The sequence below is a fragment of the Athene cunicularia genome (assembly GCF_003259725.1).
Source record: "Athene cunicularia isolate RWA chromosome 1 unlocalized genomic scaffold, athCun1 chr1_part1, whole genome shotgun sequence".
In the NCBI taxonomy this organism is placed as follows: Eukaryota; Metazoa; Chordata; class Aves; order Strigiformes; family Strigidae; genus Athene; species Athene cunicularia.
Genome location: NW_020799091.1, coordinates 14,376,852 through 14,480,035, shown reverse-complemented (window position 1 = coordinate 14,480,035; position 103,184 = coordinate 14,376,852). Strand labels below are relative to the sequence as shown.

The 103,184-nt window shown below is 39.3% G+C and overlaps 1 protein-coding gene across 1 annotated transcript; it reads left to right on the top strand.

Moving 5' to 3' along the window:
• The first annotated feature begins 17,154 nt into the window (after positions 1–17,154).
• PDGFD (platelet derived growth factor D) lies at positions 17,155–79,536 on the top strand. Its single transcript, XM_026856544.1, has 8 exons — positions 17,155–17,181; positions 17,902–17,959; positions 20,680–20,884; positions 24,903–25,083; positions 49,590–49,649; positions 54,140–54,341; positions 66,002–66,216; positions 78,510–79,536. The coding sequence occupies exons 1-8, from the start codon at positions 17,155–17,157 to the stop codon at positions 78,642–78,644; spliced, it is 1,083 nt and encodes a 360-aa protein (XP_026712345.1). The 3' UTR covers positions 78,645–79,536.
• The last annotated feature ends 23,648 nt before the right edge of the window (positions 79,537–103,184 follow it).

Below are 103,184 nucleotides of genomic sequence, written 5' to 3'. Positions count from 1 at the left end.
CTCTTTAGCCTAGTAGTAAGCGATAGGACAAGAGGGAACGGCCTCAAGTTGCACCAGGGAAGGTTTAGACTAGATATTAGGAATCATTTCTTTCCAGAAGGGGTTGTTAGGTGTTGGAATGGGCTGCCCAGGGAGGTGGTGGAGTCCCCATCCCTGGAGGTGTTTAAGAGTCAGGTCGACATAGTGCTGAGGGATCTGGTGTAGTTGAGAACCGTCAGTGTGAGGTTAATGGTTGGACTGGATGATCTTCAAGGTGTTTTCCAACCTAGACGATTCTGTGACTCTGTGAAGTTGTAATATAATGTATGTTCACGATGCTCCTTTCTGATTTTATCATCTGTGAACTGTTTGTCAATAATGTATTAGTTGATTCTTGTATATATATCAGATCTATCCTTTGTCCCCATTTTTGGTTTTATTTCCTCTATTTTTTTAAAATTAAATGATGTTGTGAGTATGAGCTGTTGATCATAGATTCAGACATGTTTAGGTTATTGATTAATTTATTTATTAGGTAGCTAACTTCTGCCTCTTATCTCAAAACTGGTCTGAAAACACCTGTTCAGTGAGGTTTGAGAAGAGGGGATCCCAAACTTTACTTCTTCTCTCCAATCTGTTTTATTCTGTCTTCAGCCATGGACTTCTGAATAAAGATAGTACTGTGTCCCCCCAAGACCTGTCTAGGTGTTACTGTAGTGTGTGTTAGCACCTTTAAGACAAACTGAGACATGAACAGTAAATTTCATTTGCTATCCATTCCTTATCCAGTTTCCTTTTCACAGTAGCATTCACTAGCTTTTGCATCAGTGATGTGTATAAAACACAGGCAAACGATACTTGTCTAAGTTTTGTTTGCGACTAGATTGTTCTCTACAGAAATCCTTTCTCTTTGGGAAATCATTTATCTTATTACTTATGATTATTAGGTTGATTGTAAAAAAAAAAAAAAAATAATTAATCACAATTGTTATCTTTTATTTCTGGAAATTTAGTATTATGCAGAAGCTTTGCTGAAGCAAACCATCCGGGAGACAGTGCATTGAGGTTTGGATTTTGAGGTCTGGGTCCCTTTAATATAATTGCAATACCCAGACATGGAAAAGGCCATCGGAAATGTTGCAGAAGAGCAGGATTGTTATTAGAAAAATACTCTCTATCATTTGAATCCTGTCTCAGAATGCTAATACACATAACACAATGCTATGCGTACGATTTTCACATTTTGGTCATGGAGTTAAGAAGACAAAAATAACATTGCACATGGTTTCTCCCCAGCAGGAATGAATGGGTATTGCATAAAACATTGCATCCTGAAGAACAGCAAGTCCTTGCTCTTATATTGTGTGTAATGCTTATACTTAATCGGAATTTTTGATGAGTTCTGTCCACTACTCTTCTCTTTTATTTCTTTGTCTGCATTTTATGTATTTTTATAAAAAAGGAAAACTTTTCAAGTTTTTTTAAAGTAAAGCATTTCCAGAGATTAACGTACATTTTCAGCAACCACTTTCTAGTGGTAATCCCTCCACAAAACTGGAAAAAATGGTGACATACAAGTGATTGATGATTAATGGTGGAGTTGTTTCTTTATGGGTTTGATAAAAAGTTCTATTTAAAACACAACTTTATGAATAATAATTTAATTTTTATATTCAATTTCAGATGTCACTTTATAAGAAAAGCATTTTTTCTCCCTCCCTTTATCCAACTACTTTTGTACTGATTTTGCCATAAACACAGCACCATTTTTCAGCCTTTTTCTTTCAAAGGAATAAGACAAAAGTCAGTTGCATACATACTGTTGCCACTACTGGAATATGGGTTTTTTTTCAGCATCTTAAGCATGTGCTGCTACCTCTGAATGGACACAGATTATTGAACAATAGTAAGATAATACAGAGAAATCTTCAGTCTCTCAGTTTATTGAACATGCTAGCATTCTTTTGCCTTTAAAGACTAATAGTTTTGCTGGGATACGTTCAACTCTTTGATGTTTAAATATTAGATGCTACAGCTCTTTCAGACAACATTCAACAGAAGTGTTAATTCCATTCAATTCTTGATGGTTGGCAAAATTGTCTTGCTAATATATATGCCATCTGAAGGGACTTTGTGCCCATTTTCACACTAAAAAACTGGGTCCAGAGAATATGAGGTGTATATTGCTTACATTTTAAATGTACTTGACAGTCAAGGTTTTGGTTTTGTATTTGCTTTCTTTTTTGGAATCGTTTTTTGATTCTATCAAAACATCAAGGGAGTTTCTGCATTGACTTCCATAGCATCTGAACTGGGCACATAGGAGTATGAAAAACAGTTACTTTGCCAAGGAGTTGTTTTCCTTGATCTGTTTGGCCAAACATTTGATTTTGCTCCCCCATGTGCTCTGAATGCAATTTGGAATTAATGCCTGCTTTTATGAGCAGCTTTTAAGGCAGGGAGCACTGTCATGTCTTTCCCAAGCATCTTTACAGAACAGCAGCATCACAGCTGCTAGAAGAGCTTTGCAATCTATGTGTGTTAATTACTGCTAAAAAGGGCTTGGAACAAAGTAGGTATGATTCTATTTATGGGTTTACTTAAAAAATGAGGTCCAGCCCCAGTGTCCCATTTGCATGCAGGAAGGCAGGCCACTGTTTTAAGTCAGGAGTGGTTTGGCCCTTATCCATTTTCCTCAAGGTGTTCACCTCCAGGAGAGCAGCTCCGGTCCCAGTAGTCTGGGGAGTGTATTTTATCTGCCCTTCCTGCATTCCCAAGTCCCTCATAAGAAAGAGTGAGGCCTTGAAAAATCCACTGCTAAACCTCACCAATAGGACTCAGCCACAAAGAAAGAGAGGCTCGATGAAAATACTTTGTGTCCAAAGGCATTTTGATTTTTTAAGCCAGTTCAGCTAGTCTAATTAAAATTTTTTACCTTATCTTGCAAACTTTCTTTTCTACCCTCAGACCACATAGTGTTTTTCTACTGCCAACACGAGACATAATTAGTAATGAATCTGAATGTGAAGTAACTGTTGGTTTTTATGTATTTTCCTATCACTTACCATTGTTGCAGTGATCTGGTTATTGTGCTCCTTTTCCACTTCTTTTCCTATCCTGTATGTTGTCATCACCACAGCTTTTGCAGAAGGGTTTTGCATAACCATATGGTGCATACCTCAGGAAATGCCTTGAATCCTGAGGACTACAAGTCACTGCCATAATACATTTCAAGAGCAACAGCCATGTTATAAAGAGACATCTCGTCCCTGAAGGTGTCCCCAGTCAGTTGTGGCTTGCTTCTTTGCCAAGCCAGAGGGAGACTTCCAAGGAGTTGGTGGGCACTCATGTACTTATCTTAAAATGCACAGTAGAAGCTGGCACCAGGGTTGTTTTTCTGAGCATTGTGTATCTGTGGTTAAGTTAGGTGCAAAAACATTGTGTAGACCTTTATGTGTTTGAAGGAGGGAGCAAATTGAGAAATGTGTTACCTATCATCGTGACCAATGATATGCAAACAGTCTGGTGGTTTTCTTTATGTATTTGTGGAAGCAGGGGAGGGAAGGGAAGGATGGTTTACGCAGCATATGATGTGATTGATCGACATGTTGACTAGTGTAGCAAAATCCCATCTATTTATATGGTTTACATCTTTCCCAACCATGAAAAAGGGATGGGGAGAAAAGAAACACAGAAACAAAATCCAGAATGAATTAAAAATTGGAGCCCAACCCTGTTGCTGATGAAACTAATGCAGCTTCAAGGAGAATAAGATCATGTCCTAAGAGACAGGTTATATGAACATCCACAAATACCATTGCTCCCTAATTCTGCTTGGCAAGAACAGTGGGGGCTTTTCTCTTCAGATTTCTGCTTTTCGTTCGGAATGTGCTTAAGCCCCTGGGTGTCTTCTGTAATAATCAATTACCTTTTTAATGACAAGCAGGATCTAGAATAAAAGAAACTATAACAAGGGAGCCTTTCATAATAACCAATTACAACTTGATTGTGGTTTGAGGTTTTTCAGTTTCTGTCTACTTGGTTTCTTTTTTTCATGCTGGCAATGGCAATGAGAGGGATAATAAAACATACTGAGATCAGGCCTATTCTGGTAATCGTACTACTTCCTGCAAAAGTATGAAGACACTTAAAAAATACTTGTGCCGTGAGCAGATTCTGTTCACTAACAGCACCCTGTTTGTGTCGCTTCTTTCTGTAGTTTCTAGAAGTAGCTCAAGTAGCTTTCATTCCGAACGAAGCAATGTTTATGGTTTCTTTAATCACTATTTACTTTCAGTAAGAGAGCTTTTTCAAGTAATGGGAGTAAAACATATTCTATCAATCAGTCTAAACATTAAGAAAGCTATGTAGAAAACTATTATAATTTAATCATCGATGTACTCATTTAGGGGAAAAAAAAATCACCAGAGGCATGCATGCAGAAGTGTCATAGCTGTGTGTGCAGATTCTCAAAAAAATAGCTGTGAATGTATAATTCTGCATGCACAGAAATTGAGACTATCAACATTTTGACTTTTATCACAGTATGCAGTGCTCCATGGCATGCCTGATGAAAAGCTGATGTAATCTGCCAGAAAATACCTATTAACTCTTACAAACACAGGATCAGGAGTAATATGTGTCCAGTCAGTCTGTGTTTGGGACCTACTGGGTGTGGGCTGTGGCAGAACGTGGAGGATCAGGCCCTGCAGAAGGTGCAGTGCTCCCAGGCACCGAAGAATAAAGGCAGAAGTTTTACAGAGTGTGCCAGTGGAGTTCAGAAGTACAACTCTGCCAGAACTGTAGTATAAATATGATTCCCAAGTGGTATTTTTGGATCTAGCCACACTCTGGGGTATAAGGAATATGAGTAATGACAAATGTATTGATTCTCCTGATAAAACAATCCATTGTCCAATGCATCTAAATTGTAAATTTTGTCTGACTCCCAAGATAATTTAGATTCCCTTGGTGATATCTATTTAATATGTAACCTCCTAGGACTACAGTCTGTTTCCCATTATATTTGTCAACACCTACCATAACAGAGCCTTGGCCTTAGTCTGCAGGAATTAATGGATGTTAATAATATTGCTGCTACTATGATGATGTTAATAATTTGTAGCTCCAACATGTCTCTTGTCTTTTCCAGCAGCCAAGAAAACTCCCTTATCTGCCACTGTTGAATTTGGAGAGTATTACTACCTTTAATGTCCTTCCACTAACCTTAGATATTTATGGTAACATCAAATGCCTTGACAGTCTTTGCCTCTTGCTCCTTTAGTTTCTGAGAGAAAATACAGCCTTCAGGCTTCCTCATAATCAGCCATGCATTACGTTCTGGTAGAAAGTTGTCCTCTGCAAACTTTTTCCTTCTCTAAGTTGGTCCAGCTTGTGAGTGCTTGTCTTTTTGGGGGAGAAAAAAAATAATCCCAACATCTATGCTGTACATTCTCAAAATCTCCAATTTTGAAAAAAAATCTCCAATTCTTTAATTTCTCTTTTCATTGTTTTATCTTGTTTCAAGCCTGCAGTTCACTTGACTTTTTGTCCTTTAATATTCCCTTTAACAAAGTGCTGTTGCCAATGTACTTTCTTGGCACCAGCTTGTCCAAGCTTTTTCCTGAGATGACTCCTTATGCCCTTGGATTTCTTGACTAATTGTTATAGTACACAAAGATTGATAATCCTGCATCTTGACTTGAACAGCAACCTGTATTTGGAGAATGTGAAGAACTCAGCACATATCTAATTTATTCTTAGGCTTTTAATGACTAGTTGGCATTTCTTTCAGGACTTGCTCCTTAAAAGCAATCTTTTTATGGACATATGGAGATATTGAGATGATTCAAGGAAGGGAGGAAAAAAAAGCATCCAAGTCAAATACTGTGCTCAGGAATCTGCTATTGAAAAGACTTAGGTGAATTTTAAATTAAGAGCCTGAAACAATGTACATGTTTATGTCAGTAACACAGTGTTAAAGAGATTACATTAGTTTTATAAAATTCACAAATTATATAGGATTTGATAATTTTATAAACTGTAACCTTTACATTTTAATGTCAGACTCTTCAACATCTGCATTCTAGCTCTGTATGAAGTAATGGAAATCTTATTCAAAAGGTGTGATCGGGAAAGGAAAATACATAACAGGAATTATGTTGCCTGGGTGAAGGCATTGATCATCACATTCTGGTAAAGGGCTGAGTGTTTTCCTTTGCTCTCTGGTAATGGCAGGGAGCTCAGAGGTCTTGCTCCTACCAGCTGAAGAACAGCTGGCGTGCTTCTCAGCCCCTGCTCCAGGACCGTAAGGCAGACCAGCTCCATTTTAGTCATCTGAACAATACTGATTTGCAGCTGTTGATGAGCTGATGTTCTCTTGAGTCATGTGAGAGTACACATGGGTGAGACTTTTAAGGGTACCTTACAGATCCCAGAAAATTATAACCCCACTAAAAGTGTGAAAATTAGTGAATGAAATTAATGAATTTGGCTGAATGCAGCTATTTTTGTGACCAGAAGATAAATCATAAATAACAACAACAACAACAACAAAAAATGATCTATTGTCCTTTAGTATTTGTTTAGAAATACATGAAAAGTCAATGTTTTCCTTTGGATCAAACAATTCATCCCATGTTGATATAAATATATCCCCTCCCCAGTTCAACCTATAAATGAAAACCATCCATTATTTCTTCAACTGTAATTAATAGGTCAGAGAGGCACATCTTGAATTTTCCCTGATACCACTAAGAGCTGATTTAGTTCAATTTCTCATGAGTTCAGTGTATCACTGCACCGGGCATTTCCTGCTCCTCCTTCTTCTCAGATTCTGCATCCTGCTCTTAAGAGTTTTCTCTTCCCCTTTTCATGTGCTGCTCTGGTCAGATCCTCAGCTGGTGTAAATAGCTGTGATCACTAAAAGGAAGCTGCTGATTTACACAGGCAAATGATCTGGTTCCTGGTTGTCTTACTGCTTTATGAAAATGGTTTTGGCTAGCGATCTTTGTCAGTAAATGTCTGATCTGAGTTTATTAGCATCCTAATATGCCTCAGACAAGTGTTTTTTAAGGGTGTTTTCATTTTATTTCTTAGGAGAATTTTATGTTTATTCTTTCTTTATTACTTAAATGCTGCATTGAATAAATGAATTGTCCATTGAGATGGGTTTAGTGGAGCATTAGTTTCTTTCTTGACAGAATGGTTCTCTGCATCCATTAAAAAGTAGGAACAAAAAAGAAAGGCATTTTATTTAAAGTTTTATGTATGAAATAACCAATAAATGTGTATATGGGTAGACTTGAATTGGCAGGTGGGGGATTACTAGTCCCTTAATTAAAGTGAATGAATCAGGAAAACTCATGTCAAACTTTACTTTGCAACTGTGTACGAGGCAGGCTGTGACCTGCAGGTCTGCTGGGATTTCAGGTTTTCCTGTTGCTTTTTGGGAATGCCAACACCTTCTGCCAGTGCATGCCAGCACTGAACCTGCTGCACCTGGGCAGGCAAGGAGGGAGGGAGGGAGGAAGGGAGGACCACCTTCTCCTTGCCAAATATTTGCTCCACAAATCTTGGTAGTGTTTGCTCATGTCAGTGCGGATTTAAAAAGTATGTATGGACCTGTAATTTGGAGGGAGCATAAATGTGGGCAGCCTGTGCCATAGCTCTCCATCCTATCCATAGCCCATGATGCTCTCGGGGAGTGCAGTGAGGGCAACAGCTCTGAAACACTGCCCCACATCTTCACCACATCTGCACTGAAAGGGCAAGGACTGGGTTGGCAAATCCGGTGTGTGGGAAGGAGGTGGGGTGAAACGTCTGGGTGCATTTCCCCCAGTGCTCTTGCAACTTCCCTGAACTGGCATCTGCTCCCCTCCCACCATAGCCGAGACTAGCATGTCACTGGTCCTTGCAGCTGCCCAGCTTCAGCTGTGAGCCAAGAGAACAAATGGCTGAGCATGGAGCGAACCAGTGTTCATAACAGCTCATGAGGTTTACGATGTAGGAGGTTTGTTTTAGTAACAAATCAGAAGTGAAGGTGTGAGAAAAATGGAGCTGTTGTGAGATGAGGAGCACCCTGAGAATGCAAAAGAAACCCAAACCCCACCCTTACTTTAAATCGAGTATATAAATATAGAGGCCAGCAACTGATAAGGCAGTAGTGCAGAGCTGCCTACATAAAACACTACTTGCGCTACTCACAACTGATTTTAGTAACACACAGTGCAGCTGTTATTTACCAAAAATGTCAGTTATTTAATTATAGTTTATACTAGAAGGTATTCAAGGTCATAGGTCATAGTTGTGGTATTTTCTTAATTATTGTCTAAGCTATAAAAGAAATACAGAACATTTCACCCTAGGGAACCAAAAATGGTTGTTTCCATTCCATCTTGTTGAGTACTTTTGAGTGTCTGCTGTAAAGTAGGACTTCTGAAGTCTCTAAATCAAGAAAGGTTTAAGATTTTATCCTTTGATGGACTATTCTTCCTTCGTTTCCATAGAAAAGACTGAGATAAACTCAGCAAGAATGACTGAAGCAGGTTGGAAGTGTAAACAAACAATGAAAAAAAGATGACTCTGGATTTCTTTCTGACAAATAGAAACCAGAAAAATACAGTTTTGACACCAAATTTGTCATGAATCCTGTTTTCGTATCTGTTTTGCCAAGCTGAATTTTTTGCTTTTCTTTCTTGTGTCAAACACATGAACTTTAATATTTTTCCTCTTTTGGGCAAGGGTTCAACCTGGCAAGAGTGAAGTGGCTTGTAACTGTTACTTTCTGATCTTTAAATGCAGTAAAGGGACATTTATTCTTCATATTTTCTGGAAACTGACCAAAGCACAGTTTTAGGCAGTGCTATGGTGAATTTATTTTTCTTTTCTTGGTTACATACCTTAGAATATCTGGCTCAAGGTTGCTGAAGCTAATAAAAAAACCCCTGGCATCATATTTTCTGTTCTTGCTATAAGTGGAGGTGGACTGATGCTAAGTTTTTTGTCTTACTGGACTATAATTCTAGATGCCATAAAAATATGCAGAGCTAACTGAGTAGAAAGTCACTTATTTGGGTAGTCCAAAGAGTGTCAAGGTAGCCTTCTGCATTTCAAGCATTAGTGTGGAAAAACGTTTTCCTAGGAAACAGTGCAGTATGTCTCTGTCTCCAATCAATAGCTCTGATGCAGGGTGTTCACAATATGAAATGATGTGAGAATGCTGTGTTTATTGGACTTTCTCACCCTTTTTATCTCAGTCACATAAGCCTCTTATCAGGCTCCTCTCCAGCCAAACAGCTGCTCAGAGCTTCCTTAAGTTGTCCACACACAGCTGTGCCTTTCTAGTGAACAGGACCTCAGCGTGTGACTTCCATCTAGATATGCAACATCAATACCATCACAGAGCAGGGGTGAGACAGCAGTGAAATAGCCCCCTTTGACTTTTGGGTTGACAGCGCTTAGGGGTATGGTGTAGTTGAGAACGGTCAGTGTTAGGGTAATGGTTGGACTGGAAGATCTTCAGGGTCTTCTCTGACCTAGATGATTCTGTGATTCTGTGACTTCCGCAGACAACACAGATGGAGGGTGGACCTTCTCAGCATAGGGCTGTCTGCAGGCTTCAAGCCTTGGTCTCCATATACTGGATCCCACATACTCACAGGCACCTACTCCTGTCATGCCTGAGCCAAGCGTCAAAGTCCAGCCACATGCATACCACCACTGTGTGCTTCTCTGGTTTTTGGTATGCAGTCTAGGTCAGGTAAGTCACAGCCTGAGATTTCTCCCTTAAATCTCCTGCCCTGACACCTACAGACATTTCTCCACAGCATTAGGGCTTTCAGCAAAGTCGGATCAAACTGAATTTGATTGGTTCACCATGTTTCTGTGGAAGCTTTAAGGTGAGGGGGTGCTGATGCTGTCTGCTAGTTAATGGTATGTTGTCTCACGTGTCTTCTGAAAGCTGGAGGAGTGAAATGTGCTTCGTGTTCCTGCTGGCAAGATCTAGAGCCAAAGCTGGATGAATTTATCACTGTAACTGCTCAATTCTTCTTCTGTCAAATATTTCACTGAATCCACAGTCAAAGGACAACTTTGAAGTTTGGCTTTGCCTCCAGTGTGATTACGCAGGGGACTCCAGCTTTCCGTTTAAAAGTGAGAGTTCATTGAAGGCCCATGAAAGTGAAGGATTATTTAATTCTTGATTTGCCAATGGTATACTCAGTCCTATTCAGAACATGAAGATATATAATGTCAGCTCCCCATGGGGTAGTAGCAGCGTCCTGAATATCATTTCCTCCATGCAAATTTCAGTGTGTTTTCACCTGCTCATGCAGTATCTGTTGTGGCTCTAACTTAACAAACATATGAGTAGGGAAACATATTACAATGCTTTGGGAACATGTGCAGCAGAAGGTCCCAGTCCTGCTCTGATAACACATTTTTCAGCTGGAAGAGTGTGAGGTGGAATTTATTTAATGGGTGAAATGAAAACCTTTCATTTTCTTTCACCTTTCACCTTCAGGAAGGAAACCTATGTGCATATTTTAATTTTATTGCAATCCAATTTGCTAGAAAATGAGAAAACAAACCTACTGAATTAAAAAAAAAAATTATTCTTTGTAGTTTTCCCTTCCCATTTAGGGAGCATCTGGGTTAAGAACAAAACCTAGTTTTCTAAGGGCATTTCCCAGTAAGGGCTTTGGAAATCTGGAGAGATATTTCTTTGTCCCATCACTGATTTGCTGAATGATATAAATAATGTTTCTCCAGACTTTCTAGTTCTTCTATCCTTAATCTCGAGAATTGTAAACTTTTCCGAGGAGAAGTCGTCTCTCACTTTGTGTCCATAGTGCATAACACAACACTGATCAGAATCTCCAACCACCACAAAATTTACAATAAACATGTTGGGTTCACATAAACAGGAGCAAAACCAATGAGATATCCAATGTTAAACAGAGAACTGTAATGCAATAGTCTTCTGACATGGATTTACCTTTATCTATGTGTGTCTTTACACTGCTTTTTTTACTTTATTAAAAAAAAAAAAACAAACCAAAACATTACCTTACACTTTATGTTGCCCCTCCAGCGTTGGGCACTACAGTGATGAAACGATAAGAGAACGAAGTTTTGCACTAGATGGCTCAACTCATGTAATAAGTATCACTAAGTACCACTGGTAAATTCCACAGTTGAACTAAAAATGACATGATTCTCATTACCTGACATCCTTACCCTCCCTGCAGAGCTGTGACCAGCCAGTCACACACGAAGCCCTGTGCCGCTGGGGCTGAGGGTGGGTGGGATGGCTGCAGCAGGGACTGCATGGGGCAGCAGGATGAGTTGAGCCTGAATGGTGTCTTAGCTCCACAACTTCTTAGGCTCTTCTTTTTTTGTCAAACACCCACACACAGCTTAGAAGGAATGTTTCCCATCACTTCCTCTTGGTAACCAGCCAAACAGCTGCTTTTCCAGAAAGGACTTGGGAAGCTGTGATGTGTAAATCAAGCCTTTGGAGCCAACTCCACTTCCAATTCTGGTTTCAGCTTACAGTGATCACGATGTGGCTGTGTTGGCGTGAGAGATTGTTGCTGCATGTGGCACAGCATCTCTTGAGCCTGTGGGTTCTGCTGATGTACACCAGCGTCATCTTCCCAGCCACTGGTACCTATATATTGGCAGTGAATGAACTCTTCTGCCCTTTCGCCACATATAGTTTCATTCTTTGGTGCAGGACTAAGGAAATCTCTAGATGATCCTTTGGTGCAAGATCATAACAATAAAAGAAGGCCACAGCCAGGAATTTTATGAATGTGCCTGGAAACTTTGTTAAATTGCAGTATCTATCCACATGACAGCTCTGCAGCGTTCTAATGCCAAACCTTCAGAGAAAATTCTAAGCACTTACAGGAAAGATCCTCTGCACTTAAAGTACTCAGTATTTTCAGTATGTACAACTTGAAATGTTTTCCAGAACTGGGGAAATATTTCTCAGCACAGGGGTTTTATCTAAATGATGGAAATCCATCCCTGTGGCCCTACTTATGTTCTGCCTCCATGCTGGAAAAGATCTCAATGTCTACTGCCCTCTTTACCCCAGTACGGTGGTTTCCAAAAGAAAACTAGGGCATGGGGACTAAAAGGGAGATGTGGTGTGCTCTGAATTAAACTGTCAAAGACCCAGGATGGTATGCCCTGGAGTAGATAGTAGAAAAGCTGCTAGATCTTTACTTTGTGGCTAAGTCTTGGGTTCTGGTCCATGCTCCAAGAACTGCTTCTGCGTTTTGCCTCTAACCATTGCTTGGAAGTTGGAGAACCCATCTTTGAAGCAGCATCCAGGATCCATTCATCCCTTGAGTGGAGACAGAAGTTGTCTGAATTCTCTCAAGCAAATAGATGAATAACAACACAGGCTCCTATTTCCTTGGAAGAGATTTAGCTCTTAGGCTACTACATAAAAAGGAAAGGACTACCATCTAATCCTATTTCAATATAGTAAGATCTGCCTATGTTGGGTTTTTTTTTTTAAAAAAAAAAAGATCTAGGTAACTTTAAGGTACTTAGAACTTTAACACACCTGCCTTAAAGGGACTGAAATATCCCCACAAGTTTTTATCTTTGTACAATCAGTTGATATACGGACCCTAAGAGACCAAAAGCATGCCCATGGCAGACTCAGTCCAAGGAAACGTTGTCTGCTAGAATACTGTTGCCAGACTTTCCATTATAAAAAAGTGACCTTTCACTCCCTTACAGAGATTTCAGATTTTCACTACTGACATAGAGGGTAAGGAAACTTACATTAAAAAAGAAAATTGCCTTGATTTGTCTTTTGAAACCGCTTCTCCTTTTATTGCCTAATGTTCTAACGTACAACCTTCCACTCAGTAATTGCTTGTCTATCTGCTATGATACGTTTAACAGGAGAAGCCTTTCCCCATTTGACTGGATTTTCTCTTTCCTTTTATCGACATTTTTCTTTCTTTAAGGAAATGCCACATCTTAGTGAGTCTTAGGAGTGCTTGACAGAAACAGTTTCTAAAACATCTTAAAACAAATTATCTTTTAAGTCTTGAGCCATGCCAAATTTCTGAGGCAAAAAGTCCTTTCTTGAACATAAAAATTTGAAAAATAATGAAAGCAAAATGAAAAAAAGAGTATATTGTCATTACACCACAAAGCTTCCCACAAAGATCTGCTTACTTGAAGCTACTGCCTAAACAGAAAAATTGTGAGTGCCTAAGTACACAATGCTCTAGTTCTTTGCAAAAGTGTGCGAGACGAAGTCTGGTATTCATATTCATGCTTAATAGCAATTGTGTCTATAACTGGCATCATCTTGTCTGAGGCACTACACAAGTCTGTTTTATACCATCCTTCTCATGGAGGTGTCAGCCCTCACTGCTGCTTCAGTTATCAGGTTTCCCTTAAGCTCTTTGCAGCATCAGGAGAGTCATTTCCCTCTTTATTTTTTCTCACAATTTCTCAAGGTTTTATGTATTTTTATTCTCATGATCATGGGGTTGTTTTCATTAGTCTTACTCAACATCATTAAAGCTACACATTCTTGATATACACATTTTCCTTTTTCATACTTAATTATGGAATCCCAAGAGAATAATATATTCAGTTTGCTGTTGGTTTAAGAGTCCAACAGAGATATGCATTGCAACACTACTGCCAATGAAAGAACAGCAGTTAACAAAGTTTTTTATATGAGTCTAACATATGTTACTTTTCTATAGACACATTTGCTGTCATATAAGACATTCAGCATGTTCTTTTAGTAGAACAATATCTCTATCAAGAAGTCAAATAAAAGTAAGTAATACAAGTCACTGCAAAAAGGAAATATTGCAGAGTTTGATATCCCCATAAAAATAAGGATATTTTTTCTCAGTATTCATCTGTGGAAGTTTGAGGAAGGCACCTACCAAAGACCACAAAGAAGAGTCACAACCTTCATCCCACCAAAATGCAGTCCAGACCATTCTTTATTTTGGGACTGTTTCTTTAGTGCCACATTAAAAATGCATTTATGATGATGACCATTCCACAATACAAATAATATTATTAAATGCAAATAAAATAATTCTTATTATAATATAACAGGCTGTCTCTATAAATTATATGCCTGGACTTCCTTATCAATTGCCCGCTTAACATTCTCATGAGTGGTCTTTGCTGAGGTCTTGTTCAACCATAGATTGGCTAGGTAATGCCAAGACTCATGAGGTTGCTTTGCATAGAAGCACAGGCGGACTATTCACCATTCTGTTCTAAAATGGTCGATGGCTCTGAATTGAATTTTAGACAGCTGGGATTTTTTTTATTTTTTGATACCTTCTGTACTGGTATTCTACACTGGCTAATTTTTCTTCTTTCAACTACAGCTCAGTTTTTCATTTCTTTGATATATCCTATGCAGACATAAAACATCTTCTAGCTAAGATCTCCACATGGCTCAGGGACTCAGAGAGAGCTGAGTGAGTGCACGTGAGGTCTGAATGTGGATAAACATGCACACAGCATCTTTTGATATTGCTTCAATGACAGAAAGGGTCATGTTTTGGATGTGAACTCTGATGATGCCCAAAGTATCTTTCATGCTCCTGATAAAAAGAAAGGGCCTGTTGATAAGAGAAGGAGCAGGTACCTGGAGCTGCTTCTTTGAAGTTAGTGGCAAGCCAACCAAACTAAGAGTCTTTCATCAACTCCAGTGGGGTTTAAGTCCACTTCTTAATAGCTTGGTTGATGGGTGGCTTGGAACACATAGGGTGGTGTTAGAATGCTGCTCTTTTATTTGGGTCTTGATCCAGCAAATTCCTTAAGTATAAGCTTAACTATAAGGTGGCCTGTGGTCTCCTTGAAATAAACAGGACTATTGAAGTTCTGTAAAGCAGAAAGCAGCCTGAAATAATGCTTTGGACTGGATCCACTGGCCGAGTATAAAACTTTTTCATATTCATCTTTATACCAGAATGACTGTTTTCTCAGCTTAGTGATTCCATAAGAGATAATTTAGAATTTTTAGCCTGGCCAGGGTTGTGCTATTCCTGTTTCATTACTGGAGATCCCAACACTTTCTCTTCCTTAGTCTGCCTTCTTGGAGAACTGCTGGTGAATCATGGTGGGGAGAGGGTATGTTAGGCTTCTGTCTTTAAAAGGACAGATGTCTAAGACAATTACTAACATAGTATTATTTTCTTCATTAGACAGCAGAAATGTGGTGTTGTGTTCACTGACTAGGATTCATGTTATTGTTTATGTTCACTGAAAAAAAAAACCAACAAAGTAAATAATTTTATAGGTTTATATCTTCCTTACAAGCTGTGATCAGCTATGGAACACACCATTTTGACCATGAACTCTGTCATCATTTCCTCTGATTTATGAAGAACCTTATGTATAACAAGTAAAGTTTCTCCATATAGGAGAAGGGTAGAAGAATTAAAACAAAAAACAAAAAAACAAAACAAAAAAAACCAAAAAAACAACAAAAAAAAAAAAAAAAAAAAAAAAAAAGTATCTGAACAGTCTGCCATAAATACAGCTTGCTTGGCATGCCTGTCCTCGAGATGAACTAATTTGTGGCCTGGATTCAAATATGTTTTACTGTTCTTTGCTTCTCCCTCTCTGGATTCAGCTATTTAGATCAGGCTAATTTTCAACTGAAGGAACTGAAGAGCTATTATTCTTCCCGAAGTTTATCTCATTTGTTTAAAAACTGGTGGCAAACCATTGACCACTGTATTTGTTTCAAAGAGAGTAGCTGTGGGGGAGGAGGGTTATATCTGGAAAACTCCCACATGCAAACTCCCAAGGTCCTTTCCTGAAATAAATAGTTTCACAAGTGGTAAAACAAACTTCATATGGTTTCCAGCAGCTCTCTCCTCAGCTGTGGCAAAGGATGAACTCATCAAGTTACATTCCATGGGATCTAAGAGGGTATATTTCTTGTTCTAAAACATGTCATAATATGGTGTCTTTTCAGCCTCTACCACTATATCAAAGTTGTTGAGGTTGGCCAACCACTTCTACAAGGGGAAGAAAAACAGAAGCAAACATATAGACAGGACACCACCTTAGGAAATGTGGCTAAAATTTCAGAAACCTTAAAAAAGTGGAACCAAATATTCCGTAATATTGGTTAGATCCTTAGACAAGGTCATTCTCTGATTTATTCTTCTTTCTGAAGGGCTTGCCACTCACAGACTCTCCTTGCTCAATGGATATCCAAGAACAAATGTCAGATTATCTATTAGATAATTGCCTTTTTCTTTTTCTTATTTTTTTTAAATTTTTATTTTAGTGGAAGAATTGATTGTTAAATTATGATAATAAAAGCAAACTTATTTCTGTACTAGGTATGCCACGACTGGGAGTAGCTTTCACAAGAATGTGTCAATACATTGCTAAATCTTGAAAGGAAATCCAGGCATCCAGAGCAAATGCAGGATGAAATTTGTGTTTCTGAATTTTGCTGCTCATGCAGCACGGCATTAGGAGAACATGCTCTAGCTGGGAAGGAAAAACATTGGAAGTGCTAGGCACCCATGGTCGGGAAAGTCTTGAGACCAGCAGTTTCCTAAATATTGAGCTGAACTTCCCAGTTCCCCATTTGACACCCAGCTGCCCTCCATGCAGGGGGAGGAAGGCAAACACTTCTGAAAATGATGCTGCTTAGAGCACTTAAATGGGAGCTCCTCTAACTTGGACAGCTGGACTATCATGTGTATCATTATGTTTAAAATTAGTGGTTGGGAAAAAATGAAGATGAGAGATTAGTTCAGATAAATAAAATAGAGCAAGCTGCTTCCCAGTCAGTTCAGACTCTGCAGCAAATTGCCTCACTGTGAAGGATGTCTCCCAGCTTCCTTCCCACTCATCTTCCTTATAAAATAGTTTCCCTCCCCCAGTGAAAGGATGTCTTTGTATCTCCTGCCATCTAGAATATCCTCCTCCTGCGTATTGCTTAAATGGCCTTTTTGCCTTATGACTTAACACCCACTTTTATTCATTGTGAAGTGATTTTATATGCTTTTTAGTAAATGTGACAGGCAGTGTATTACCCACTGTCATCTTTTATTTACTTCTATAAAGCATTATGGAATACAGTTAGTATGTGACATTCAGGACACTGTATAATATTGCATTGTATTGCATTGCAGCATGGGACAGTTCAGTGCCTTGGAAGAGGTACTGCCTTTTCCTTTGCCTACATCTTTTCTCAAGGATTTTTTTCCTGACTTTCCCCATGGCCAGTGTCAGGTTTCCACAAGTTGCCCCAGTGTATCTGATGAGGACAATGCTTGTCTGCGTGGAAATGGTCTTGTCATTTTAGTCTCACACCTTAGTTGCTACAAGAAGTACAGGAGTTGCTCATATCTCCTCGAGCTGTTTCCCAGATACTTGATGATTTTTTTAGGGGCCTACCTCCAGAGACCAACTTTGGGTCGACTTTGTTCACAGGTTTATCTAATCCAGTTAACTCTGCAAAATCACAGTGAAAATTCCCATAGGAAACTAGTGCTTTTGGTTCCAGTCCTGACTACACCACTTCAGGTTGTAATTTAGTGTGTGGGAAGACAGGTGTAAAGGAATCAGGATGTTTGAGAGCTCCTGAAGAGTCTATTTCAGTGCTAGGTGAAGGCTCTGAGTAGCTTTGCATTTCATCCCATGTGAATTATAGGAACAGCAGCCATTCTCATCAGACATACTTTCTTTGTGGAAAATGCATATCTTCATACTGTAATATTTTTATACCCCCTATTTTACTATACTGAATATTGTCTCCCCATGCTTCTCTCCAGCCTTTCCTCTATAATGGCTTTATAGAATTGCCATGATAGAAATAACAAGTCATTGTGCTTTGATTTTTACTCTTTTTAATATGTGCAGCTTTATTTCTCCATTTAGCTGTTCAACTTGGATTCTGCAGAGCTGCACCAGCCGCTACATTTCAGCGCTGATGTTGGTCAGCTATGACTGACTTGCTGGCAGAGCACCTTGGTGTGTGGGATTCAGAGTTTTAAGTTAAATGAAAAGCCATGGCAGAGCCTATGTTCTTGGGGTACAAGAACACTGGTAACATACTTTCTCAGCTCGTGTGCTCAGTAGATTGCACAGGGGTTTTTTGTTTGGGTGTATATACATAAGCACATTTAAAAGATACTGTTCCAAGCACTCGAATCTCAGCAGTTAACAACTCCAGATTAAAGCCTGTACTAGGATTGGCTTGGCACAGGGAACCTTCCCTCAAAAACATCAACCACGTTGAACCACACAGTGAAATGAGTGCTGACAGTGGGAAAATGGCAAGGGTTTGCTGTCTAAGAAAGAAGAGCAAAGTACTCTCAGGTATAGGATGAGTTATGCCATGTTTTACTGCAGTAACTTTTGTTCTGACTTAAGGAATGGTTGGTTCATTCGAAAGTGCAGAATTTACTTTCATCAAAACTGGTTTATTTTTATCCCTTTTCTTGGACATTTTGGACATAGTCATGTGAAATATGTTGTCCTCTTGGGTGTACTGTTTTTTTTCAGAGTCCAAAGATCCTCAGCATTTCAGTAGGAGCTCAGTAGTGTTGGCTGGACATTTTGTTTCATTCCAGATTAAGGGAAAAAAACAGAGGTGTCTTTATTTTTCTTTTTTTCCAGAGAAAAAAATAGAATAAAATAAAATAAAATAGAAAACAACTTGAGTGCAGATGTTTCTGACAAATATTACAACAGAACTGATAGGTGGGTGGTCTTTATTTTCACTGAACTGTCACTTCTCCAATGCAAATTGGTCAAAATGGAATAGAACAAAACAAAACTAGCTCATTCTGCACTTTGTGAGCTATGGAGCCAGGGCTGTATTTGCTTAGAAAGGGTGGCTCAGGGTGTGAGAACATTTCATCTTGAATGAAAGCATCTTAGAAAGATGTAACAATAGATCTTTGGAGATAGTTTTTACAGGAAACCTAGAATTTTATCTTCTAAGTTTCAGGTTCTTTGGAAGCTAGAATTATTGACCTGTCAGAGGGGTACAATGAACTGTTGACACAGAACCATGCTTTGCTTACAGCTATGTGCAGGGAGGTATTTACAACCAGGAACCAGTGAAAAGCAACCTGAAATATAGATGTGCTTACCATGGAGTTTGTACCATTTCTCTGGTTTCCTGTCTTCCACAAGCATTTATGAAACAAATATATTTCTTTTATATAAAGAGCTTAGAAAGCTTCAAACATTAGATTTAATTTTAAGAGAGAAAACTTTGATCACTCTGTGTGATAGATGGCTGTGGCTCGTTGCTTATTTTGGCTTTGTATTTCCAGTGTTCATGGCGTGGCTTAGTGGGAGAAATATTCCCCCCATTTGCTTTTCCTCAGTAGGCAAATTCGGGAGAAGGCATCAGTTTTATATTTCTGTTGCTTATAGTGGAACTGGAGGTTGACTTGGCATTCAGCAGAGTACTGGAGTTGATGTCCAGTATCAGATTAGGACACGAGAGTCCAGGTGTTTACATGAAAGCAAGTGTCCAAGTTCCTATAAGTAGAGATTTGGTCAGTGCAGTTGGGTGACTGACTCAGTACCTGTCCGGGTGTAGCTCCCACGAGCTATGTTGGGAAAGCTTGCCCACACCCAAGTGGCTCCATCCACAAGACAGCACAGCTTCCACGGGACTTCTGGGGGCTGCTGGATGTGCTGCTGGACCTCCCTGTCCTTGTGGAGTCTAGGCAGGAAACCTGCCGTGATCTGTGTCTTGCCTTGGAGCCTTCTGGTCCTTGAAATTTACCACATTAAAGTTGTCAGTGCATGAAAAAATAGTTGCTTGCAGTTCTTTGACGCTGGGAGACAAATTCCAATATCAGTAACAGCTGGACAATGCAAATGCATGGTGAAACTTAGAACACATTTTGACTTTTAGAGAGCTGAGTCTTGCCACAGTTCCTGTTATCCTTGGAGCCAGGGATTCACAGCAGCTGAGGCTTTACCTTGGTATAAATAAACTTTAGGAACAATTGAGTATTTGCTCAGGCAGAAGTTGTGGAATTTTAAATAAGTAAAGACTTGGTTATTTGTCTTGAAGTTGCTGTTGGTGGGACAGTTTCAGACTTCAGTTACATTGGTGTAAGCATGGAGTAGCTATTTGTGTTAATGATCCACAGACAGCAAGCGATTCACACCATTAAAATAAAATCAAAATGTGACTTAACATATGCTTCGGGGAGGAAATATTTAAGCACAACAAATAGACTCAATTGCATGCACTTTTCTACAGTCTTTTATTGCTGTTTTTGTTCAAGCATCTCTCCCCAGAGCAACAAACTTGGGAACAGGGCTGTCTTACCTTTTCACATCACTCTGTCTCACTTCATTGTTCTCAGGCTTGCAGCTTTTATTAAAGTTTAAATTAAAACCAAAACAATAAGAATGAAATTATATAATCAATATCAATGTAAAAGTAATTATATATATTGTAAATAAAGAGTCTATATAACTGAGTACTGTTGTTCTTATTGTTTATAGGTGGTTGAATTAAGAGAAAATACCCTGTACTTCTTATTTCATAATAACTGCTTCTAGACCCAACTTTTTATAGACTTTAAATGCAAATAATTTGTGCTGTGTTATAAATTGTTGTGTTTTTTGCCTTCCTGTAACTGGAACAACATACTAATTTCTACAAGTTGTGACTACTAACAGAGAGCAATCACCTCACAGACTTGTACCGAAAAGAAGAGACCATCAGTGTGGCAGGGAATGGCTGCGTCCACAGTCCTCGCTTCCCCAGCAGTTACCCCAGGAACCTCCTGCTGACATGGCGACTCCACTCCCCAGAGAGCACCAGGATCCAGCTGGCTTTTGATAATCAGTTTGGACTGGAGGAGCCTGAAAATGATATCTGCAGGTGAGTGGCAAGTGAAAGTTTGTAAAGCACTCCTTAATACTACCTTCGAGCATAAAGATGTGACCACTGGCATGAGACTGTAAACCAAAACCTGGTATCTCTGGCTGGGTCTAGGATGTCCCTGCTTGGAGCACAGACCTCCAAGGTCCCTTGCAACCCAAATTGGTCTTTGAGTTTATAAATAAATTGAGCTGTCCTGGACTTCAAGCCGTTTTGTCAGGTTTTACTACTATCATATTTTAAACACAAGGCAGTTCTACACTCAAATCCGGCTACCTAATGACTCAGGTACTACTTCAATAGGATTTTGTTCTCTATCACCTCTATCATGTTTCATCACCTCAATCATGTTTCAGCCAGGCAAAAATCATCTTTTTTAGTAGGTGGAAGGTTCTGGAAGGTGTGAGTGAGTAGGTACATGTTTTATTGGGTGTGGGGAACAGATAAAAATGCATTGAAAAATGTAACTGTTCTTCAGTTATTTGTTTATCTTCATTGTTACCCTTCACTGTAAAAGTTTATTTTAAAACTTTTAAATAGAGGTCCACAAACATCAGTGTACTCTGCATACTGATATATCTAATAAAGTATACTCTACTATATCCCAGTTGCTTGGGTTTCCCTTTTTAAGCAAAAGTGACCATAAGCTCAGTTGATCTGGCTGATTAACCCAGGTGGATAAACTGCTTTGCATTAGGAGAACACAGAGGGGAATCTTGCCACCATTCACTAAAACAATATAAATCCGCAACGGTTTTTGTTCATATTTCTTTTATTCAGCTATCTGTTCTGCGGGAGAGATCAGGCTCAGGATTTCTGTGTGCTCAGAAAGGCAGAGTGCTGTGATGTCAAGTCCCAGCTTCCAGCTCTCTGCCTGATCATGTTGTTACTTACCCCTTATCTATGCAGAGAACTGAGTTGTTAGGATTTCTGCACACCCAGTCTCTGCTTATCTTATCTTCTTTGTCAATTAATTTGCATTTATAGAGTTTGGCAGCTCTGCAGGGTTTTACAGGGTGGATTTTTTTTTTTTTCTTGTTTTGCTTTGTTAATTTTCTGTGTTACCAATAGAGAGAACCATTTGTGGAAGTTTGCTTTCCATTTAGTAATAAAAGAATGCAGCCTGAAACTGGTTCTCCTTCCCTGTGCTTTGATGGTCTTGGCAGCTGCTGCTCTTTTCTGGTACTGTTGGTCCAAGATCAGCAGCAGAGTCAGTAACGACAGTTACCTCCTAGCACCACAAACGCTTTCCCAGATTGAGAGCCTAATGCATACAGAAGCAGCCTGTTAATATTTACATAGTGGATAAACTGTGGCTGACCTTAAAGCATGGCAACTTTGAAATGGAGGGCTAATTTACTGTGGAAAAAAAGGATGAAGTATTCTCTGTCAAAAGCCATTAAAGGTGGTGGCATGATGAGGGAAGTCAAGCTGTTACTGCCATTATGAGTTTGGGGACCATCTTGGAATACAATTCGCCTGCTTTTACCAGAGCAGCTAATTTAAGATGAAGAGAGAAGCAAAGACCTTCCATCATCCATAATGTCTATAGAAGCTGGAGAAATATCACATTCTTTTCTGCAATAAGGCTTTCCCTGGAGTTCCTGGAAGACGTGTATTTGTGTATTACTTCTAGAGTGAGTAAATTCTCGGGCAGACAGCTCGTGATGGCTTTAAGCCTGTTAAGTACTGTGTGCATAGTCAGACTTTTTGCTAATGCTCAATATGTTTTTCAAAACTAGGTCCTTTCTGCAACTTCAGTCCCTGACAATCACTGCAGTGGTGCTTTAGAAAGACACCAGGCATGTTTTAATTGAAATGAATGCTGAGAGCTGAGCATGTGCTTGAATGCTGTGCATATTGGAAAAGTAATTCAGGACCTCTGCACCTTACCTGCCTTTTGTACTTGCTTGTGACTTTACGCTTTTTTTTCCAGAAACTTCCTAGTGTTTTCATTCAATTTTTCATTAATGCTAATTATTGTAATTTGCATTCTATTAAGACTAAACTGATTGAAATTCATTCAGGCTGAGGAATGAGAAGTGTACTTTAGCTGAGCTGTTTCAGAAGGAGGGGAAATATTCAAGGTTGTACAGAATTTTCTAGAAGGGCCATTAGCATTTCCACAGGCACTTGATAAGAGATGATTCTGAAAAGCAATTAAATTACCCAGCCTCTGAGGCTCCTTGGATGCACAGAAACAACGGAGATTGCACCTAGTTTCGTGATTGTTGAAGCAAAGCCTCTGCTGTTGAAAGCAGAAGTGATCTCTGAAAGCCCATGGATTTGCCCCATTTTTGCTAACAGCTAGTCTGGCTCCTGGCCTCAAAAAGTGGGGAGAACGGTCAGGACAGCTTCCCTAAATTGTAAAGCCTACAAGGTTATCTTATGCTGAAAACTCTACAACCCCTTGTGTTACTGTAAGTGTTCACTAGCTGTTACACTGCCTGGAGGCAGTGGTGGGTGCTCATGCAGCAGCACAGAGCTCTGCCGAGTTCCATGTCCATCACCATGGGGGAGCAAAGGACAGTGAAGAGAGACGGAGACAAATTTACCTCTGTCTGGAACTAAACTTTGTTGTGTTACAAAAAATTTATGTTTCAGCAGAGTTTGGGCAGATTTAAGTGATTTGGTTGTGGCAAATCTGTTATTTTCTGTCCTGTGCAATTGGGGGTTGGTGTATATAAAAGCAGCAGTGCTGATATTCTCAAGCCACATAGTACTCGCATTTTTTTCATATGGTCTCTCAGCAGAAAAAGAAAAGCAGGTCTGTTATTTACAGAGCTATTCTGCTCCCACAAGTGGGCAGGGAGGTGGGTGCTTGGCCCACAGACCTGGGGGTGGGGAGGAACACATTACTAGTAAGAATCAGTTAACAGTCTTAAACTCCCTCTTTGGAGGGAGGACATGCTTTGATAATAAAACCTTTCCTGGTAAACACCTCCAAAGGTCTTTAAGGCTTAACTATACTGTGAGGATGGCAGTGCTTTCCATCTCACTGCCTGCACTCAACTTGTCCCTCTTGTCACCACCTCTTCCTTGCCGGCCACAATGTGCAGGGCCTAATTCTGTCTCTGCAGGTATCAAGTGCAGTTTTTCTCATAGATGTAGTGAGTTCAGGACTTTTTTCTCTGCCTTTTTTATTCTCCAGCTCAATAAATGATCAGTAAATGACCCAAGCAAGTGAACAGTCAGGCTGTGGCAGTGAGTGCTGTCATTGTGTCCTCTCATCCCTGGGGTTTAGTGTCTGCTGCTCCTGGCAGAGCACTCTTTGGGCTCAGGGCACCAGGACTGTGGCACAGGTGCCTGGCCAAGGTGTGATCTTGCACAGGGTAATATATGCTGTTGCTTTTCCCCTGGTGATAGCACCCACATAAACAGCAGAGTGGCATGCAGAGTGCCAGCCTGCCCTTTTCTGTGTGAAGGCTTGAATGAGTCTTTCCAAACCATCTACCAGGAGCACCATGCCACCTACAAAGAAAGTCCTAAAAAGCACCTTTCAGCAGCATCCACTGGCCTGTGTCCCTTTGCTACTGGCACAGCGGCAGCCTGGCTCCAGCCCTCCCACAGGCGCAGCAGGCAGGAGCTGGTGGCTGCTGCTGCAGGGACTTGGGGAACACCAGAAAGCGCACATCTGCTTGCATCTGCTCAGCTTGGGCAGCCTGCCTTAAATAATAAATAAAAATAAAACAATATTTTATGAGGTCTCTATTTATCCACCACATGAAATGCAATGTGTATGCTTACTGTGTACTAAGCACATGCAAGTGCCTCTCATTACTATTTTAATATGTCAGAAAATACTGTCATGTTCCAGAAGCCCAAAAATCAGCCATTTGATCACTCAGGCAGTAGCTTGCAGCTTAGTGTGTGCTACATGACCATGTCCACCATTTGTAATATTTAGTCTGATGTTTTGCAGTAGATAATGGGACAGTTGTCTTTGTGCTCCTGTCTATGTGCAACCATCTTCTGTAACCACAGTTAGCAAAAACTAATCCTTCACACTGGTTCGCAGGTATGACTTTGTGGAAGTGGAAGATGTATCAGAGACCAGCACAGTTATACGAGGACGGTGGTGTGGACACAAGGAGGTACCTCCAAGAATAACATCAAGAACAAATCAGATAAAGATAACCTTCAAATCCGATGACTACTTTGTGGCTAAACCTGGATTCAAGATCTGTTACTCCCTTGTGGTAAGTCACTTAGCTGTGTCATGGGTGAGAAACAGATGACAGTGTAAAAGAGCATTAGTACTTGAAGACTGGATGGCATAGCTAACTGCATTGGATCTAAACATAATTGATGGAAAGCATTTTCATTCCAGAAACTACATTAATACAGATCAAAGTATTTTTGACATCCTGTCATTAAGTATAAAGTCAAGGCCAGGCCACGATTTACACTAATAACATGTTTCCAAAGCACTAACACTTTCTATACTGAGGCTACACTGCTGGTGCCTTGATAGATGCTGCAGAAATAGCAAAGAAGTGTCTGCTCTATGAACTTATTTTTTATGTTATATGAGGTCAACTAAAGATACCTTTAGGGGTCACAGCTGTGATTCTGAGTTAGATGCAGAGTAGTTTATTCTACATGAGACAATGTGCTAAGGCTCAGTCTGTATTTTTAACCACGTGTAAACATGCTTTTTTGCATATACAGTGGCACTACTGTTTCACTGAGATGAAATCCTCCTCTTTTTTTTGTTTTGGTTTTGTCTTTAGAGAGCAGGAATGCTCATTGCTCTAAGTAGATTTTGATAGAAATATGTATTGCTTTGTATTGTCCTGATTAGTATTATAATGGTACAGTGTAGCTTGAAAGGGGCAGATTTTGCAAACACTCAGGAAATGGTAAGCATTAATTTATTATAATGTCATAATTTTATTTTCATATCCATCACACTTCTTATTCCCTTTTTATTCAGTCCACTGTTCTTTAACACAAAGCCTGGAATAGCAGTAATGTTAATGCTGCAGGAGAGATCCACTCTTTGAGTCATTTCACTTCAACCTTTCAGCTTTGCATGCATGTGTGCCTATGTATGCTAAAAAGAGTCCATAAACAGCACATTGACAAGACAACTCTAAGGCTATAAAGATTGTGCTCCCTTGCATTTAAATTGTTAGGCTTCTAGTGGAGTAAGGCATTGCACTGTGGGTAAATCCTGAGCTCTAATTTACTCTAATTTGAAGGTAATCTACTAAATCTAAAATTTAGGCAGAACAGTGTACAAAAGACCGCTGGGCATAAAAATGAGACAGTGAAGCAGCCTCTCTTTACACTACTCATATTTCAGTGCAACCACAAAAACTCTGCTGCATTTAGCAAGCTTTATTCCAGACCACGTACAGCTGTTAGTCTGATAGTATTAGGCTTTCTAAAAATGAATGTTATCACTCAAAACACAGGAATTTTTATACTAGAAATCTCAATAAAGGGTACTATATTTATCTACTTTAAAAACTATGAGTAAACACAAAATTTTACAGTCTAGCAAATCTTTTCAGAATACTCTCCAAGGTACCCTCTGAATGAAATACTATTTTATTTCTGAGAACTGTACAGGTGATTAGTGGCATTTACAAGATGATATGAGGGATGATATGTATTTAGCCAGTCTTCAGATTCCAAACCATCCAACCTAAAACTGCAGGATTAATATTCAGCAGTCAGCCCTTACTCAGTAGTCCCCACAGTCTCGTAGAGCTCCCTTCATAGATATGCTGAGCACTGCTGACCCCTGAAGGTTGAACTCATTGTGCGTTTCTAGGTGGCAAACCAGGGAGCATTAATGAAGTATGCAAAAACATATGGTATTTTGTATCAGATTAAATGAAAGACCTCTACATCTTTTTTTTTTTTCCTTTGTAACCTTCCTCAAGACAAGGCTACTTCTGGGGGCTTTCTTGGAAAATGGAGCACAAGATACATGCAAATATTTAACTCCCTTTTTCATCATACTTGGAGTTTGGATCTACATGGCAGTTGTTTATTTGTATACCAGATTCTGGTTGATAATTTTCCAGAGAAAACTGAAGCAAGCAATTTGGAGAGTTCACTGGAGTTTATTGATTAGCTGCATCTCCTGAGCGTGGTGCCAGAATGGCTGGGTGAATTTCTCCCTGTTACACATGCAGCCAGACAGCCTCACAGCTTTGCTCTCTGGCCTTCTCATTTATGAATCTTCAAGGAAGTCAGTTAAGTTCACTTCATTTGATGCAGATCAAGTTTTTACTTAGTTCAGCACTCTGCATGAGGCACAAATGAGGCACTGCAGAGCTTGGCAGAAACATACTTCATTATCTCCATGTACTTGTGTTTTTGCATTAACTTCACATTTCAGTACCATTTAGAGAAGCAAAAAGGGATTCTTTTTCTAAAGAAGACATAAATTAGACTTGTATCCATGAAAATCATGTTTGTCCTTGTAAAACAAGGCATGCAAAGTAATCACCCCATTTAAGAAGAAGGGGCTCAGTCAGTCAAGACACTGAAATTAGAATTCAGAGTCACTCTGGAAAATTAAGACTGAAAAAACCACAAGGATGATCTTTAACAGGACAAGGTTATAGTCATACAGATGTGTGGGAGTAATTAAATGTCCCAGTATAAGGTAAGGGACAATGGGCAAGGGAGCACTTCTGTGAAATAAAATCTGGCCATCTAAGCACAGCATTTAGCAACTTTTGCTTGCCAAGTCTGGTTCCCTCCATCTTGCTCCTCCTCTCCTTGCATCCTCTGCCTCTTGGCACCTTTGCCTCTGCTCTCACCTCTGTGGGTCTGAGGGACAAGGAAAGCTTGAGAGGGGCAGTGAGGGCGGCTTTGGAGGGCAGGGACAGATCCAGCGTGCTGCTGCCTGTTGCCTGTCCCCGATCTGCTCTTTCCCCATGGAGCTGTAGGACTTGCCAGGGTGGGAGCTCCAAGGTGGACAGGACTCCAGGAGCTTGTTAGTGATCTGAGTGTGCCCCACTGCTTATCCCAAGCTGAATAAGTCAGAAGTGTCCTAATATAGCTGGAAAAAGTCATCCCTACTCTGTGCTGTTGTGATGGTGCAGAAGTAGATAAGTATGCACAGCTGGTGGCTGGTGTCTACAGACACTTCACATTCAAAGCCCCCAGTTATAGCTGTGCAGTTTGTTGTCTTAGCCTGGGTTGGATACATAGAGAAATGTCTCCCTTGAAACTCTTTAAAAATTGTCTTTTCCTTCAAGCTTCACAGACCTAGATCAAAAATGGTCTGGAGCAAGCCCTGGACAGCTATTAGGCATAAGCCTCACTTAGCTGCAAATTTGTTTGAAATTCCTCCCTGCCATTACCCCTTAAAGTACTTATTTCTCTTTTTTTTTTTTTTCTTTGCTTTTCTTGATTGAGTTGCCTTAGAAACATTAATTTGCAGTATAGAAGGCACTGAGATATTCCAGTCTTTTTTTCCTCACATATTATATAATTTCCTACTCTAAGGACATAGTGCTTCACAACAAACACTGTAGAATATGTGATACAGAAGAAGATAAGTAATCTTAAATTACTTACACAGTTGCTAGAGGGCACTGTCATGAGAAAGCCCACTGAATCGCACACTTTAAAGTAGGTGATGCAAATATTTCACATTGCCACAAATGTACAATTCCATTCTGCCACTGCTTGCAGTGCAGTTACCTCAACTGAGGAATCCTGTGTGTAGCAAGTAAGTATTCAGTAATTACTGAAAATGCTGTGTCAGTTATTTTGAGATGCAGGAATGTAAATTAAGTTACACTGTTACACATGGAAATAATCTTTGCTTGATTGAAGTAATTTTGTACAATCCCCTTTTTTCTTCTGAAGTGAAATTCTTCCGATGTCCTAATTCTGGAAGGGAATGTTAACAGGATTGGACCCCATGTTTTACAAGTATATTAGCGTGGACATTTACTAAAGTAATCTAGGAACCCATTCAGGAATGTGTTCCAACAATAGAGGTGAATGTTTTGAATTAAAATTCTCAATCCTGCATCTAATTTCATTTTAATGAGACAACTAGAAAATGTTGGATTCCATTTGATAATTAAAACCATTATTTTAAGTTTATTCTAAAAGGCACATACTTGTTATATAACAGTAAATTGTTATTGCCTTACTAATTTTTTTTTGTTGTTGTTAATCCTAAATGAAATACATATTTTGGAACTTTAACTAAAATTAATATTGGAAACAAGGGCTACAAAAAGGCTAGGAACATATGTATATGTATACGTACAAACATGCATATATATACAAATATGTAAGTTTAAAATATATATATTTACATATACATATTTTTACATATATACACATATGTTTGTGCTTTTATCATTCTTTTATTTATAATATAATTCATGACTAGGAAACATGGCATTAAGAGCAATCTTTACTTATTTGGGAATTGTAAACCAACAGTGGTGGAAATGTGGTGCCAAACAGGAGAACATAAGTGTATTTGTCCCACGATAAACTTCTGTGTCAAAATATGTATCAATGTGTTAGATCATGAGTAATTTAACTCAGTTAGAACATGAGTAATGTTTGAAAGGACATTTTTAAAATTAAGAAACCATAAAGAAATTAATGGAATGGAGTTGGGGGAGAACTTTGGGTTTTGATCCATCATGTGGAATTTTTCAGAGAAGTAGCTTTCTGCTAAACACCCAGTATATAGGTCACCATTTATATGATTAAAAAAAAAACCAAACAAACATGGGTCACAAAGTGGTGTAAGACACCGCAGTCTGTCTAATAAAATTTCAGTACTGACCAAAGTTAGTTCAGATATTAAAACTCTTTGATACTTGCCTGATAAGTTCACAAGAAATCACCAAAAATTCAAAGCACAATCAGAAAATGGTCAGAATAAGAACTTGATCCTGATACTTGTACTCACGGACAGTAACTCTGAATTAAGCAACTGGCTCTCTGTATTTTACCAAATTTGTTTGCACAAGTAGTGCAGCACCAGGCTGAAGGATCTTTAAAATAAGCCAATAAATCAACTCCCTTGTAAGAGTTAACATGATGACAAAAAGATTGAGCCACCAGTGTGAATACAGATTCATAAAGACCATAAAGGATGATTAATTCTTTATCACTGGCCACACAGCTGAATCTAGCCTGGAAGCTGCATGAGTCTTTGCTACCATGCTTCTGTTTTAGCTTGTCACTTCTTTCACAGAACAGACATTTCTTCTATGTCTCCAAGATAAAATATTCTGCTTGAAATCTCATGTGACAACAGGCATGGTAATGGTGCATGAATACCTTCCCTGCTTTTAGGTAATCCACAGAAAGAATCCCAGTAAATTGCTAGGGGTAGGAAAGGAGAGGAATGGGGTGGAGGGGAATGTCTTGGTTAATAAAGTGTTTGAACATGAAATAGATCTCATGATGAAGAAGCACGAACTTACACGTGGAAGCTTTATCAGTTGTTCTTCTGCTACTCTCTCTGATTTAAGTTTTGATTGCCTGTCTATGCTAGACAGCAAAGATTTTTTATGAATACAACTCGTGCAAAACTCTGTATCTATATGATGAAAGTTCTATTTTCTTAAGTTCTGGCAGAAAAGTTTTCTCTGTGTTTTGCTCAAGGCATACCATCGTCATAAAATTATCAGCCAGAGGTTCATCTTTCAGGAGAGAAGTAATTAAGTCCTTTCTAATTATATGAAACTTGTTCAAAATCTTTTAACATTCCTTCTCCAACTTTACATAAGTAGAGGATTTAAGAGATTATTTATGCACATTTCCTTTTTTTTTTTTTTTAAAACCTTGGAAGGTTTTATAATGTTTTAAAAAGCAACATAAAATTATTAAAAAGAGAGATTGTGCCTCAGTGCATCTGGAGATGTGGAGCATCTCAGAGTAGTCTTGTATGGGGTGGAGGAATCCTTTCCGTTTAATGAAGGTTCCTGTGAATCTAGCAAGTCTTAATCTGATGCTTAATTTACCTTACAGGACCTAACCTGTCCTTCGTCAGGGTTTGATGAAGAAAGGAAGGTAGTGTGGTAAACAAGTCAAGCAGTGTGGTAGGCAATGATGTTCCAATTTTCCCATGTACTCAGAGCAGAACAAAAGATAGTGAAGAATACAAAAGAAGCAAAACTGGGGGTCAGGTAGGAAACACCATACTGGGGTTGAGAAGGCATGGCTGGACAAGTGGTTTCACAGACATCGTTGGCCACTCCAGGGGCAGCCAAAATTCCTAATTAAAAGATTCATTCCAATATTTGCATCTAACCAACAGCTATTTCTCCCTCCAACATCCTATCACACCTTCCAAAACCCTAAACCTTTACTGCCTAAATCTCGCCCACCCCATCTCCTCTGGTGGAAAACTTTGCAGGTTTTTCAAGCCTGAGACCCACCAGCTGAAGGCACCATCTGAGTCAGAGGGAGGCTGGAGACTTCAGCCAAAGCTATGACCTGACCTATCCCCACACTTCAGTTTTCCCAGACTTCATCTACTCCCAGTTTTCCCTGGATTATGGTATAATATATTCCTTCTCTTGGCAGATCACTTCTAAAGGTTTGATGTTCCTTCCATGTTTACTCTTGTTGTCTCAGACACAAAGATTGGTCCCAATACTTCTACTATGCAACTCTGAACTTTAAATTTCAGTAGGAGTCTCCCTGTCTTGTGTCCTAATTTCTAAAGCCAGTTGTAAGTTGGAGATGAGACTGGTAAAAGAGTGGTGAACAAAATTAGGTTTCAGGGAGAAGAGGAATCACCTACAAGCTTGGCATCAGAGGTTGCTACAAGTACTAGAGGGAAGGACTGATAGAGGATCATCCAGAAATGGCAAAGAACAGCAGCAGCAGCAGAGACAAGGGAGAAGAGTTATGTATGGTCCAAGTTCAGGAATAAAGGTAATTGTGAGTAAGGCAAGCATGCATGGTGGAAGAGTCAAGTCCACAGAGAGAAAGAAGGCAGCAGAAACACCAAAACAGAGGCAGAAGTCCCAAATAAGCAAATATTATTGAAAGCTGAATGGAAAAAATAAAAAAAAAAAACAAAGGACAGAGAGTATGTGACTGACAATATCGAGCTTAGCAAACACATTATGAAAGCTGAGGAAGAAAAACCCTTCCCTCTTTACCAGGAAGATGTCAGTGTGTCACTTGTTCATTACAGGAACATGAAAGCAGTTGGACTGAGAGGGGTGAGTGACAATTAAGGAAACATTTTTAACAAGGGAATGAAGGGAAGGAGGGATTTGTGTAAAGCAGAGGAGTTGTGGCAGCATGGTTAGGAAGGAAAAGAGTCAAATGAACTGGAGATTTTAAACAGGCAGTGGACATGAAATAGGAAAGACTGGGTCTAGGAGAGGAGGGAGGGCAGGTGTGGATGGGGTACAAAGCAAGGCAAAAGCAGGGCCCTTTCACTACACCACCCTCTGTCAACAAAACCTCTGACTGTGAACTTGAGGAGCAGTAGGGCTGGGTTTGGGGATGTTTCAAAAGTGAAAAGAGTCAGCTGAGAACATGAGTGAGGAGTTGAGTTATGGCCACGCAAATGCCGACTTCTGGCAAGGAAGATACCAAAAACAGAAGTAGCAGGACCCAGTAAGCACACAGAAGCTTCTGGAAGCTGTCAGACTTCAACTGATAAAACAATTGTTTTAATCAGAAGGGAAAATAGACCTTTGTGTCTGTGTTTTCCCAGCTGCAAGTATGTGTGCCTGGCAGTTTTTTTGTTTGAACAGCATGGTGGAGAACTGGCCATTTGCTCTCCTCCATCCCTGATTTGTTGACAGCTCAGTTAAAGTGTGGCTCCTTTGCAGGACATTGTCATCAATCTGTCTTAACATAACAGCAACCCTGTTGATATCCAATTCCTGTTGAAAATGCTATGTCTTTAATCCAGTAGTTTGTTACTCACAGTTTAAGAATTCACCGAACTCGTGGCAGTGGCCAAGGACAAGAAAATGTAACACAACGTCTTCAAAGAGTTATACAAACACAAGCATGTTATTTTAAAATCCAGTATCCTGTCCCAAATAGTTGACTCCAACAAGCCTTGGAGGCATTGTTCATTTAGTACGGCTTTAGATTTTGAACTTTTAGACTTTCCTGCTGGCAGTACTTACCTGTTTTAAGAATTCCTGAGGAAATCAGTGACCCAGAGGAATTTCCTGCTTTTCCAAGGTAAGTTAGAGATACAAAGACAAAAGCAGAAAAAGACCACCGTGCGTAGTACAAGAGGGTTACCCCCGTTAGACCAAAAAAAAAAATAAAAAAAAAATCATAATTCTATTTATTCTTTGTAGAAGCTCAAAAGCCTTATTCAGCATCAAGACGATTTCTTGCAAAACACAGCAAAAGCAAATTGGAAGATGCAAATTCCAAGAAGCATTCAACCATATTACTAATAATGTCAAACAGGTACATAACATGTAGGAATAGCAGATAAGGGCCACAGGAATGTTGCTGTTGTGGGGAAATGTGCAATACTGGCAGAATAGTGACTTTGAATTTTTAGTTAAATGAATTAAGGGAATCCCAATCTCATAGCAACTGGTCACTGTACTTAACTTAGTGAGGGGATGTGTGAAGATTCATGGTGAGTTGTTTGTTCCTTCAGCTTGCATGTCCATGCTGCTTCCAGGTGCATAATAAGTTTCTAGTCCTAGAATAGCTGGATACATAAAAACCCCTATATGAAAGCTGATCTTTTCATTGTTCTTCAAATATCAGTTAGAGTCAAGAAATCTCTGGTAAAAAAACCCACAGAGTATGCTACAAGTAGACTTCAAGTGAGCTAGAGTTCATGGATGACTGGTCAGTAGCAAAATTGTACTATTGGACAAGTAGGAAATGAAACACAACCTGAAATTTGTTGGAAAAATCTTAAGTAACCATTGATAATTAGAGAAATAAATCGATGACTCCTAACAGTTTGGAAGACTTGTGAATCAGTGGTGGTTAAAGAATGGATGGAGGATATTCAGGATATTTTTGTATTAAAACTACTCTGAGCAAATCAATTAATTTTAAAAAGGATTTATTATTTCAGGCTTTTTTTAGAGTTTGCCAGTCTTAAAAACATTAATGTTACTTACCAGGTATGTTGGACAGCTTTTTCAGGGTATTCAAAAAGAAATATTCTTAATTAACATTAAATATGTATAGGTAGCAGAAAGTTAGGATGGATCCAGCACGGCAAATTTCAGTGGGTGAAATGAAAGGGTGTATTTTCTGTGCCATAATGAGCATAATCTGGGAGAGGGCAAAGGCCATCCTGTTCCCTGACTTTGTTTCCCATTTCTGTGTAACCAAACAGAAAATATCAATAGCTTGGACATGATATTTTAACACTGCAATAGGGACAAACCAATAGCAGGTCCTGTTAGAAGACATAGAAAGACCTTGTAGCTAATTTGTCTGCTTAGGGTTGACCATTAGGAGGGCACCAGGAAAGATGGGAAATACAGTGGCAAACAGGACATGCCCACCCCATCAGTGCTGCTGGTAGATGTGTGGACCTCTCTGTGTCTACACTAAAGAGGAAGGTTAAAACCAACCATTCTCATGTAAGTTTACCTTAAACCACACATCATTGTCTATGAACATGAAGTGAGTTTACACAGTCAGACCTTTTTAACAACACTCGTTAACCTGTCTATCTCATTATTTGTTTGAAAAGTGGGACTATTTTAGAACGATGTCTTGAGAATGTAATGCTATCTCTGTAAATCCATATTCTGTCCTTTAGTTCTGCTTTAGCAACAGCTGAACAATGTTAGCATGTGAAATTACAATAATATATGAAGAACTTACCTTTTATTTTGGTTTGTGACTCTGGAGGGTGATTTATAGAGATATAATTATAGATGACCGATTTGTAGGGAGAACAGTTGCCATGTTTGATTCTGTAGAAAGGTTAATTAGACGCTAAAGTTGTATTACAATGCTGCAAAGAGGTGTTAGTTAACTCCTGGTGCTGCAGGGTGGCAAGACTGGTCCCTCCTGCCACCGTGGCCACAAGGGAGGAGGAAATGGTCTGTTCTTCCCAGGCCCTGTCCCTGTTGAGCAGTCTCTGCTCTAGATTTTCCACAAAAGCCGAAGGTGCAGCTTAACTTTAATGTGTGCCAACTGTGTTGGAGAAGAGTAGGAAGTAAGTCTCCTTTCAGAATTTTCTTCTGACAGACTTCCAGAGGAAGCGACTGGTGAATTGAAACATGCTAGACTTCCAACCTGCACTGAGGAACTTGTGAAAACCCATCACAGCAGGTGTTGGTTGCAAGTTGTCTTTTAAATCAAAACAAGAATTGCATGTCTTCACAGTCTTGTGGAGAGGTGGACTCCTAGGCTCAACTTCATATTTCATATTCCACAAATACTATTTATTTGACTATGTGCTGTTATCTTACAAAGCCTGGCAGCACAATCCTGCTCTTGTACTGTTCTAGCCCAAGTTTGGGTTGCAGGGTCTGTTTCAACCTTAGCACTGTTCAATGTGATTTTGTCATTCTTGGCAAGCTGGGGGAAAAAATGCATTGTGCATAAGGCATGTTTAATTGCTTACAGAATAGATCTTTGCTTGCTTGTTGCAACAACTGTAACTCCTGGAAAATGCTTACACACCTGGATCGAATGATACTGATTATTTTAAGATTTCTGAGTCTAAATTTAGGGGGGGTGTGTGTAGAATTTTGTTGTTGTTGTTGTTGTTGTTGTTGAGTAATGTGTAATGCAGCCAAACCTGTAATCTGATAATTTAAAGATATGAGGTCATTCCGCCCATTTTTCTCTAAGGACAAGGATTTTCTGTATTGTAAATTCGTTGGTTGTTCATCTAGTATAATTTTTAAATATAACAAGCATAGGAGCATACCTCATGGGAGACTAAACCATGGACTAATAAATCACCGTTGGAAAGACATTTTTTATTTGATAATCAGTTTTAATTTTCCTTTTTTTAATGCTGTACCATTGCCTGCAATTATAGTCCTTCCTAATTTATGATAAAGAAGTCTGATCTCTTTGTCGTGGGTGTCTATCTCCTTCAGATATTTGCAGAGTGCTCTCACACTTCTTTGCTTATTGCTTAGTCAAGCATCGATGTCCATATTTAGCTTTTAAATTTTACCAAAAATTCAGCCTATTCGGTCCCCTCAGTTTTTGATGTCCTTTTCAAAATTCCCTCAGATTTTCCCAACTTTTTTACAATGTCTCAATGGTAGTGAAGAGAAGTGAATCTGGTGGTTCAAGCATCACCAGGGCTGGTTTATGAGTGGAGTGTCACCTGCCACGGTACCCTGCTTAGGCAGGTCTATATGGTGGTGGCCAGCGTGACTTCCCTAACACTGTGAATGTGTCTTTTAATGTTCTTGTTAGCTTAGTCCGTCTTTGAGCTCCCTATTTTCCCAGGTTCCTGCTTCTGCTCAGCATGTAATTTAGGAACACATTAGTTTGCAGTTTTCTAGGGTGAATTTTCCCCTTTCTGGGTTGTGATAGTATCTGTGATTTTTCCGTGTCCTCAGTGAAGATGGCTGTGCCTGCTGTTGCATTGCCTGTGGGTCTGGACACAGCATCATGGCCATGGAGGGTGCTGGCTGGAAGCAATGACTCCTGGCCAGGCTCCACCACTGCTTGCCCTGACACCTTCTCACAGCCTCGGGCCTTCCCACCTCAAAGACAGGCACAACGAGCCTTTGTAAAATGCCACAAGATTAACTTCTAAAATATGCTGCAGAGGCACGCTGGTGTTCCTGCTTGCACTCTGGGACACTGTGCCAGTGGGGTGGGATGCACGGCCAAACCGAGAATGATGAAAAAAAAAATGTTTGTCTGCTGTGCTTTTATATTTGGATGCTTGCTTTCTCTGTGCCTGCCAGACTTACCTGAGGTCTTGTGTAGTTTAAGAAATTGTATGATTATAAAATGGAGAACAGCAATCCCAGATTCCAAACCAGGAAGATGAAACAGTAAAAATTGGCTTCAGATCACACTGAGCCACTTGCAACTGGTTTGGTGGGTGGGAGAAGGCTGGTAGCTATTCTCATCCCTCCCCTCCTCCTTGGGGAACATCATAACTGGAACTCTTGGGATCTCTACACTTCCTTGTAACAATTCTTAGTCTTGTTCTGACCTGCAGTTCTAGTCACAGGTCTCCTGGTAAGGTCCTTCCTTCCTGCTGGAGAAGCTGGTGTCCTTGCAGGCTGGCACATTGTGCTCAGCACATTGCTTCTGGCTTCAATGACCTTCATGCTATATACCACATTTCCAGAGTCTGTCATGGCACTGTATAAATCTGATTTTCTATGCATACATCTTTATTAAATTTATGACCTTCTGTTTTGCTTTGAGTACTTGATAAAGCCCATGCATATCTTCATAATAACACAGATGACAGATATGTCACAGAGTGTTTCTGTTTTTCCCTTACACATGCATATTCACACACACATCTTTTATTAGTTGCAGGGTTCCTGTCACTTTAGACTTGGTAAAATAAATCTTACTAGAAAATTTTTGATTAAATGACACTGTTCCATAAAATAAGCCCTTGCCTGTTACTGAACTTTGTGTTCCTGAACTGAACACCTCCTCAAACCCAGTGCCTGTGTTGTTACCATACTCCTCTGCTAACCACCCCTTCTCTCTTTTTCAACCCACACATCTCTCTCCATGTTGAACTGATTTTGAACATACGTGCCATGCCAAAAAAAATCTATCACATTTCCTGTCTCTTGTAATACCAAGAAAAATGCAGTTCTGTTTTCCTCCGTTGTCAGTTTGATGACCAGTCAGTGCTTAATTAGAGAAGGTCTGAGACTGCAACTACACAGGGTCAGATTTTGCAACTCATCTGCAACACTGAAAGCTAAAAATAATTTTTAGATCTGTGGAATTTTTATATCTTGTCAGATCATTTTCAGCAGAATCATGTAACATCCATTTTTTCTGTGACCCTTGACAACAGGTTTTTTTTCATTTTAATATGTTTGTTTGGGGAAATATTTTAATTGCACAAATTGTTGCAAGTTCCCTTCTTTTCTTAAGCTGCAGAAGCCTTTTCTTTTAATGATACTTCTGATCTTGACATCCATAAAAATGCTTCCTTTTAATCAATATTTGTGTCCTGATGTATTCCTAGGTGATGTGTGGTGAAAAATATTCTGTAATGAAAGTTTCCCTTCGACTGTAGGAATTGGGCACCGTGTTGTCTCATTGCATGTTCTTGATTGTAGGCACCATTGTTGTCCAACCATCAATCGTATAATGAATCATAAATATAAGCTCTTGCAGGATCAGACCTTCTAATAAAGAAGTCTGTGTATCCCACATTGTCAGTAAAGACTTAAGCAGGCTGGATGTGAGCCAAAACATAGACACGGGGTTGTTTGAGCTCTCACATTTTTAGCACAGCTCGTTTGGGGCCAGCATGGGCCTCAGGCTGTTTCCAATATGCAGTTGTGGCCACTGTGTTTTGCAGGGTAATAGTTATGTCCTAGGACATGAGTCATACCATATCGGATCAATCTCTACCTCATTTTATTTACTAATACAGATGTAGCCCAAAATGTCTTCCACGAAAGTCGGTCTTTTCTTTCACTTTGTCGTCACTGCTTGGCAGCACTGTGCATGACAGTTAATGGCATCTGTGAGCCCTGAGGTTCAATGTTTGCAGAATTACAAGTAATTTTGAAAGAGAATCTTATCGTTGAGAAAAAAAAAAATAAAAAGAACAAACAAACCGTTAAACTTGGCAAAACAGCCTAGAAAGAATGAATCTAATTTTTCAACTGCTTTAAGGCAGGGTAAAACAACCACCTTTGGGCCACAAAAATTTATCTCACACCAAGGTCTGGTCAATAAACTTGAAACAAAAAAATGTCTGGAAGAACGTGGATGCTATGAGGACAGGTAGTTTGACTGCTCCATATGGTTTGTGTTGCATACTGAAGAGACTGCTAGTGATGGAAATATAGGCTGCTGAAAACGTTGCTTTCTCTAGAAGTGAACAGAAATTGGGAATACTGTGTAAGTATGGGTACCTAAACCAAACAGAAAGCAATTGCTGTTTTTACAGATAAAGTGAAACTTTTGCACCTGACTGGAAATGAGATATTTATTTCAACATGTGCATTGCACTACATGTCCATATTGTATCTGAACTGCCTGTCTTCTAGGCAGGCATGATGAACGTAAGGTCCTATGTGCTTTCTTATGCTCATGGTTAGTGAAAGGCCTGGATATATCAGTCATATTCTTATTCAGGCTTTCCACCCCTTTTCTCCATATGCATGAGTTTATACAGTATTACTAAACTCTTAAGGGAAAAAAAAAAAAAAAAAAAAAAAAAAAAAAGAGCAGTCGGGGCAGATATAAGGCAGCAGAAAATAGGATACACTGCTCCCTATATATGTAATTTATCTCCATAAGAAATATGTGAAAGTAAACACTCTGCTTTCCCACCTTAGCAGCAACTTTGTGTGCTGGCATTGCTAGCTCAGTTCTGGTTCAGGTACATTTTCTAGGTGCGTTAAGAAATGGATTAAAAGCAGAGAAAATACTTAGAATGCCAGCAGCTGAAATCTGGAGGATTGCACAGCTTCTCGTCTTCTGGTGATACAGCAACTGTCCAGCAGGGTTTGTCATCCTGAACAGAGATGGACAGGTTGGTCAGGAGGGCTGTATTAATACCAGCAGTGAAAAGTCATGAGTTTGTAGGTCTGGTACATTAAAAATTCTGTCTGGTGTTCAGGAACAACTTGCAGTTTTTGAACCACAGAACAAAGTCTTTCTGCCAGAGCATGCAAGAGCATTCTCCCTGTGTTTTCTCCTTGTAAGTCTGCATTGCTGATGAAGTGTAAAAACCTGGCGTAAACAGACCAGCACTGTGAGGCCAGGATGGCATGGGTTTGGTGCTACCTTGTCATCTTCATAGATGGGGTATGAAGCTACCTCTTGCAATTGTTATTGATACTGACATTACACCCAAGTAGTTTAAAAATAACTGGCTGTGCCTGTTGTCTGGAGAATACCCATCTTCAGTATCCAGAGAAGCCACTTGCACCCACAGACCTTGTTCTCTTCTGAGCACAACCCTGTTGTGCACTTGCGGGAAGGTGATGAAGACATGCCGATGCTCACACATCCTTACAAGGGAAGAGAGGCCTCAACTCTGCCCGTGGTCCCCTGGGAGGTGGTGATTTGTGGTGGTGTGGTATCCCCTTGGTATGGGGAAAGCATCTCCCCATGCCCTGCAGGAGACTATGTGTTTGCAGTTATAAATCATCCTGCATGCCATGCTACCATGTCACGTTCCAGATTAGTTTCATGTTTTTCTTCTTCGCTCAGCCCAGTCTCTTGGCACAAGTTCCTTTTTGAGTCCATGTGTGCCATGAAATAGTTTGTGGCTTGTATCTTTTTCTCCATTTACATTCTTCTAAATGAAAGCTTATTTTTCTTTCCTTACCCTGCATCTGACCTCTGGTAGTCCCAACATATTTCTTTTTATTAAAGGGTGTTTACAATTTTTTTTTTCCCAACTTTTTTTTTTTTTTTTTCCCAGGGTTAACTTCTGTGACATTTTCCAGGTCATTAATATAAAACTGAAATAACCTGTTCCTCTTGATTTCCATGGCTTGAAAATTGTTTAGCCTATTTTAATTCTACAGCCATCCTTAGTCTATTTGGTTATGAACATATTTAGTCAGAATTTAAATAAAACGTGTCACACACTAATTGTGACCCAATACACACCTTCCTGGTCCTGAGATAGTGGTCTCAGTTTGGCGTTTCGAAGGGGTTCCCAGGCTGGCTTTTGGTAAGCTTATCCCAAAACTGATGACATGGTTTAGTCAGATTGTTTACAAAAATGTGGCAAATGTAAGATGTTTTCTTTTTACCTAGTCTTCATTCACAGGGTTACTTATAATTGATGCTTGTAAGAATAATGCATAAGAGAAATGAGAAGCGTGACTGTTCTAAGGCACTAGTAGTTAGCTTTAACAGCAGTGGCATTTTTTAGGAATAGAACTGGGGCTGGAAGTCCAACCTGAATAGTTTTCTTTTCCTTACTCTAGCAGTTTGATGAAACTCAAGTTAAAAGAAATTCCCAATAAGCAGTATCCCATGCTGTTTGCAATAAATCAGCTGCTTTTGATCCCATCAAAAACCTGGAAAAGCTAAGAGAAAATGATTCTTGTGCTCTTCAGAGATTGTGCATTCTTGCTATTTTTGTGATTATTGTTATCATCATAGAAGGTTTGTAAGGCAGTCCTTTTTTGTTGTCCTAGAAAACGCAGTGCCTTACAGTCAAAGGAGGAGGGTGAACAAATTGTTTTGCTCTGCATTATATGTGAAACATAACACATGCTCCTTCTGCATGCTTACTGCAGAATTAAACGGCATCCTCTGGGAGAGAGCTCAAAAACAAATGGATCTTTCACAAAAAATCAATAGGCTGGGATTGCTGCTAGGACAGCTAATGTCCCTTACCGGTACCTTTTTACACTGTGTCCTCAGCTTTGGAATTAAATTTGCTTAGGTCCATTAGAGTTTTTCATTATTATTATTATTCCTCCTGTGTTTCTCCCAAATCACATCTGAAAACGTGAGTGTGCATGTCAGAGCACTTAACAGATCCTCTTACTAGAACAAAAGAAAACTTGGAATATTAGAGAAAATTAGGCTGTATTTGTTAATTATCATTTTCCACTGATTATGGAGCATGCTTAAATCTTTAATAGAGAGAAACCTAAGTGGAAAGAAGACAGAAAATTAATAACTAGCTCCTAGGAGGCTGTCTTTCATTAATAGTTTTTCCTTCTACCTCTAGTAATGGGGGGGGGGCCCTCAGTACATTCCCGTTAGTCACACCAAGAAGGAGGACCTGAAATAACCAGCTGTCACTGCCTTCTGTTAACTCCAAAAGACTTTTTTGCTCACCTGGCCACTTCCTAGCAAGTGAAGTGTCAGCTTTTTCAGTTTTACTCAGGACAGATTGGCCTGTTACCAGGGAGGCTGCTTCCAAAAGCCTGTCAGTCAGTGTGGCAGAGGTTCACCAGAGTGCTCTCAAGGACACTGGACTCTGACCTGGGAGCAAGTTTATGGCTCCTGGCATCACTCCTCCCAAGTGCTTTTCCAACTGACAACTCCCCAGCACCATTTGTATGTGCAGCATCACGCTGACTGGGACTCCTCTTGATGTCCATTCCCCAGCATCCTGGCAGATGTGGCATGGGGCATCACAGGGGACCAGCAAGCTCTGCAAAATGGGCTGACACTGTGGCCCAGGTATGTTTAGTTACTGAACCAAGGTGAGCAAGGAGCCTGGTTACTTTCAGCACCCTCCACTGTCAGTGCCAAGAGATGGGCACTGTAAACCCGAAGAAACAAAGAGTGACTGCTGAAAGCAAGTTTCCCTTTCTATACAATAGTAATATAAAGGGAGCAGCCTTAGTCTTAGCTTAATGCACCTGCTTGCATCCCTGGGTAGCAATAGGGTGAGCTAGGGCTCATGTGGAAATGGCAAATGCAGTGGCAGTCTATAACATCAATGGCAGGAGAGTGGCCAGGGCAACTGCATGCTCAGTAGTCTGACCTAGAAAGCTTACTGGGCACTTGTCAGCAGAGAAGGTGGATACAGGAAAACAGAAAAAAAAACCCACATCTTTTTTATCAAAGGAGCTCATGACAAACTGGAGGGTAGTCTGGAAAGGAAGTAAATGCTGTATAGCAAACCTAATTGGACATCAGAGGAGCATCTCACCCAGTGCCACACAGGCAACAAATCACTTACACTGGAGGAGATGGCGATTAATAAAAGAGCCACGAGGCAGTCAGAGGGGAGACAGTGTGCTGTAATGCTAAAGGGAGTGCTCTTATGGCCTTATGATTGGGTTTATTTTCAGGGGTTTTTTTAGGGACCAGAGCATAGTCTGTCAGAGTAGCATTTTAATGACTTTTGCTGCACACATAGAGCTGAAGTGCATTGCTCATGAATGGGAAATTCAGAGTATCAGAGAGAACTGGGTAACCTTGAGCACTGGAGAATTGATTTGCAGTGAAATACAACAGCCCAAAAAGAGCAAAGAGGTCACTCATGTAGAGATTAATAACAAAAACATTTGCTGTTAAATGGTTAGCAAAGAGAGGAGAAGAAAATTTCTGGTGTATTAGGCATAAAACATGTGAGGCAGTAGTTGCATCTTTTCTGGAATACTTTGTACAGTTCTGGTCCCAACAGTACAGAGCAAACACATCTTTCTTGGACTGCATTCAGGGAACAGCTACAGGACAGTCAGGGGAAAAGAGGACATTTCTTACTGAGGGCCAAGACAACTTGGCTTGTTCAGTGTAATAAAACGGATGCTGAGAGCAGATACAGCATCTTTTCAGAAGTACTGCAGGAAGCAAACTTGGGAGAAGAAGAAAAGGACAAAGCTGGCACTTACATAAGTGCAATAAAGATAAATTTAGCTTGGAAATAGCCAACCAATCTGAGGGTTTTGGAAGTGACAACCTGGAAGGGCCTTTCAGGTTTTGTCTCCCAGTGTTTAATTGCAGAAGTAAAATTTGCTATTCAGGTAAAAATGGCAAAGGAGGGATTGCAGAGGATTTAAAATGAATGTTAGTTGATTTATATTTTGTTTACAATTGCTTGACTGCAGTATGCACCAGAGTAGCTAGTAGCAAATGGAATCCCTTGTACATGGAAATATAAGGACAGGCCTCTCCGATAAATAGAAAAATTAAAAGCAATTCACAATTTTCACAGCATTGCAGTGAAGTCCTGTGCATTCTTTTATGGTGGAGTGCTCATAAACAGGGTAGTGTTAGATGACATCTGATTTTTCAAAGGCAAAGCTATTGTCTCATTTGAGCAAGCATTATCTGACCTTTTAGAGAGATCATTTAAATGTCAGTGTCTTGGGCACTCACAATATGCATGCAGCAATGCCTAATACCAAAACTAGGTGAAAGATGAAGAGAAGTATTGACCATACATAACTGTTATGAAATATATTTTTATGCTTCTGTTTTACTTCAACTTTTCATAAATGAATGATCAAACTGCGATTAACCTAAATCAGTATTACAGCCTTAAACTTTGAAATTTTAAGTATCTTGTGCTTCCCACTCATTTATAGCTAGTAAATGTGTAAGAACAAATCAAGAGCAATCTTATATGTCATTTTGCACTACTATTAACTTAGTCATAACTGATAAAGTAGTAACTACTGATATATAGTTGCAACTGGGCTTCAGAAACTCAATTTATGTCTTTTTTTAAAGGGCAAGAATCATACTATCATATTTGGTATCAGACACTTTGATGACTGTCTGAACTTTTGTTACTGACTTTAAAATAGTGATGTCATGGATGGCCTGCCTTGATGGGACTGCACCAAAAAATAGAAAAGAAAATTCAACATGGTTAAAGTTATTTGTTCATTTCTTACCTGTTCCAGTAGTAGTTGCCATCCATGGTAAAATCTGCTCATACTTCCAGTTTGAATATTACTGCCTTCAGATTACAGCCACCTTATTTCGTTAAATGCTTGCACTGCTAGATAAAAGAGCTTGTTGATATTGGTAACATCCTCTTGTAGCTAACTACAGGTTATTATCTGGAGACACAAGGCTAAGTTACCTCTGACCTTGAAAGACGGTGGTCTTCATTTAGTGTTTCATTGCAAGGCATGATTTTCAGATGACGAATAATCATTTTTGCATGCTTTCCAACTCTGGCATCTTTTCTTTTAAAGCCTGGTCACCAGAACTGAACAGGGCAGTGGTTTGACCATTACTGTAGGTAAGAAAAATGCAACCTCTGACTTCCTAGTAAATAACCTGCTGTAGGAAAATAGGTATCTTTCAGCATCCTTAGGAAAATAGGTATCTTTCAGCATCCTAGGGAGAAGTGGTGATAAATATCATTCTGATATAAACATGAAACCTAGCAATGTGATGGATTGAGAATATGGTGAAAGGAAAAAAATATTTCAAAGTGTACATCTCTATGCTTTTATTTATCTTTAAGATAAGATAAATTTTGAATGGAATTATGACCTTTCTTTTGCCTCTTACTTACCTTCCACTGTTGCTGAAACAACAATTGTTGTAATTGCTGTTACACCGTTTGATCTGAGTTTGGGGTTTATTTGCTTGAAATACCTGTCACTTTGTATATAAAATGTAATGTGTATAAATACAATGACAGAGAAAATATTGGTACTATTGCTTTTATAGAGGGGAAAAAAAAAAAAAAAAAAAAGACCTTGTTTCCAGATTATTATTTCTTATGACTAACTAGAAGTTTATCTGCTTATCAGCTACCTCTCTGAAAACATCTCTGGATGCAATAGATACATGGTGACTATTGTTCAAAAATAGCTATCACTGAGTTTCTTTTTATTAATTTAAATGTTAGGATAATTTAATGTCTTTTTCTTTGAGTTGTCATTTACCCTGGGTTTTCCTTAGAGACCTTCCCACTGTCCTAGTCCTAATTCTTATGTTTCAGTGAGATCCTGACTTCTTTTTGTTTCTGTACTGGACTTCTTTGAACATGCCCCATTTAACCTCTGATTTGGTTTTGCAGAATCTCCTTTGTGCTTCAGTAAATCCCTTAGCCCTGTTCTTCTGCAAATTTCTAGAAACTGCTTCTCCTTTATATAGTTTATAGCTACGGAGTGTAAATACCACAAATGAGGTGAGCACAGACAAAGCCCAACACTTTCAGCTTCTCTGTGTTAATTTTTCCTTAGTTTGTTTCTTTCTCCCTCTTTCTCCTGTATACTTGCCCCAAGAACATGCCTGCATTTTTACCTTTCCACCCTCACTTCTCTCCCACTCCCATGACAAGGTCACAACAGAGAAGGTTGCACCTTCAGGAGAGGATGTCATTAAACCAGTAGGCCCTAAACATCAGTGTAGGATGCTGCCTGGGCTTTTCTTAACCACAACTATTTTGTAAACATGTCCCACTCCTTGAAGCAAAGAGCATCATCTCAGCTTTTACTAGCCACAGTTGATAGTTGTTCTGGGAGATAAACAGTATTTTACCAAGCATAATTCAATCACCTCACAGACCTGCAGGTTAGGAGAAAGAGTTTAGAGAGGAGTTTATAGAGATGTGGGGCTGCTTCTTTTCACTGGACAGAGCTGCTCGTGTCTTCTGCCTGTCCTGTGGTGATTATTGCCTATCCCAGGGATCAGGCCTCATAGATGTCAAGCACCTAAATGACAAAAGGCTGGCCTACAGTGCTGAAGTATGTAAAAAATGAAGAATCACAGAAATGTTAGAAAGTGTTTCTTGCTTTTAATTTTAGGCAGTAATTCAGCATGGCAGGGAGGACTCACCTGCTTTGCCATATCTGTGCTACAGCAACATAAGTCACAGAAAACATGCTTCTCAAACTGGCAAGTTTCCCAGCCTCATCCCTGGTGTCTTTCTGATGTCTCCCTGATTCTGCTGCCTTACCAAACCCCATGGCTTAAGCCCAGCAGAGCCTGTGCTGCTGCAGGTCATGGACCCCAGGATGCAAATCATCCTCCTCAGCAACCAGTGCTATCTGGCTCGGCAGTCTCATACGTCCTTGATAGCAGTGATTTTGCCTCATGATCTCCATGTGTGAAAGCCCGAGGTGAAACAAAGACTGTTCCCCATTACTTTTGTCACTTATTGGAGATCAGTGGTGGGAGACAGGCTATAGATGAAGTCAGTCTGCAAAGCAGAGAGAGAAGCTTGTCTTTGTCTGAAACACAGCCAAGAACAATTTATCAATGTCCATACATGTTTAACTCTAAGGACTGACTCAGGATTTGTCTTGCTGAGGTGTAATTTTGGAAGTTGAGGTATGGAAGTCGGTTTTTCTTCAATAAAAGTTGTTGATATCAGAAGGCGATTGGTAGCCCTGTTTTTGCTATATTTTTGCTGCTTGTAGAACAGTTAATGCAGTGCTTTGCTGAAGTCTCATGTGATGTTGTTACGTTACCATGACACACAAAAATAAAAACACTGTTGTCAGGGTGATGTAGTCAAATTATTGACACCTTGTTTTTCCAATATTCAGTTGAAAAAGATGTGTGTGTGTGTGTGTGTGTGTGTGTGTGTGTGTGTGTGTGTTTATGTTTTAACCACAAGTTTTAATGTAATTTTAAGTAATTAAGAAAACAATAGCCAAGCGACCCTATGCAAATTAATGTAAAGAAGAGAGTATGAGTAAAATAGATATCACTGAAAATAGATTTGTCCTTCAGGTTCTGCAAGGGACAATGGTGAGAAAGTAAGAGAGTGTTTTGTAATGATGAGAACCACTTTGATATTATTACTTGAAATAGCTGCAAGCAGAAGCTGTAGATAATAATCTTCAAACTGTAGAGGTTGAAAGCTCTGAGAAGCCAAGAATGACTGCAGCTGCCTTGAGTGATGGTGGAACAAAGCCATATAATTGTGAATAGTTTATGCAGATGAAATATAATCAGAGTCAAAATGTGCAGTCATCAGGTTTGAGATCCAAGAAGCAGGTGGTACACATGTCTATCTCAGGGTTTTGGAGGGGTTTCCTGGCATCAACCATCTCAAAGAATCATAGACTAAAGAAACAGTTTTGATATCTACAATTAGATAACACAAGGGGACCGTCACTTCGAACACAAAATTATTCCTTGTCTGCGGTCTTCTCCAAACATTCAATGAGGCAGATTGTTCCTGTTTTAAAATAATGCCTTAGAACTCAATGCCACTTTTTTTTCTGGAAGTGCTAAATGGAAGCTAATGACAGAGGGGAAATGATTTCCAAGTTTTGCAACTGGCAACCATTACCAGAGGATCCATGAGCTTTTAAAATCCATTTTTATGTAATTTAAATCATGGCTTTTCAATAACTGGGCAACCAAATGTCTAGAGAATGTGGCCAAGGTAGCCCACTGATCCTGAATTATTTATGACCTGATCATAGCATTTGAAGATCTCTTTACTGTTAATTTAAAAAAATCTGCATAAAAAATTTCATCAATAATGTTTTTACTTTTATATTCCTATAATTATTAATATTTTAAGATCCTGAAGTTTCAGTGGTCACTTATCAACACTATAGTGTGATGGGGATTCTTAACTTCCACTAATTTTATGTACTGAAGAAATCACTACAGTTTTGCTGCCTCAAATTTGGGAGAAAGGATCATTTTAAGGAAGAAGAAGCAGTAACAATATTGAATAAACTATCGTTACTTTTTTCTATAGCAAATGAGAAGGATTAAAATACCGTGTATATTGAGTGTGGATCTGAAAGCAGCTCTGTTCCTTCCTGAATGAAGGAGAATTTTATTAATGTATTAGCAGATTATATGATCAATTTTCTGTTTTCCATTCCTAAGAATATGTCTGCTCCAATGCAGCATTGAGTCTAGAGAGCGTCAGCTGAGCATCTGCCCTTCCATTTTTCCTTTCAGTTGCCAACTTAAAAAATGCATAGCAGATACTGAGTCAGTGTCAAACGGTGATCCTAGGCATTGATCCATCTTCTTTAAATCTTTTCATTGTAAATTCTGTAATTAGAAATTAAAATCTTGGTATGCTGTCACTTCAGTTCACTTTCTTTACCTGCCCATTCATGCTGATCATTAGCTATTCGCTGCATGTGTGTGTTTAGTAACCATTCTGCAATGCTGCCTTTTTTTCCCATTTTTGATGGTTTAATTGTTCCAATTAGAAATGAGTAAGACTGCCAAAAGATTACAGAAATTATTTCTTTATTATTTAAGTAATGATTGCCCATCACTGGTCAGACAAGTGGATTGGGATTCAGGTAACCACGTGTCAGTATCTACAATTTTGACATCTATATCTAATCTAGTCCTCACAGGCTCCCTTTATAGACAATGGAGAGAAAAAATCATTTTTTGGATGCAATGTCATCTTAAATTAAGCTTCTAAAATAGATCAGATGATTTGCACCCTAAAAATGCTAGTTTTAGTTGACTGTAAATAGAAAGAAGAGTGACTAGATTAGAGGCTTGGTTTGTAGATATCCACAGGTAGATGAGATATATCCCATGCCTGTTCCCAGATTAATCATAGATAACCCAGAGGATCTGTGCAATGAAACTTCCAATGTGAATGTACAGTGGCTGTGTTCTTTGTTGTAAAGGTCATAGTGCCATTCAGTGCTTTGCACAGATGAGTGAATCCTGTTCAGCACAAGCACCAAAGCCAGTACAGCCATGTTAGGACTACATGGCAAATGGATTAGATTATCCTGATTCTCACCTTGGCTAAGTAGTACCAGGGTATTAGCATGTCCACATTCTTTCTGGAATGGATCAGTTTGGGGAACAGCATTTGATTGTAGACATACAGAGGTGGAGTTTATGTTGGAAGATAAATGTAATGGCCTTAACCAGATTAGGTTTTGCTATGCAAAGTAGCATATATCATATTACTACTAATAATAATGTTTATTCTTGCTCCAGCAAGGTCAAAAGGAGCTAGTTTATAAATAGTAAGTATAATATATATGTGTAAAATATAAATAAATATAATGTAAAGGGAAAAACCTGAATGGAAGTAACATTATTTAGAAATGACACATGGTAGGGCCTCTTGCACTAAAGAGGGTTGAAAAAAGATGGCAAATGTTGAATGCTGAGACATTTTTAGGTTCTGCAGTTAATTTAGGACATTGCCTTAATGGTGATTTTTCCTGTGGGTTTTTCCCCTTAGGATGATTTCCAGCATGCAGCCTCAGAAACCAACTGGGAGTCAGTCACAAGCTCTGTCTCAGTAAGTAATTTGTTACTATTTTGCCCATGGATGGATAGATAGGATGACTTGAATCCAACTCCCTAAAATGGCACCTGCACAGACAAACCATGTATTCACCTTTGGCAGAGGATGAAATAACTATTTCTCCAACTCATACTGGAATCAACCAGTGTGTTTTTAAGAAGAAAAGATTCAGGATATGCCATCAGCTATTGCTGCCACATGAGATAGCCATTGGGAAACCCTTGCTTTCAAACTCATCCTACCAAGATGAAAATACAAGATATAATCTCCTTAAAATTTTCATTTGCAGAATGTCTTGACCTAAATCAAAGACTGTACTTAAAACAGGCTAGCAGGAAAATGGATCTAACTTTTCACTGTCAATACTGAGGCTTTATGAAAGTGTGTGTAATACAATTGTCTCCATATTCAGCAGTGAAATTCAACTTGGTGGGAAAAAAAAAAAAAAAAAGAAAAAAAAAAAGAAAAAGTAATCCGGTGTAAAATTTTATTTTTCTTTTCCTTATATTTTATTTGTGTCAGTGGCCAAAAATCTGTCCCCTCTTTCATTTCCCAAATTAAATACTGAGGAATGACAATGTAGCATCAGAATTCGTAATAGGGACAGTTCTCTTTGTGCTGGTCAGCACCATGTCACAGCTTTTGTAAACTCCTCTTAAAACACATTCTACTCATTAGTGTCCAAGCCAGGAAGCAAGTAGAGAGAAAATTCTGTATTGCTAAAATTAGAAGAGGAAGCCAATTAGAAGCTAATCTCATCCATGTTTACTCTTGAGTTTGCAAATGACACTTGTCCTTCATGATATGATGCATTGAGAGCCTTGAACTAATGGTGCTGAAAGTCCTGAGTAGTAATGTTAGCAAGGCTGAGATCTACTCAATGTGACAAGGAGATGCTAAAACACTGTTTTACTGAAAGACATAAACCCCATTTTTCATTCTAATATAGGGTTGGGAAAAAAAATCTATGTGATAGAATATTTTGTTTAAAAATATGGTAAACTGATGTTTGAAAATGTAAGCTTAGGGCTCCCTCATCAGGTAACTATGAAAATAATATCAAGTAAATGGTAAATGCCATGTTAGTTATCCTTAACGTTGTAAGATGCAGAATACACCAAACAATAATCCAATATTCTTTTCATATTGAAAAAAACCCTTTATTTATCTTTCACATCTATTTGTTTCTGAAAAGTTGTTGTTAGCGTTACAGGTAGGGAAGTTCAGTACAAATATTAAAGGTAGCAAGCTGATGGCCAAGGTCACATGGAAACCTACAGCTAAACGAGAAGCAAAACCCCAGTTTCGCTGTTTTGCCCATGCCATCCCTTCTCTAGTAGAATATACCTTCTTCCACCGGGAGTGTATTGCACCCACTAGCCCTTTCTTATCATCAGGGAAAATAAGGTAGAGACATTGAGAAATTTTTTCCCAAAGGTGCCATGGAAAAAGTCTGACATTTGAATTTTTCAGGGATTCTGTTGTGGGCCTGAAGGGCAGAAGGACAAACAGACTTTCTAGTTGCTTGCAAGGTGGCATACTGTCCTACTGATACTCCCTGATGATATTCTGTTAGCATGGCAGATCCAAGTTTTGCCCCTTAAACCCACAGGCAACCCAAAGACTCATTTTAGGGTCTGGGTGTATTACAATTCTCAGAATGAAAATTTGAGAGTGAGCAAATTCTTTCTTCCTTGTCTGATGTCATATCACAGAGTCATATTTTGGTGGGGTTTTTTTTGTCTCAGAAAGCAAAAACCAGTATTTCTGCCCTTAACCCAGCATGGCAAATCCAGAAAAAAAAAAAAATCACTCCTTATTAAGTTAGTTTCCATTATTTGTGAAGTAATGTTATAACCATCAAACAACTGGTGCACGCTGAACTGCCTGTCAGCTTCACATACAGGTAGAAAACAGGAAAGAATGGAGGAACAGAAATTAAGAGCACTGACAAAGATGCCTTTGTGTCCCATGAAATTAAAAATAATTCAGTGCTTTTTAGAAATGTAGAAGAGGTACATAATGTGTAAAATCTTTGCTCTTCATTGCTTCTTGCATTTCACTCCTCCTCTTGACCTCTCTTTGGATGTGATCTCAGAAACCAGATTATGACTAGCACAAGCTCTTCTAAAACTAGCGCCTCGTTCTTGGCATGACAAAAGAGAGGCAGTTGGGTTGGCAGCTTTGAAGTTGCTTTTGGGCCTGTCACATGATGTCACTGCCAATAGGTTATCTGAGCTGTTGAAATAATTCCTTTTGACTTAGCTGTCACTGAGAAAAAGTTAAGCTTTCTCCTCTGTGTTGCTCAAATCTTTTGAGTAGGAGCTTTTATATGAAAAGAAAATGGGGAATCCCTGCTGCCTGTATGAGTTTGAAATGCCCTGCAAATTCACAGCCTGACCTGCAGTTCTGTAATGAAATACACAGTTGAACACGTGAAAAAAACTCTTGCATCGTCTGAGCCACACACTTGTGGCCTGGTTTTTATGTTGCTGTTTCTTCAGCATCCTTGCATCATCTCCCTCACTTTTGAAAGGTAGTCGGGGACTGACATTTTTCTGTTGGGCTTCAGTCACACATGAGCCATGAGCTCCACAGAGCTCTCTTCAGTGAGCAAGTAGCATTTGTGTGCTTTTTCCTTTTGTAACCTCAAAGACAGTGTTAGCACACTGCATGATGCCTGCCCACAGCACAGTCTCTCCTGCAGCATTGTTTTAGATAACAATGCTGTGTTCACTTTGCTGTCGTGAGCTTTTCAATTCCTGGGGCTCCTGTCTCTGACAGTCTCTATTCCAAGCCACATAGAAGTCAGGAGGGGTGCTCTGAGGTATGCCTTCTCTTTTAGTGAGTCATGATTTTTTACAGCCATCTGCACTGTGTCTTATTTAGCACTGCATTGTAGGGGCATTGCAGTCACAAGTGGGCCCTCTGAAACTTCTTGTGCTGTTGGTGATAAGCAGTAAAGCATAGCTATGCTTTCTTGACCACCCTATTGTAATGTTCTCTATTTCTTCTCTTTCTCCTTTTTAATAATTTGGACTGTCTGTACTTTTAGCAAACATGTACAGTAAAATATCAAATATTGTTACTTTTATGATATCACTCACCATTAAAGACAAATGTTTTCTTTAGAAGACACATATACTTTGAAACTATTTTAATAAGCATTGAAGCACACAGTCCTGCAAAAAAGTGAGTAACTTTACTCAAATGAATTGACCTTTCAATTACTACCCAACTGAGTGAAGTTAATCATAAGGATTAATACTTTAACATATTCATTTACTTGGAAGATGAAGCAAAAAAATTATTTTGGGGAGACATTAATTTTAAATGTTATATTTCTGCTACATTACTTCAGAGCTAGGTTTTTGTGAGAGAAGAGGGTTTCTAGGGTTTTTCCCCCGATGTTTTAACTTATAAAACCAAACTCCCAACAAGTCGTGATATATTGCACTTGTTGGACAAAAGCAGGCGTTTCGATTGTGGTCCTTCAGAAAGTAACATTTATAGTTTTTCTTGCACATATTTTACACATACTATCAGGCTGTGTGCTTGGACAAAGGAAAAAGTGATACCAGGGTAGTGAGTATTGTGATTCTAAAAAACAATTATTAAAAATTTTTAAAGTCCTCTCCAGTAAAAATGAAATTGCTACAATCTTTCTGTCAAAGTCACATTGTGACACAAGTTCAGTGGAAACCAAATATGCTTAGAGAATGGTACTTTGCCCTTCCTGGTGGGAAGTAATATTTCATGTGGTATTATGATACAATTGTGAGGATATGACTGTGTTGGTAATCCCAATATTCACTGTTACATTGCTGAGATCCAAATATCATGTTTTTTCTTATTTGCTCAGTAACTTGTATTTTTGGTAAAAGGGTGGGAGAATTGGCATTTATTGGTGTTTCATAATACATTTAGTTCTTGGGAATAAAGGGCCATCTTTTCAAGTCTTAAACCAAGACAAATTTGTTGTCCAAACTGGCCAGGGAAAGAAAGACAGTCTAGTGGATTTGTTGTCTTTGTCTTTTTGTGCTGTGGTTTCTGATATGCTTATTATGGATGTACCGATAGAGCTGGTGGAGCTCTGAAGGCACCACCCCAGCACTACAAGGCACCTCTGATCTGCGGTCATGGCCATCACAGTGGTTTCAAAAGACATTTCTGTTACATCTTTGTATATGTGCAAACCATTATCCCCTTTGAGGAGTGAGTGTGCATGTTGACAGTCCAGCAGTGGCACTGTTTCCATGCATTGCATCTCCTCTGGGATTTACTTGGGAGTTTTGTGGTGTCTCTTCTCCCTGCAAAAGGAAAATATAAGCATAACAAAGCCTGGCCCAGCTAAGAACTTCAGAAGATGGCCCAAAGTAGCTGTTTCAGTCAATAATGAGACAAGTTCCTCAGTAACTGTTTTCTATTGTTTTAAGTGGTGCTGTAATTTATTCCAAGTACACTGAGATGTATGTCACTCTTAGGGGGTATCCTATCCCTCTCCATCAGTGACTGACCCTACGCTCACAGCAGAAGCACTGGATCAGACCATTGCTGCATTTGACACGGTGGAGGATCTGCTCAAACACTTTAACCCAGACTCCTGGCAAGAAGATCTTGAGAATTTGTACACAGACAGTGGCCACCATTATCGAGGCAGGAGCTACCATGACAGGAAGTCCAAAGGTAGGAATGACACTATATACATACTTTGGGGCAAGACCAGGATATTCCTTCATTCCTCATAGAAATGTCCATTGGTCAGGTATTAGATTCCTGTGCCTGTGTCAAGAAGTCACAGGGAAGGTAACACCTATTAAAACCAGAGGTAAGTCACTTAATCCTTAATATTTTTCTGAGTAGAGTCTTGCCTGAGAAATCAGACTGACAACTGCCCATTGTTGTGATGAATTCAAAAAGAAAAACCTAGGCCCATGTGTAAAGGACAGATGGTTCTTAGCTTCACCTTCTTAAACATTGTTTGTGTGTAAGGCATGGGGCTCCTAATTACCTGCACTATCATCCTTCTTTAAATACCCTGCTTAGGGATTGTTCTCTGTTGAGTGAGGAATAATCACTTCTATCACATTGTGCTTAGGGAAGCATCTGGTGCAGACACCTGTATGTGCAGCTGGTTTTTTAGGATGTGAACATCTCACTGTTTTTCATTATGTTGGCGGGGAACATTATTATGGTTTAACATCTTTGTCTGTAAATGAACAAAGCACACATTTCTGGGCTATGTTTTGTGTTTCCTCCTGTTAGTTCAAATCATCCACCAAATGGTAAAGCAAGGGGATGTTAAGCTAGCAGTACAAACCCATAATGATAAAGAAACACTGTTTAGAAGAGACAGTGGTGCTCTCAGGTAACCATGCACTTGCAGAGCCTGATGAAATTGCCCTTTATGTGCAGGTACAGGTCTAGGAGGTCTGTTAGGATTCTCAAAGATGACAGTTGCTGTAGTTTTCACAGAGGATCTGAAGTCAAATATTTTATCTGAGGTCTCTTGTTAATATTGTCTTTCATTTACAAGTTATGTATTTGTTTGCATTCGTGTTTAGAACTTTAAAACCGTAATGCAAAAATGACAGTTCTAATTCTGTGCAATCTACCATTTATTTACATCCCAAATCACCTCCCCCCCACATTAAGCTTTTGCTGAGAAGGGAGAAAGGATTTTAATTCTGTATTTGTAACTTACTTGCCATCAAATGATGAGGCTTTGACCTTAAAAGGGGTGGATATGCTGCATCTGTATTAAGGAAAATAGTGTTGAGGATGGTTCCCAGGCCATGACGTCCAGTCACCATGTTGCTAAATTGTCAGCCTGGTCTCTGCTTAGTTTTGGCCTAGAACAAGTGGTGTTCTCCCTGGTTATTTCTGAGCATGAACCAGGAGTTGGCAGAGTCCAGCTGCCATTCCTAGTGGGTAGTTTGCATGTGGTCATCTTGTCTTGGAGAGTAAGAGATAAATGGTAGGAATGTGGGCTGTCCCATGGTTGTTGACCTTTGTAGAGGAGAATGACCTCAGGCGCATACAGTGTGTTAGTAGATGCACAGTCAACTTGGTGTAGTTTCCCAGACATACTGGCCGTCTCTGTTTTTCAGCTCAGCACTTCAAAGGAATCTGCCATAAAGGCCTGAGCACCCATACAGTGAAAACTGAACCCTTTTACTTTGTTCTATATTAGCACGTCAGAAATTTCAGGCAACCACAACAACCCACGTTTTGTGAAAACCGTCACCTAACTGCACTTCTGAGATCAGTTGGATCTCATTTAGGGTTCTGTGAAACGTGAACTGTGTGTCCCTTATTCCCAGAATGGATTTGGCACTGATAGACATGTATACTAAAGAAACAAAGGGTCTGTTTTGATTTTAATAGAAGCTGATTAGAAACCTGGATCCTGTACTGGTTCTACTCTCCAGATTTTGTTTGATTCTCATATTTGGTCTAGTTCCACGTATATTTAAATGACCATATAGACATATAAAATAACATTTTCTGCTTTAATGATGTTGATCATGTAGGCTAGAGGTATCAATTGGATCTGGTAGTGTTAGGAAAATTCATATATATATATATATATATATATATATATAAAGGTTTATCCATTTAATATAAATGTCATTCAGCTTCTTGCATTACAAAGCACTATAAAAAAACATAAAAGAGTTATTATTTTAACACTTGATTTATTTTAATAGGAATTTTTGTTGTTTTAGTTAGAGCAATAAGAAAAAGGTTTTATAACAGTTTTTCTTTTGTCTTCAAACTAAAGGCCAAATTCCCTGATTGTTAGCAGCCCTCTGGACAAAAGTACCTCACTATAATCAAATCCTTAAAAATTTCTCTTAAGAATTTTCATTTAGTCATAAACTTCTGACAAGATTAAAGGCTTGTTCTTGAATGATGTCAGAAGTATGGAATAGGTTTAACAAGTCCTTAAATTAGAAATGCTTGGTGGCTTTTAAACACAGACACTGTGGATCTCTGAGGAATGTTTATAGGCACTGGGATAACCTTGCAGCAAAGAGAGCAATAGATTATATCATCATTTATTTCAGATATCTATCTCTTTCTGCTTCCAGCTTGGATTTTATTTTTTATCCTTAGCTAGAACAGCCCTGAGGCAGACAAGAACAATTTGATGTAATCTCTGCCTATCTTTCACAGCATTTTCAGAACAAGTCATAGAAATGGTGTAAATGAATGACTAATGATTTTACTCCTATCCAACTCTCTGCCCATACCAAATTGTGCCATAAAATTGAGCTTAAGATGTGGTGTTGCTGAATACCAGTTCTGATAACAAGGTTATGTGATAAATATTGGGGGATTTTGACATTTAAATAAGTTTTCCTATGTTATGATTTGAGTCTAGTACCTCTTGTCCTTTCAAAGATTGTCTCCATCTTTACTCCCTCCCATCATGTATTTATATACATCCATATACACAGGTCAGTCCCTCACTGGATACCTCCTGCACGAACCCTAACGTTGAAGAGTGTGTGATTAAATCTATATGTATGATAGCTCATTACATCTACAAAATCTGATCTCACACCTCTACAGCACTGATGCAACTCTATTAAGTTAAATGCATTTCTTTTCATTTATGCTGTTGAAGTGAGATACTGGTATCAGGTGTGTCTCACTAATAACCACATGAAGTTTGAAATCTAATTCTACATATGTTCCATGGGATTTGCTGTTAACCGCTCCAGTAAAAGTTAACTATAGAATCACAGTGAAACACAGACTGGCAGAGAAGGGCAAAAAAAGAAAGGGAGACACACATTCACATTTTCAAATCCTTAAATGAGGCCTTGTATAAGCTATAAACTACAGTGAACACCTCCTATATGAAAATATGGCAAGGTGTTTCAAATAACCTTTGCAGCAGTTGTAAATACACTCAAAAATATTTGTTAGCCATTGCGGCATTTTAGGAACTCTGAAAGTATGAATATTCAGCTTTAAGCTTAGCCTAGACTCTTAGGAAAAAAGCAGGTCATACCAAATAAAGTATATCCTGTAAAAGAATTCTTTCTGTATTGCTGAAATATGTTGTAGCTGACCTTAATGTCATAGTAATTTCTCTATTACAAATATAAAGCATCTCTAAAAGGGTATCACTGGCTATTGGGTTATTTAATACTGCTCTTAGCAAGAACACAAATAGATATAAAAAAGAAAACAGCCATACTCTACAATTATGTTGAACTTCTAGACAAATAGGTTTCTGTTCTTTTAGAGAGTCATAAAGAGCATCTAGACGTGTTTGAAAGAAGCCTCTTCATCCTACAGTTTAAATTTTTGAAAGCATCAATGTATCTTCTTGATCATATTAAAAGAGCTCCTCAGAGATACTGTTGTAAACAGTTCCAACAGTTCCAACCATTAACTTTTTCCACATGCTTGTTTGCATTCATCTTTTGTTGTTCACTTTGAAGTTTTACATCCCATTGAAAAAGATTTTTAAAAAGACCTCTGCCTGTGAAATGTCTTGTGTAAAAAATGAAGAAAGAAAGGAGAAAGAGAAAGTTCACTGTTTCTCATCATAGAAGTAGATCCAAATGTCTAGGGGATGGTACCTAGAGAAAGGGGTCATCTTTAAAAAGTAATGATGTTGGGTTTTTTTCACAAATAAACCTAGGAAGCAGGAACACATCTAGATACATTTGGGTAATTAACAAGACTACATACACCTCTGAGCTCATATTCTTTTTTGGAAATAGTATGCAAGAAACCTTTGGCTATCAGAAGAAATTAATCAGGTGGGACTTTTTTGCAATAACAGCTGTCTGCAATGACAGCTTTACAAGTTAAATAAATAAACACTTGCTGACATAGCCACACTGCTCTCTAGAAGGGGAGTAGCGAGATGAGACCACAAGTCTTCATGGAATGTTTCTGCTGTCCATTGCCAGACAGGTTCCCATGATCAGGCAAGTTTCTCCATAGTTTTTAGTTGCCACCACTTACAGTGGTCTCGCAAGAAGGTAAAATTTTAACTCAGGAATGTAATTTATCAGGAGTTTGCAAACAGTGGCAATAAAATACTGAGAACATCCATGTACTCTTCCTTGAAAAGTTCTGGGATGGCTGCCAGCAAGTTTCAGTGTACCTGACAGGGAGTGCAGGCATCACAACTGCTGAATGCCCTCTCCTTCACAGCAAATGTGAATATTCCAAGTAGATGGAACACCTTGTCAAATAGCTTCTACTTTAAAGTTTTCCCTGTGCTTAAAAAAAAATATATTTCTTCTACCCTTCTTCAGTTGGAAACCAAGTTGTCTGTTGCATGCAAACTACACACATTCATTCATTTCACAATCCAATTCAGATCAACATCCATACTCTTCTCACCCTGTGGCAAACTAGGTTTTTCTTTGTGCTTTACGTGAGATTTTTGTTGGTCAATGAAGTGAAATCTTTTTTTATTAAACCCTTTTTTAAAATTCTAGAAAAACTTGCAGCATATTATTTATCACTGAAATAAGCTGTTCGGTTCCATTGATTTCAATGAAGTTATGTGCATTTACCCCACTGATAGTTTGGCCTGCTTTTGCTACTTGACCCATACCCCAACTGGTTTGCCAGTCTATATCAGCCCTATATATTGTGAACCTTGTTTCATGTGGACAGTTATAATCCCACTGAAATTCTGATCTCTCATTCCTCTAAAATAATAGTTGCTGTATTGAGGATGTATTTCTTAGCATTGTGATTCTGTAGTAAATCCATATTGCAACATCTTCTCCTCAGCTTGAGAAAGACTTGGACAGGTCCCAGAGTTTTCACGTATATTTAACAAAGGGCTTATTGTGGTATCATTTAGCATGTGCAGTGGAACAGTGAAAACCATCAACCATATGTGTTGAGGACTAAAAGCCACAGGGTTTGGTCAATATTTGGTATGGAGAAGAGTAACTTCATCAGTATCAGTGCATTTAGGTGATTTAATCAGTGGAAGATATGGCTGTTTAGCATATGTATGAGACTGCATTTTCCAACTCACGTTCAACCACGCCATAGCTTCCGTCAGCTATAGCACTGCTCTGAATGTCTTTGACTGCTTCTACAGTACTTCTACTCTTCCTGACACAGCCCTGGCATACACCTTTATGCTAGCAGAGCATGAATGCTGAGGGGAAAGGGTTCAATACATTCATAGGTCTGAGAAATTCCATGCTCTACAGGAGGATTTTTTTTTTAAGCTTAGTGAAAATTAAAACAGCAGCACAACAATCTTTGTTATAAACTGTATGCCACACATGAAAAGGGATGAGAGTCAAACTAGAACTGAGCTCTGGATCCCCATTGACACAAAGTACTGCAACCACACTGCAGTTCCATCCCTTGCTGATGCACAAAACATGAACAAGGGCAAGCTAACAAGTTCATGAGTATATGTCTTTAGCCACCAAAAAGGCCACAAGATTTAGAAATTTTAGCAGAATTGGCACTGGTTTGCATGCCTTTGGCAGAAGACCCAAGGAGATGTAGATTTCTGCTTGACAACCAAGGGTGGATGTTCCGTAGCTGGGAAGTCTCTACACCCATTCCCTGAATAATGTGAGCAAGTCCCTTCAGTAAGAGTTAGGTATTTTAATATCCTTGAGGATCTAGGCCTTATAGTTTATCTACATACAGATTCTTCTTAATGTGGCCTGTCATCAACATAGTTTGGTGCTGAGTGTCATGCTGAAATCTGGTTCCACATATCCATATTGCCTTCATAACAGATTGCCTACATAACAGACCAAAATCAGACTTCTAAGCCTTATCTGTCCATATGGATAGTGATGTCAATACCCTTTCAGGAAGTACAGCAGACATACAGGCATCGTGGCAGTTTAGTATCAATCATAGATCAGTAGAATATATTGGTTACAAATACACTCTGGATCATCTCTTCCAAGCCTCTGCTCAGTGCAGAACCAACCTCAAAGTTAAATCAGGTTACTTAGGGCCTTCTCTAGTTATGTTTTCAATATTTCCAACTAGAGCAATTCCACAAGCTTTTACATAAGTTGTCCCAGTGTTTGACCACCCTCATGGTGATTAGTTTCTCTTTAGAGCTCACTGAAATGTCCCTTGCTGTGATTTTTGCATCTTGTGTTTTTGCTGTGCACATCCAAGAAGAGAATGGCTCCGTCCTTCCTGTAGCCCCATTTTGATAGCTGGAGATGGTTATTAGAACCCCTCTAGTCTTCTTTTCAAACTAGAAACTCCCTCAGTCTCACTGTGACTATTTTGAACAAGCACCTTAACCATGGTGGTCACCCTTCACTGAACTCCTAGTTTGTTCATCCTTTTGTTGAAGGGAGCTAAAAACTGGACACAGTACTCCAGATGGAGGTTCACAAGAGCTGAATGAAGTGGACTATTCATCTCCCTCAACCTGCTGCCACATTCTTCCTAATACAGCTTAGTGTGCAGCCTCTGTCACTGCAAGGCAAACAGTTGACTCATGTTCAACCTGCATCTACCAGAATGCCAAGGCTTTTTCTGGAAAGCTTCTGCTTAGCCAGTATGTCTCCAGTCTGGACTGATGCATGGGGTTATTTGATGTCAGGTGCAGTAATTTCCATTTGTCATCACTGAACCTCGTGAGGCTCTTGCCAGCATATTTCTCCAGCCTGCTGAGGTCCTTCTGAAAGACAGTCCTGCAGCATGTGGACAAATTTCCCCAATGTGATGTCACTGGCAAACGTGATGAGGGTTCACATCGTTCCATTGTTCAGATCATTAGTGAAGATCTTTAGCACTATTGACCCCAGCATTACGCCCTGGGGAACACTGCTAGTAACCAGCCACCAGTTGTACTTGGAATTGCTGATCATTCTGCTCAAGCCTCTTGGACTTTCCAGTTATCTACTGAATTTGTAGTCCACCTATCCCATTATATCTCAACAGTTTGCTGCAAGGATGCTATCGATCACTGTCAAAAATCAGCAGATGCCTCTGCTGCTTTAACCTCATCCAGCAAGATGGTTGTCTCATCATAGCAGAGTCTCAGGTTGGTTCATCAAAATTTGCCCTTGGTGAATCTTTTCTGTCTGTTCCCAGTCACCCTCTTGTCTTTCATGTGCCTGGACTTTGCTTCCAGGAGGATTTACCCCTTAATTTTACCATGGGCTGAGGTTAAGCTGACTGCTCTGAAGCTGCCTCCATCCCTCTTCCCTTGCCTGTAGATGGCCTTGATTTCTGTTACAGGAATACCTTGGCAACGTGGCTACCATCTCTTACATCTCAGGTCTGGTCTGTGACTAATGTATGAAAAACAGGTAAATGTTCAGATGTGATAATTTTAGGGACATGTATGAATTTGAAACAGATAAAGTGTTAAAAGAAACCCTAATGGACCTCCTGTCTTGTTACAATTAATCAGTGACCAGCAGCACATGTTTTTCTCTCCAATCTTTAAGGCTGTCCCTTTTGAATAAGACATGGTATTAGCTGCAGTCCCTGATTTCAGTGCTTGCCTCTGATTTAAGATCAATGTTTCAAGGTAAGCACATGCCATAGTGCTATGTGAAATGAGGATGGATTTAAGCATAGGATTTAGGGGGAAGGAGGGGACACTGTACCCCAAGTATGCAGATTACTGCTCCACTACATCTTTTTTTGTATGCCTTGCCTTTAAATTGAATCTCTGTTGCAGACATTCTGTAATAATGCTTTGAAGTTATTTGCATCCAGTCTACAGAACCTTTTAGTTCTAGTTTTAAATTAAGGACTCCAGTGGTTTCAGTCCTTGATAAGTAAAGCAGCAGGATTTCACACCAGTCACGCCAAGCAAGGCTTGGTTACATTTTAGTCACAGCAGTGAAGTGATGCATGAAACTGACTGTACTGTAAAATCTCATTGTTATATGGATGAGGAAATGGACTGGCTCCAGACAGTAAAACAATCCCAAGACAGGGAAAAATGCATATCGAAGCTTTCAGCAGAGAGAGTTGTTCTGAGCAAAATGTGTTCTTTTGTTAGGAGGCTGCAAACTATGGTTTAAAGCAAATTCTTGCATGTCAGTGTGATGCTACCAGAGTACAGTATGCTCTGTTCACAGAAGACATTATGCTGTTCAACTTATCCCACCAAGCAGTGCATTTCTGTAGAGCAGAGTCAAAAAGAGCATAGGTGTTTACTGCCACATTAATTTTTATAGACAATTACTTATGTATCTCTTAAACCCTTTAGGTAGTCTTTCTTTCTCTGCTTTAAGTCATTTATTTTCATGATTTCAGCATCACTAAAATAAGACCTTTCGGCTGTTGTATTTGTCCATTTCAACCTGGACTCTGACACCTGAGATAGGCAAAGTGCAGAGAATTCACATTTTAACAGATAACTCTGAGATTTGGGGTCCTGAAAACTGCTAATAAGTCAGGATCAGCATGCATTGAGTATGATACCAAGGAGAATTCATGCAATTTTCTATTGGAAAATTTCCCATAAGTCTTTTCAAATATACTTCATCATAGAAAGATATACTAAATAAAATGTATTTTGCTACTGGTTGTTTTCAGAATTCCTGAACAATGCATCCAGAGAAGGTTTTGAGCCCTCACTGAAAACAGCTGATTCCTTCGTGCTGCATAGAGAAAAAAATTGTCTTAATTATCTGGTTATTCCCCCCTATGCTTCAAACAAGTCAACAGCTCTCCACAGTACTGACTCAGCTACAGCCTAAGAGATTCTGCAAAGACTTCTGAAAGTCATCAAAACTAGGCTTTTTAAGGCTAGAGAGCAAAGCCTTCTCTCCAGTGAAGGCACTTTGCTAGGTCACCCCTTGCCATTTAAATTGAGCAGCTTAAGTACTGAAGCTAATATGTGTAACACGGTGATGGATATAATATGCTCTCCGCAGGAAAGCCCCCCCCTCCCTGGTCCTTTAAATACTGGTGCTTTCCCTCTCTGCCAGTCTCGTTACAAAAACTCATTTCTGTGTTGATAACGCAGCAGTGATAATAGGTATCAGCTCAATGCAGGGAAGACGACTATTGAGCCTGAGGGAAAATGTAATCTGTGATAGAGCAAATTTTGTTCAGTCCCTTGGACATCTTCTCCAGGACACAGCCGTCAGTTCATGAGACCTGGGTTGGGGCCCTCTTTAACGACCAGTTTGTTAGTGGAAACCTTGTTTCCTATATTACCTCAGCTGAATTACAGATGAATTACATCTGAATTTAGCCTTTGAGCATTTTATTCTAACTCTGTCTAGAGATGCAACCATCAGCAAATGCCATCTTAGTCCACGGCCAGCTTGTCCCAATAGGAGCCTGCTCATATCAGTATCCATTCCCCTACACTGATGAAGTGCCAGAGTGTGGATAATCCAGGTTTTCCTAAATAAACTCATTAATCATGAAAGCAGAATAGTTTCTGCCTTATTCTTCCTTTAGTTAATTTTTCCTCCACATCAATCTGCTGAAGTGAATAGTAGACAGATACCTCTTTGCTTGCAAAGCTGATGACAAAGGTCCTGATGAGAACATTTAAAGGAGTGGGGAACACTTTCCTGTGAGAAGAATTAGCCCGAGAACCTGCACTGAGAAGAGGTGGCTTTGGAGAATGACAGCGGAAAAGAAAATATCATCTGTTAAAACAAAGAAATCAATATTCTTTGGTCTTCTAAGTCCTGTCTGTGAACATCTGGAGTGTATTTTTCTCCCAGTGCATGAGTATACCAGTAGCCCCATTGATTTTGTGCTTATATCAGGATGATCTATACCTCTTTTGGAAAGATGCTAACTCTCCGGAGAGAACCACTGAGATTTCATGGTGAGATGTATCACAATTGCTATAAAATCACAATTTATCTGCTAAATTCCCATTGACTAAGATAACACCTTGCCAGAAAAGTGAAGCTGCTACGATTTTCTATAATAGCAGTCGTGACAGTTATGTACCCTTGCCTCTTGCATATCTGCCTTGTGAATATCTCCAGGCCAGAATGTAAAGGTTCATATTTCCACATCGCAGCGTTTTCCACAACTTACTTTGTGAAGTTGACAAGGACTGTGTCAAAGAAGGTATGAAGTGTCTTTGTTGGAGGTTTTCACATCTTTATAGTAAAGCACAAGCGTAGATCCACTCAGGACCAGAGATGGTGTTGAGCTATTAATAAACATGCCCATGAAAATCCAATCTGTTCACAAACACTACACCATTATCTCAATTCTCATTTGTGCTATTCCTATTTTCCTGTTCATGTTTCTATTAGAAAATACTGTTTGGGGTGGGAACTCAACACAAGTTCACATGTCCTCCAGTCCTGAATGAATTACTGAGCTTTTGAGCACTTAGCTGGTGAAAGAAGAAAGCACAAAGGAAAGAAGGGAAAGACAATAGCATAAAAAGAGGGGGAAAAAAATCAGGAAACTTCTATAGAAATAAAACTCATTAAATTTGCTACTTTTATCTGTGTTACAACTGTGGAAAATGTATTTATGGAGGCGTTTTTTGTTTTGTTTTAGCTTTACAAGCTAAAGCTAGAAACAGCACTTAAACTCACAGTTGGTAGTCTGTAAGTTATTTTTATGGTTGGCTTTACTACTTGTTTACATGACACATCTCACAGAGATACCAGGCATTTAAACATCAACCAACTACTGGTATTCAGTGAAGCTCATTTGTTTTAATTGTACTTATTTGTATGCCTATTATAGTAGCATTTACCAGCTGAAATTAATATTGCTTAGATTGATTTCTCCATCTAAAAGAGTTATCTAGACTCTATCCATAAGCAATATAGACAGGCAACTTGAGAAAGCAAGTCATGCCACCTGTCCTAAATGCCCTTGTGAGGAAGGGATTAATCAGTCTCCAAAGATATTTCTCTACTGTCCACAGGAAGAGCCTTGTTTAAAGTGTTTGCCTTTTGTATGCCTGCAATTAGACAAAAGGAGTTAAACCTGCAATAACAAAATGACCTCATAATCTAAGTAAACCAGATATAAGCAGAGGAGGGAAGACAGTAGCAGTGGTGGACTCTATTACCCAAGGATCCAACAGATCAGTAACAAAGCAAATAAAATAACCAGTCTTCAGCTTTCAGGCCAGTATTTTATTGTAAGCCTTCCATTTACCTTTATAGTTATCATGAACTCTGCTATGGAAGTCAGTGGAACCAGAATGAGATCTTGGATGGCCATCTGTCATGATTTAAAACTGGTGGGTTTATGTTTATCTGTTCAGAAATCACTGCTATACTTCATATATTTTTCAACCAGCGTCACATCACTTTGTGTTATTAACTACCTGGGGAGCAGTATAAACCAGAGGAATCTCCCACTCAGACCTTACTAATGAAAGTTCTTATGCATTGCAGTTGACCTGGACAGGTTGAATGATGATGTGAAACGTTACAGTTGCACTCCGAGAAACTACTCTGTCAATTTAAGGGAGGAACTGAAGCTGACAAATGTAGTTTTCTTCCCCCGCTGCCTCCTTGTCCAGCGCTGTGGAGGAAACTGTGGCTGTGGGACTTCGAACTGGAAATCCTGCACGTGCATGTCAGGGAAAACAGTGAAAAAATATCATGAGGTATTTAAATTCCTTTTCTTTGGTAATTTTGGAAATTTATTGCTTACATGGATTCTGAAGGCTTTTCTCAGAGCCGCATACGATGCTTATATGGATTATCATGTTATACTGATCATGCTGTATCATGCTATATTATAATTATCATTACACTATATCATGTTACATTGTCATTATCATGTTTTATTATCATGCTTATATTGATTATCATGTTGGATCTGCAGTGCAAAAATCAATGGGCAGAAGTCACTGACCGTAGTGAAGTATCATAGGCAAAGATGCTATCAATAATTTGAGAGAGACCAGAGAGTTTAAGTGAATGCCCCCTGTACTCACCACTCTTCCTGAGGTGAAGGATCTGCCTAGGCTTCCAGACAGGTTCAAGTAGAATTAGAGTGGAGCCTAGACAGGTAACGGCATTGCTATTGCTGCCCATGCTAAGATACCAGCTTGGTACCTCATGGAGCAGTGTTCATACCTTCCACTGCAGTAAGCCAGAGACACACACCCACACAGTCAACCTGCAGAAAGGACTGATTTTAAATAAGTTTAATTTTAATGTGTTTAATGGCACAACATTGCCCAGCTATTTGCATTTGGAAGTGGTGAATGAGGAGAGTGGTTATATATGTGTTAGAAAGGAGTCTTAACAGGTACCTATGGGTAAGTTAATTTAGAGGAAGTTGGAGAGACCATTTGCCACCTCCCTCTGTGGTTGCTACTGAACTTTGTTGCAAGAATGAGGCTTATGTTGGAGTGATTTTTCCCAGCAAAGGGCTGATACAACATGAATGTATATACCACTGGAAATATTCTTTTTAGTAACATGGAGATATGTGTTCCTTGAGACATTTGACTGCACTTCCTTTTGGTTTGTGCTATAACTTTTAAACTTATGACCATGCTTGAAAATAACAATTAAGTCACTTGTAAACTCTCTTCCCTTCCAGATATATTAGTAGCTGAATCTTTCAGCCTTATCTTTTTTCCCATTCATCAATTTCTGTAGGAAGGCAAATTTTTGCATAAAAACAAAGTCTATTATATTTATTTTTAACCAATTCAAAGCACATTTAGAGATAAAAACAAGGAAAAATCATTCTATATTCTTGCCTCTAAGTCAGTATTTTCAGAACCAGACATGAACAATGTTCACTAAAGTAAACATATCTAGAAAGGTTACTTGGTATTATCCTTTCAATTGTCTGAAAGTAGGTAGCTGCATGCCATGCTGACTTAATTTCTGACATATCTCTTATAAGAGCCTGATTTACCACCTGGCTTAAGTCTCAAGTGAAAATAAACTTTATAGACTTTAAATCTGGATGTGATGTGGGCTCATAGCATAAAGGCTTGGGAGACCTTAGGGCTGCAATAGCGGAAGGATGTTGAAGGTCAGACCTTTGCAGAGCTGTGAACAGTGTGGTTATTCTTTTCCAAGGTAAGAGATTTTTCCTCACAATTAACTGCAGCATACAGCATACTCCACATCAGCTAGGAATAGAGAATAGTTAATATTTTATCTAATTTTAAACAAGATGCAGGGGATGACCCTGGTAATTACAGAGCGGAAAGCCTTATCTCAGTGGTAGAAATTAATTGGAAAAAAAATTCAATAGGTATAAAACACCTAGATGACTATGAACTGATAAAATGTACTCAGAATGCCTTATGTATGAATAAATATTTATACAGCACCACAACTTTGTACAAGAATGCTAAAAGACCTGGCACCTCCTTCAGAGAGTGAACAGTTGACCAGACAAGATCAGACATGGATTAGAAGCTGGTTAAGAGAGAAAAAGCAAAGAGGTAGAAGAGATGAGAACTACATATGGATATTTGTGGGTGTCCCCAGCACACAGATTAAGTGGTATTTCCTGTATGATCAGTCTGGAGGGAGGTGAAAAGTGGAAAATATGACAGCTAGCACAGGAGATAGCATACTTTAACAGAAGAGAAGGCTGTGATGGATTTCAGAAGGCCTGTGTAACTACTTATAAATGCAGTTTAGAAAAGCAGCAAGCATTAGAATGAGTAGTATCAACTATTTATTCATATAACTCTAGGTGTGTGGGGGGAGGAGGGAGAAACAAGAGGTGGAATTTGGACTAAAGGTCAAGTAGGAAATCACTGTGAAGAGCTTCAGGAAAACAGTTATTTAGTACAGTGATGATAGGAGAAAAACAAATGACAGTCTTCTGCAGAAATCAAGGTGAACAGGTAATAACACAGCAAATATTATGACCTGGATGAATTGGTGGTGTACTTATACTGGGTTTTGACCACTGATTCTTAGAAGGATACAGGCAGGAGTAGAAAAGATATATAGAAACAGAAACATACATCAGGAGAGATACAGGACACATTAAAAAAAAAATGTAAGTAAAGTTTTGGATACTTTAATTTAGAAAAAAATGGGAACAAGAGAGAACACAGTGAAATATAGAAAATAGTGAATAGTACCTTAAGGAAAATTAGGTCTTCCTAAATAATCTTTTCTTTAAGAAAAAAACAAGAGAGAGATTGGAAGGGAACTATTTTAAAATTATAAAAAGGAATTTGGTTTTTTGCACAGTAACTCTATATGGAGTTTCAACCCTTAAATATGAGTGATGCATAATTCAGAAGTATTCTGTGAGAACCAGAAGTAAAATATAAACTGGGTCACATCTGTATCAGAACTTAAGCCAACTATTGACAGTAGCTAGAAGAAAAATGCTGATTAGAAAACATATTATCAAGCACTTATTTTTTATCAGATGTTTGGGAGCATATCGTGCTGGGACACCAGAATATCATACTAACCAGGTATTGGTCAGAACCAGGATGTCACAATTTAAGACTGTCCCAAATTAATCACTAAATTCAGGAAATTCAATATTCACACTAATACATCACTGCTAATTTATTCACTATTCCTTTGTTCTCTGAAAACCATATGAATTCAAGACAGTGTTTCAGATTTAACATTAAATGCCTTTTTATAAGTTTAAATTTAAACTTAATCCCTTTGGGATGAATTAACAGCTCACTGAGCAGAAATTTAGCCAAGTGGCTCCCATTATCATGAGTGGAAGTCATGCAGATAAATTTGCATATGACATGCTAAAGTTATGTCCCTTAATGTTAGTGCAAAATATTTTCCACTTTATTATTAGCCATGCACAGCTAATCAGTTTTGTTCGTTATTCTTCTTAGACATTTAACTCTAATGTAAATGCCTGGCAGTATAGGCACTGAGGAGGGGCCTCTCAACATGCCAGTTTCAGAACCATGGAGCTGGTTCACTCTTTTCGAAGCCAAACTGAAATCCACTATCCTTAACCAAAAAGCCTTTAGTAGCATAACAAGGACAGAGCTTCACACTTTATGAAATCCCCAGCACTGTTAATTTGGTTAAAAATCTCTGCTTTTTGCTGCAGGAGAATGTAAACCAGATTCAAACACAAGTCTCAATTACTTTGATTTACTTGCAAAAGACACCAGAAGGAAGTATAAGGTAGTGGAGTGTTCACAGCAGCTGAAACTGAACCCTGCAGACCCCAGACAGCTTGCTGCTGACTTTGCCTAACTGCTATCCTGAAGCTTCATCTACTGAGCTCCTGAACCCACCAGAGCTATTTATCCTGCTTGTCCTCAGCAGTAAAAATGCAACTGAAAATTACTTAAAAGTTGTCTGGTATTTCTGAGCTACCCAGTATTTTTGGGTGAGAAGGACAGGCAGGCAAATTTTCCAGAAGCAATAGGCTCCTTTTTGTCTTTGTAGCCAGTGCCTTGCAGTGCTGGAGTAACAGCACACCCACAGCTGTGGGGACACTAATGCCCAGAGTGTTTGCTGAGAGAGAGGCTTCTAGTCCAGAGAGTTTTCAAGGTTATCTTCTCCTTATGCTCTTAATGTTTTTTAGTTTCCCCTTAGTTCCTATTCAAAGCCTCACACTGTACTCATCACCTCCTAGTATCGCAGGACTAATAGCTATCACGTGTAGCCTTTAATTTCCCCAAGCTGTGAATGCTGCTCCAGTTCCCTGAACAGACTGTACAGCTCTTTCCTATCATGTTTAATGGTAACAAGTAATGCAACAGCAAGAAAAATTATAAAATGAAAATGCCATGGTAAGGAGTATCTTTTTCTTTATTGCCCTGGGAAATGCTAATAATGAGATCTCTGGTCTTTTTCATAACCTGGAAGTTTGCCATAACGTTTCCAAAATATTCAGGAGTTTACAGAAGTACATGGGTTCATAAATTGAGTAAACAGATAGTTTTATGGGTGGGGTTTTTTTTGCAGGAGTCTTGTGATATTCTGTGGTTTTCCATGGCTTCTGGGTTTGCTTGAGACCAGAGCTCATGGACAAATATTCATGACTTACCACACAGTGTCACCAACTCTGCAAACCAAACAGGCCAAGTGCTGGCAGTGTCTCTAAACGTCTCAGGGACAGTACCATAAGCAATACTGAGTTATGTCACAGGGCTCTGTGCAAGGAAAAGACAAAGCAATACATGAAAATAGATGCAGCACACCTTAATCAAATGCTCATGTCTAGTGCTGTATAACTTGCTAAAGGGGAGCTGAAATGAAGGAGTGTTTTTCACTGCAGTGCATTTCTTTGTAAATGCCTGGAGCTGCTCTTTATAGAGTGGGGGTGTCTCTAAACCTGTAGATCACCCAGCCTGGAGGAGGTGTGGGGGAACTCAGGCCAGGATGCAATTCAGCTTGGGCTGCAGCTGTGCCATCCGCCCAGCATGCACATACCTCAGAGAAACAAGAAATTGGTTTCCCCGTCTCATTGCTGTAACTGATGAGATGTGAAATGAGTTTCCATGAGGAATAAATGCTCTTAAGGTAGCAACTAGAATTTGTCGGAGTGTATAAACCTCCACAAACACAGTGCTGAGCAACACAGCTAAAAGACATATAAGGAAAAAAGTAAACTGGTGAAAGCTGATTGCGTCTTTTACCACCTTGCTTGCCTCTCTAAATCTGATGCATGTTTGACTGTCCACATGGTGCTTCTTTCCCCCACCACCTCCCCTTTTTGAAGTGTTATACCTCCATTCAGGTTTCATATGGTCTGGTACCTTCACAGGACATACATGCAATTAATTCTCAATGACAAAGGTTTAGGTTAGTGTTAGGGTGGCAACTTCATAACCTCTTGCTACTCTGAGAGAGGTAGAAGGCACCTCAAAGTACCTACAGAATACTAAGTCTTTGCACAAGATGCTGGGGCATAGAAAGCAGCTTTCACTGGACCCAACATTGTCAAGGGAAAACAAGACAGTAGCAAATATTACTGGGGAGAAACGAACAGGGGTCAGGAAAGAAAATAAAAAATGTGACATGGGACTTCATTAAGGTAGAGGAGTTGTTGCAATGGAGTTAAGAAATGTAGCTAATAAAATTTGGTGTTGTGGAGGCTTTTTTCCTTTTTTTTTTTCTGAAAAATGAGAAGCAAACCTTAAGGAGGCACTTGAGAGAGCAGACAATTCTCACACAGCCTTCACACAGGAAAACATGAGATAATTGGGCAGAAATTATACAAATGATGCTGATACAACAAAGGGATTAAAAAGAGCTAATATCATCAAACCAGTGTTCATGGAATATGGTGTGATTGTTGTATGTCCTGGAGTTTATAGTACATGTATGAAGGAGATAAAAGGCTGTTATGGTAATAAAGGCACAGAATTAACCTGACAAAAGAGTTAATGCGTAGAAATATTAAACAAGAAGCAGCAATAGGATTTATTTGGAATGGAAATGCAAGGAAACAGTGAGTCAGAAATGACTGCTAAATCACAGAATGAGCAGAGACAGCACAAAGGTACAGTGAGAGAAAAAAAAATGTTCATTATTTACTAGATGAAAATGAAAGTTCTTGGGATGACATCTGAAAGTTAAGCAAGTGAGACATCCTGTGATACACGTCTGGGCAGAAAGGCAGTTTGAGAAGGGGGAGTACCTCTATCTGGTCATGTTAAAAAAGCAGTAACTGGAGCCATAATGCATGAAAAAATCACCAAAAGTGAGGGTCTTGTTGATTTCATGTATGTCAAAAACATCATAGCTTTAGTGACTGTTTCAGATGCCTGAGTTTTAAGACAATTAAGGTTTTTTTTCCCTTGTTTGCTGTGTTAAAACCAGGTATTTCCTATTTATACAAATAAAAAAATAAAATCAGTAATCCCTTCTGCATTTAATAATCCCTTAGTTTGAATGCTATCGCCGATCAGCAAACGGGACTCTATTTCTCTTGTTCCTGATAGTCTATTATTATCTCTGGTAAGAAAGAACACAGCTTTGGATCTATGTTGTTATTTTAGGCTGCGTTCCTACTAGAATAAAGGTCCTTATGCTAAATTATGAACCACATTCCCATAATGCTTGATTTCTTATGCTCAGAGCACAGCTAAAATGTGTGTGACCTTTGGATTAGATAACTTTCAAAAATTGCGGAGTAAGATTTTTCGTCTGTATCAGAACTTGGATCTGTGTTGAATTTTTTGCACTTTTGATGCTTCCTCTTTCATGAATCTCAGACAAATATAATTTGGTTTGCGTGATAGAATGATGGTATTTTTAGATGTGCAGAAGGAGATTAGATAATGCTGCATAGCAGGATTTTAAAATAAGTTCTGCAAAATAGAAATTTCACTATCTAAAATATCATCCAGAGTCACTCTCCATCTTCTGTCACAGGAATATGAAGCTAACCAGATATTTGGTAAGCCATAGTCATGTTATTGATTATCTGTGGCCTTCTTAAGCTAATCATAAAAAAACAAACCAAACCAAACCAAACAAACAAAAAGCTGATTTGATTTTTGAGTGAAACTTCAGATTTCTACTTATGTTAAACTACTGGTCAAGAATTTAACAAAGAATGTTACTATTGTTCCTAATAAATAAATTATAATACGTAAAAAATGGCTATGAGCAACTGGATAGCCCTTTTTAAAATTATTTTTAGGAAGCGTTGACTGGGTTTCCTGTTACTTTTGCTTTTTATTAAAATCAGCCATAATGGACTGTCATGGCTAAATGTGGCCTGGCTTCAAAGGTAAATGATACATGGCTAGAACCATCAGCAAATTCCGGAGGGGCTAGTTCACCTCATCTGGCTCTACCCATCTAAAGCTGCAAGTCCAGCCTTTGGGGTCCTTTCCTGGTTATCAGAGCAAGCCCCACTAGAGGTGTTTCGGTGAATTGTTCTCTGGACTCACCTCTTTGTTGCTGCCTCTACTGGAGAAATGTGGGGTATGGCTCAGGGTGAACAGATTATCTCCAGCTGGGTCCTTTCCCCAGCAGTCATCACCAATCTGCTCTCCTCATCCCCTGAACATGAAGTGCTCTTACATATCTGCTGAGTTTAGAGGGGCTGCCGGGCTGTCAGCCCTGACTTCCTGTGCTCCACTGGCCACTGGAGAGCACCCTGTTGCCCCCAAAGCAAGACCCAGACTGGTACTGGTACTTTTCCTCCTGGAAAGTCAGCCATTTTCTGATGTCTCAAACAGGCTGGAAACCCCACGGTTCCTTGGAGGGCTGTCTAGGTCGTGAGTTGGCCTGACTTGAACAAGTCTGTGCTAATTCCAGTTTGAGCTTTTCTGACTTCAGCTTCCAGATACTGCTTTTTGTGATGGCTTTGCTCTCTCATTTAAAGAGTCCTTCAGAAGCTGGCATCCAAAGTTAGTGGGTGATCAATGAGCACGATTCCTGGCAGGGAATCACAAGCAATCATTTTCTTTATATTTCCTTCACTACCACACCCAAGGCGAATTATGCAGTGGCCACAGTCACCTCACTTTGAAACCTCTTAGATGCACAGGCATATGTACAAAATAAAATGCCATGCAGCATACTGGTGTGCTCCTACGGAGCTGTCTACACAAGAAAAGCTACAAGGCCCTGATACCCTTTTTTTGTATTACCTATAAACACCAAGTCCAGCTCGGAAGCTAAGTCCTCTGTCTTGATTTTTTTTTTTTTATTTTTTTTTTTTTTATTGCTTTAATAGTTTTATGACGATAATTAACTCAATATTTGATGTGGGGGATATGGCTCTAGTTAGGTACTCTTTGAGAGGCAATGATCTGGACAGCTGAGGCACCACATTTTGATTAGTAGTGACAGACATTGCTCCTTTAATTTGAAAGCTGCAAGGTTATTCTTTTTTACCCACACAAAACAAACCTTTTGATCATTCCAGACCTTACTCACATCCGTATTTTCTTAAAGCTACTGATCCCATCAAAAAAGGAGCAATAGTGTCCTGAACAAAATTTCTTTGAACTGTTTTCATAAATTCATTAGTTTCTCACCTTTAAGGACCTTCCCATATAATGAATAAACAGCAACTATTTTCAGAATAAAGGGGTTTCTTTCAACTACTGTGGTCACTGGAAACAGCCTTACTTCCTGATTCTTTTCAATTTCCTTGTATTTAGCTGAAACAAAAACTATTAGATAGAAGCACACAGAGAGCTTTGAACATCAGTTCTGTGATCAGCTATTAAAGCAGTCCTACAGAGGGATCTGAACAGACTGGATTGATGGGCCAAGGCCAATTGTATGAAGGCTCAGTACCAGGTACTGCCCTTGGGCCACAACAACCCCCAGCAGCGCTACAGGCTTGGGGAGGAGTGGCTGGAGAGCTGCCAGTCAGAGAGGGACCTGGGGAGTGATTGACAGCTGGCTGAACAGGAGCCAGCAGTGTGCCCAGGGGGCCAAGAAGGCCAATGGCATCCTGGCTTGTGTCAGCACTAGCGTGGCCAGCAGGGACAGGGAAGGGATCTGACCCCTGTACTGGGCACTGGTGAGGCCGCCCCTCGATTCCTGTGTTCAGTTTTGGGCCCCTCACTACAAAAAGGACATTGAATGACTCGAGCGTGTCCAGAGAAGGGCAACGGAGCTGGTGCAGGGTCTGGAGCACAGGTCGTACGGGGAGCGGCTGAGGGAACTGGGGGTGTTTAGTCTGGAGAAGAGGAGGCTGAGGGGAGACCTCATTGCCCTCTACAGCTCCCTGAAAGGAAGTTGTAGCCAGGTGGATGTCAGTCTCTTTTCTCAAGTAACAAGTGATAGGATAAGAGGAAACGGCATCAAGTTTTGCCAGGGGAGGTTTAGATTTGATATTAAGAAAAAGTTATTGCTGAAAGGGCTGTCAAGCTTTTGAACTGGCTGCCCAGGGAGGTGGTGGAGTCACCATCCCTGGAGGTATTTAAAAGATGTGTAGATGTGGTCCTTAGGGACATGGTTTAGTGGTGGACTTGGCAGTGATAGGTTAGCAGTTGGACTCAATGATTTTAAAGGTCTTTTCCAACCTAAACAATTCTGTGTTTCTGTGATTCTGTAATTTCAGCTGTGTTCAAACACTGCTTTCCTGTCTTGTCTGGGGAAGTGCCTGTCAATTCATTTTTTGTTATCAGCAAAGCCCATATACTGTGCTCATATTTTTAATATAAAACGCAAAGAAAATCCCCAAGCTGTCAGGAGGTCTGTTAGCTTGCATGCAGTCTACATCTTTGCTCTCATCCCATTGCATACTTTCATTTGCTCTCAATTGAAAAAAGCAGATATACCTACCCATGATCTTGCAAATTGCCAATCATCTGAATTTGTCAGATTTTGATGAAAGGCTTCTTTAAATAAAAAAATTTATCATGGGTTCAGCATCAGCAGCTGTACTTGATTTTAAAAGTGTTTTCTTTTAAAAAGCATCTTTGAAGATACAGTCTATTTTCAGCTCTGTAATAAATGCAACAACCTGATTGGGTTCAGTAACTCTGTATTTTAGATGACGATGCGGGACAGTGATTTGTCTTGGTGTCCATCAAAATTTATTGCATATATTGAGGCAGTCAACGTTTGAAATCAATTCAAATCCATTATAATTTTGTTGCTTTAAAAGAAAAAATAAAAACAAACCAAAACCTGACATATCTGCATTTCTACCAGGGAAAGTAATTATATCTTCCCAACATGTTAAAGCAGCATGTCTGTTGCTTGCTTAGGCACAGTTCTTCCTCTTAGCATTACATAGGTTAAACATAAATTTTATTACGAAAGGGAGGATGAAATAATAGACTGTGTTCAGTGCTTATCACTTTTGTCACATCCCATGGCCTTTGAACCTTCCAAGTATTAATGGCAGAGAATGGTCTCATCCCGAAGGCTGCTTAACTGCCTGCCCTTCCCCACCTGCTCTGCACAGCATCCATGGTTAACCTTTGGTGAGTCATTCACACTTACTTTTGGGGGTTTTCTAGCTCTTGAAACTGCTAATACTTCCTTGACCTGGTATGCAGCCCCTTATTCCCTCGCCTTCATGAGACCCTGTCAATTCTTGTTTGGTGTTGGTATGTAAAAGTACAGAAAGTACTTCGTAAAAAAAAAGAGGATTATTAATTGAGTAACAGTATGATCTGTTAGTTAGGGGACCTGTTATTCTGGGCAGAAGTGTGGGTGTTTCTGTAGCTGAGACACTAAAGGTGTTAAGGTCCCACTTCCCATTTGACCAGTGGCTTTTGCTAGTTGAAGACGTCTCTCCATCTTTTGAACAAGCAAAATAAATCTATTTGATCTGGCGGTCGTCTGGCCAAGCTAAAATGAGTCACAACAGCCCTCCAAGAGGTGAGCTGTGTTAGCTCTAGTACCTTATCAGTGCATGGTTTCTGCACTCAAGTGCTTGAGGCAATAGTGAGCAGAACTAGCCCACCTGCCTCCCACCAGCTGTGGAGCTACAGCCTTGCTTTATATCTGTGTCTGAATCCCTATCAATAAATAAGAGATTTCAAAAGAGAAAGGACCATGTAAAGCCACTGGTAGTTTTTCTACTGATGTGTTGCAGAGCCTTGACCAAAGCATTTTCAGATTCTCAATGTATACAAGTTTGACAATGATGCATATCTTTCTGTGCAATGTGCTGTGAGATTTGGGAAGAAAAATGCTGTAGAAGAGCTAGTGTTCTTGTCTTAACTCATTTGTTGTACCTAATCCAAACTAGTATTTGATCATCAGGGCAGGGCAGAAATTGGAAATTAATATCTCTTTCTTTAAACTACTGTAGGCCCATCAACAGCAAACTAATGAAACGAAGCAGATTTCCTCCCCTCAACCTGCACCACCATGCTAATGGGTAGTATAAGCTCTTACACAGCAACTCAACCTCCAGTGGTGGGCTTGCAAAGCATGCCTCCACAAACAAGCATCTTCCTCAGCATTTTCCAGTCCATGGTTTACATGCTTACACTATCACAGAAGATTAGATAGGACGCAACATGATAGGTGTTTTCCACATATCCACAGACCATTTTCAAGGAACCATAAATTCATATAATAATATTGGTTGGAAGGGCACTCTGGGGTCATGAAGCCCAATCTCCCATTCAAAGCAGGGAGAATTTTGAAGTTAGATTAAGTTGCTCATGGCCTTGTCCTCTTAATTTTTACAGTCTTCAAGGTTTCTGCAGCCACTCTGGGCAACCTGCTCCAGGATTTAATCATTCTCTATTTCCATCCTTATGCCCAAATAGGATTTCTTTTGTTACAATTTGCGTTCGTTGCCTCTTTTTCATCTTTTTTATAATCTACAACCCTCTTTTTTAGTGGTCTCAGGGTTTTCTTGCCGAGATAGAATTTTTTCAGAAGCCTCTTATATGACGTATACTTCCCTAGGAAATAATCTTTTGTTTGGTTGGTTTTTTTTCACATTATTCACAGTAAATTCTTAAGAAAATATTTAAATTGAGGCAGAGACTTTTAAGATAAGCCAGCAAAAGCCAGATTCCAAAGAAAGTCAATGTAATCTGGCACATACTTTGGACAAACTTCATTCATCTCCTTCTGCCTCTCACAGGCATTTCATTTTTGGATCGGTTCTAATGATATGTGCTTCAGAAATTTCACATTGAGTAAAAAAATGTTCTTGTTTTTTAGAGCAGAAATATTATACAAGTCAGAGAAGGGGTAGAGCAATTCAAATATGTATGGGACTGCAAAGACGAACCAAAGAAAACATGCTTGATAATTGGCATGCAAAGGAGCAACTCAACATGGTTAGAAAACTGCACAATATAAAGATGCTTGATGAAGGAAATAATCCAATCTGTCAAAGCTCCAGGACAAACAGTACAGCAGGATGTCACAGAGTGGAAAGACAAAACTGAAAGTAAAGCAAAAATGTATCAAAATTAATGCTGGTCTGGGCCATTAAGGGTCCTCAGGGCCCCAACAATCTCATTCTCAATTCTCCAACAGTGTTTTCTAATCCATGCATTTCTGTTGATTTTTCCAGGTGCTGAAATTTGTCCCTGAGGCTGGGCATCCCAGAAGAAGAGGCAGAACCAGAAACAACATGGCCTTAGTAGATATACAGCTGGATCATCATGAGCGTTGTGATTGTGTCTGCAGTTCAAGACCTCCTCGATAAAAATAAAAATAAATAAATAGGAGGAAAAAACCAAGACACACTAATTGCAGTTTACTGGACATTTACTTTTAAGCAGGATTGCTCTGAGGACCTTTACTCACTAATCATTTGAACTTTGCTACTAGCCTGCCTTTGCAATTAGCAAAAATGATTGCTGTGTTTCAGCATGGCTGCGCTGATTAGTGCCATGGCAGCTATACAGGTATATCATAGATTTATGTATCAGCATCCAAGAATATAGGATTATGGTTATCTGTAGCTAGATTCTGAAGGTTGAGATTTTCAAAGCTCACTTATAGTCCTTAGGCACACAATGAAATTAAACACCAGCTGTGTATGTATTTGTGGTAGCTGGCAGTAAAATAGCATTGTGTTTCTATTTCTCACTCACCAGTTCCTGCACTCAAATTCTGCTGCCATTTCTACCTGCTTAGCTCTCCTGATGGTCAGCAGGGTTTTGTGGGTATAAATGAAGTGAGAATTTGAGCTTGTATTGAGTGTAAAATGGTTTGTCCCACTCTGAGAGGGAACTTCCCAGTGTTCCAGCCCAACAAAGTGAGATACAATGAGGAAAATCCATCACCACATGAAATAACGCACCAGTAAATTCAAATCTCACTGTTTGTACTTGAGCAAATCATGTGCTGAAATTAGTAGATGCTTTGCATAAGCCGGGACACTGGTGGCAGTAGGGGGTTGCGGAGGCTGGTACTTTTGCCATGGTGACTCCACAGGAGCCATTGCCCAGGCTCTTCTGCAAGAGGGGGCTTCTGCCAGGTCCCCAAGTAAATTGCTGTGGGCTGGGGCCGATTCTGGTCTTTACTGACCTGGACTGGACTCCTGCCCCTTGCCCAGAGCTGCCCACAGTTGCCCAGGAGGAGCCTCCTCTACATAAAAAGGGAAAGACAACCCTCACCTTGTATCCTCCTCACTGCAGTTTGAGGAGTACTGTGTTTCCCCATGTAGGCAATGAAGATAGAGCACTTGTTCGTTGAAAATACTGATTTGTTTTGCAGTTGTGTTACTGGGAAACAAAACTGTGCTTGAGGTTTAATGATCATTATTTGGTTTGGGGTTTGTTTGTTTGACTTAAATATGGATTATTATAACTTCGTCATATATGCATTAATCTTAGTTATCTGAGGTTAGTTGTCTCATTTCAGCTCTGTGTATTGACATGGTTAAACTGTTGACAGTGAATTTCTTTTTGATTGCATTTTGCTGAGGCATATTAACTCATCAAGCAATGTCTGTCTGTCACGGAAAATGTGCATCATTTATTAACTTCCAGAAGAATATTATTAAGCACCATCTCATAATAAAATAAGCACTTTAAAAGCTACAGCATAGCTTCCTATGCCTTTTTAAATATTATGAAAGTGCTCTAGCTAAAAAAGGAAAAAAAAATCCTTCCAAACTAGCTTTAAGGTTTTTTTAATGCTGCTCCAAAAGTGTAAAATACAGGCAGATTTAAGTCTGGCAAAGAATTGGTCGTGAATGTAACAGAGGGAATGGGGCAGCACATTTAATGGCTGAGGTTTTTTATTTAATAGCAGACATAGGCTGCATCGATTCATCTTGTTTGTGTTGCCTCTTGTGTTTCTGTCTTCCCGAAAGAGTGAAGTAGTTTGACAATAGTGCATTATAATTAGTGGAAACTGGCATGTGCTATAATATAATATTGAGAGCCTTCAAGCCAGTATGTTTTAGCAATCTACAGTTTTCTTAGAAAAGTGCCCTAATGTTCTGATTTATCCTCTTTATCAGCTCAAGTATTTTATAAGTGCTCTTGTATAATTTTAGCAAAACCTTGCTGAAACATCCCTTAGAAATGTTCTGTTACTTTATTTCCTGTACTTTAACCTTTGAGATTCAGAAAGTGTGGGGTTTTTGTTATTTATATTAATTTTTCCTCTTTGGCTCCCAGATGTCTATTTAAAAATGCTTCTGAATGTTTACTTGGGAAGTGATTCATCATTTTTCAAAGCAATTCACATTAATAGAACTACACTGTAACCAAAGATCGCCAACTTCGTTTCATAGTTCAAGACTGTTTAAAGACGACTTAATTCTTTTTCTGTGTCTAGCTTAATAACATGATTGACCCATCCCTTTCACAATTTGTAGCTAATTTTGGAAGAAATGTGCATGTGAGACCTTGGCAGTGCTGGTTGTTTTAGAGACAGTGCACTCCAATGTATATTTGTGACTGAATTCTATCCAAATTATGCCTAAGCACTCTGGCCGCGTAGGTAGTATTTGTTGTAGGAAACATCCGTTTCATATGGCTTTGTGCTTTGAGTGGTCCTTTAATTCCCATCCCCCAGGGGAAAATGTGCATCCACTGTGCCTGGCATCTCCCATGCACCTCTACCTGCTCACCCGGTCTCCACCCCAACAGCCATGTGTTGGGAGGAATATTTGCATCCCTTAATTTGAGGGATCCAGCCTTGTCTGGGAGCCTGAGTTGGTGCTACAGGCAAATGGAAGAGAGAGGATCTTCCACAACGTGCCTTATCCCCCAGGTTGAAACCACCCAGTTTGGGAGCTTTTCTTTCTCTTGACTATGTAGAAAGATCAGAAGTTTGATTTGGTCCTCTAAGTGAGATGGACAAAGGTAGATGGTATGAATACTCATTTTAAAAATAAGACTGAGCAATTAATAGTTTACCTAACTGAATTACATACAGGCAGCAGGGGATGCCAGGGTACAGCAGAAAAATTCAGCTGTAAAATTGAAAGATATTGGTATAATGAGCCTTATTCTTTTGCTTAACATTGGGTTTACTTTCTTAAATATAGGCTAAACTTGTCACAAAATTTAAAGTATTACTCATGGGACACTTAGTGATGAATGGAACCATTCACTGCTTCGTGCTGCCATTTGCCATACAGGCAGCATGCTCCAGGCCTGTGCAGGAAAGCCAAGGATGGGCTTTATGTTGCCGTGAGGGGATGATAACATACATGTGAACTAAATAAAACTCCCCAAGACCGAAGCCCCAAGCTGCAATGACCCTGGTGAAACCAGACACCAGCAAAACTTTTCCTTTTATTTATTAGCAGAATTTGCCGAGATGTTTTTCCATACCTTTATTTTATCTTTTGTCTATGTAATAATTGTTATGTTGTTTACATATTACTTTAACTTAAAAAGAAAAGCTATAAAAAAACCTAATCTGGAATTGGAACCCCCCAAAATAAATACAATTTCAAAGGAAATTCAAGATTTCTAATTTCCAGCCACTCGCTAGCTTTGTATTTACTGTATTCTTCTGGGATAGAGCCTACTTTCTCAAGTGCAATCTATATATTTTTTTGTTATCTCATTTAAATGCCGCTTTCCTAGCAGTATTTTTTACTTTATGCAGTATGTAATGTGTCTTATCTTGATGAAAAAATAAATACTGCTTTTGAAAGAAGCTACTCTGAGTGATCATTCAGAATTCAGATGAACCGGTGATTTACTGGAAGTCATTTCCGCTGGAAGTCATTTCCACAACATGACACCATACATGCTAGGTGTCCTTGTGAATTTTAGCAGTCACTCCCAGGAGTATCAGGGAAGTACCAAAGTGCAATTTTGGGATAATCGAGTTTGAACCCCGGAGCTGGAAGAGCTGACAGCTTCCTTGCAAAGCAGCAGCAGCAGCGTGGCAGCAGCACAGCATTTCTGATAGATGGATTAGGGCACTCGCCCAGACTCGGTGCTGGTCTTGGCCCCCACGGTCTTGGCTTGGCTCCAGCAGATATGTCCTCACTTGTCCTACTGAAGCTGCTTCTTACTGGCAAAGGCAGCTCCTGCTGAAACTCTTTATCTCACCTGAACCAGGGCAGAGTTAAACATCCAGTTGCTGAGTGCAGGGCAGCTGGAGGAACCTAAAGCCTCTTGAGATGAGAAAATTTAATCTACCCTTGTGAGTTTGGGCATTGCCCCCGCTTTGGCAGAAGCAAATTTTGTTGTGTTGCATCTGGAACATAACCTTCATAGCTTTGATAATTAAATTTCAATTTAATGTTCTTGTGTTAAGCTAAAGCTGCCTTAGGCCTTCACTGGAACTTTGAATGAGGACATGAGTTTTTTTGCCAAATTCACTAGCTAGATGCCCTGTCTGATAAGGGAAATACAGATAGCATACAGACTGGAGACCCAGCTTTGCAGCCTGTTCTCATGCATGTGTGCCTTATTTTGTACAGCAATACCACCGACCTGGAACATTCAGCCATTCAGATGAGAATATTTATCCCCTTTAGTTTGGTCCTTGTTACTCAGAGAAAGAATTCATATATCTTTCTTTTTTTATTTTTTTCTTTTTTTTTTTTTTAAATGTCAGAAGAGACATATCCTAGCAAAGGAAGCAAGCACAGTGAACAAGAACATAGTTAATGGGTGGAGAAGACATTTTTTGCCCTTCAGAAATGCACTCAATACACTGTGTAGATAGGAGCTCAGCAATTGCTAAGTGTTCAAGGATGGCGTAAAGCTCCTCCCATCTGGCATTGCTATGTACTTATATAACTAATGGCTAGGTAACATTATCAGTTTGTCCTTGTGCTCACAAGAGTGAAAGCTTATAAATCTGCAACATGAAAAGTAGCTGTGTGTCTCTTCAGCTGAAAAATATATATATGGTTCCTGAGGTCGTTCAGGAACTCACCATTACCTTTTTTTAAAAAAAAAAAAAAAAAAAAAAAGAAAAAAAAGAAAGTATTTTTTAAACATTCTTCTCATTTTTCAGGAATGCAGAATCTTCTAGCTGATTTTAAGATCTGCAACAGCCCTAGAAAATACTTCCCTGAAAATTCATTTAAAACTCACCTTGCTCTTTTCTGCAGCACATTGCCCAGTACCAATGCTGTAATGCAAATTCAACAGATGTCTAATTTGTACTTATTCTCCTAGGGACTCCAGTGCAGCAGCTAATGAAAATGAATAAATTAGTATTCTTGTCTCTCATTCTAGGAACTTTAACTTTGTTTATTGATAGTTCTGGTCAAATATGCTAAAATATATAACATTCGTAATTTATTTGGTTGTTCATTGATGGGCCTTAAAATTTGCCTTAAGTGTTTAAAGTATAAATTCAATTTTTAATTTCTTTTCAAAGACTTCTTCAAGAAATGTGATTTCCAAAACAGCAAATATTCTGCCATGAATAGTAAGAAGGAAGTATTTTAGGTTTTAGAATATCTTCTAAAATTGATCTGACTTAAGAATTGGTCTGAAATTCCTTTATAGGTAGCAAAAATGATATTTCAAAATTGAATTAATAAAACCTGAGTTTTGAAACTGAGTTTCAAAACGTGATTTATGTATTACATATGGAAAGTTGCTGTGGCAGAGACTTGCTTTAACAAAAACGGAATTAGTTCTGTAATAACAGTTACTGTATTAAGTGCTCCAATTTCAAAGTGACAGAGGATTTATCCTTCAGTTGAAAGAATTTCAGAACCAGTATGAAAAGGATGAAAAGGATAAAAAGAAATGGGTACCTGTCCAATATTTTTTTTAAAAAATGATGATTACATAAGCAAAACCCCTTAACTTTTACTCACTGCATTTTATAAGTAATAAGAGCAGGCATCCTAACCTTTTTGTTCTGTGTTTGAGTTTGGAGAGTATCATCTCAAGTAGTGAGTACACTGAGATGAGCTCTCTCAGATCAGTGTGAAATCAGTTTACCCTCTCCAAGATGAAGATAGTCTGGAGAAACACCCTTTGTATCAATAGAATTCTGTTAAATCTTTCTATCCACTGTCATAGTCACAGACTTTTACCAAACAACAAATAAACAAATCAATTTGGTTTCTTAATATGGTATTTCCACTTGTACCTAGTATATGAAGAAAGAGGAGTCCCTCCCCAAAAATGAAAAACTATTATTCATTGAGAAATCACAGACTTGCTAAGGTGGGAAGGGACCTCTGGAGATTGTTTTGTCCAACGCTCTGCTCAAAGCAGGGTCACCTGTGGCAGATTGCTCTGTCACGTCCAGTTGGGGTTTGAATTTCTCCAAGGATGGAGTCTCCACTCTATTACTAGACTTTATGTAGAGCAAGGAGGAGGCATCTGTTTTGACAAAATGTGTCAAAACAAAAGACAGAAAAGTCCAACAAAGACTTGGACCTCCACTGAGGGCTGTGGGTCAGGGAACACTCTTCATTCCTTGGTGACCAGGCCCTTCTCCCTGCCATGTCAGGCAGGATTTCCAGCTCCTAGTCCCACACTTACCTAACAGTATCAGGGTATGATAATTCAAGGACCAGACAGAGCCATTTATCTTAGGTGGTGTGAGGAGAAGGACCAAACATCCCTACAGGACAATTTTTTCCCCAGGGTGTAGCCTGGTTTATTAATACAGAGACAAAGCTTGTTAGCTTACATGACTAAAGGCTTGTCCCTACATGCAAGAAGGAGCAGAAGGCATAGGAGGGAGCCCCAGTCCCCTCAGCAGACCAATGGAGCCTCAACCCCCTCAGCCCTGGCCTGCCCTGGGGAGCCTCAGCCCATAAGCTGGGCGACACTCATCATCATGAGCCAACAGGATAGGATCCCCATCACCCCAGAGACTGAGGGGTGGTCACCGACGGGGTGCGGGGACCAGCATGGGAGTGCAGGGAAAGGTTATTTCAGGGTTGTACAGGACTTACAAGATGTTCTAGAAGGGATAGGGAAAGGGAGAATCAAAGTAGTTTGGGGAGGAGCGAGTGATAAAACAGCAGGATAAGGGAGCAAAAGGGGACAGCTGTGTGCAAGATGGGACTGGTCAGTGCACCTGCTTGGCCTTGCCCTGTGTGTAATCAGCGCAGTCTGTCCTGGCCTCTCACTTAACCCTATTTCTAGCCATTTTCCCAGGTGAGGGGCTCTTTCCTGTGTGCAGGGATGTGTTATGTAGGGGGCATTCAGTGAGAGACCCTGGGATGGGACCAGGGGCTGGAGGCCCATGTGTCCATGATGTCAGTGATTGGAGAGACTGAGTTGGCTGCTGGAGGGACCAGGTGGTCCAGGCCAACTGACCAAGAGACTGTGGGGTCTCGGGGCTGACTAAGACCCACCTGCATGCACGTGTGTCTGTGGGAACACGTGCTCAGCCCCGCTGCTGGCTGGAGGTGGGTGCAAGGAGATACAGCAGCCTCGCCTTCATCAGACTCTGCAGCTGCTAATGCCACTCAGCAAGCCATCACAGGGGAATTTTGCATAAATTGTGAGAAGATTGGAGACTGCAGTATTTTGGATCATCCAGATAGATTTTCTCATTAAGTCATAGGAAGGCAAATTGTCCAGCTTTACTGGTATATACAGGCCGGGCTGCAGCACAGCCCCCAGAGCTTCCCCCTGAACTCAGAGAGCACCTGATGTAAGAGGCCTTCATTAAACCATTCTGATACCCGACAGATGGCATTCATTGCAACCTTTACATCAAAATACCAACCCTTGGATTCTGTTGCTAATTTATTTCAAAAGGTCAGGCAAGGATTTGTGTGCCCTCAAGGAATCGATTGCTTTATAGGAAGCTGAAGTTTCAGTATTCAAATAACCCCACATAGGCAAAATGCTGCAATTTTTCCAGTTAAACTGTATCTGAACACCAATTACACAACTGATTATTAAATGAAGATAAGCAGTGTAGGCTTCCATGAAGAAGACTAATTGGGGCTTTTTTTCAATTAAAATGAAGACACTTGGTCCAAATTGAGACCCCAACAAGAAAAAGTAAGCAAATTATTTTCACTGACAAATGCATCTACCGCATACCTAAAATCTTCAGGATTGAACAATGCAGGTTAAGTCAGCAATTTTAATGATCAAAATGGAAGTATCCCTTTAAAAAGTCCTTCTACATAAAGCTAGTTCAAGGAACAAATGAAAACTAGTCCTTGAATTTTATACCACAAGCTGATTGCACTGAGCTCTGGACAGCATCGAGTGGTTTTTGGTTTATCTGAGTATTTAAGGTTTTTTTTCTGACAAACATTTTAGCAAGATATGCAACTTTCATCAAATACTATATTGCTGTTCTTTGCCCTTCACAGCAGTGCTTATTGAAAAATCAAAGACCAAAGAGTACTCCTTGCACAGGCATCTGTGAGGCATCTGCTAAGTGAACTGTTATTCCAGTTGGCACCTTCTTCCTTCTCCACTGCATTACGACCCTCTAAACTACAGTGTTTGATACACAGTGACAATGGTCTTCAGGGGCATACAAATAGACACTCTACAATAGGTATGACCAAAGAATCAACCTGACATTTGTTTAGCTTACCAAAGTGAAAGCTGACACACAATATTGTTATTTTTCTTTCTATTAAAAACTATGTAAACTATATGATTATATGGGTGCAGCATAAAATAAATTATAAATGCTGGAAATTTAAAAAGAACATGCTAAGGCCTTTAACTTGGAGAAAACTCATGAAGACTGCACATTCCAGGAAAACCAAATTATCTGGGTGGTCCTTGATAACTGCCAAGGACCTTATGAACTGTTCTGAGTGTAGACCACCTGATACAGCACTGAATAACTGAGAAACATGCTGTAAAATAGTCTATCATATATTACACTGAAGTTGTTGGGGATTTTTCTAGTCTCAGAGAGTTTTCTGAGTAATCTCTTTAGCTGCATTTAGTTCCAAGCAGTTGCTCCTCCAAACTGGAAACAATTCTCTGATCAAATTCATCTTGCTAATATATCTGTGTATGTATAAATATGACCATGCATGCATATGTATAAATATAATATATATTACATATAATCTTTTCTGATATATATATATATATATATATATATATTACATATAATCTTTTCTGATAGATAGATATATATATATATATATATATAAGCTTTTTCATAACTGCAAGTTGAAAAACATCAGGAAAAAGTTTAAATCCTACTCCATCAAGATAAAATTCTTCAGCAGGCAAAGAGAAAGATTATTCTTACACTACAGTTAAATTTTCTTTCTTTGAAGATCACTGAAGGCTTTTAATACAAGTACTAAACAAGACCATCTCATTTTTTTCCCAGTCTTCCTGTTCCAGGCTTCCATTGCTCACACAGGAAATTTTAAGAACTCTGCTCAGTGCTAACGCAGTTGCTGAAGGTTGTTAGTCATAGTTGAAACTCTTCAGCTGAATTTCTTTTTATGAATTTTGCAGTTTTGCTTCTTCTGCACAAGTCTTGAAAGATTACTAACAGCCATGCTTTGTCTTTTGGTTGTTTAAATCTACAGACATCAAAGAAACATGTCTTTGATGGAGTAATTCAGTGCATAAGAAAAGAGGAAATGATACATATACCTCTGCCAAGGTCTTTGAATTAGGCATTGCTGTCAACCTCAGACATCTGTTAGAAGACCCAGAGGTCTTACTGTCTCAAGATAGTACCAGATCCTGAAGATGTTAGGGAAATGGTGAACTGCATGAACTTCTGAACATCCTCCTTACCTTATTTCACTCACAAGGGGCAACACCTTGATCTGTAACTCCTTTAAAACCTTCTAGTACTATCATTTTCATCTAAGGTGATAGCTAGTCTTGGGTTCATTGGGCCACAACCTGTGCAGAGCGGAAGACTTAAACCAGTTATCCAATACATACTACATCAGCCTTCACTTGACAAGATGGGAAAAGACACACAGATGATGAATATGAGCTTTCTTCCCTCTAAAAGCAGCAAGAAGGTTAGTCTGGCCTCAAATTTTTTGCTTCAGTTTGATATTGCAGATGTGCATTATTTAACAGTTATTAGCACTGGAAAATTAACTGGGTTTTTGGCCTGGAAACCCAGCATGTTGAGATGTCTGATAAGGCAGGAGATTCCTCTGACTAAATGCACATCTCTGGCCCAGTCTATAGCCCCTTAGAGTCACAGGGGAGAAACAGGTCCATGCAGGTCAGCTTCCCTGGCCGTAACACAAGCATCTAAACCAGGTCAGGGAAAGAGAGCAGAACAAGAACAAGCTCTCCCTCGACAAGATTGTCCAACAGCCCAGTTCAGTGCAGGTGTATGGCTGACCTGTCCCAGGTTCAGTTCCCGACACATACAGGTGATTATCAAGTGGTACCACAAGGAGGAGGGACTGGTGACTCACAGGGAGAGCAGCTCATACACGGTAATACAGAATGGTTAGTTTAAGGCTTGCTTTTGTTGAAAGTTGAAGGCTGGTCCCAGTAGACACATTTGTAGAAGGAAAGCTGAATAATTGGGCTGAGCAGTCACTGGTAACTAAACATACCACTCCCTGGGCTTTGAAAAAAGGTCAGATAGATTTACTGCTCCTATTTGATTATATAAAGACTCCCCACCTTTTCCTTCTAACACAGTGTTTTAACATGCTATAGTTGCACAGGTTTGAACTTAAATATGATAAATACAGCTATGTAAGTTAAATATGGTGTTGATATAACATTTGTAAGAATGCAGAGATACTGGCATGCTTTGTAGATGATAAGGTAAATTTAAGCACAAGCACACTATTGCATTGCAAATAAATCATTTTGCTCATTGAAGAAAACGAGTGATACAGTGCTGTTTATTCACACTGACTGTTCCAAGGCAGTGTTTGCCAACTATACTGACTACTATGATTACATCATCTGTTACTTCATGCTAAAATCTGGTGAAACTAAAAATAAATGATAGATCACTGCAAAACCTCTCCCGTGTCTATTGGCAAACAGTACTCTCCGTTCACTTCCCAGTGTCAACTGAATGGGAGGATGTATTATAACAAAAAAGTCATGAAAACTGCAGAAAATATAAACTTCCCGTCTATTCATTCTGAAGTGTTAGGACAGGCTGAAGCAATGGGCAGTTATAAAGTACATTCCAACTAATAACAGGAAGACTGTGTTCCCATAAAAGAACTATTACAACAGAATGTACAAGAGGCCGGGAAACCTTCCATGCCTGGATGTTGTTTGGAATTCAGCTGAAATGGATGAAGTAATGGAAACTACACGAATTCTTCTTTCCTTTGGGGTGATGGCAGATGGATTTAACATGCTCGTAGAGTACTAATTAATGTCATATATAATGTCATTCATGGCATGGATCATTACAATTTTTTCTAGAGATCATTCTATAACAAAACTCCAGCTCCCAAGTGTAGTCTGGGTACTTGCTCAAAACTCACAAATTGTAATTTCTAACTGTTACTTCTAATCCAACACAACTGTTTTGCTCCACTTTCTTTCAGGTCTCTCCATATCAGGCAGTGTTCAGAAGCAAAATTTCATTTAACCTCCATTTTTCTCATTGGATTCACAAGTTAACTGATTCTGGTCCATAAAGAAACAGTTATTCTTTCTTCTGTAGTCCTGCTCGTTATTTTTCATTAGATCTTGTACAAAAGAAAGATACTTTGGTGAAATGACAGGGCAAACCTCTGTGCAATTCAGAACAGCCATGCTTCACCTAAGCCAGACTTTTCAGCTTGTGCTGAGTATTTATTTACATGACTCAATGTGATATCACCACAAGCTAGAAAAACATTCTAAGTGCCCGCACCCAAAAATGAATACAAATTAGGATTTCGGGTTTCCTGATGTGTAATATTAGTTGGAAAAATAGTGAAACTTAGAAACTGTTGTGAAAACCTCTCCACAAATATTTATATTCTGTAGAGGTTTTCCTGAGAGGATGAAGATAAAATCTCACCCTAAACCTTTTGTCTGAGAAAACCAGCTGAATTTTAGAAACATTCATTTCCAACCTGTGTATAACAGGTGATTTGCAAGCACTGATCACACCTACTGTCCCTGCAGTGACCCTGCTCAGTCAAACCTCATTGGCATGGGCCAGTACTCACTCACGAGCAACGGGTGTCAATAAAAACCGATGGGAAAGGCTCATCTGTGGAGCATTCAGGGAAACTGTAGACACTGCAGATGTGGTGACAGAAAGCTGGCACTCTCAAGATTTTGTTTGTTTGTTTGTTTGTAAGCAACATAGAACTTCTGATTCTAGTTTCAGAATTTTTTTTTTTTAATAAATAAATAAATATATATAGATATATATGGAATCTGCTAGATGATTACAATTTTCCAGTCACCTTAATGGACAAAATGGATATTCAAAATTATCTTTGAAAATCTGAATTTTTGTGGACTCCTATAATATGTTAATTTTATCAGTGTTGGGCCCAGTGGAGTGTGTGATGAATCACTACAAAGCCCAAGGAAATAATTCAGCAGGATAACATGGAAAGAATGAGCAATATGAATTTGAGAAGAGATATTAGGTTGAGGGAACCCATGGTGCAGTAAGCCTGATGGGAACTGTGTAAAGACCGAAAGCTGCAATGATTAACTCCCCATGACATTCAGGTATCACAGAGGGTAGAATTGATCTTATTAGCTGAGGAATGGGTCAAGTAGCATGTTGTAAATTATCCTTTTGCCCTCTCAAAAATCTTCTCTGTGCTTCTTACTGTGCTAAAGATATCCTAGATTGCAGAGAAACAAATGCTAGAAGCCTTGCAGGAATTAAGGTGCAAGAGAGTTACAGTGGCATCTTATTTCTAATGCTGTATTTCTTAGCAGCACTGGCAGCATGATAGAGAAGATAGCATTTAATTTAGTGCTGCTTTCAAACTGTAGAGAAACTCTGGATTAATTTTATTTTGATCTAGTAAACAGAGACTTCTTCTAAACTCTAAAACCAGTTTGTGCTATAGTTTATTTCTCAAAACATTTTTTTTTAAATTACATACATTAAGTATCATAAGTGAGCTTAATAATATTACCTGTGCAATTTCTGATACAGAAAACAACATTATCCAGAAAGACCACTTGCAAGAACTGTTCCACAATGAGGCAGAAATAACAATACACTATTTATATACAGAATATATAAAGTATCAAGATTCTGCAGTAAAAAAAAGATTTTAGATTTAAGGTATAGATTTAAATAAAAAGGGAATTGCTAGAGCAATGGAAGATGAGAAGAAAATTCATCATAAGATGGAAAACAGGTTAATTTGGGTGCTATTCATTCTGGTTTGGTTTCATGAAACTGAGCATGTCTAGATGGTACAGCTTCAGTCTCTGAATCTCAGAAAGACTTGTTTATGACTGAAATTCAGCAAAGCTTGTGTGTGCATACTTAATTTCTTGAAGGTAATGATGTTTGGTAATGTTGTCACTTTGATTTAGGACAGACTGTGCTTCCTTCAAAATGCTAAATTCCAGTATCTTTGATATCACTTTAGTGGACACTAGTTTCTTCTGCTTCACCTCCACTGGTTTTAACATTTACATAGTCATGCAATGAGCTAGACCATGGAAGTATGTGGATAAATTTAACCAAGAAGAAAAGAAAATCAGAAACAGCTCTCTGTGCTGGTAGGAAAATCTGGGAGAAGGCAGGACTACCCTGTTCCCTGACAGGGTAACACTGAGCTTGTTCAACTTTATATTCTTGCATTTGAAAGTAAATTCTTTATCAAGAATTTGTTAATGTTAATAATTACTTATTTTAGCGAACTAAACTCAAAGTTACTGTTTACTCTTTTACTGTTTACAGAAGGAAGAATGGGAGGGAGGGAGGAAGGAAGTAAGGCAGGGACAGGAGAAAGTAAAAGGGAGGGAAAGAAGAAAGTTGGCTAGGAGAGGGACACATGTATCCAAAAAAAAAAAAAAAAATCCAGTGCCTAAGAAAAATTCTGCAACTGCATAGAACTGAAATAGCATAGAGTGAGACAACTTTGAACAACTGTAAAAATCCAGCTAGTTGAAAAAGGTAGGTGTTCAGAAAATGATCAGTCTGGCTTTAATATGCTTTTGATTACAGCTTTGTGATCTGAGCAATACCACCTGCAAGGAGGAACAAGATTCAGACTGGGCACTACTGTTATTAATAAAATGTGATATTTTTTCTTATTTGAGTGTTCATAGCAAAACATGTAGGCATTTAAATATGTAATTAAATGTTACCTGCCACCCCTGCTGGCTGCACTGTAAATAGTGTTTATTTCTCAACAAATTTTCTTTGAGTAAAGCTGTGCTGCAAGTCAGAAAACTATTCATAAAGCTCTGCAGTCAGAAGAAATATGCTGTGAGTTTTACAGTATTTAAAAGAGGTAGAAACTTTAACCACCTTATTAGTTGCCAAAAGTATACATTAACACTTTGGATTTAGAGGCAGGATCCTGAAGCACTTGCCAGAGAAGAAATACTATCTGAGCAACTCACACCAAAGTCCTCCATAGAATCTACAGAACTTTACTACACACAGGAGGGGTGTGTTTTATTGCCAATAAAAACATGATTTCATTAAGGAGCTTCATCATATGCAATATTACATAAACTATATTTTTTTCACTGCAAAATTTCCCGTTGAGGTCAATTGGGCAATTGTCCAATTCCCAGACTAGGGATTCTCTGTAATAAACAGAATAGGAAACTGCACAAAATAGTAGTATTTCAAACAAATTATGATTTTTAGCTAGTGTCTGGCATTGCCTTATGAAGGATCCTGTTTCCCTGCTGAAGTCCAAAGTCATGGTTCCATAGCCCCAGAAGGCCTCTGAGTGCTCTCAGGAGTGTCTCAGGGCTCTTCCACCCCAGAACAATGCTGAGGATTGCAAAAGTAGTTCCATGGTGATCAGATACGAAACATCTTTTCTGCTTTTACTCCCTGAAAAAAAAAAAGTAAGACACTATAGTTAGTTAATGCTACTAATGGCATTGCACTGTATTATTTTTATATGCACCCCATTATTCTTCCCATATGGTATATTTTATGCAACACCAGTAGGTATCTACCTAAATCCTGTTAATATCAGTGATTTAGGCCCTCTATTCTGTTCTGAAGAATTATAAGAAATTAAAATGCTGTGTACATATTCTAATACTAAAATGACATCTATGTAAGTGGCGTATTTATTGTGATGGAGTCAGTCTTGCCCAGATGAGTAGAAGCTAAGTTAATTTTCTATAGGGATGCTGTATTTTACTGAATTTTGTCACCCCTCTAAAGATTCCTCCCGACTCCTTTCTTCTCTGATTTTAGTAAAGATTTTTCTTTTTGTCATCTGCACTTTCAACTACTATTAGCTCTCTCTTTATTTCATAGTTTGGATAACAGCACTAAATGTCTTTCTAGGCTGCATTTTCATAATCTCCTGAGGTGTTCTCTCATCATGGCTGTACAGGAGGAGCGATAGCTCTGACGTCTGCAGACGCTCTCATTCTTGCGATGACCATAATGAAGAACAGAGATGAGTACAGCAAAAATGGATCTTCTAAATGGTTGCAAGGCATTAAGATGAGAAGTTTGACAGCAACAGATGAAGTTTACTTGATCTGAGTGCATTATCTGGAGACTGTACAAGCCAAAAATTTCGTAAATAATATGACATTTAATTACAAAAATTTATTAGCTAAGTCCATATTTAAATTATTTTTTTCTGAATTCTTTCAAAGTTACTGAGTTGACCCAGCTGTCTGTTTTCTGTGGAAAATATATGTTTCCAGCACTTATACCTAAACTGTCTTTATTTTGTTTTAAGAAGGTCCATTGAGGTTAAGAATATGCAGTGTCAATGTAATCTGATACTTGGGAACAAGAAGCAAACTAGGAAAGGGAAATAATGTAAACTAGATACAGTGGTGAATTATCTGCAAGACTGTAAACATGGTACCTTACCCAGAGGTCAGTCTTGTTTAGTCTTCAGCATTGACCTGTATGTGGAGAAAAAGTAAAACCTTAACAAATCTGTGAATGACACTAAACTGGAGGTGGAAAAAAGGAAGGGACTGTGTAAGACAATGCATTGTAGAGTCTCAGTGCAGAAGGACCCTGACAGGTTTAAGAACTGGGTCAACAGAAATCACATGGAGTTCAGTAACGGGAAGTGCAAATCTCTGTGCCCGGGTGGACTAACCCCATCCACCAGTACAAGCTGTGAAATGACTGAGTAGCAGCCATGCCTAAAAGGACAGGGAGTTACTGTTGTCACTAGGCTGAGCATCAGCCAGCTATCTGCTCTCAGTGCAAACAGTGCAAACTGCATTGTGGGATACATTAAGGTGACTGTCATCAGCAGACAAGAAGGTGGGAGCCCCTCATATTTACCACTGGTGAGGCAATACCAGGAATCCTGTGTAGTTTTAGGCCCCCCCTTAGTTCAATAAAAATATTGAGAAACTGGAAAGTCCAGTCAAGAACTACCAAGGTGGTGAGGGACTTGGAGATTGCCCATAAGGAAAGGTTGAGGAAGATGAGCTTGTTTAGTCTGGTGAAGAGGAGGCTCAGGGAAAATCTAATCATTGTCAGCATCTGTAAGGAGACTTACAGAAGCAGTAAAGCGAAACTACTTAGTAACAAGGTGGTGTAACAAGGAGCAACAATCACAGCTCCTGGTTTGCAACATTATGCCTGGACAGGAGGAAGATCTGTTTCCCTATTAGAGCAGTGCAGCCCTGGCACAGACTGCCCAGAGAGGCTCTCAGATCTTCATCCTTGGAGGCTTTCAGGACTCAGCTCAGTAAAGCCATGCAGCCATAATTTAGTGTCAGCAGCACTCTTACTTTGAGCAAGATGCTGGACAAGAGGACCCCAGAACTTCCTCCCAACCATTTAAGTGACTCTAAGACTTCCGTGTAGTTCTGATGCACTGGAAAAGTAGGAATGACTAAGAACTTAATTTTCAGAAGTTATCTAATAAGTTATCTAATTTCAGAACCTTTTAAAATTACACCAGTTATGAAAATGGGTACTGATTCCTATCCTCTTCCTCTTTTTCTACCTTCCTTCCCCCAGGACAGAACAACTGATAGATAAGACACATAACGAGTAGAGTTCAGTTTCCTGAACACTGATGTTCAGGACCACTTTTCTCAGATGTTCTGCTGCATCCAAGACACCCAGCTGGGACCAGTAGATGTGAAACAAGTTCTACAGAGTCCCAAACCCTACTGGGGAGGCAGCTTGAAACCTATATTTAGAAGACTACATCCCACCCTATTAGTCAAACAATTAATTGTAAATCCGAGAAATCACAGTGCCAGCATGGCTAGAATAACATTTCAGTCAAGCTTTTTTGTTTAAATGTGTCTGTTGTTACAAACATTTAGTGCTAGCAATAATTAGCTACTGCTGATTAAAACACAAAACTGTAATATCTCGTTTAAAACCATTTGCAGGGTTTAGGACACTTCCTTCAAGTATTTGTCATCAAACACATATTGAAAAAGATTTATGGATATCCTAGAGAGCACTACCACTATTTTCCTTTAACCCTGTAACCTGTGTATTCAGGACTGACACCAATGAATATAAATCATCCAAATCAATAATTGTAATACTACAAATCTGGGAAGAAGAGGAAGATACAGGATTATCTGGGCAGTGTTATAACTTGCTGTTGTGCATCTCACAGAATTTGAAGGAGAAATCAAACAGCCAAAGAAAAATAGAAGACAAGCATAGCTTTTAGTTTTCAAGATACTTTGTTGACAGTACGCTTCAGCAGTTTTGAGTGTTAAAAACACTGGATTTGCAACAGTTAAGATGTAAAGCAAATATTTATTATGAAACCCTCAAATTCACAATGAATTAGATAAATAGCTGATATTATGCCCACACTCCAGAGAGGAAACTGTTTCAAGAGCTGCCAAAGACACTGAGGAAATACAGGGATTTAGCTAAGATGTAAGGACTGCTGGAATTTTTCATCATTAATTCCATGTTTAAACACCTGTACTGTTTTTTCTTCCTTTGATTGTTTCTTTTTTATTTTTTATAAAATATGAATCATCCAGAGACGAACAAAGACATAAAAATTTAGTTCAATCACTGCTTGTTATATCCAGCAGGAAGCACAAATGATTATTGATACAATGGTACACATATGCACTACCTAGTTGTCACTTGTGCTTATTTTTCCTTGGTTTTGTTTTGTTTTGTTTTGTTTTTCCCAGGCTGTTCTGATTTGGTTCAATTAAAAAAAAAAATAAATGTCACTAAATTCAAGTCTTCAGTTTAACCAAGTCTTCACAGAGTAATTTACGGGACCAAAATAGTGCAAACATCAATCTCCCTCAATTTCATTGCCTGGATTCCAGAACGAGAGCCCACAAAATGCACAACTCTATGGATGACTCCCAAAGGCATTAAAAAGCTCAGGAAAGGTTAAGTTGACAGCATACAAAGAGAGATCTCCTCAGACGGGGATACCAAAATTAACTGCAGCTGAAAGAGCAACACAAACACTTGAACCTTCATACAATCACCAAACCAATGTTTGCTTTTTAAAACTTCCCTTCAGAACTCCAGCGGTGCAAAGCAGCTGCTAACTTTCAGTGACCTTTAGCGACAGCACTCCCATCTTTAGGGAATTGTGATTGATTTTCCAAGCTACCAGTGTAAAGACCTTTTGCCTAGGAGCATACAAGGATACCAAGGTTAGAGGATTTGAAGGCAGCAACTTTTACAGGGTTAGTCTTTAGCTATGTGGTGTTTATAGCTACCAATTAATGTCTGCCATTTTATGCCCTGGAGTCACCTGCAGTTTCAAAACAGATTAAGTAAAGTTGTCCTCTCAAGCTTGTGGGGTCAGTTCTCTAAAGTGAAATATCAGATTCAAAAGATTCTGGCAGGAGGTAATACATAAATCAAAGCTAATAATGAATTACCAGTGCATTTAGTGCTGGATCTGAAGTCTCTGCAAGATACAGCCAAAGTATGTGCTGTTCTCTTTGTTCTTAATACTGATGTTTTTGGGGAAAGTGGGCTTATGCCAAGGAGGAAAAGAAGTGGAATTGGATTATGGATGGGCTTTCAGAGGGGGCCCAGATGTATTTCCATTTTTAAGAATAATTTAGGGTCCCATTTCTCATTTTTTCTCAGGGTCCTGCGCTGTCTGAAGTAATTCTTGCTCTTAGGTAGAGAGTTTAAACATACCATGTAACTCTCCACTACCATTTTTCCCACATATCTTTGAAATTCTGAGCCTGTTCTACTATGAAGCTAGTCATTCAGCCAGACAAGAAGAAGATAGCAGAAAAAAAAATCTTATATTGCAATGTACAAATGAATGCAAAGGAAGTGCTGCTCATACACAATATGAAACAACCAAGAACACACAGAAGCACTTTATCCCAGTAACATTCCTGTCTTGAAGCATAACCCTTTGCATTTGATATAAAGCCAAGAATGTGATTATTGTAATATACTTTGGAAATTTAGCCCCATCTTCCCTTCACGTACTTTCCATCCTGTACTGTGTACCAGGCTATCCGAAAGGGTGCATTGCCTCACAGATGATAGCAAACACTGAGATATTTGTATATAATTTCAGGTGCTGAAGTAAAGTTAGGACTAAATATCTTGAGGGTCTCTCTGTTGTCAGCAGAAAGAAATGCTATTGAAAGAGAAATGGAAAGCAATTTATTGTACTCATCCTACCATATGATATACACCACTATACATGCAGCAGTTATGTGACTGAATATAAATGAGTAAATTAATTTACGTGTGAAATGCGGCTTCTGAAATTTTGTGAAGAAGCTCTAACTTAATGCCTTTAGTAGTCTTCTGAAGATGTTGCACTGGGTAAGATGTTTATCCAAAGTGATCCACTGCCCTGTAGAAGCTTTTGAATTCAAAAGTGTTAAAGTGGCACACAAATCCATGTAGATATATTTTTAAAAATTAGTGTGCCAGCTGGAAGAAAGATGTAAATGGAGAGGCTGAGAACTGCTAATTATTTGAACCACTCTAAATAGTGGGAAGTGCTGGGCTGCGAATTTAACGGCTTTGCATTGGGCTAATCTCTGCTGGCAGCAGAGTCAATAAAAGCTCTACAGGGAGGCTGAACACAGTGTGATTTTCCTAGCCAGATAAATCTTCTCCATCCCCACTATCCTTATTATCCTCCTGACAATGCATCTAACAATTGGAATAAATGTGTAATCGAGATCTGTGCTGCAGAGTGAATTTGCTCTGAAAACATTATGCAGGAAACAGCCACAAGTGAAGGTTCAAGTTTTGTATGAGTTGCATGCAGATCTCATTGCTCTAAGGGAAGGGAGCCTCATCTAGAAAAGAGGAATGTGCATCAGTCAGTAAACTGATTGACTTCCAAATGCATTTCTGATTCCGATTCAGTAGCTGTAAGGTTTTCCTGAAGAAAACAAGAAATCCAATTGCTAACAGCTCTGGGATTATCTCAGGTGTTTATTGCCTGTGTTCATCCTGATTGAAAACAAGAACAACAAAACCTGATCACAGGTATCACTTTGTATGGGAAGTGGAAATGAAACAGCAGAAACAAGAGGTAAGATAAACTGAAGGAAAAACAGTAATTTCCTCATAATCTTTCTATGTAGGCTGCCAAATCTTGCCCCAAAGGCACTGGCTAAAATGATGAGTATAAGAATATAAACCAAATAAGGCCTTCCTGAATCACTCAGTCTAGTTTCTTGATGTTATATTCAGCCATGTTATAAATTTCTTCTCATTACCTTTAACAAACTCTACCTTAAACAGAGCTGGGTTTCTCTCCCCTGTTGGAGGAGCTTTGGAAACCTCTACTAAAGCTTCAATCTTCAGATGTTTAGAAAATTTATTGTAAATTCTGACCTACTTTTATTAATAACTGATTTATACCAATTTGTTTTCCTGCCAGAAAAGTCTTAGTGCTCAAATAATGAACCCACTTTGGAGAAATATCACGCCATGTTTTTACAATGAACCAACATCAGTCCCATTTGTTAACAACCTACCTTTAAACCATTATTCTGACTTAAAGTTTTTCACAAACAATGATTGCTTTTCTATACACTACACAGACCGGTAAAACAACTGTAGACAGATTCATTATATCCTCCTTCAAAGTTCCAACCCTTTAAAAAAGAGTCTTTTCTGGGTATCTTCTGCATATATTTCTGTTGTTAATCTCATTTCCAAGTAAGGCAACTGTCAGTTTTCTTACTGAATCTAATACTTTAGGTATGATGATCTGTATTCAGGAAGGAGGGGGGTTATGAAGAAATCTTCAGTGGCTCTACCAGTCATCAGTAATAGAGAAGACATGTTTATTATGCTATTCCTTTACCTATCCACAATGTTCAGCATGGCTGAGACAGGTTATAGTGAGAGAAAATGGCCTGCCCTTGAGGTGAGCCTGCTCCTCATGGATATCCAAAGTCATAAGAGATTGTTCTTTTCAGAAACTCGAAAAAACCTTTTGGTGATTAGTGACAAAATAATGTACCAGACTGATCAAATAAATTAGATGCTAGAAATATGCAGATAATTCACACTGCCCATCCTTACCAAGTATAGCCAAATGTTTATGGCCCCGTACTTGGATAAGTCTAATTTATTAAGACATCTGCACCAAAAATCCCGTAATACGAATGGAGGAAGTTGACCAAGCAGACAACTGCTCTTTAACTCCCCATCATTTTATCATTGCATCTATAGTGTTGCCCATCTAGAGTTCATCAGAAAACTTTGTCTCACTCGGGTAAGCAGTGAGTTTACTTTCATTATTTATTCCCATGTTACTTACTTGCTAGACAATAGCAAAAGATGAGCATGAACTTTCAGCATGTAGGATCTTCTATGTAGTACAAAACCAGATACTGTGTCTTAGCCATGCATGCTAACACAGCTACATCTGTCTGGCTCTGTAGCCTGCATTCTGGTTTCCAACTAAATTTCGAAACACTTTCAAGCTCTCTGCATATTTCCAAGACATTTCATGGCCTCAGCTCACAAAGTGTACATAATGAACAAACAAAAATCTATGTATAAGCTTTGTGATAAAAGTCAGAATAAATCATTTGTTGATAATTGTATCCAATGGGTACAATGGGACTCTATAATCAGGTTAAAGCTCAGACATGGCAGAGACTGAGCTGTTTTGGAATCTGTCCTGAGACTTGAAATTCTTTTGAGTTTGTCCTTACATACATTAATAAGTGGAAATCTGCACAATAAAAATGCAGTCAAAAATATTAATTACTCAGAAAGCAATACAAAACAAGCTACGTCTTTGAATAAAATTCTTTCAATCATACCTAGGTGCAGTTCTGGTTCCTACAGCCCAAAACGGATGCTACAGAAATATTAACATTTCAGAGGACAATCTGGATCATGAGCAATGTGTTACTCTAGAGGTAAACCAAAGCTGCCGGCTGGCTGAACAGTTTTCTGTCCAGAAAACCTATGTCTAAGTGTACCATTGATCCTGGGCAGCACAGCAGCACCTTTGACCACTGAAAATCCCCTCAGGAGAGGTCTGCCTTGGAAGGCCACTTATCAATCAGGTTGCTGCTGAGGAAAAAAAAAAAAAAAAAAAAACTCAGGCTTTGTGGGTTTGAATCCCTAGTTCTTGATTCCCTTCCCATCCCAGAATGTGCCCTAAGTTCACAAGGAAGCCACAGCCCTAGCAGAACTGGGGTTATCCCACAGGAAGGCAAGTCAGATTCCTGCTGACAGGACAGAAGATGCCCAGGTAGCCTGACTGCTGCTTGTGCACCAGCCTTTCCATTCCCCCCTGACAGAGAAGACTTCTGGGCACAGTCAGGACAACTGTCTGTGTTTAACAGTAGCTATGAAGAATATCTCTCTGCCCTCTCTCTCTTTTCTTTGAAGGCCAGTGCAGTGCTATGACTGATGTCCCATTGCCACCTCCCGCTCTGACGAGGGGAACAAGTGACTCAGATTTGTAAGTCATCTCTCACTCCCATGTGTTGGGGAGGTGTGAGGAGACCACTTCGGCAGAGGTTTGAGAGTAGCAGTGTACAGAAGAGCATGTCAGCCTCAAAACACCTCTCCAAACACATAGTTCTCTGCTGTTCATTCAAGTATCAAGGGGTGCCCTTGTTACTGTCCTAGCTCTCTGGGAAGACAGCCAGTTGTTTCATCAGTACTACAGAGGGAAATTTTTTTTTGGTAAAGTGGCAGGGTCTATTCTTCTGTCTCTATATTTTGTAAATATGACAAGTAATGGGAAAAAAGTGCAAGCAGAGATAAGTGCGTGTGAAGGAGTAAGCCATGCTGGTCAGTGGTGTCAGAGGTCCTTTTCCTTTCAGGAAAGAGGAATTCTTGTCTTGAATGATTTATGAACTAGATTCCTCCACCACAAATATTGGCCAGCCATACTCCACTCACCTGGTTTTGACTCCTTCAGCTGGGTTAATTACTATGTAGGCAACAAGAGTAAAGAATCAAATTTGGCCTGTACATTCCCCCTCCCAGCCTCCTGGCCCCCACTCTTTTTCCAGGGCTTATATAGGAAGATCCTACCAATAGCGCAGGTCTGCATCGAAGGTCACAATATTTCAGTGCACCAGCTGTAATGTTGCACATTTGGTGAAATCACAGTACAATTAATTGCTACATTAAAAGAGAATTTGCATAGGGGTACTTATGACATGCCCATTAAAATCACATTAGTTCATCATGATTAACACTCTTTTACTGAGCACAGAACATTAATCTGTGGATGCTTTGTTATACCTTAGCCCAGAAAAGCAACTTGTAGAAGTACGTAGGGGATATGCATTGTTTCTATTGTAAGATTCAACATCTGTTTCAAAATAGAGCAGGTGGAAAGTGAACCATGTCAAGGCTCTGTGTAAAGACCACAAGAAATTCATCATTCACAAGAATGGCCAAGTGACTCAAAACCACACCTACTTTCTCTGTGACCAAAAGAGTAAAAGCCAGGACCATTTCCAAATATACTTGCATGAGATTTGGTGGTGGTGGTGTGTTTTTTGTTGTTTGTTTGGTTTTGTTTTCTTAAAAAAACCCAGTGATGCTGATTATTTTGCATTTGCTGAAAATCTCACTCTTCAGGACAATGACATCAGAGATCAACTGACATTGAACACACAAATCCTTCACTTCTTTGGCCAGTATTTAGATGTGATCCATTGGTGTGATAGTTTTGACTAAGCTTTGTAGACTGCAACTCTTAAAAGTGAGGGGAAATGCAAAAAAGTATAAGTTCTCTGCTGATTTTGGTTCCCACAGATCACAACTGGCCTCAGCCTCTGGGGAGGGGAAGGGTCTTTTGGGATTGCGTAGGACTTGTTATGGGTTGTTCTGAGGGGGATGGAGAAAGGGAGGATCAAGGTAGTTTGGGGAGGAGCAAGTGGGTAAACAGCAGGATAAGGGGACAAAAGGGGACAGCTGTGTGCAGGATGGGACTGGTCAGTGCACCTGCCTGGCCTTGCCCTGTGTGTGACCAGCACAGTCTGTCCTGGCCTCTCACTAAACCCCATTTCTACACATGTGAGGGGCTCTTTCCTGTGTGCAGGGATGTGTGTGTGGGGGGTCTCAGTGAGAGCCCTTGGGATGGGACCAGGAGCTGGACACCCATGTGTTCATGGTGCCAGTGAATGGAGAGACTGAATTGGCTGCTGGAGGGACCAGAGGGTCCAGATCTGAGAGACTATGGGGTCTGGGGGTCAACTGAGACCACCTTGCATGTGTGTGTGTGTGTGTGTGTGTTTGTGTGTGCATGTGTTTGCATAACAGAGACATCTGTACCAGCAGCTGGATCAGGGCTGCAGTC

Excerpts from the sequence above, each read along its gene's own strand:
- PDGFD (XM_026856544.1), top strand. The coding sequence starts at position 17,155 with ATGGGACAGTTCAGTGCCTTGGAAGAG. Across the intron at positions 25,084-49,589 it reads AGATCTGTTACTCCCTTGTG|GATGATTTCCAGCATGCAGC; the intron begins GTAAGTCACTTA and ends TTTTCCCCTTAG. Across the intron at positions 66,217-78,509 it reads CAGTGAAAAAATATCATGAG|GTGCTGAAATTTGTCCCTGA; the intron begins GTATTTAAATTC and ends TGATTTTTCCAG.